This window comes from Scyliorhinus torazame, chromosome 9 (genome assembly GCF_047496885.1).
Source record: "Scyliorhinus torazame isolate Kashiwa2021f chromosome 9, sScyTor2.1, whole genome shotgun sequence".
NCBI classification, from domain to species: domain Eukaryota; kingdom Metazoa; phylum Chordata; class Chondrichthyes; order Carcharhiniformes; family Scyliorhinidae; genus Scyliorhinus; species Scyliorhinus torazame.
In genome coordinates, this window is record NC_092715.1 from 18,254,727 (window position 1) to 18,398,905 (window position 144,179).

The following is a 144,179-nucleotide window of genomic DNA, read 5'->3' on the forward strand; positions in this document are numbered from 1 at the left end:
TACCCACCTGTATAAAGTCAGCATCAATACCCACCTGTATATAGACAGGATCAATACTCACCTGTATATAGTCAGGATCAATACCCACCTGTATAAAGTCAGCATCAATACCCACCTGTATATAGTCAGGATCAACACTCACCTGTATATAGTCAGGAACAATACCCACCTGTATATAGTCAGGATCAATACCCACCTGTATAGAGTCAGGATCAACACCCACCTGTATATAGTCAGGATCAATACCCACCAGTATATTTTCAGCATCAATACCCACCTGTATATATTCAGGATCAATACCCACCTGTATATTGTCAGGATCAATACCCACCTGTATATATTCAGGATCAATACCCACCTGTATATAGTCAGCATCAATACACACCTGTATATAGTCAGGATCAATACCCACCTATATATAGTCAGCATCTATACCCACCTGTATATAGTCAGGATCAATACCCACCTGTATATAGTCAGGATTAATACCCACCTGTATATAGCTGGGATCAACACCCACTTGTATATAGTCAGGATCAATACTCACCTGTATATAGTCAGCATCAATACCCACCTGTATATAGTCAGGATCAATACCCACCTGTATATAGTCAGGATCAATACCCACCTGTAGATAGTCAGGATCAACACCCACCTGTATATATTCAGGATCAATACCCACCTGTATATTGTCAGGATCAATACCCACCTGTATATAATCAGGATCAATACCCACCTGTATATAGTCAGCATCAATACACACCTGTATATAGTCAGGATCAATACCCACCTATATATAGTCAGCATCTATACCCACCTGTATATAGTCAGGATCAATACCCACCTGTATATAGTCAGGATCAATACTCACCTGTATATAGTCAGCATCAATACCCACATGTATATAGTCAGGATCAATACCCACCTGTATAAAGTCAGCATCAATACCCACCTGTATATAGACAGGATCAATACTCACCTGTATATAGTCAGGATCAATACCCAACTGTATAAATTCAGCATCAATACCCACCTGTATATAGTCAGGATCAACACTCACCTGTATATAGTCAGGAACAATACCCACCTGTATATAGTCAGGATCAATACCCACCTGTAGAGAGTCAGGATCAACACCCACCTGTATATAGTCAGGATCAATACCCACCAGTATATTTTCAGCATCAATACCCACCTGTATATAGTCAGCATCAATACCCACCTGTATATAGTCAGGATCAATACCCACCTGTATATAGTCAGGATTAATACCCACCTGTATATAGCTAGGATCAACACCCACTTGTATATAGTCAGGATCAACACTCACCTGTATATAGTCAGCATCAATACCCACCTGTATATAGTCAGGATCAATACCCACCTGTATATAGTCAGGATCAATACCCACCTGTATATAGTCAGGATCAACACCCACCTGTATATATTCAGGATCAATACCCACCTGTATATTGTCAGGATCAATACCCACCTGGATATAATCAGGATCAATACCCACCTGTATATAGTCAGCATCAATACACACCTGTATATAGTCAGGATCAATACCCACCTATATATAGTCAGCATCTATACCCACCTGTATATAGTCAGGATCAATACCCACCTGTATATAGTCAGGATTAATACCCACCTGTATATAGCTAGGATCAACACCCACTTGTATATAGTCAGGATCAATACTCACCTGTATATAGTCAGCATCAATACCCACCTGTATATAGTCAGGATCAATACCCACCTGTATATAGTCAGGATCAATACCCACCTGTATATAGTCAGGATCAACACCCACCTGTATATATTCAGGATCAAAACCCACCTGTATATTGTCAGGATCAATACCCACCTGTATATAATCAGGATCAATACCCACCTGTATATAGTCAGCATCAATACACACCTGTATATAGTCAGGATCAATACCCACCTATATATAGTCAGCATCTATACCCACCTGTATATAGTCAGGATCAATACCCACCTGTATATAGTCAGGATCAATACTCACCTGTATATAGACAGCATCAATACCCACCTGTATATAGTCAGGATCAATACCCACCTGTATAAAGTCAGCATCAATACCCACCTGTATAAAGTCAGCATCAATACCCACCTGTATATAGTCAGGATCAACACTCACCTGTATATAGTCAGGAACAATACCCACCTGTATATAGTCAGGATCAATACCCACCTGTATATAGTCAGGATCAATACCCACCTGTATATAGTCAGGATCAATACCCAACTGTATATAATCAGCATCAATACCCACCTATATATAGTCGGGATCAATACCCACCTGGATATAGTCAGGATCAATACCCACCTGTATATAGTCAGGATCAATACCCACCTGTATATAGTCAACATCAATACCCACCTGTATATAGTCAGGATCAATACCCACCTGTATATAGTCAGCATCAATACCCACCTGTATATAGTCAGCATCAATACCCATCTGTATATAGTCAGCATCAATACCCACCTGTATATAGTCAGGATCAATACCCACCTGTATATAGTCAGGATCAATACCCACCTGTATATAGTCAGCATCAATACCCACCTGTATATAGTCAGGATCAATACCCACCTGTATGTAGTCAGCATCAATACCCATCTGTATATAGCCAGGATCAATACCCACCTATATATAGTCAACATCAATGCCCACCTGTATATAGTCAGCATCAATACCCACCTATATATAGGCAGCATCAATACCCACCTGTATATAGTCAGGATCAATACCCACCTGTATATAGTCAGGATCAATACCCACCTGTATATAGTCAGGATCAACACCCACCTGTATATATTCAGGATCAATACCCACCTGTATATTGTCAGGATCAATACCCACCTGTATATAATCAGGATCAATACCCACCTGTATATAGTCAGCATCAATACACACCTGTATATAGTCAGGATCAATACCCACCTATATATAGTCAGCATCTATACCCACCTGTATATAGTCAGGATCAATACCCACCTGTATATAGTCAGGATTAATACCCACCTGTATATAGCTGGGATCAACACCCACTTGTATATAGTCAGGATCAATACTCACCTGTATATAGTCAGCATCAATACCCACCTGTATATAGTCAGCATTAATACCCACCTGTATATAGCTAGGATCAACACCCACCTTTATATAGTCAGGATCAATTCCCACCTGTATATAGTCAGGATCAATACCCACCTGTATATAGTCAGGATCAATACCCACCTGTATATAGTCAGCATCAATACCCACCTGTATATAGTCAGCATCAATACCCACCTGTATATAGTCAGGATCAATACCCACCTGTATATAGTCAGGATCAATGCCCACCAGTATATAGTCAGGATCAATACCCACCTGTATATAGTCAGCATCAATACCCACCTATATATAGTCAGGATCAATACCCACCTGTATATAATCAGCATCAATACCCACCTGTATATAGCTAGGATCAACACCCACCTTTATATAGTCAGGATCAATACCCACCAGTATATAGTCAGGATCAATACCCACCTGTATATAGTCAGCATCAAAACCCACCTATATATAGTCAGGATCAATACCCACCTGTATATAGTCAGCATCAATACACACCTGTATATAGTCAGGATCAATACCCACCTGTATATAGTCAGCATCAATACCCACCTGTATATAGTCAGGATCAATACCCACCTGTATATAGTCAGGATTAATACCCACCTGTATATAGCTAGGATCAACACCCACTTGTATATAGTCAGGATCAATACTCACCTGTATATAGTCAGCATCAATACCCACCTGTATATAGTCAGGATCAATACCCACCTGTATAAAGTCAGCATCAATACCCACCTGTATAAAGTCAGCATCAATACCCACCTGTATATAGTCAGGATCAACACTCACCTGTATATAGTCAGGAACAATACCCACCTGTATATAGTCAGGATCAATACCCACCTGTATATAGTCAGGATCAATACCCACCTGTATATAGTCAGGATCAATACCCAACTGTATATAGTCAGCATCAATACCCACCTATATATAGTCGGGATCAATACCCACCTGGATATAGTCAGGATCAATACCCACCTGTATATAGTCAGGATCAATACCCACCTGTATATAGTCAACATCAATACCCACCTGTATATAGTCAGGATCAATACCCACCTGTATATAGCCAGCATCAATACCCACCTGTATATAGTCAGCATCAATACCCATCTGTATATAGTCAGCATCAATACCCACCTGTATATAGTCAGGATCAATACCCACCTGTATATAGTCAGGATCAATACCCACCTGTATATAGTCAGCATCAATACCCACCTGTATATAGTCAGGATCAATACCCACCTGTATGTAGTCAGCATCAATACCCATCTGTATATAGCCAGGATCAATACCCACCTATATATAGTCAACATCAATGCCCACCTGTATATAGTCAGCATCAATACCCACCTATATATAGGCAGCATCAATACCCACCTGTATATAGTCAGGATCAATACCCACCTGTATATAGTCAGGATCAATACCCACCTGTATATAGTCAGGATCAACACCCACCTGTATATATTCAGGATCAATACCCACCTGTATATTGTCAGGATCAATACCCACCTGTATATAATCAGGATCAATACCCACCTGTATATAGTCAGCATCAATACACACCTGTATATAGTCAGGATCAATACCCACCTATATATAGTCAGCATCTATACCCACCTGTATATAGTCAGGATCAATACCCACCTGTATATAGTCAGGATTAATACCCACCTGTATATAGCTGGGATCAACACCCACTTGTATATAGTCAGGATCAATACTCACCTGTATATAGTCAGCATCAATACCCACCTGTATATAGTCAGCATTAATACCCACCTGTATATAGCTAGGATCAACACCCACCTTTATATAGTCAGGATCAATTCCCACCTGTATATAGTCAGGATCAATACCCACCTGTATATAGTCAGGATCAATACCCACCTGTATATAGTCAGCATCAATACCCACCTGTATATAGTCAGGATCAATACCCACCTGTATATAGTCAGGATCAATACCCACCAGTATATAGTCAGGATCAATACCCACCTGTATATAGTCAGCATCAATACCCACCTATATATAGTCAGGATCAATACCCACCTGTATATAATCAGCATCAATACCCACCTGTATATAGCTAGGATCAACACCCACCTTTATATAGTCAGGATCAATACCCACCAGTATATAGTCAGGATCAATACCCACCTGTATATAGTCAGCATCAAAACCCACCTATATATAGTCAGGATCAATACCCACCTGTATATAGTCAGCATCAATACACACCTGTATATAGTCAGGATCAATACCCACCTGTATATAGTCAGCATCAATACCCACCTGTATATAGTCAGGATCAATACCCACCTGTATATAGTCAGGATTAATACCCACCTGTATATAGCTAGGATCAACACCCACTTGTATATAGTCAGGATCAATACTCACCTGTATATAGTCAGCATCAATACCCACCTGTATATAGTCAGGATCAATACCCACCTGTATATAGTCAGGATCAATACCCACCTGTATATAGTCAGGATCAACACCCACCTGTATATATTCAGGATCAATACCCACCTGTATATTGTCAGGATCAATACCCACCTGTATATAATCAGGATCAATACCCACCTGTATATAGTCAGCATCAATACACACCTGTATATAGTCAGGATCAATACCCACCTATATATAGTCAGCATCTATACCCACCTGTATATAGTCAGGATCAATACCCACCTGTATATAGTCAGGATTAATACCCACCTGTATATAGCTAGGATCAACACCCACTTGTATATAGTCAGGATCAATACTCACCTGTATATAGTCAGCATCAATACCCACCTGTATATAGTCAGGATCAATACCCACCTGTATATAGTCAGGATCAATACCCACCTGTATATAGTCAGGATCAACACCCACCTGTATATATTCAGGATCAATACCCACCTGTATATTGTCAGGATCAATACCCACCTGTATATAATCAGGATCAATACCCACCTGTATATAGTCAGCATCAATACACACCTGTATATAGTCAGGATCAATACCCACCTATATATAGTCAGCATCTATACCCACCTGTATATAGTCAGGATCAATACCCACCTGTATATAATCAGGATCAATACCCACCTGTATATAGTCAGCATCAATACACACCTGTATATAGTCAGGATCAATACCCACCTATATATAGTCAGCATCTATACCCACCTGTATATAGTCAGGATCAATACCCACCTGTATATAGTCAGGATTAATACCCACCTGTATATAGCTGGGATCAACACCCACTTGTATATAGTCAGGATCAATACTCACCTGTATATAGTCAGCATCAATACCCACCTGTATATAGTCAGCATTAATACCCACCTGTATATAGCTAGGATCAACACCCACCTTTATATAGTCAGGATCAATTCCCACCTGTATATAGTCAGGATCAATACCCACCTGTAAATAGTCAGGATCAATACCCACCTGTATATAGTCAGCATCAATACCCACCTGTATATAGTCAGCATCAATACCCACCTGTATATAGTCAGGATCAATACCCACCTGTATATAGTCAGGATCAATGCCCACCAGTATATAGTCAGGATCAATACCCACCTGTATATAGTCAGCATCAATACCCACCTATATATAGTCAGGATCAATACCCACCTGTATATAATCAGCATCAATACCCACCTGTATATAGCTAGGATCAACACCCACCTTTATATAGTCAGGATCAATACCCACCAGTATATAGTCAGGATCAATACCCACCTGTATATAGTCAGCATCAAAACCCACCTATATATAGTCAGGATCAATACCCACCTGTATATAGTCAGCATCAATACACACCTGTATATAGTCAGGATCAATACCCACCTGTATATAGTCAGCATCAATACCCACCTGTATATAGTCAGGATCAATACCCACCTGTATATAGTCAGGATTAATACCCACCTGTATATAGCTAGGATCAACACCCACTTGTATATAGTCAGGATCAATACTCACCTGTATATAGTCAGCATCAATACCCACCTGTATATAGTCAGGATCAATACCCACCTGTATAAAGTCAGCATCAATACCCACCTGTATAAAGTCAGCATCAATACCCACCTGTATATAGTCAGGATCAACACTCACCTGTATATAGTCAGGAACAATACCCACCTGTATATAGTCAGGATCAATACCCACCTGTATATAGTCAGGATCAATACCCACCTGTATATAGTCAGGATCAATACCCAACTGTATATAGTCAGCATCAATACCCACCTATATATAGTCGGGATCAATACCCACCTGGATATAGTCAGGATCAATACCCACCTGTATATAGTCAGGATCAATACCCACCTGTATATAGTCAACATCAATACCCACCTGTATATAGTCAGGATCAATACCCACCTGTATATAGCCAGCATCAATACCCACCTGTATATAGTCAGCATCAATACCCATCTGTATATAGTCAGCATCAATACCCACCTGTATATAGTCAGGATCAATACCCACCTGTATATAGTCAGGATCAATACCCACCTGTATATAGTCAGCATCAATACCCACCTGTATATAGTCAGGATCAATACCCACCTGTATGTAGTCAGCATCAATACCCATCTGTATATAGCCAGGATCAATACCCACCTATATATAGTCAACATCAATGCCCACCTGTATATAGTCAGCATCAATACCCACCTATATATAGGCAGCATCAATACCCACCTGTATATAGTCAGGATCAATACCCACCTGTATATAGTCAGGATCAATACCCACCTGTATATAGTCAGGATCAACACCCACCTGTATATATTCAGGATCAATACCCACCTGTATATTGTCAGGATCAATACCCACCTGTATATAATCAGGATCAATACCCACCTGTATATAGTCAGCATCAATACACACCTGTATATAGTCAGGATCAATACCCACCTATATATAGTCAGCATCTATACCCACCTGTATATAGTCAGGATCAATACCCACCTGTATATAGTCAGGATTAATACCCACCTGTATATAGCTGGGATCAACACCCACTTGTATATAGTCAGGATCAATACTCACCTGTATATAGTCAGCATCAATACCCACCTGTATATAGTCAGCATTAATACCCACCTGTATATAGCTAGGATCAACACCCACCTTTATATAGTCAGGATCAATTCCCACCTGTATATAGTCAGGATCAATACCCACCTGTATATAGTCAGGATCAATACCCACCTGTATATAGTCAGCATCAATACCCACCTGTATATAGTCAGGATCAATACCCACCTGTATATAGTCAGGATCAATACCCACCAGTATATAGTCAGGATCAATACCCACCTGTATATAGTCAGCATCAATACCCACCTATATATAGTCAGGATCAATACCCACCTGTATATAATCAGCATCAATACCCACCTGTATATAGCTAGGATCAACACCCACCTTTATATAGTCAGGATCAATACCCACCAGTATATAGTCAGGATCAATACCCACCTGTATATAGTCAGCATCAAAACCCACCTATATATAGTCAGGATCAATACCCACCTGTATATAGTCAGCATCAATACACACCTGTATATAGTCAGGATCAATACCCACCTGTATATAGTCAGCATCAATACCCACCTGTATATAGTCAGGATCAATACCCACCTGTATATAGTCAGGATTAATACCCACCTGTATATAGCTAGGATCAACACCCACTTGTATATAGTCAGGATCAATACTCACCTGTATATAGTCAGCATCAATACCCACCTGTATATAGTCAGGATCAATACCCACCTGTATATAGTCAGGATCAATACCCACCTGTATATAGTCAGGATCAACACCCACCTGTATATATTCAGGATCAATACCCACCTGTATATTGTCAGGATCAATACCCACCTGTATATAATCAGGATCAATACCCACCTGTATATAGTCAGCATCAATACACACCTGTATATAGTCAGGATCAATACCCACCTATATATAGTCAGCATCTATACCCACCTGTATATAGTCAGGATCAATACCCACCTGTATATAGTCAGGATTAATACCCACCTGTATATAGCTAGGATCAACACCCACTTGTATATAGTCAGGATCAATACTCACCTGTATATAGTCAGCATCAATACCCACCTGTATATAGTCAGGATCAATACCCACCTGTATATAGTCAGGATCAATACCCACCTGTATATAGTCAGGATCAACACCCACCTGTATATATTCAGGATCAATACCCACCTGTATATTGTCAGGATCAATACCCACCTGTATATAATCAGGATCAATACCCACCTGTATATAGTCAGCATCAATACACACCTGTATATAGTCAGGATCAATACCCACCTATATATAGTCAGCATCTATACCCACCTGTATATAGTCAGGATCAATACCCACCTGTATATAGTCAGGATCAATACTCACCTGTATATAGTCAGCATCAATACCCACCTGTATATAGTCAGGATCAATACCCACCTGTATAAAGTCAGCATCAATACCCACCTGTATATAGACAGGATCAATACTCACCTGTATATAGTCAGGATCAATACCCACCTGTATAAAGTCTGCATCAATACCCACCTGTATATAGTCAGGATCAACACTCACCTGTATATAGTCAGGAACAATACCCACCTGTATATAGTCAGGATCAATACCCACCTGTATATAGTCAGGATCAATACCCACCTGTATATAGTCAGGATCAATACCCAACTGTATATAGTCAGCATCAATACCCACCTGTATATAGTCGGGATCAATACCCACCTGGATATAGTCAGGATCAATACCCACCTGTATATAGTCAGGATCAATACCCACCTGTATATAGTCAACATCAATACCCACCTGTATATAGTCAGGATCAATACCCACCTGTATATAGTCAGCATCAATACCCACCTGTATATAGTCAGCATCAATACCCATCTGTATATAGTCAGCATCAATACCCACCTGTATATAGTCAGGATCAATACCCACCTGTATATAGTCAGGATCAATACCCACCTGTATATAGTCAGCATCAATACCCACCTGTATATAGTCAGGATCAATACCCACCTGTATGTAGTCAGCATCAATACCCATCTGTATATAGTCAGGATCAATACCCACCTATATATAGTCAACATCAATGCCCACCTGTATATAGTCAGCATCAATACCCACCTATATATAGTCAGCATCAATACCCACCTGTATATAGTCAGGATCAATACCCACCTGTATATAGTCAGGATCAACACCCACCTGTATATAGTCAGGATCAATACCCACCTGTATATAGTCAGCATCAATACCCACCTGTATATAGTCAGGATCAATACCCACCTGTATGTAGTCAGCATCAATACCCATCTGTATATAGCCAGGATCAATACCCACCTATATGTAGTCAACATCAATGCCCACCTGTATATAGTCAGCATCAATACCCACCTATATATAGTCAGCATCAATACACACCTGTATATAGTCAGGATCAATACCCACCTGTATATAGTCAGGATCAATACCCACCTGTATATAGTCAGGATCAACACCCACCTGTATATATTCAGGATCAATACCCAACTGTATCTAGTCAGCATCAATACCCACCTATATATAGTCGGGATCAATACCCACCTGGATATAGTCAGGATCAATACCCACCTGTATATAGTCAGGATCAATACCCACCTGTATATAGTCAACATCAATACCCACCTGTATATAGTCAGGATCAATACCTACCTGTATATAGTCAGCATCAATACCCACCTGTATATAGTCAGCATCAATACCCATCTGTATATAGTCAGCATCAATACCCACCTGTATATAGTCAGGATCAATACCCACCTGTATATAGTCAGCATCAATACCCACCTGTATATAGTCAGCATCAATACCCACCTGTATATAGTCAGGATCAATACCCACCTGTATGTAGTCAGCATCAATACCCATCTGTATATAGCCAGGATCAATACCCACCTATATATAGTCAACATCAATGCCCACCTGTATATAGTCAGCATCAATACCCACCTATATATAGTCAGCATCAATACCCACCTGTATATAATCAGGATCAATGCCCACCTGTATATAGTCAGCATCAATACCCACCTGTATATAGTCAGGATCAACACTCACCTGAATATAGTCAGGAACAATACCCACCTGTATATAGTCAGGATCAATACCCACCTGTATATAGTCAGCATCAATACCCACCTGTATATAGTCAGGATCAATACCCACCTGTATATAGTCAGCATCAATACCCACCTGTATATAGTCAGGATCAATACCCACCTGTATATAGTCAGGATTAATACCCACCTGTATATAGCTAGGATCAACACCCACTTGTGTATAGTCAGGATCAATACTCACCTGTATATAGTCAGCATCAATACCCACCTGTATATAGTCAGGATCAATACCCACCTGTATATAGTCAGGATCAATACCCACCTGTATATAGTCAGGATCAACTCCCACCTGTATATATTCAGGATCAATACCCACCTGTATATTGTCAGGATCAATACCCACCTGTATATCATCAGGATCAATACACACCTGTATATAGTCAGCATCAATACACACCTGTATATAGTCAGGATCAATACCCACCTATATATAGTCAGCATCTATACCCACCTGTATATAGTCAGGATCAATACCCACCTGTATATAGTCAGGATTAATACCCACCTGTATATAGCTAGGATCAACACCCACTTGTATATAGTCAGGATCAATACTCACCTGTATATAGTCAGCATCAATACCCACCTGTATATAGTCAGGATCAATACCCACCTGTATATAGTCAGGATCAATACCCACCTGTATATAGTCAGGATCAACACCCACCTGTATATATTCAGGATCAATACCCACCTGTATATTGTCAGGATCAATACCCACCTGTATATAATCAGGATCAATACCCACCTGTATATAGTCAGCATCAATACACACCTGTATATAGTCAGGATCAATACCCACCTATATATAGTCAGCATCTATACCCACCTGTATATAGTCAGGATCAATACCCACCTGTATATAGTCAGGATCAATACTCACCTGTATATAGTCAGCATCAATACCCACCTGTATATAGTCAGGATCAATACCCACCTGTATAAAGTCAGCATCAATACCCACCTGTATATAGACAGGATCAATACTCACCTGTATATAGTCAGGATCAACACTCACCTGTATATAGTCAGGAACAATACCCACCTGTATATAGTCAGGATCAATACCCACCTGTATAGAGTCAGGATCAACACCCACCTGTATATAGTCAGGATCAATACCCACCAGTATATTTTCAGGATCAATACCCACCTGTATATAGTCAGGATCAATACTCACCTGTATCTCGTCAGGATCAATACCCACCTGTATATAGTCAGGATCAATACCCACCTGTATATAGTCAGCATCAATACCCACCTGTATATAGTCAGGATCAACACCCACCTGTATATAGTCAGGATCAATACCCACCTGTATATTCTCAGGATCAATACCCACCTGTATATAGTCAGAATCAATACTCACCTGTATATAGTCAGGATCAATACCCACCTGGGCACAGTCAGGGTCAATACCCACCTGTATATAGTCAGGATCAATACCCACCTGTATATATTCAGCATCAATACCCACCTGTATATAGTCAGCATCAATACCCACCTGTATATAGTCAGCATCAATACCCACCTGTATATAGTCAGGATCAATACCCACCTGTACACAGTCAGGGTCAATACCCACCTGTATATTGTCAGGATCAATACCCACCTGTATATAGTCAGCATCAATACCCACCTGTATATAGTCGGGATCAATACACACCTGTAAATAGTCGGGATCAATACCCACCTGTATATAGTCAGGATCAATACCCACCTGTATATAGTCAGCATCAATACCCACCTGTATATAGTCAGCATCAATACCCACCTGTATATAGTAAGGATCAACACCCACCTGTATATAGTCAGGATCAATACCCACCTGTATATTGTCAGGATCAATACCCACCTGTATATAATCAGGATCAATACCCACCTGTATATAGTCAGCATCAATACCCACCTGTATATAGTCAGGATCAATACCCACCTGTATATAGTCAGGATCAATACTCACCTGTATATAGACAGCATCAATACCCACCTGTACATAGTCAGGATCAATACCCACCTGTATGAAGTCAGCATCAATACCCACCTGTATATAGTCAGGATCAATACTCACCTGTATATAGTCAGGATCAATACCCACCTGTATATAGTCAGGATCAATACCCACCTGTATATTTTCAGGATCAATACCCACCTATATATAGTCAGCATCAATACCCACCTGTATATAGTCAGCATCAATACCCACCTGTATATAGTCAGGATCAATACCCACCTGTATATAGTCAGCATCAAAACCCACCTATATATAGTCAGGATCAATACCCACCTGTATATAGTCAGGATCAATACCCACCTGTATATAGTCAGGATCAATACCCACCTGTATATAGTCAGGATCAACACCCACCTGTATATATTCAGGATCAATACCCACCTGTATATTTTCAGGATCAATACCCACCTCTATATAGTCAGCATCAATACCCACCTGTATATAGTCAGGATCAATACCCACCTATATATAGTCAGCATCAATACTCACCTGTATATAGACAGCATCAATACCCACCTGTATATAGTCAGGATCAATACCCACCTGTATGAAGTCAGCATCAATACCCACCTGTATATAGTCAGGATCAATACTCACCTGTATATAGTCAGGATCAATACCCACCTGTATATAGTCAGGATCAATACCCACCTGTATATTTTCAGGATCAATACCCACCTATATATAGTCAGCATCAATACCCACCTGTATATAGTCAGCATCAATACCCACCTGTATATAGTCAGGATCAATACCCACCTGTATATAGTCAGCATCAAAACCCACCTATATATAGTCAGGATCAATACCCACCTGTATATAGTCAGCATCAATAACCACCTGTATATAGTCAGGATCAATACCCACCTGTATATAGTCAGCATCAATACCCACCTGTATATAGTCAGGATCAATACCCACCTGTATATAGTCAGGATCAATACCCACCTGTATATAGTCAGGATCAACACCCACCTGTATATATTCTGGATCAATACCCACCTGTATATTTTCAGGATCAATACCCACCTGTATATAATCAGGATCAATACCCACCTGTATATAGTCAGCATCAATACACACCTGTATATAGTCAGGATCAATACCCACCTATATATAGTCAGCATCTATACCCACCTGTATATAGTCAGGATCAATACCCACCTGTATATAGTCAGGATTAATACCCACCTGTATATAGCTAGGATCAACACCCACTTGTATATAGTCAGGATCAATACTCACCTGTATATAGTCAGCATCAATACCCACCTGTATATAGTCAGGATCAATACCCACCTGTATATAGTCAGGATCAATACCCACCTGTATATAGTCAGGATCAACACCCACCTGTATATATTCAGGATCAATACCCACCTGTATATTGTCAGGATCAATACCCACCTGTATATTTTCAGGATCAATACCCACCAAATATAGTCAGCATCTATACCCACCTGTATATAGTCAGGATCAATACCCACCTGTATATAGTCAGGATCAATACTCACCTGTATATAGTCAGCATCAATACCCACCTGTATATAGTCAGGATCAATACCCACCTGTATAAAGTCAGCATCAATACCCACCTGTATAAAGTCAGCATCAATACCCACCTGTATATAGTCAGGATCAACACTCACCTGTATATAGTCAGGAACAATACCCACCTGTATATAGTCAGGATCAATACCCACCTGTATATAGTCAGGATCAATACCCACCTGTATATAGTCAGGATCAATACCCAACTGTATATAGTCAGCATCAATACCCACCTATATATAGTCGGGATCAATACCCACCTGGATATAGTCAGGATCAATACCCACCTGTATATAGTCAGGATCAATACCCACCTGTATATAGTCAGCATCAATACCCACCTGTATATAGTCAGGATCAATATCCACCTGTATGTAGTCAGCATCAATACCCATCTGTATATAGCCAGGATCAATACCCACCTATATATAGTCAACATCAATGCCCACCTGTATATAGTCAGCATCAATACCCACCTATATATAGTCAGCATCAATACCCACCTGTATATAGTGAGGATCAATACCCACCTGTATATAGTCAGGATCAATACCCACCTGTATATAGTCAGGATCAACACCCACCTGTATATATTCAGGATCAATACCCACCTGTATATTGTCAGGATCAATACCCACCTGTATATAATCAGGATCAATACCCACCTGTATATAGTCAGCATCAATACACACCTGTATATAGTCAGGATCAATACCCACCTATATATAGTCAGCATCTATACCCACCTGTATATAGTCAGGATCAATACCCACCTGTATATAGTCAGGATTAATACCCACCTGTATATAGCTGGGATCAACACCCACTTGTATATAGTCAGGATCAATACTCACCTGTATATAGTCAGCATCAATACCCACCTGTATATAGTCAGCATTAATACCCACCTGTATATAGCTAGGATCAACACCCACCTTTATATAGTCAGGATCAATTCCCACCTGTATATAGTCAGGATCAATACCCACCTGTATATAGTCAGGATCAATACCCACCTGTATATAGTCAGCATCAATACCCACCTGTATATAGTCAGCATCAATACCCACCTGTATATAGTCAGGATCAATACCCACCTGTATATAGTCAGGATCAATACCCACCAGTATATAGTCAGGATCAATACCCACCTGTATATAGTCAGCATCAATACGCACCTATATATAGTCAGGATCAATACCCACCTGTATATAATCAGCATCAATACCCACCTGTATATAGCTAGGATCAACACCCACCTTTATATAGTCAGGATCAATACCCACCAGTATATAGTCAGGATCAATACCCACCTGCATATAGTCAGCATCAAAACCCACCTATATATAGTCAGGATCAATACCCACCTGTATATAGTCAGCATCAATACACACCTGTATATAGTCAGGATCAATACCCACCTGTATATAGTCAGCATCAATACCCACCTGTATATAGTCAGGATCAATACCCACCTGTATATAGTCAGGATTAATACCCACCTGTATATAGCTAGGATCAACACCCACTTGTATATAGTCAGGATCAATACTCACCTGTATATAGTCAGCATCAATACCCACCTGTATATAGTCAGGATCAATACCCACCTGTATATAGTCAGGATCAATACCCACCTGTATATAGTCAGGATCTACACCCACCTGTATATATTCAGGATCAATACCCACCTGTATATTGTCAGGATCAATACCCACCTGTATATAATCAGGATCAATACCCACCTGTATATAGTCAGCATCAATACACACCTGTATATAGTCAGGATCAATACCCACCTATATATAGTCAGCATCTATACCCACCTGTATATAGTCAGGATCAATACCCACCTGTATATAGTCAGGATTAATACCCACCTGTATATAGCTAGGATCAACACCCACTTGTATATAGTCAGGATCAATACTCACCTGTATATAGTCAGCATCAATACCCACCTGTATATAGTCAGGATCAATACCCACCTGTATATAGTCAGGATCAATACCCACCTGTATATAGTCAGGATCAACACCCACCTGTATATATTCAGGATCAATACCCACCTGTATATTGTCAGGATCAATACCCACCTGTATATAATCAGGATCAATACCCACCTGTATATAGACAGCATCAATACACACCTGTATATAGTCAGGATCAATACCCACCTATATATAGTCAGCATCTATACCCACCTGTATATAGTCAGGATCAATACCCACCTGTATATAGTCAGGACCAATACTCACCTGTATATAGTCAGCATCAATACCCACCTGTATATAGTCAGGATCAATACCCACCTGTATAAAGTCAGCATCAATACCCACCTGTATATAGACAGGATCAATACTCACCTGTATATAGTCAGGATCAATACCCACCTGTATAAAGTCAGCATCAATACCCACCTGTATATAGTCAGGATCAACACTCACCTGTATATAGTCAGGAACAATACCCACCTGTATATAGTCAGGATCAATACCCACCTGTATATAGTCAGGATCAATACCCACCTGTATATAGTCAGGATCAATACCCAACTGTATATAGTCAGCATCAATACCCACCTGTATATAGTCGGGATCAATACCCACCTGGATATAGTCAGGATCAATACCCACCTGTATATAGTCAGGATCAATACCCACCTGTATATAGTCAACATCAATACCCACCTGTATATAGTCAGGATCAATACCCACCTGTATATAGTCAGCATCAATACCCACCTGTATATAGTCAGCATCAATACCCATCTGTATATAGTCAGCATCAATACCCACCTGTATATAGTCAGGATCAATACCCACCTGTATATAGACAGGATCAATACCCACCTGTATATAGTCAGCATCAATACCCACCTGTATATAGTCAGGATCAATACCCACCTGTATGTAGTCAGCATCAATACCCATCTGTATATAGTCAGGATCAATACCCACCTATATATAGTCAACATCAATGCCCACCTGTATATAGTCAGCATCAATACCCACCTATATATAGTCAGCATCAATACCCACCTGTATATAGTCAAGATCAATACCCACCTGTATATAGTCAGGATCAACACCCACCTGTATATAGTCAGGATCAATACCCACCTGTATATAGTCAGCATCAATACCCACCTGTATATAGTCAGGATCAATACCCACCTGTATATAGTCAGGATCAACACCCACCTCTATATAGTCAGGATCAATACCCACCTGTATATAGTCAGCATCAATACCCACCTGTATATAGTCAGGATCAATACCCACCTGTATATAGTCAGCATCAATACCCATCTGTATATAGCCAGGATCAATACCCACCTATATATAGTCAACATCAATGCCCACCTGTATATAGTCAGCATCAATACCCACCTATATATAGTCAGCATCAATACCCACCTGTATATAGTCAGGATCAATACCCACCTGTATATTGTCAGGATCAATACCCACCTGTATATAGTCAGGATCAACACCCACCTGTATATATTCAGGATCAATACCCAACTGTATCTAGTCAGCATCAATACCCACCTATATATAGTCGGGATCAATACCCACCTGGATATAGTCAGGATCAATACCCACCTGTATATAGTCAGGATCAATACCCACCTGTATATAGTCAACATCAATACCCACCTGTATATAGTCAGGATCAATACCCACCTGTATATAGTCAGCATCAATACCCACCTGTATATAGTCAGCATCAATACCCATCTGTATATAGTCAGCATCAATACCCACCTGTATATAGTCAGGATCAATACCCACCTGTATATAGTCAGGATCAATACCCACCTGTATATAGTCAGCATCAATACCCACCTGTATATAGTCAGGATCAATACCCACCTGTATGTAGTCAGCATCAATACCCATCTGTATATAGCCAGGATCAATACCCACCTATATATAGTCAACATCAATGCCCACCTGTATATAGTCAGCATCAATACCCACCTATATATAGTCAGCATCAATACCCACCTGTATATAGTCAGGATCAATGCCCACCTGTATATAGTCAGCATCAATACCCACCTGTATATAGTCAGGATCAACACTCACCTGTATATAGTCAGGAACAATACCCACCTGTATATAGTCAGGATCAATACCCACCTGTATATAGTCAGCATCAATACCCACCTGTATATAGTCAGGATCAATACCCACCTGTATATAGTCAGCATCAATACCCACCTGTATATAGTCAGGATCAATACCCACCTGTATATAGTCAGGATTAATACCCACCTGTATATAGCTAGGATCAACACCCACTTGTATATAGTCAGGATCAATACTCACCTGTATATAGTCAGCATCAATACCCACCTGTATATAGTCAGGATCAATACCCACCTGTATATAGTCAGGATCAATACCCACCTGTATATAGTCAGGATCAACACCCACCTGTATATATTCAGGATCAATACCCACCTGTATATTGTCACGATCAATACCCACCTGTATATCATCAGGATCAATACCCACCTGTATATAGTCAGCATCAATACACACCTGTATATAGTCAGGATCAATACCCACCTGTATATAGTCAGGATTAATACCCTCCTGTATATAGCTAGGATCAACACCCACTTGTATATAGTCAGGATCAATACTCACCTGTATATAGTCAGCATCAATACCCACCTGTATATAGTCAGGATCAATACCCACCTGTATATAGTCAGGATCAATACCCACCTGTATATAGTCAGGATCAACACCCACCTGTATATATTCAGGATCAATACCCACCTGTATATTGTCAGGATCAATACCCACCTGTATATAATCAGGATCAATACCCACCTGTATATAGTCAGCATCTATACCCACCTGTATATAGTCAGGATCAATACTCACCTGTATATAGTCAGGATCAATACTCACCTGTATATAGTCAGCATCAATACCCACCTGTATATAGTCAGGATCAATACCCACCTGTATAAAGTCAGCATCAATACCCACCTGTATATAGACAGGATCAATACTCACCTGTATATAGTCAGGATCAATACCCACCTGTATAAAGTCAGCATCAATACCCACCTGTATATAGTCAGGATCAACACTCACCTGTATATAGTCAGGAACAATACCCACCTGTATATAGTCAGGATCAATACCCACCTGTATAGAGTCAGGATCAACACCCACCTGTATATAGTCAGGATCAATACCCACCAGTATATTTTCAGGATCAATACCCACCTGTATATAGTCAGGATCAATACTCACCTGTATCTCGTCAGGATCAATACCCACCTGTATATAGTCAGGATCAATACCCACCTGTATATAGTCAGCATCAATACCCACCTGTATATAGTCAGGATCAACACCCACCTGTATATAGTCAGGATCAATACCCACCTGTATATTCTCAGGATCAATACCCACCTGTATATAGTCAGAATCAATACTCACCTGTATATAGTCAGGATCAATACCCACCTGTACACAGTCAGGGTCAATACCCACCTGTATATAGTCAGGATCAATACCCACCTGTATATATTCAGCATCAATACCCACCTGTATATAGTCAGCATCAATACCCACCTGTATATAGTCAGCATCAATACCCACCTGTATATAGTCAGGATCAATACCCACCTGTACACAGTCAGGGTCAATACCCACCTGTTTATTGTCAGGATCAATACCCACCTGTATATAGTCAGCATCAATACCCACCTGTATATAGTCGGGATCAATACACACCTGTAAATAGTCGGGATCAATACCCACCTGTATATAGTCAGGATCAATACCCACCTGTATATAGTCAGCATCAATACCCACCTGTATATAGTCAGGATCAATACCCACCTGTATATTGTCAGGATCAATACCCACCTGTATATAATCAGGATCAATACCCACCTGTATATAGTCAGCATCAATACCCACCTGTATATAGTCAGGATCAATACCCACCTATATATAGTCAGCATCAATACCCACCTGTATATAGTCAGGATCAATACCCACCTGTATATAGTCAGGATCAATACTCACCTGTATATAGACAGCATCAATACCCACCTGTATATAGTCAGGATCAATACCCACCTGTATGAAGTCAGCATCAATACCCACCTGTATATAGTCAGGATCAATACTCACCTGTATATAGTCAGGATCAATACCCACCTGTATATAGTCAGGATCAATACCCACCTGTATATTTTCAGGATCAATACCCACCTATATATAGTCAGCATCAATACCCACCTGTATATAGTCAGCATCAATACCCACCTGTATATAGTCAGGATCAATACCCACCTGTATATAGTCAGCATCAAAACCCACCTATATATAGTCAGGATCAATACCCACCTGTATATAGTTAGCATCAATAACCACCTGTATATAGTCAGGATCAATACCCACCTGTATATAGTCAGCATCAATACCCACCTGTATATAGTCAGGATCAATACCCACCTGTATATAGTCAGGATTAATACCCACCTGTATATAGCTAGGATCAACACCCACTTGTATATAGTCAGGATCAATACTCACCTGTATATAGTCAGCATCAATACCCACCTGTATATAGTCAGGATCAATACCCACCTGTATATAGTCAGGATCAATACCCACCTGTATATAGTCAGGATCAACACCCACCTGTATATATTCAGGATCAATACCCACCTGTATATTGTCAGGATCAATACCCACCTGTATATAATCAGGATCAATACCCACCTGTATATAGTCAGCATCAATACACACCTGTATATAGTCAGGATCAATACCCACCTATATATAGTCAGCATCTATACCCACCTGTATATAGTCAGGATCAATACCCACCTGTATATAGTCAGGATCAATACTCACCTGTATATAGTCAGCATCAATACCCACCTGTATATAGTCAGGATCAATACCCACCTGTATAAAGTCAGCATCAATACCCACCTGTATATAGTCAGGATCAACACTCACCTGTATATAGTCAGGAACAATACCCACCTGTATATAGTCAGGATCAATACCCACCTGTATAGAGTCAGGATCAACACCCACCTGTATATAGTCAGGATCAATACCCACCAGTATATTTTCAGGATCAATACCCACCTGTATATAGTCAGGATCAATACTCACCTGTATCTCGTCAGGATCAATACCCACCTGTATATAGTCAGGATCAATACCCACCTGTATATAGTCAGCATCAATACCCACCTGTATATAGTCAGGATCAACACCCACCTGTATATAGTCAGGATCAATACCCACCTGTATATTCTCAGGATCAATACCCACCTGTATATAGTCAGCATCAATACTCACCTGTATATAGTCAGGATCAATACCCACCTGTATATATTCAGCATCAATACCCACCTGTATATAGTCAGCATCAATACCCACCTGTATATAGTCAGGATCAACACCCACCTGTATATAGTCAGGATCAATACCCACCTGTATAAAGTCAGCATCAATACCCACCTGTATATAGTCAGGATCAACACTCACCTGTATATAGTCAGGAACAATACCCACCTGTATATAGTCAGGATCAATACCCACCTGGACACAGTCAGGGTCAATACCCACCTGTATATAGTCAGGATCAATACCCACCTGTATATATTCAGCATCAATACCCACCTGTATATAGTCAGCATCAATACCCACCTGTATATAGTCAGCATCAATACCCACCTGTATATAATCAGGATCAATACCCACCTGTACACAGTCAGGGTCAATACCCACCTGTATATTGTCAGGATCAATACCCACCTGTATATATCAGCATCAATACCCACCTGTATATTGTCAGGATCAATACCCACCTGTATATATCAGCATCAATACCCACCTGTATATAGTCAGGATCAATACCCACCTGTATATAGTCAGGATCAATACCCACCTGTATATAGTCAGCATCAATACCCATCTGTATATAGTCAGGATCAATACCCACCTATATATAGTCAGCATCAATACCCACCTGTATATAGTCAGGATCAATACCCACCTGTATATAGTCAGGATCAATACTCACCTGTATATAGACAGCATCAATACCCACCTGTATATAGTCAGGATCAATACCCACCTGTATGAAGTCAGCATCAATACCCACCTGTATATAGTCAGGATCAATACTCACCTGTATATAGTCAGGATCAATACCCACCTGTATCTAGTCAGGATCAATACCCACCTGTATATTTTCAGGATCAATACCCAGCTATATATAGTCAGCATCAATACCCACCTGTATATAGTCAGGATCAATACCCACCTGTATATAGTCAGGATCAATACCCACCTGTATATAGTCAGGATCAATACTCACCTGTATATAGTCAGCATCAATACCCACCTGTATATAGTCAGGATCAATACCCACCTGTATAAAGTCAGCATCAATACCCACCTGTATATAGTCAGGATCAACACTCACCTGTATATAGTCAGGAACAATACCCACCTGTATATAGTCAGGATTAATACCCACCTGTATATAGTCAGGATCAACACCCACCTGTATATAGTCAGGATCAATACCCACCTGTATATTTTCAGGACCAATACCCACCTGTATATAGTCAGGATCAATACTCACCTGTATATAGTCAGGATCAATACCCACCTGTATATAGTCAGGATCAATACCCACCTGTATATAGTCAGCATCAATACCCACCTGTATATAGTCAGGATCAACACCCACCTGTATATAGTCAGGATCAATACTCACCTGCATATTCTCAGGATCAATACCCACCTGTATATAGTTAGGATCAATACTCACCTGTATATAGTCAGGATCAATACCCACCTGTACACAGTCAGGGTCAATACCCACCTGTATATAGTCAGGATCAATACCCACCTGTATATAGTCAGCATCAATACCCACCTGTATATAGTCAGCATCAATACCCACCTGTATATAGTCAGCATCAATACCCACCTGTATATCGTCAGGATCAATACCCACCTGTACACAGTCAGGGTCAATACCCACCTGTATATTGTCAGGATCAATACCCACCTGTATATAGTCAGCATTAATACCCACCTGTATATAGTCGGGATCAATACACACCTGTAAATAGTCGGGATCACTACCCACCTGTATATAGTCAGGATCAATACCCACCTGTATATAGTCAGGATCAACACCCACCTGTATATATTCAGGATCAATACCCACCTGTATATTGTCAGGATCAATACCCACCTGTATATAATCAGGATCAATACCCACCTGTATATAGTCAGCATCAATACACACCTGTATATAGTCAGGATCAATACCCACCTATATATAGTCAGCATCTATACCCACCTGTATATAGTCAGGATCAATACTCACCTGTATATAGTCAGGATCAATACTCACCTGTATATAGTCAGCATCAATACCCACCTGTATATAGTCAGGATCAATACCCACCTGTATAAAGTCAGCATCAATACCCACCTGTATATAGACAGGATCAATACTCACCTGTATATAGTCAGGATCAATACCCACCTGTATAAAGTCAGCATCAATACCCACCTGTATATAGTCAGGATCAACACTCACCTGTATATAGTCAGGAACAATACCCACCTGTATATAGTCAGGATCAATACCCACCTGTATAGAGTCAGGATCAACACCCACCTGTATATAGTCAGGATCAATACCCACCAGTATATTTTCAGGATCAATACCCACCTGTATATAGTCAGGATCAATACTCACCTGTATCTCGTCAGGATCAATACCCACCTGTATATAGTCAGGATCAATACCCACCTGTATATAGTCAGCATCAATACCCACCTGTATATAGTCAGGATCAACACCCACCTGTATATAGTCAGGATCAATACCCACCTGTATATTCTCAGGATCAATACCCACCTGTATATAGTCAGCATCAATACTCACCTGTATATAGTCAGGATCAATACCCACCTGTATATATTCAGCATCAATACCCACCTGTATATAGTCAGCATCAATACCCACCTGTATATAGTCAGGATCAACACCCACCTGTATATAGTCAGGATCAATACCCACCTGTATAAAGTCAGCATCAATACCCACCTGTATATAGTCAGGATCAACACTCACCTGTATATAGTCAGGAACAATACCCACCTGTATATAGTCAGGATCAATACCCACCTGGACACAGTCAGGGTCAATACCCACCTGTATATAGTCAGGATCAATACCCACCTGTATATATTCAGCATCAATACCCACCTGTATATAGTCAGCATCAATACCCACCTGTATATAGTCAGCATCAATACCCACCTGTATATAGTCAGGATCAATACCCACCTGTACACAGTCAGGGTCAATACCCACCTGTATATTGTCAGGATCAATACCCACCTGTATATATCAGCATCAATACCCACCTGTATATAGTCGGGATCAATACACACCTGTAAATAGTCGGGATCAATACCCACCTGTATATAGTCAGGATCAATACCCGCCTGTAAATAGTCAGCATCAATACCCACCTGTATATAGTCAGCATCAATACCCACCTGTATATAGTCAGGATCAACACCCACCTGTATATAGTCAGGATCAATACCCACCTGTATATTGTCAGGATCAATACCCACCTGTATATAATCAGGATCAATACCCACCTGTATATAGTCAGCATCAATACCCATCTGTATATAGTCAGGATCAATACCCACCTATATATAGTCAGCATCAATACCCACCTGTATATAGTCAGGATCAATACCCACCTGTATATAGTCAGGATCAATACTCACCTGTATATAGACAGCATCAATACCCACCTGTATATAGTCAGGATCAATACCCACCTGTATGAAGTCAGCATCAATACCCACCTGTATATAGTCAGGATCAATACTCACCTGTATATAGTCAGGATCAATACCCACCTGTATCTAGTCAGGATCAATACCCACCTGTATATTTTCAGGATCAATACCCAGCTATATATAGTCAGCATCAATACCCACCTGTATATAGTCAGGATCAATACCCACCTGTATATAGTCAGGATCAATACCCACCTGTATATAGTCAGGATCAATACTCACCTGTATATAGTCAGCATCAATACCCACCTGTATATAGTCAGGATCAATACCCACCTGTATAAAGTCAGCATCAATACCCACCTGTATATAGTCAGGATCAACACTCACCTGTATATAGTCAGGAACAATACCCACCTGTATATAGTCAGGATTAATACCCACCTGTATATAGTCAGGATCAACACCCACCTGTATATAGTCAGGATCAATACCCACCTGTATATTTTCAGGACCAATACCCACCTGTATATAGTCAGGATCAATACTCACCTGTATATAGTCAGGATCAATACCCACCTGTATATAGTCAGGATCAACACCCACCTGTATATAGTCAGGATCAATACTCACCTGCATATTCTCAGGATCAATACCCACCTGTATATAGTTAGGATCAATACTCACCTGTATATAGTCAGGATCAATACCCACCTGTACACAGTCAGGGTCAATACCCACCTGTATATAGTCAGGATCAATACCCACCTGTATATAGTCAGCATCAATACCCACCTGTATATAGTCAGCATCAATACCCACCTGTATATAGTCAGCATCAATACCCACCTGTATATCGTCAGGATCAATACCCACCTGTACACAGTCAGGGTCAATACCCACCTGTATATTGTCAGGATCAATACCCACCTGTATATAGTCAGCATTAATACCCACCTGTATATAGTCGGGATCAATACACACCTGTAAATAGTCGGGATCACTACCCACCTGTATATAGTCAGGATCAATACCCACCTGTATATAGTCAGGATCAACACTCGCCTCTGCGTAATTGGATGATCTATTCACCCCGCCCTCTGTGTTTTATAATTCCACTCCTATTAACTGTTACTTGGTGTCGTGTTATTAACCCTGGGGTAACACGGACTGCAACTGGATGCAGTAAGACTGTAAAGCAGACACCAAATTTAGATGTTGGTTCAATAGGGTTTATTGCACTTCTGTAACTCGGCACACATCTTGCTGTGGGTTGTCACTCTACTGCTCTAAGTCTACTAACTCTAACTATCTAGAACAGGCTAGCCCTGAGACTCGTGTAGAAGGTGCTCACTAATATATGCACCCTGACTGTCACTACAGTTGTCACCAGTAGAAAGAGGTGGATTGCTGATGCCTTGTGTGTTTTATAGTGGGAAGCCCCCCTCTAGTGTTCTGTCTAGTGATTGGTTGTGTTCTGTCCTGTGTGTTGATTGGCTAACCTGTGTGTCTATCACTGCCTGTCTTTATCTCACGATGTGTATGAGTGCATATTATGACATCCCCCCTTTTAAAAACAATTTTTTTGGTTGCTTAGAGCATGTACGACATATTTACATATATAACTATTTACAGTGAGTGAATGCAGATGTACATGTAAGGTGGCTAGCGTGCAGATACAAAACAATCTGTACAAAAGAAATGTCTATAAGTCCAATCTCTGGGGCTGGCGTCCGATCCGTGTCGAACGCCAGAGAGGTGGAGGGGTGGACGACGGCGCCTTGACAGGCGGAATTGCAGCCATAGTGGTGGCCTCGTGGAGCGAGATGTCCAGAGAAGGCATAACGACATCTGGAAAAGTGAGATTCGGTGGTAGGCAGGCAAATTTGCATAGAGCCCGTCTGTTGCGCCTGACAATGGAGCCATCAGCCATGCGAACGACAAACGTCTGGGAGCAGCCTGTTGAACAACAACAGCTGGAGCTGACCAGCCTCCATCAGGTAACTTGATGCAAAAAGCACCTTCCGGAGAGAGCACAGGCAGATCAGTAGCATGAGCATCGTACGTCAGCTTTGCCCGGATTCTGAGTTGCTGCACCGATTGCAGCACAGGGAGGTGATCCAGGTCTGCTAAATGAATGGCCGGAACAGTCGTCCACAGGTCACGATTCATAAGGAGTTGTGCTGGAGACATGCTGGTGGACAGAGGGGTTTCTCTGTACGCCAACAGCGCAAGGTTAAAGTCAGAATTGGGGGCTGGTTTAGCACACTGGGCTAAATCACTGGCTTTTAAAGCAGACCAAGGCAGGGCAGCAGCACGGTTCAATTCCCGTACCATCCTCCCCGAACAGGCGCCGGAATGTGGCGACTAGGGGCTTTTAACAGTAACTTCATTGAAGCCTACTTGTGACAATCAGCGATTTTCATTTCATTCATTTTCATTTTCAGAAGCTGAGTCCGCAAGCTTGCAGAGCAATTGCTTCACGATATGGACTCCTTTTTTGACACTCCCGGTAGATTGCTGGTAATGCGGGCTGGAGGTGGTGTGCTTGAATTGATACAGCTTTGCGAAGTTGGACCACTCTTGGCTGTGGAAGCAGGGACCTTTGTCGCTCATGACATTGAGCAGAATACCATGCCTGGAAAATGTCTCCTTGCAGGCCTTGGTGACTGTCCTTGATGTGAGGTCGGACGGTTTCACCACTGATGTGTTGGGTAGGCTGGGTCGATGTGGACTGCACTTGATGCAGTGTAGCGAGAGACAGACCTCCAACACTTGATAAATGCAACACGATTTTATTTAACATCTAAACTATTATACATGTTCAACTGTGGGTTGACACTATGCTGACTTGACTGGAGACCTGATACTAGCCTAACCAGACTTACTAGCTACCACATGGTGTTTGCACTGGCCAGCTCACTAACTCTGACTGTCTCAGAGGCTGGGTCCCGAGAGAGCGGGAAAACTGGTGCCCTCTGGCTTTATAGTGGTCGCGTCCTGTCTGGTGATTGGCTGCTCTGTTCTGTGTGCTTACTGGTCATCCTATGTGTCAATCACTGCCTGTCTGCACTCCATTGTATACAGAGATGTATATTATGACAACCACTTCTGGGTAGTTCGAAAAGTAATCGATAATGAGCACATAGTCACGCCCATTGGCGTGAAAAAGGTAGATTCCCACCTTAGACCACGGACAGGTCACGATCTCGTGTTGCTGGAGTATTTCCTTAAGCAGGCTGGAAACATTGGGAGGTGGCACAATTGAGGACCATGTTGGAAATGTCCTGGTTGATTTCAGGCCAATAGGCAGCCTGCGCCTGCATTTCTCGACACCGAGGTGTCCCTCGTGGATCTGTCTGAGCACTAAGCTCTGGAGGCTGCGAGGAATAACAATGCGATCGTGCTTGAGGAGGATCCCCTCGACAACTGTTAGGTCGTCCTTGACATTAAAGAACTGCAGGCACTGCCCCTTCTGCCAACCATTTGCAAGGTGATGCATGACCTATTGCAGAAGAGGATCCTTGGCAGTCTCTTGTCGAATGTTGACCACTCGTTCGTCTGAGGCCGGGAGGTTGCTGGCACACAGTTGCACCTGTGCCTCAATGTGGCGGATGAGGTCGACCTGTTCACAGGGCGAGGTTATGGCGCGCGACAGGGCGTCCGCAACGATTAGCCCATAACACGGTGTGCAAACCGGGACTGGTTTAGCACACAGGGCTAAATAGCTGGCTTTTAAAGCAGACCAAGGCAGGCCAGTAGCATGGTTTAATTCCCGTACCAGCCTCCCCGAACAGGCGCCGGAATGTGGCGACTAGGGGCTTTTCACAGTAACTTTATTTGAAGCCTACTTGTGACAATAAACGATTTTCATTTCATTTCATTTCAAACCAGCTCGAAATCATACCTGCGGGGACGAAGGAGAATGCGCTGAAGCCTGGGCGTCATGTCATTCAAGTCCTTGTGAATGATATGGACTAAGGGTCTGTGGTCAGTCTCTACTGCGAAGGTTGGTAGACCGTAGACGTAGTCATGGAACTTTACAATGCCGGTTAGGAGGCCCAGGCACTCTTTTTTAATCTGAGCATACCTCTGCTTAGCGGAAGTCATTTCCCTTTGATGCATAGGCCACTGGCGCCCAGGACGAGGAGTCATCCTTCTGGAGGAGCACCGCACCAATGCTGTCATGGCTGGCGATCGTGGAGATTTCCGTGTCCCTCTCTGGGTCAAAGAACGCGAGTACCGGAGCAGTGGTGAACTTTGCCTTTAACTCGAGCCACTCTGCTCGATGTGCGGGTAGCCACTGGAAGGCCGTTGACTTCTTCACCAGATGCCTGAGAGCCGTGGTGTGTGATGCGAGGTTGGGAATGAACTTCCCCCAAAAGTTAACCATGCCGAGGAAGCGTAGGACCGCCTTCTTATCTTCCGGGGTCTTCATGGTGGTGACGGCCTTGACTTTGCCTGAGTCTCGTTGCACGCCCTGCTGGGATATTTGATCGCCCAGAAACTTGATTGATGACATGCCAAAGGAGCGTTTGGCCTTGTTCAACTTGAAGCCGTTTGCATGGATGCGTTGAAAGACCTGTTTGAGACGGGACGTGTGTTCCTCTGGGGTCAAGGACCATATGATCACATCATCAACATAGACCCGCACACCCTCAATGCCCTCCAGCATCTGCTCCATGATCCTGTGAAAGATTTCAGAGGCTGAAACAATACCAAACGGCATGCGATTGTAGCAGTACCTTTCGAAAGGTGTATTAAACGTGCAGAGCTTCCTGCTGGACTCGTCCAGTTGTATCTGCCAGAAGCTACGCGATGCATCGAGTTTCATGAAGAATTGGGCGTGTGCCATCTCACTGGTTAGCCCCTCCCGCTTCGGGATCGGTCAGTGTTCCCGCATGATTTTCCGATTGAGATCCTTGGGATCTTTACATATGCGCAATTCTCCTGAGGGTTTCTTCACACAGACCATCGAGCTGACCCAGTCAGTCGGTTCCGTCACTTTGGAGATGATACCCTGGTCTTGGAGCTCCTGTAGCTGTGCCTTTAAACGTTCCTTCAGAGGAGCCGGCACCCAGCGTGGTGCATGGATTACAGGCGTGGCATCAGGCCTGAGTAAGATTTTGTAGCAGTACGGCAGCGTACCCATCCCACTGAACACATCCGGGTATTGTGACAGGATTTCGTCAATGTTAGCCTGAAGATTCACATTGGCAGAGGACATGGCATGGACACGCTGCACGAGATGGAGTAGCTTGCATGCATGGGCAACAAGCAGGAAAGCTTTGTCAGGCTTGACAATTTCGACTCTCAGTGTGGCAGTGATGTCCTTGCTAGAGTTATGCAGGTGACAAGACCCTAGCGCAGTAATGCCATTGCCATTAGAATCAAGAAGCTGGCAGGCCGGCGGAAGAATTTTTGGTCGCCTTTTGCTGCGATCAAGATCTGCTTGAGATATGAGATTGGCTGAAGCACCAGTGTCCAGTTTGAACCGGATGCTGCATTGGTTAACGTGAACGACAGCAGGCCATTCGTCCGCAGAATCCACGTTGAGGATAGATAGGCGTCTTGCTGAATTTGAGGAGGCCTTGTCACACGTAGTAATGATGCCCACATGATATGGGGACTCCAGGCAGTCGTCCTCTGGATCCGTGGTGCTGCCAGGATCAGAATCCAGCAGCCCGTGCTGCACACATCTAACGCGTTTGCGTTCGAACTGGGATCTTCGGGCCACAAGCGGTGGTGCAGAGCTGCACAAGGCTGCATAACGTCCAGGTTCCCCGCAATTCAGACATCGTCTGCCTCTTGCAGGGCATTGCCGCTTTAAGTGGGCGGTGCTGCAGTTTGGGCACGTCATGATGCTGACGTCATCACGCTCCGTGCGTCGTCGCACATGCGCAGTGCGGTCAGCCGCCGTTCGCACCTGTGCAATGTGGTCTTCGGCCGCTTCGTTCTCCCGTCCGTGGTGCGCATGCGTGGGAAAAGCGCGCGAAATGGCCGCCTTCATCGATGCTAAGGCGCCGCATCCGGGCGATGGCCTGTACACTCTCTGCCTCGTGGGAGGCAGGTTGGTCCTGTTCTGCCGATTTATGGCAGGAATACCGACTTTGCGTCTGTTCATGCACTTTACACGTCTCAATTGCGACTGGCAGGGTCATGTTTTTTATCTTTAGGAGCTGCTCCCGTGGGGCATCGGAGTGGACCCCAAACACGATCTGATCACTGATGAGGGAATCAGCGGTGTCACCATAGTTGCAGGACTGCGCTAAAATACAGAGATGAGTTAGAAAGGATTGGAAAGGCTCATCCTTATCCTGAAGGCTTTGCTGGAAGACATGGCGCTCAAGGCTCTCGTTCGTTTTGACTTCACAGTGACTGTCGAATTTGGCTAGAACGGTCTTGAACTTGTTCTTGTCCTCGCCATCGGCAAAAGTGAGTGAGTTGAAGATTTGGATGGCTTGGTCCCCCGCAGTCGATAGGAGCGGCACGATCTTTCTGGCATCGGACGCATCCTCGAGGCCCGAGGCCTCTATGTAGAGACTGAACTTCTGCTTGAAGACCCGCCAGTTGGCGCCAAGATTGCCGGAGATCTGGAGCTGTGGAGGGGCCTGGATCTTCTCCATGCCGCTGGAAGGCACTTGCTGGTCGTCAATGGATTATTCAAGGTAAATTACTTAGATGAAGTAGACACTCCTGGTACCATGTCATGTTATTAACCCTGGGGTAACACGGACTGCAACTGGATGCAGTAAGATTATAAAGCAGACACCAAATTTAGACGTTCGTTCAATAGGATTTATTGAACCTCTGGTACAAGGCACACAGCTTGCTGTGGGTTGTCACTCTACTACTCTAAATGTGCTAACTCTAACTAACTAGACCAGACTAGCCCTGAGCCACGTGTGGAAGGTGCTAACTAATATATACACCTTGACTGTCACTACAGTTGTCACCAGTAGAAAGAGGCGGAGTGGTGATGCCTCGTGTGTTTTATCGTGGGAAGCCCCTTCTAGTCTTCTGTCTAGTGATTGGTTGTGTTCTATCCTGTGTGTTGATTGGCTAACCTGGGTGTCTATCACTGCCTGTCTTTACCTCATGATGTGTATGAGTGCATATTATGACACTTGGTGAGCAATACTGCTTTTGTTAAACACCAACAGTCTTGTATTGGAACTTTAACCAACTGATGGATTAAATGTTTTCGTATGTGTCACATTTCAAACTAACACCTCCTGAGGTACAGACAGAGTGATTTAACATAAAGGAAATATGTCTAAAATAGCCCTGTTTGTCCAGCGAGAGGTCTGAGCTTGCTATCATTGCCCCCCGCAGATTTCAACAAAGAAACTCTTCTCATTTCCTGGTTGATCAACCTGGAATGGTATGGGTGTGATCCTGCCCTTCCCCACACAGGAATTTTCTCAGGCGAAGAAAACAAACTCTGGAAAGTCCAGTGGTACATACATGGTTGTTAAAATGTCACATCATTCTGGTTCAAATAACATGGGCGGGATTCTCCGAGAATGGAGCGTTTTACAACAATGTCATCTGGCCACTAGGAGCAGCGATCCTGCGCCGCAAAAGGGGCCAGCACGGCACTGGAGTCCTTCACGCAGCTGCAGCTGCTGATACGTGCCCGAGCACGGCCAGCGCGGGTCCGTGCATGCGCACCACGGCCGGCGCGAGTCCGTGCATGCGCACCACGGCCGGCGCGGGTCCGTGCATGCATCCACAGCTGGCGCAGGTCCGCGGCACGGAGACGGCAACCCACGCGCATGCGCGGACCCGCGTCAGCCCCCGGGCAACATTGTGGAGCCCTCCAGGGGCCTGGCGCGGAGGAACATAGACCCCCTCCAGGAACTAGCCCGCCTGCCGATCGGTAGCCCCCGATCGCGGCCTGGCCCCCCCTCCCGGAGTCGGAGCCCCCCTCCCCCCCCCCCCACCAGGACGGCCCCCGCAGCCAGAATGCCGAAGTCCTGCCGGGTAGGACCACACGCGAACTACGCCGGCGGGACTCGGCGGGGTGGCTGCGTCAGAGCGGCATCGCGGGATTCGCGCCCCCCCCCCCCCCGCGGCGATTCTCTGACCCGACGCAAGATCGGAAAATCCCGCCCATATATCTGTTGCCTATCGGCGTAACACCATTGGCTTGTGAAATGCCACGTGTTATGCAATGACATAATTTGGAGCATTTTACAGGCTTTTGTGGAGTTCGCCTTCCTGAGCAGCACCTTATAAATAAACCCCGTACGAACTCGAGGTGTGCCACCTCTGATTCTTTCTCTTTGCGGCTACAACAAAGAATGTAACAAAAGAGAAACTGGCGACGAGACCTGGGCCGTAAACAAAAAAAAACAGAGAGGGAAACAACTTTCGGTGAGAGTCTTGCGAGTCAGGAGAAGGTATCATCGATGGAGATCCAGGTCCATACAGCATCGGGAGTGAGGCCGAGAGAAATATCGTCAACTTCCAAGGCAAAATCATCGTTGTGGCAAGTCAAAAAAATTCTCAATAAATATTTGGACAGCGTGCAGTTGGTAGCGAGGAGTCGGCGAATCATCCAGTCGACCGCGACAGCCGCGTGTGAGAGTAAAAGGGTTTTTTTTTTTTTAAATGCTATTGCACAACCGCGAGGCACATTTCGTCAAATGGAGGATCGTGGTTTTCAGTACACTCACCGTTGTAGTGGGGACCCCGCACGAGGCGGGAACGGGAAACCAACGGGACTGATAGCACAGATCAGGGAGCTGCAATCCAAAAATGGTAGGAAGATAAGGGGCCATGGATCCATTTGATGATGAGGAGGAAACATGGAACTCTTATGAGCAAAGATTCCAGTCATTCCTTAAAGCCAATCAGGCACTGGCAGACCTGGACGCTGCGTCCTGTCTCAGCTTAGTTGGGGGAAAATCGTTCATGTTGCTGCAGAATTTAGTACACCCAGCGTTTTGACACACATGTTCTTCAGAGCCAGACCAGTGCCATGCGCATCGCATCAGGAGGTTGAAGCAGAGCTAAAGAGATTGGAAGAGCTGGGTATGATCAAGCAGGTTCAGTTTACAGAGTGGGCAGCATCGACAGTTCCTGTACTTAAACCTGATCATTCAATAAGGATTTGCAGGGACTATAAGCTGACAATAAATCAAGCTGCTCAGGTCGATTAGCATTCAATTCCCCTCTAACTTCTGGTGGTGGGGGAGGGGGGGGGGGAGTTACCTGCGCCTACCCAGGAGCATTCTGCTACCACCACCAATACCCCAGGAGATCATTCTAAACTTCCTAAACATTCTGCCCGTGTCCACGGGGCACATCCGCAGCTGATCCCAAAGAGACCCAATTCTTTCAAAGGTCAAAGGAATGATACAGTCTGGCTGGCGATACGAGAAGTCGGAACAGCTGAGGTCCTACTTACTTGTCAAGAAGAGTTGACATGTGTAGCTGGTGTGATTCTGTAAGTAGTCATCCTGCCTCTGGCTAGGTGGCCCCTCTGTTAAGAGTTAGACAGCACCCACCCAGGGCAGACAAAGATGAAGATGTTGGCCCGCAGTTATATCTGGTGGCCAGGCATAGACAAAGCCATTGAAGAACTAATACAAAAGTGTTACCCTTGCCAAATGCAGCAATCTTTTCTGACTCCTGCCACCCTTAATCCTTGGGAATGGCCAGGTCACCTGTGAACGATTATGCAAGTTCCTGGCACATTCCAGGGCAATATGTTTTTGGTGCTGGTAGATGCCCACTCGAAGTGACCGTCAGGTCAAGAGATGGGGACCATTACCTTGACGGCCACGGCAGATGTCTTGCGCCGAGTGTTTGCCATTCATGGATTTCCCAATTCAATTGTTTTGGACAATAGCACCCCCTTCAACAGTGATGATTTCCAGCGTTTTGTGAGAACCAATGGCATAAGAACATAAGAACATAAGAACTAGGAGCAGGAGTAGGCCATCTGGCCCCTCGAGCCTGCTCCGCCATTCAATGAGATCATGGCTGATCTTTTGTGGACTCAGCTCCGCTTTCCCGCCTGAACACCATAACCCTTAATCCCTTTATTCTTCAGAAAACTATCTATCTTTATCTTAAAAACATTTAATGAAGGAGCCTCTACTGCTTCACTGGGTAAGGAATTCCATAGATTCACAACACTTTGGGTGAAGACGTTCCTCCTAAACTCAGTCCTAAATCTACTTCCCCTTATTTTGAGGCTATGCCCCCTAGTTCTGCTTTCACCCGCCAGTGGAAACAACCTGCCCGCATCTATCCTATCTATTCCCTTCATAATCTTATATGTTTCTATAAGATCCCCCCTCATCCTTCTAAATTCCAACGAGTACAGTTCCAGTCTACTCAACCTCTCCTCGTAATCCAACCCCTTCAGTTCTGGGATTAACCTAGTGAATCTCCTCTGCACACCCTCCAGTGCCAGTACGTCCTTTCTCAAGTAAGGAGACCAAAACTGAACACAATACTCCAGGTGTGGCCTCACTAACACCTTATACAATTGCAGCATAACCTCCCTAGTCTTAAACTCCATCCCTCTAGCAATGAATGACAAAATTCCATTTGCCTTCTTAATCACCTGTTGCACCTGTAAACCAACGTTTTGCGACTCATGCACTAGCACACCCAGGTCTCGCTGCACAGCAGCATGTTTTAATATTTTATCATTTAAATAATAATCCCTTTTGTTGTTATTCCTACCAAAATGGATAACCGCACATTTGTCAACATTGTATTCCATCTAACAGACCCTAGCCCATTCACTTAGCCTATCCAAATCCCTCTGCAGACATCCAGTAACCTCTGCACTTTTTGCTTTACCACTTATCTTAGTGTCGTCTGCAAACTTGGACACATTGCCCTTGATCCCCAACTCCAAATCATCTATGTAAATTGTGAACAGTTGCGGGCCCAACACTGATCCCTGAGGGACACCACTAGCTACTGATTGCCAACCAGAGAAACACCCATTAATCCCCACTCTTTGCTTTCTATTAATTAACCAATCCTCTATCCATGCTACTACTTTCCCCTTAATGCCATGCATCTTTATCTTATGCAGCAACCTGTTGGGTGGCACCTTGTCAAAGGCTTTCTGGAAATCCAGATATACCACATCCATTGGCTCCCCGTTATCTACCGCACAGTTAGTGTCCTCAACAAATTCCACTAAATTAGTTAGGCACGACCTGCCCTTTATGAACCCATGCTGCGTCTGCCCAATGGGACAATTTCCATCCAGGTGCCTCGCTATTTCTTCCTTGATGATAGATTCCAGCATCTTCCCTACTACCGAAGTTAAGCTCACTGGCCTATAATTACCCGCTTTCTGCCTACCTCCTTTTTTAAACAGTGGTGTCACGTTTGCTAATTTCCAATCCGCAGGGACCACCCCAGAGTCTAGTGAATTTTGGTAAATTATCACTAGTGCATTTGCAATTTCCCTAGCCATCTCTTTTAGCACTCTGGGATGCATTCCATCAGGTCCAGGAGACTTGTCTACCTTTAGCCCCATTAGCTTGCCCATCACTACCTCCTTGGTGATAACAATCCTCTCAAGGTCCTCACCTGTCATAGCCTCATTTCCATCAATCACTGGCATGTTATTTGTGTCTTCCACTGTGAAGACCGACCCAAAAAACCTGTTCAGCTCCTCAGCCATTTTCTCATCTCCCATTATTAAATCTCCCTTCTCATCCTCTAAAGGACCAATATTTACCTTAGCCATTCTTTTTTGTTTTATATATTTGTAGAAACTTTTACTATCTGTTTTTATATTCTGAGCAAGTTTACTCTCATAATCTATCTTACTCTTCTTTATAGCTTTTTTAGTAGCTTTCTGTTGCCCCCTAAAGATTTCCCAGTCCTCTAGTCTCCCACTGATCTTTGCTACTTTGTATGTTTTTTCCTTCAATTTGATACTCTCCCTTATTTCCTTAGATATCCACGGTCTATTTCCCCTCTTTTTACCGTCCTTCCTTTTTGCTGGTATAAACCTTTGCTGAGCACTGTGAAAAATCACTTGGAAGGTTCTCCACTGTTCCTCAACTGTTTCACCGTAAAGTCTTTGCTCCCAGTCTACCTTAGCTAGCTCTTCTCTCATCCCATTGTAATCTCCTTTGTTTAAGCACAAAACACTAGTGCTTGATTTTACCTTCTCACCCTCCATCTGTATTTTAAATTCCACCATATTGTGATCGCTCCTTCCAAGAGGATCCCTAACTATGAGATCCTGAATCAATCCTGTCTCATTACACAGGACCAGATCTAGGACCGCTTGTTCCCTCGTAGGTTCCATTACTTACTGTTCTAGGAAGCTATCGTGGATTCATTCTATAAACTCCTCCTCAAGGCTGCCTTGACCAACCTGGTTAAACCAATCGACATGTAGATTAAAATCCCCCATGATAACTGCTGTACCATTTCTACATGCATCAGTTAGTTCTTTGTTTATTGCCTGCCCCACCATAATGTTACTATTTGGTGGCCTATAGACTACTCCTATCAGTGACTTTTTCGCCTTACTATTCCTGATTTCCACCCAAATGGATTCAACCTTATCCTCCATAGCACCAATGTCATCCCTTACTGTTGCCCGGATGTCATCCTTAAATAACAGAGCTACACCACCTCCCTTACCATCCACTCTGTCCTTCTGATTAGTTTGATACCCTCGGATATTTAACTCCCAGTCGAGACCATCCTTTAACCATGTTTCAGTAATGGCCACTAAATCATCGTCATTCACGGTGATTTGCGCCATCAACTCATTTACCTTATTCCGAATACTACGAGCATTCAGGTAAAGTACACTTATGTTGGCTTTTTTTACCTCTGTTCTGAATCTTAACAACTCGATCAGTAACCTCTCCTAAGTTATATTTCCTCTTAACCTTTCTCCTAATTTTCCTTGTCGTTGAACACATACCTGGGCTGGTTTAGCTCACTGGGCTAAATCGCTGGCTTTTAAAGCAGACCAAGGCAGGCCAGCAGCACGGTGCAACTCCTGTATAAGCCCCCCCCCCCCCGAACAGGCGCCGGAATGTGGCGACTAGGGGCTTTTCACAGTAACTTCATTGAAGTCTACTCGTGACAATAAGCAATTTTTATTTCATTTCATATCTTCATGTAACAACCATTAATGCTTACCATTAATGTTTTCACTTCCCGTTTTATTCCTTTTAGTATTCCTGGTCCTATTCACTGAGCTCCCCTCAGCCACTGTCGCCCTTTTTGATTTTTGACTATGGCTTCTCTGCCTTACACTTTCCCCCTTACTGCCTTTTGTTTCTGTCCCTGTTTTACTACCTTCCAACTTCCTGCATCGGTTCCCATCCCCCTGCCACATTAGTTTAAACCTCCCCAACAGCTCTAGCAAATACGCCCCCTAGGACATCAGGTCCAGTCCTGCCCAGGTGCAGACCGTCCGGTTTGTAGTGGTCCCACCTCCCCCAGAACCGGTTCCAATGTCCCAGGAATTTGAATCCCTCCCTCTTGCACCATCTCTCGAGCCACGCATTCATCCTCTCTATCCTGACATTCCTACTCTGACTAGCTCGTGGCACTGCTAGCAATCCTGAGATTACTACCTTTGAGGTCCTACTTTTTAGTTTAACTCCTAACTCCCTAAATTCAGCTTGTAGGACTTCGTCCCGTTTTTTACCTATATCGTTGGTGCCTATGTGCACCACGACAGCTGGCTGTTCACCCTCCCCCCCCCCCCCCCCCCCCAGAATGTCCTGCAGTCGCTCAGAGACATCCTTGACCCTTGCACCAGGAAGGTAACATACCATCCTGGAGTCTCGATTGCGTCCGCAGAACCGCCTATCTATTCCCCTTACAATTGAGTCCCCTATCACTATAGCCCTGCCATTCTTCTTCCTGCCCAGCTGCGCAGCAGAGCCAGCCACGGTGCCATGAATCTGGCTGCTGCTGCCTTCCCCTGGTGAGCCATCTCCCTCAACAGTATCCAAAGCGGTATATCTGTTTTGCAGGGTGATGACCGCAGAGGACACCTGCACTGCCTTCCTACTCTTGCTCTGTCTTTTAGTCACCCATTTTCTATCTCCCTCAGTACCTTTCACCTGCGGTGTGACCAACTCGCTAAACGTGCTATCCACGACGTCCTCAGCATCGCGGATGCTCCAAAGTGAGTCCATCCGCAGCTCCAGAGCCGTCAAGCGGTTTAACAGGAGCTGAAACTGGACACGCTTCTTGCACGTGAAGGAGCCAGGGACAGTGGACGTGTCCCTGAGCTCCCACATTGCACACAAGGAGCATGACACGGGTCTGAGATCTCCTGCCATGTCTTAAACCTTCGGTTAACTTCAACAATTACAATTTCCCCCCCCCAAAATAAATAAATAAACAACGAAGAAAAAATAAATAAATATGCCAATGAAAAGAAACAGAAAAACAGAAACACTACTTACCAGTCACTTATCAGTGATAAAAAGCACTTCCTCCCCACCCAGCTTCGAATTCCCACCTAGATTCAAATTCCCAAACTCACTCTTGGTTCTGTCTCGCTCTGGCTGCGTCTTCTCTGGCTCACTGGGAGAACTCACTGGGAGTGAGTTTACAAGTTGCTCTTTTTAAACTGTCCTGAATTGACTCCCCTCCCCCACCTGCTTTTAGATCAAGGTAGATTTAAGTGACTGACACTTAACTGCCAACCAGTTATGTGAGTGGGTGGGCAGCCCTTGTTAACCTAGGACACACGAGGACAGCCCCCTCTCACCCGTGCCGGACAGTCTGGCTGAGAGGACCATTCAAACTTTAAAAAATGCCACGGAAAAGCAATCTGATAAACCTCTTCACCAGAGGTTGTCTAATTAATTATTGTTGTACAACTCAACCCCTTGTTCAACCACGAGGTTCACAACCGCTGAGCTGCTCATGGGCCGCTGGTAGAGAACCCAATTGGACCTTGTATTTCCAAATTTGGCAGGGGGGGGCGGAGGCAGGTCAGGCCTCTCAGAAGAGTCAGCGGTCAGAGCAGAGAGGTGACAGGTCACTCCGAATGGGAGACCCGGTTTTGGTCCGAAGGTTTGCTGCCGCTTTGCATTGCTGAGAAGGACGGAGAGAAGTCGGGGCAGGTGTCTTATGTGGTCGGTGTTAACGGAAAAAACGTCAAAAGGCACATCTACCACCTGAGGAGTCGAGGGGTGGCGGCCCCCGATGTGGAGTCTGAAGGGGGTATCCAGCAATGAGACCTCTTAAAACTGAATGGCAAGGATGCCACTCGAGTAGTTTTACATAAGTTAGTTTATTAAGGATTGAGATTAATTATAGAAAGTGTACTGGGTAATCATTATTCACCATTAAACCTGTATTTTAGGACTTAGCAGTGATAATCATGTAAACTCAAGCTCCAAGCAGTGCCCACAATGCATGATGGGGTTTAGGCTAGCTAACTTGCTCATGTTTTTGAGACACAGGAGATGTGTGGTCAGCAGATTACAGAGTGGAGGTAAACAGGTTTTATCAATGCTCCTCAATATCCTCTGAAACAATCCATGAAGTGGAGAGAAAGCCACTTCTGATATCCTGTCCCTAATGAACAATGGGGTGTGCAGGATGCTAGGATGGGGAAAACATCTTAAAATGGACATAAAACCTTTGGCAAACAGGTGACAGGGTGAGGCTCAATCATGGGTTGATTGCAATTTTATTGGATAAGTTTGAACATGACAGCTTTATGATTGGATCGAGTCTAACGGGTGGGCTATTGATTTTTGGAAATTGTATAATTGATGTGTTTTTATCAATGTTCAGCAGATCGGTCTTGGCATTTTCCAGGTCCATTTCTCATGCACACGAAACCAAGATTGACAATAAAAAGCCGTCTTATCCAAGATTGTTGTGTGTCTGCTCTGTTTATTAAGCTAAGGCCTACCGATGAGGGACGAACCCCATGTTAAGGCTGGCCCAATACTCAGGCCTTGGAAAATGCTCCTACAGAGTCGACAAGTCCAGCGATCATCGTGAATACCCCTGTAACATGGCGGAGCCAAGTGGGGAAAGGGACTCCTGTTTCTGTGAAGCCTACTGCGTCTTTCGAGGGCCATGAGGCGAGTTCCCCTGTCATTGAAGTGGGCCATCGTGACGTGGCATCTCACTGCAGACCATTCGATCGCCCAAAAGAGTGCCGAGCCTGTGGCTGGGTTACGGAGGTCCGGGAGGACCCGGTGGTCTCCAGACTGATTGACTTTTTGATGGTCTATCTTTCTTGATTGTCCCTGTTAATGACAATAACTTTTGTACAGCTTTGGGTTAGTGTGATAAGGGACTTAAGGGGGGAGGGACATGGCAGTGAGGCCCCTTTAAGGGGGTGGGCTCCACAGAACATGTAACCAGCTCGGAGCCAATCGCGCAGACCCCGGACACTGGGGAGCTTGTGGGGCCCTGGGAGCAGGACCAGTGTGGACCAGGAAGCTGAAGTGTTAATGCTGGTTGTATAATGTTCTGTGTCTGTTACCTAACTGCCTTTGTCTTTCATTAATAAACCAGCTTGTTAACTACTGGAAGCCTCCAGGGCATGTCTCAAACCACCACAGAGCATTACTCCATATCTAACCCCGAGCTGTACCTGTGCTGGGAGTGTTTGATGGGGACAGTGTAGAGGGAGCTTTACTCTGTATCTAACCCCGTGCTGTACCTATCCTGGGAGTGTTTGATGGGGACAGTGTAGAGGGAGCTTTACTCTGTATCTAACCCCGTGCTGTACCTGTCCTGGGAGTGTTTGATGGGGACAGTGCAGAGGGAGCTTTACTCTGTATGTAACCCCGTGCTGTACCTGTCCTGGGAGTGTTTGATGGGCACAGTGTAGAGGGAGCTTTACTCTGTATCTAACCCCGTGCTGTACCTGTCCTGGGAGTGTTTGATGGGGACAGTGCAGAGGGAGCTTTACTCTGTATGTAACCCCGTGCTGTACCTGTCCTGGGAGTGTTTGATGGGCACAGTGTAGAGGGAGCTTTACTCTGTATCTAACCCCGTGCTGTACCTATCCTGGGAGTGTTTGATGGGGACAGTGTAGAGGGAGCTTTACTCTGTATCTAACCCCGTGCTGTACCTGTCCTGGGAGTGTTTGATGGGGACAGTGCAGAGGGAGCTTTACTCTGTATGTAACCCCGTGCTGTACCTGTCCTGGGAGTGTTTGATGGGGACAGTGCAGAGGGAGCTTTACTCTGTATGTAACCCCGTGCTGTACCTGTCCTGGGAGTGTTTGATGGGCACAGTGTAGAGGGAGCTTTACTCTGTATCTAACCCCGTGCTGTACCTATCCTGGGAGTGTTTGATGGGGACAGTGTAGAGGGAGCTTTACTCTGTATCTAACCCCGTGCTGTACCTGTCCTGGGAGTGTTTGATGGGGACAGTGCAGAGGGAGCTTTACTCTGTATGTAACCCCGTGCTGTACCTGTCCTGGGAGTGTTTGATGGGCACAGTGTAGAGGGAGCTTTACTCTGTATCTAACCCCGTGCTGTACCTGTCCTGGGAGTGTTTGATGGGGACAGTGCAGAGGGAGCTTTACTCTGTATGTAACCCCGTGCTGTACCTGTCCTGGGAGTGTTTGATGGGCACAGTGTAGAGGGAGCTTTACTCTGTATCTAACCCCGTGCTGTACCTATCCTGGGAGTGTTTGATGGGGACAGTGTAGAGGGAGCTTTACTCTGTATCTAACCCCGTGCTGTACCTGTCCTGGGAGTGTTTGATGGGGACAGTGCAGAGGGAGCTTTACTCTGTATGTAACCCCGTGCTGTACCTGTCCTGGGAGTGTTTGATGGGGACAGTGCAGAGGGAGCTTTACTCTGTATGTAACCCCGTGCTGTACCTGTCCTGGGAGTGTTTGATGGGCACAGTGTAGAGGGAGCTTTACTCTGTATCTAACCCCGTGCTGTACCTATCCTGGGAGTGTTTGATGGGGACAGTGTAGAGGGAGCTTTACTCTGTATCTAACCCCGTGCTGTACCTGTCCTGGGAGTGTTTGATGGGCACAGTGTAGAGGGAGCTTTACTCTGTATCTAACCCCGTGCTGTACCTATCCTGGGAGTGTTTGATGGAGACAGTGTAGAGGGAGCTTTACTCTGTATCTAACCCCGTGCTGTACCTGTCCTGGGAGTGTTTGATGGGGACAGTGCAGAGGGAGCTTTACTCTGTATGTAACCCCGTGCTGTACCTGTCCTGGGAGTGTTTGATGGGGACAGTGTAGAGGGAGCTTTACTCCATATCTAACCCAGGCTGTACCTGTCCTGGGAGGGTTTGATGGGGACAGTGTAGAGGGAGCTTTAGTCTGTATCTAACCCCATGCTGTACCTGTCCTGGGAGTGTTTGATGGGGACAGTGTAGAGGGAGCTTTACTCTGTATCTAACCCCGTGCTGTACCTGTCCTGGGAGTGTTTGTTGGGGACAGTGCAGAGGGAGCTTTACTCTGTATCTAACCCCGTGCTGTACCTGTCCTGGGAGTGTTTGATGGGGACAGCGTAGAAACATAGGAGCAGGAGTGGGCCATTCACTCCATCGAGCCGTCTGTCATTCAAAGAGGACATGGCTGATCATTTATCACTGCACCATTTTCTTCACTGTCCACATATCCCTGGATGACATTAGCGTGTAGAATTGTATTGATTGCTGTCTTGGACCTGCTCAATGACGGAGCTTCCACAGCCACTGGGGGAGAGAAATCCAAAGTTTTGGCACTTTCTGAGTGAAGAAATTCCTCATCTCAGTCTTAAATGACCTTCCCCTTATTCTGAGACTGTCCCTGTTTCTAGACCAGTGATGGCAGTGAGTGGGCCGTTTGAGTGGCCGTCCATCATGTCCATTAGACCATAAGACATAGGAGCAGAAATTAGGCCATTCGGCCCATTGAGTCTGCTCCGCCATTCGATCATGGCTGATGTTTCGCATCCTCATTCTCCTGCCTTCTCCCCATAACCCCTGATCCCCTTATTAATCAAGAATCTATCTATCTCTGTCTTAAAGACACTCAGTGATTTGGCCTCCACAGCCTTCTGCGGCAAAGAGTTCCACAGATTCACCACCCTCTGGCTGAAAAAATTCCTCATCTCTGTTTTAAAGGGTCGTCCATTCAGTCTGAGATTGTTTCCTCAGGTTCTAGTTTTTCCTACAAGTGGAAACATCCTCTCCACGTCCACTCTATCCAGGCCTCGCAGTATCCTGTGAGTTTCAGTACGATCCCCCCTCATCCTTCTAAACTCCAACGAGTACAGACTCAGAGTCCTCAACCGTTCCTCATACGACAAGCTCTTAATTCCAGGGATCATTCTGTGCACCTCCTCTGGACCCTTTCCAAGGCCAGCACATCCTTCCTTCGATACAGGACCCAAAACTGCTCACAGTATTTCAAATGGGGTCTGACCAGCCTCTTGTATTCTAGCCCTCTCGACATGAATGCTAACAATGCCTTCCTAACTGCTGACTGAACCTGCTCATTAACCTTAAGAGAATCGCGAACAAGGACTCCCAAGTCCCTTTGTGCATCTGATTTCCTCAGCATTTCCCCATTTAGAAAATAGTCTGTGCCTAGATTCCTCCTTCCAAAGTGCATAACCTCACACTTTTCCACATTGTATTCCATCTGCCACTTCTTTACCCACTCTCCTAGCCTGTCCAAATCCTTCTGCAGCCCCCTTGCTTCCTCAATACTACCTGTCCCTCGACAGATCTTTGTATCATCTGCAAACGTAGCAACAGTGACTTCAGTTCCTTCTTCCAAATCATTAATGTACATTGTGAAAAGTTGTGGTCCCAGCACAGATCCCTGAGGCACACCACTAGTCATTGGCTGCCATCCTGAAAAATACCCCTTATCCCCACTCTCTACCTTCTGCCAGTCAGCCAATCCTCTATCCATGCCAGGATCTTACCCTAAACACATGGGCTCTTATTTAACAGTCTCCTATGCAGCACCTTGTCAAAGGCCGCCTGGAAATCTAAATCAATCACGTCCACTGGTTCTCCTTTGTCTAACTTCCTTGTTACCTCCTCAAAGAACTCTAACAGATTTGTCAGACATGATCTCCCTTTGACGAAGCCGTGCTGACTCAGTCCTATTTTACCACGCACTTCCAAGTACTCTGCGATCTCATCTTTAATAATCGACTCTAAAACCTTACCAATGACCGAAGTCAGGCTAACCGGCCTATAATTTCCTATCTTCTGCCTCCCTCCCTTCTTAAACAGAGGTGTTACATTAGCCACTTTCCAGTCCTCTGCGACCCTTCCTGCCTCCAGTGATTCCTGAAAGATCACCACCTCCACAACTTCCTCAGCTATCTCTTTTAGAACCCTGGGGTGTAGTCCATCCAGTCCAGGCGATTTATCCACCTTCAAATATTTCACTTTACCCAGAACCTTCTCCTTCGTAATGGTCACTGCACTCACCTCTGCCCTCTGATTCTCCTGGAGCTCTGGCATCCCACTGGTGTCTTCCACCGTGGAGACTGATGCAAAGTAAATATTCAGTTCCTCTGCCATTTCTTTGTTTCCTAATATTACTTCTCCAGCCATATTTTCCAGTGGTCCAATGTCTATTTTTGCCTCTTACATTTTATATAATTGAACAAAAACTCTTCCTATCTTCTTTTATATTACTAGCTAGCTTGCACTCATACTTCATCTTCTCCCCCCTTATTGCTTTTTTCATTGTCCTCTGCTCGCTTTTGAAAGCTTCCCAATCCAAGCGGGTGGTGCAGATCAAGGAGAAATGGGAAGGGGAGTTGGGAGGGGAGATCAATTGGGGAGTATGGAGTGAGGCCCTGCGTAGGGTAAACGGGACCTACTTCTGTGCAAGGATGAGCCTGATACAGTTTAAGGTGGTGCACAGATGAGTGTGAGAGGTGTGGGCGGGGGCCAGCGAATCACACGCACATGTTTTGGGGTTGCAAAAAAATGGGAAGATTCTGGGCGGGAGTGTTCGAGGTCTTAGCCAGGATAGTGGGGGAGGAGGTGGACCTGATCCTTTTGTGGTGATATTTGGGGTCTCAGAGAAGCCGGACCTCATGGAGGGGAGGAAGTCCGATGTTCTGGCCTTCACCTCTCTGATTGCACGGCGGCAAATTTTGCTGGAGTGGCGGTCGGCATCGCCACTGGGGGGACCGGCTTGGTTTGGTGACCAGTACGACTTCCTGCGATTAGAGAAGATAATATGTGAGTTAAGTGGCTCTGCAGAGGGGTTTGGGAAAAGGTGGGAGATGTTTGTGACCGTGTTCGAGGAGCAGTTCGTCGCAGGGGGTGGGGGAGGGTGAAAAGTGGAGAAATCTGTGCAGACTGTGCAGCTGATTGCTGGGAAGTATGTTCCCGGGGTGTTAATATGTTGTAACCTTTTTTGATACATGTTTGTAATAAAATACATTTTTTTAAAAAGGGCCAATAAAGCACCCCAGACCCTGCGTGCCCACCGAACACAGAAGGCCTCGGTGGTGTCCATGCTGCCGCCCTCTCCAGGAACTCCCGGACCTTTTTATTTGCCCTCCAAGATATCTGTGCTCCTCTCATCCTGGCCTCTTAAAGATCCCTGATTTAAATGCCTTCAGCTGGCAAGGACCGAAGCTTCCCCCTTAAGCCTCTCCACCTCTCTCTCATTTAAGGAACTTCTTAAAACCTAAACCGTTAACCAAGATTTTGGCCGTCTTCCCTAACATTGCTTTCTGCAGCTCTTGTGTCAAATTGTTTGTTCCTGTTGTCATGTGAGAGTATCTTTAAGAAATGGGGGTTTATAAAATAGCTGTAGTGGATGTACCTTTAAGGAATGGGTGTTTATCAGTGATGTCAGAGTGTGGGTGGAGCTGGGCTGTCTGTCTGCTTTTACTTTCGCTTTGGGCTCGCAGCTACAGGGTGTGTTTAGTTTTGTTTTAGATTTGGAGAAGCTGCAATCACAGCGAGATGTACGAATCTCTGCAAGCTGAAGAATGTTCATTTTGCTGATTTCAAAGTGGTAACTATTCTCAGTAGTGAAGTTAAACCTGATGTCTTTCTGTACAAAGGGTTCTTTTTGTCTTATGGATGTTGCAAGGAAAGATTAAGAGTTACTTATAGAGTACTGTATTCTTTGGGGGATTTATTGGCGTTGATAGTTGTTAAGATGTTTACTGTGGGTTTATAAAGTGTTAACTGGTTTCATAAATAAAGTGTCTTAATTTAAAAGTACTGGTGGATCTCTGTTGCATCACACCTGCAGAGTAGGGTGTGCGCCCCATAATAATAATAATAAAATAATAATAATAACCACAATCTATTCAAAGTTGTGGGTCAGGTGAACTCCATGATACACTTTGGGGTTCTCTAAACCCTGGCCCATGACACTGTGAAGTGCTTCGAGATGGTACTATGTGAATGGCGCTACACAAGTATCAGTTATTGTTGTTTTTCTAGCCCAGGGAGAGGAGCAGAGACCAATTACGGCGCTCTTTCCCTCAGCCCGTGGCTGAGAGCAGCACAGAGCTAGGACTTTGCTGCTCTCGTTAGTCACCGGTTAAGCAGTCGCGTGAGAGATGGGGATGGGAAGCGACACAATATCACATTAATGAAAGACGACATGCATGCTGTCTTCTGAATCAGCCACTGTCTTTATTAACAGGCCTATAAATTGATTTAACTGTTGTGCGTTCTTTGTGAACGTTTACAGAAGTCAGGTAAAGCTGGATGACTGGAATAACTCCAGCACATGTCGGGTCCGCTCTGCTTTGCGCCAATATTCCCCTAAAAAAGGTCCAGCGGATCGGCGTTTCCTGGCAGACCAACACAGACTATCAAAGTTAACATTGACAAAACCTTCCCATACACAGGTAACTTGCAGCAGGGGCGTATCCAGCAGTAGTGTGAAGTGTGCAATCTCCGGTGCGTCCATTGCTGTTTTGTCCACAAGTCGGAAAATGGAGAGCCAGAAGTGTCACCCAGTGGCACAAAAGGCGTCACTGTCTCTTCTGGTTGCTGATAACCCCGGGCCAGCACATCAGCAGACCCAAGTGATGGCAGCCTGCCGCACCCTCAGCAGCACTGTGGCAGTCCTGGTGCACTCAGATAAGACAACCCCATTTGAACGGTCTTGGGAGTGCAATTCAGTTTAAGTCAGGAGGCAAAAGCAATTTGGGTGCCTTTGTAAAAACATAAAAACGTGGAAGTCTAACACAGGTGGAAATGCAGCTGCTGAACGGCCTCTGTGCTGGCATGGGCACTGCCAGCTGCCATCACAACTGATGTCTGTGCTCCTGTCTTGCCATGCTGACCCCACCACAGGTCGGCAGGTTCTTCTCGCACTCGCTTGTATTCAGCCAGTCGGTCGGTCGGGCATGGAAGAATTTGATCTGCCCACCCCCAACTCTCGCGGCAATCTCCTTACACCGTCACCTGCTCAATGATAGTCTCCCCTTCCATCGTCTCGGTGTCAATCACCTCCACGGGCACCACGATCTCGGTCACCTCACCCACCTCCTGCTCGGCAGCGCCGTGGACATCCTTGACGTGCTGCCTCAGTTCACCAGCCCGCATGAACCACATGTCACAAATGGTGCAGTGGTTGGGTTTCTCACCCGTGTGAACTGCCAGGTGATTCTTGAACTGGTCCCAGCTGGGGAAGACACTGGAGCAAACCTGGGAATGGAAACAACAACTGGAGTCAGCAGTGTGACCTCCACCCCGGAAAGGATACTCACCCATCAGGCTTCACCTCATCAACACTGGGAGCCTGGCCCGGACACCCATTGGAATGTCAAGGGGGAACGCGATCAGGGCGCTTTGCGTTGCAAAAGTAGCCCTAATCTAATCTCCGGCACAATACTGTCTTTCCTCCTGCTGCAACCTCACGCAATGATGAAAGGCCCAATTTTGCCACACATGCTACTGGCAGAGCTGATCTATATGGATGTTGCAGGTGAGAATGTCTTGGCTGTGATTTTCAAATCCCCTCTCAACATGCAATTATAACACTCACTCAGCACACTTCATCCTGCATGACAAATCCTTCCACGTCCTCGGATTCTCCATATCCTGCATCCATAACCCTTCCGAGACCACTACGTTTCTCTGGTTCCCCGTCATCCTGATCTCTGATTTGAATTGCTCCAGCATTGCAGCCAGGCCTTCAGTTGCCTGGGCCCTAAGCTCCATAATGCCCGACCCTCAACCTCTCCTATCTCACTCTTCCCGGAAGATGCGCCTCAAAAACCTCTGTCTAAGCTTTTGGTCCTCTTTCCGACATCTCCTTACTTGCAAAACATTGTATAGTTTCCTAGAATTTATAGTGCAGAAGGAGGCCATTCGGCCCATCGAGTCTGCACCGGCCCTTGGAAAGAGCACCCTACCCAAGCCCACACCTCCACCCTATCCCCGTAACCCAGTAACCCCACCCACCATTTTTGGACACAAGGGCATTTAGCATGGCCAATCCACCTAACCTGCACATCTTTAGACTGTAGGAAGAAACCGGAGCACCCGGAGGAAACCCACGCACACACGGGGAGAGCGTGCAGACTCCGCAGACAGTAACCCAAGCCGAGAATCGGACCTGGGACCCTGGAGCTGTGAAGCAACTGTGCTAACCACTGTGCTACTGTGCTGCCCCCATTACGTTGGTTGATAACTTCCCGGCGAAGCGCCTTGGGGTGTTATATTAAATTAAAGGCGCTACAGGGATGCAAGTTGTTGTTGACTGTGGCCTGTGTCGCTCAGCACACCGTACCTGACACTCGTACATCTTCTTCCTTCCTTTCTTTGCGCCCACGCCCGTTCGACATGCCACCAAGTGGCATTTCAGTGTGCTGTTCCTGGCAAATCGCTCGTGACAGTTTGGGCACTCAAAGGGTTTCTCTCCTGGAGAAATGAAAAGGTAGATTTCACCATTCACTGCAAACAGTCCAAACATCAGACTCTCCGTTCCAAAACAAAATGCAACATGAATTTTAAATTCTACCAGAAACAGAAATGATGTCAGGGAGTTAAGATGCCATCCCCCGAATAGGTTATTAAACAGAAGCCACTCAGCCTTCTAACATCTCCTTTTGCTATTTTACAAAAGCGATGATGCTATAAAAGTACTTCATCAGCTGTAAAGTACGTGGGACATGCTGAGGTTGTGAAAGGCACGATATAAATGCAAACTCAGAAAATGCTGGAATACTCAGCGGATCTAACAGCGTCTGTCGAGAGAGAAATGGAGTTGACGTTATCGGGCTGTGACCTTTTATCAGAACTGGGCAAAGTTAGAGATGATGTAGGTTTTAACATTCTTGGCCTGCTGCACTGGTACAGTGAAGCTTGAGGACAGTGCTTCATCTCCCAATTAGATTCTTCACAGTCTTCTGGACTCAACATTGAGTCCAATCATTTCAGACTGCAAACTCTGGCATTATGTTCCCTTTTCTTTGTTGCTTCGATTTTTCTCTTATTTTGACTTTCAGTCAGCAGCACACCTACTCTACATACTGTCATATGAGGAGAGATTGATTAGGTTGGGATTGTTCTCGCTGGAGTTCAGAAGAATGAGGGGGGGATCTCATAGAGATTATAACATTCTAACAGGACTAGATGCAGGGAAGACGTTACCAATGATGGGTGTATGCAGAACCAGTGGTCACAGCCTGAGGATTCAGGGTAAACCATTTCGGACAGAGATAAGGAGACATTTCTTCACCCAAAGAGTGGTGAGCCTGTGGAATTCATTACCACAGGAAGTAGTTGATGCTAAAACATTGAATATATTCAAGAGGTGGCTAGATATAGCACTGGGGGAGAATGGGATCAAAGGCTATGGGGAGAAATAGATACAAAGAAGATAGGAGCAGGAGGAGGCTTTTTGGCCCTTCAAGCCTGTTCCGACATTCATCACGGTCATGGCTGATCATCTAACTCAATCGCCGAATCCTGCTTTCTCCATGCGCGGAAATACGCCGGCCGTTCCGCGCATGCGCGGACTCGCGCGGGGCATTTCCCGCCGCCTGGACGTCTCCGGCAGCAACCTAGCCCCTGGAAAGGTGAGAATTCCTCACTTTCAAGGGCCGTTGAAGCCGGGGTCGTTGGCGCCGTTTTTCACGCCGGCGTGGGGGACATAGCCGCATTTGTAGAGAATCCCACCCAACGTGTCTGCACTGCTTGTAAAGAAATGCAGGCCAGAAAGTTGTCTTGTTTGGACATCAGAGCTACAATTAATTTAAAAGCATTCGGTCAGTCCTGGAAGAAAGGCAATGTCATCATGGAGATGGTTGGAGCTGAAGAAAGTTCCAGGATTTCAATTTAAGTATGTTTGCAGGGAGAGAGAGAGAGAGTACTCTGCAGCAAGGGAAAGATTATACCGACAATGTCCGGTGGCTCTGTGCAGTTGGAGCTCAGGAGAGGTTACTGGAGCCATTTGATAGCTCTGCACAGGTCGGCCTCAGGAGAAGTCCTGGGGAGCTGAGCAGGTGACAGAAGGTCACCGGCTCTGTACCGGAAGTGGTTGGAGAAGAAGCTCGGGGAGCCATTTATTGCTTAGTGTAGCTGGGGAGATTGGAGATTCATGAAATCCAGGTGCTGTATCAGCTCAGTGAAGCCAGCTGGCTATTAAAGAGCTGAAATTGCACAAGGTAGTGCGCGCTTGGAAATCCAGGGGGACGGAGAGTCGGGAAACGAGATTGAAACCCTGGGAGGTGTGCAGTCATTGAGGGAAATAGAATCAGTGCGGCATTTGAGGGAATTCAGAAGCTCGATTTTCCAAAGTGAAATTAGGGAGACAGAGACCGGGATTCGCCACTGCCGCTAACAATGGAGAAATTGGCGTTCAGCCAAAACGCCATTCCGCGCAGTTGGACTGGAGCATCACAGCCGCGGGCAGGGCCGGAGAATTGTGGCCAGAGTTTTAACAAGATTGTTCACTGATATCAGGTGGGCAGCTGAGAAATCAGTGGGCTGGTCTTGGCTGCATTCGCTATTTAACGTGTAGTGTGGGAGTTGAACTACAAGTTTGCCTGTTAATTCATATTTACCTCACGTTAATTCTTAATATTAGAGTATAAGGCGGATATTGTAACTTATTTTGCTTTTCTGACCTTGTACAGTGAAGTTTATTTTTGTTTGTTCAAAACCTGTGGAATCTTGTGGCTTTATTCTATTAGCAGGAGTCTTGAATCTCAAACGTTGTCTACTTAAAACAAAAGGTTATTAGTCCCTAACCATCAAAACTTGGCGGTCTGGTCTACAATTACAAAGTGACCAACATAACTGACCATATCTCAGTTAGAGTCATGGAGACAGGGTTCTTGAAAGTGTTTAAAAAACAGTTGATGGCTGCACCGAAGGTCCTGTCTGAAAGGATGAGATTAGATGGGCTGAATGGCCGTCTCCCAGTTCTTATCTTTATCCACCTTTACCCCAAATCCCCAGGCCCCCGGATGAATTGCAGCCCAGGCTGCTGTGGGAGGCGAGGCAGGAGTTTGCTGGGTTCTGACTTGGGTTTTTAATTCCTCTCTGGCCACGGGGAATGTGCCAGAGGACAGGAGAACAGTTAATGTTGTTCCACTTTTCACGAAGGGTGATAGTGATAAACCAGGGAAAAACAGACCGGTGAGTCTTACGTCAGTGGTAGGGAAACCTTTGGAGAAAATTCTGAAGGAATCTCCACTTGGAAAGGCCTGGGTTGATTAGGGGTAGTCAGCATGGCTTTGTCAGAGGGAGGTCATGCCGAACACATTTGATAGACTTTTATGATAAAATGACCGATGTGTGGATGAAGGAAGTGCAGTTGATGTAGTTTATATGGATTTTAGCAAAGGCTTTGACAAGATGCCACATGGGAGACTGATTGAGAAGGTTGAAACACCTGGAATTAAAGGAGACTTGATTAGTAGGGTGGTGAACAGTGAAGAAGAGGGTCGTAGGTTACAGGAAGATATAGATGGGTTGGTCAGATGGGCAGAGCAGTGGCAGATGATATTTAACCCTGATAAGTGCGAGGTGATCCGCTTTGGAAGAGGAAACAGGACAAGGGAGTATGTAAAGAATGGTAGGACAATAGGAAGCTCAGAGGAACAGATGGATCTGGGGGTACCTGTTCACAGATCCCTGAAGGTGGCAGGGCAGGTGAATAGGGTGGTTAAGAAGACATACGGGGCATTTGCCTTTATCAGTCATAGAATATAAGAGCAAGGAGGTTATGTTGGAGCTGTCCAGGACAGCTGGAGTACTGTGTGCAGTTCTGGTCACCACGTTGTAGGCAGGAGGTGATTGAACTGGAGCGGTTACAGAGGAGATTCACCAGGATGTTGCCAGAGCATCTGAGCTATGAGGAGCGATTGGATGGGCTGGGATTGTTTTCTTTCGAGCAGAGAAGGCTGAGGGATGATTGAGGTGTATCAGATTATGAGGGGGTCGGACAGGGTAAATAGGAAGCAGCTGTTCCCCTTGGTTGAGGGGCCAATCAGAAGGGGGCATGGTCTTACAGTGAGGGGCAGCAGATTCCGAGGGGATTTGAAAAAACAAACTTTTACTCTGGAATGTACGGCCTGGGAAGGTAGCGGAGGCTGGAAACCTCACAATCTTTCAAAAGCACCTGGATGAGCACTTCAAGCACCATCACATTCAAGGATATGAGACAATGCTGGTAAATGGGATTAGCACGAGATTAGGGGTAGTTATTGTCAATGCAGACTCGGTGGGCCGAAGGGCCTTTCCGCGCTGTCCGACTCTACAGTGTGAGCACCTCAAACATTGAAGTGTCTGAAGCAGGAGAAGAGGGAGTTTACAGGACCGAAGGAGGCCATTCGGTCCAACAGCTCTGTGATGGCTCCTACGAGGGCAATCCAAAAACTAATCCCCACGTCCTCCTGAAAAGTCAAGACCTTGAAAAGTTGACAACGGTGATCAAGAACGATACCAAAGGTGAGAGATGGGTTAAGTGGAGAAACCGGAGCAGCTGGGACTGTTCGCCTTCGAGGAGATTTAATATTGGGGTTCAACATTTTGAAGGGTTTGATCGAGGAAATAAGGGGAAATTGTTTCCACTGGCAACAGGCTCAGCAACCAGAAGGCACAGATACAAGCGTCTTTCTTAAGCACAGTGGATTTTTATCTTTTATTTTAACGCACTTTCTGAAAGAATGGTAGAAGCAAATAACAAGTTTCAAAAGGCAGCAGGAGGAACAATTTGCAGGGCAGGGGACTGGGACAAATTGGACAGTGCTTTCAAACAGCCAGAACAGACGCAACACAATGGGCCAAATGGTCTCCTCTGTGCTGTGCCATTCAAAGATTCGAGGATACGGAGGAAGGTCCGGGTGGGTAAAGACCCAGCTGCTGACACCTCTTACCCGTGTGCTTTCGAAGATGTTCTTTAAAATGTCCAAAGTGGTCAAATTGTTTCTCACAATACTGACACACGTGCACCTTGCGGACACAGCGCGCCTTCTTGTTCCCACCTTCCTCTTCACGATGGGAGGAGAGATGCTGCTTCCAAGCGCTCTCCCTCGTGTACTGCTTGCTGCACAGGTGACAAATGTAATTCTCCCCAGAGTGCACCTTCAGGTGCTCCTTGAAGTGGTAGAAGAGTCTGAAGGAGCGGTTGCATTTCTCACAGCAGAACAGTTTATCACCCTGCGCCAGCACTTCCACAATGTGGATCCCGTCCTCGGTCACAATTGACGTTTCGGACTCCTCGCGGGACCGGCCCGTGGACTCCCGCTCCCCTTCCTTCTCCAGCTCCTTGTCCAGCTCATCCTGCTGGTATTTGCTGGTGATGTCAGCAAGCAGGGCTAGCGCGGATTCCACCGGCTGCTCCGTGTCCGCCACGTCACCACCAGGCGGTTGCGCCGACTCGTCTGACGTGGGCAGGTTCTCCACCGCTTCCTGCACAGCAGCCCCGGACTCCTCTTCCATCCCCTCCGCATTGATTTCCACGATCTCGGCAGCAAAGACATTCTCCTGGTCGATTTCAACCGTCTCCGTCTCTTGGATGGACGGCAGGGTTTCCGTAATTACATTTGATGTTTCTGCAATTGTCCGCTTCTTGGCTTTCCTCTTGCCGGGTGTCTTGACTTGGTCCGGGGATTCTGCATGATTTCTGAAGAACAGAACAGGGTGGTGAGTGGGACAGGGAACGGTAACGCAGCTCGACGACACAGAGCGGGGCAGTGAGTGGGACTGGGAACAGTAACAGAGCTCGACGACACAGAGCGGGGCAGTCAGTTCTACCGGGAACAGTAACACAGCTCGACGACACAGAGAGGGGCAGTCAGTGCGACCGGGAGGAGTAACACAGCTATACGACACAGAGAGGGGCAGTCAGTGCGACAGGGAACAGTAACACAGCTCGACGACACAGAGAGGGGCAGTCAGTGCGACAGGGAACAGTAACACAGCTCGACGACACAGAGCGGGGCAGTCAGTGCGACGGGGAACAGTAACACAGCTCGACGACACAAAGCGGGACAGTGAGTGGGACTGGGGACAGTAACACAGCTCGACGACACAGAGCGGGGCAGTCAGTGCGACAGGGAACAGTAACACAGCTCGACGACAGAGCGGGACAGTCAGTGCGACTGGGAACAGTAACACAGCTCGACGACACAGAGAGGGGCAGTCAGTGCGACAGGGAACAGTAACACAGCTCGACGACACAGAGCGGGGCAGTGAGTGGGACTGGGAACAGTAACACAGCTCGACGACACATAGAACATAGAACATAGAACAATACAGCGCAGTACAGGCCCTTCGGCCCACGATGTTGCACCGAAACAAAAGCCATCTAACCTACACTATACCATTATCATCCATATGTTTATCCAATAAACTTTTAAATGCCCTCAATGTTGGCGAGTTCACTACTGTAGCAGGTAGGGCATTCCACGGCCTCACTACTCTTTGCGTAAAGAACCTACCCCTGACCTCTGTCCTATATCTATTACCCCTCAGTTTAAGGCGATGTCCCCTCGTGCTAGCCATTTCCATCCGCGGGAGAAGGCTCTCACTGTCCACCCTATCTAACCCTCTGATCATTTTGTATGCCTCTATTAAGTCTCCTCTTAACCTTCTTCTCTCTAACGAAAACAACCTCAAGTCCATCAGCCTTTCCTCATAAGATTTTCCCTCCATACCAGGCAACATCCTGGTAAATCTCCTCTGCACCCGTTCCAAAGCCTCCACGTCCTTCCTATAATGCGGTGACCAGAACTGTACGCAATACTCCAAATGCGGCCGTACCAGTGTTCTGTACAGCTGCAACATGACCTCCTGGCTCCGGAACTCAATCCCTCTACCAATAAAGGCCAACACTCCATAGGCCTTCCTCACCACCCTATCAATATGGGTGGCAACTTTCAGGGATCTATGTACATGGACACCTAGATCCCTCTGCTCATCCACACTTTCAAGAACTTTTCCATTAGCCAAATATTCCACATTCCTGTTTTTCCTTCCAAAGTGAATCACCTCACACTTCTCTACATTAAACTCCATTTGCCACCTCTCAGCCCAGCACTGCAGCTTATCTATATCCCTCTGTAAACTGCTACTTCCTTCCACACTATCGACAACACCACCGACTTTAGTATCGTCTGCAAATTTACTCACCCACCCTTCTGCGCCTTCCTCTAGGTCATTGATAAAAATGACAAACAGCAACGGCCCCAGAACAGATCCTTGTGGTACTCCACTTGTGACAGAACTCCATTCTGAACATTTCCCATCAACCACCACCCTCTGTCTTCTTTCAGCTAGCCAATTTCTGATCCACATCTCTAAATCACCCTCAATCCCCAGCCTCCGTATTTTCTGCAATAGCCTACCGTGGGGAACCTTATCAAACGCTTTGCTGAAATCCATATACACCACATCAACTGCTCTACCCTCGTCTACCTGTTCAGTCACCTTCTCAAAGAACTCGATAAGGTTTGTGAGGCATGACCTACCCTTCACAAAGCCATGCTGACTATCCCTGATCATATTATTCCTATCTAGATGATTATAAATCTTGTCTCTTATAATCCCCTCCAAGACTTTACCCACTACAGACGTGAGGCTCACCGGTCTATAGTTGCCGGGGTTGTCTCTGCTCCCCTTTTTGAACAAAGGGACCACATTTGCTATCCTCCAGTCCTCTGGCACTATTCCTGTATCCAATGATGACATAAAAATCAAAGCCAATGGTCCAGCAATCTCTTCCCTGGCCTCCCAGAGAATCCTAGGATAAATCCCATCAGGTCCCGGGGACTTATCTATTTTCAGCCTGTCCAGAATTGCCAACACCTCTTCCCTACGTACCTCAATGCCATCTAATCTATTTACCTGGAGCTCAGCATTCTCCTCCACAACATTATCTTTTTCCTGAGTGAATACTGACGAAAAATATTCATTTAGTATCTCGCCTACCTCTTCAGACTCTACACACAACTTCCCATCCCTGTCCTTGACTGGTCCTACTCTGTCCCTAGTCATTCGCTTATTCCTGACATACCTATAGAAAGCTTTTGGGTTTTCCTTGATCCTTCCTGCCAAATACTTCTCATGTCCCCTCCTTGCTCGTCTTAGCTCTCTCTTTAGATCCTTCCTCGCTACCTTGTAACTATCCATCACCCCAACTGAAACTTCACACCTCATCTTCACATAGGCCTCCTTCTTCCTCTTAACAAGAGATTCCACTTCTTTGGTAAACCACGGTTCCCTCGCTCGGCACCTTCCTCCCTGCCTGACCGGTACATACTTATCAAGAACACGCAGTAGCTGATCCTTGAACAAGCTCCACTTATCCAGTGTGTCCAAAACTTGCAGCCTACTTCTCCACCTTATCCCCCCCAAGTCACGTCTAATGGCATCATAATTTCCCTTCCCCCAGCTATAACTCTTGCCCTGCGGTGTATACTTATCCCTTTCCATCCTTAACGTAAACGTCACCGAATTGTGGTCACTGTCCCCAAAGTGCTCACCTACCTCCAAATCCAACACCTGGCCTGGTTCATTACCCAAAACCAAATCCAATGTGGCCTCGCCTCTTGTTGGCCTGTCAACAAACTGTGTCAGGAAACCCTCCTGCACACACTGTACAAAAAACGACCCATCTAATGTACTCGAACTATATCTTTTCCAGTCAATATTTGGAAAGTTAAAGTCTCCCATAATAACTACCCTATTACTTTCACTCTTATCCAGGATCATCCTCGCCATCCTTTCCTCTACATCCCTAGAACTATTTGGAGGCCTATAGAAAACTCCCAACAGGGTGACCTCTCCTTTCCTGTTTCTAACCTCAGCCCATACTACCTCGGAAGATGAGTCCCCATCTAGCATCCTCTCCGCCACCGTAATACTGCTCTTGACTAGCAGCGCCACACCTCCCCCTCTTTTGCCTCCTTCTCTGAGCTTACTAAAACACCTAAACCCCGGAACCTGCAACATCCATTCCTGTCCCTGCTCTATCCACGTCTCCGAAATGGCCACAACATCGAAGTCCCAGGTACCAACCCATGCTGCCAGTTCCCCTACCTTCATCATAGAATTTACAGTGCAGAAGGAGGCCATTCGGCCCATCGAGTCTGCACCAGCTCTTGGAAAGAGCACCCTACCCAAGGTCAACACCTCCACCCTATCCCCATAACCCAGTAACCCCACCCAACACTAAGGGCAATTTTGGAGACTAAGGGCAATTTATCATGGCCAATCCACCTAACCTGCACATCTTTGGACTGTGGGAGGAAACCGGAGCACCCGGAGGAAACCCACGCACACACGGGGAGGATGTGCAGACTCCGCACAGACAGTGACCCAAGCCGGAATCGAACCTGGGACCCTGGAGCTGTGAAGCAATTGTGCTATCCACAAGGCTACCGTGCTGCCCCGCAAAATATACCTTATTTTGTATACTCCTGGCATTGAAGTAGACACACTTCAAACCACCTACCTGAACACTGGCCCCCTCCTGCGACGTCAAATCTGAGCTCCTGACCTCTATACTCTCACTCTCCCTTACCCTAAAACTACAATCCAGGTTCCCATGCCCCTGCTGCATTAGTTTAAACCCCCCCAAAGAGCACTAACAAATCTCCCCCCCAGGATATTTGTGCCCCGCAGGTTCAGATGTAGACCATCCTGTCTGTAGAGGTCCCACCTTCCCCAGAAAGAGCCCCAGTTATCCAGAAATCTGAATCCCTCCCGCCTGCACCATCCCTGTAGCCACGTGTTTAATTGCTCTCTCTCCCTATTCCTCATCTCACTATCACGTGGCATGGGCAACAACCCAGAGATAACAATTCTATTTGTTCTAGTTCTGAGCTTCCATCCTAGCTCCCTGAAAGCCTGCCTGACATCCTTATCCCCTTTCCTACCTATGTCGTTAGTGCCAATGTGGACCACGACTTGGGGCTGCTCCCCCTCCCCCTTAAGGACCCGGAAAACACGATCCGAGACATCACGTACCCTTGCACCTGGGAGGCAACTACCAAACGTGAGTCTCTCACGCTCCCACAAAATCTCCTATCTGTGCCCCTGACTATAGAGTCCCCAATTACTAATGCTCTGCTCCTCTCCCCCCTTCCCTTCTGAGCAAGAGGGACAGACTCTGTGCCAGAGGTCCGTACCCCATGGCTTACCCCTGGTAAGTCCCCCCCCCACAAGTATCCAAAGCGGTATACTTGTTTCTCAGGGGAACGACCGCAGGGGATCCCTGCACTGACTGTTTTTTCCCCGTCCCTCTTACAGTTACCCATCTATCTCCAATCTTTGGTGTAACTAATTCCCTGAAGCTGCTATCTATGACCCCCTCTGCCTCCCGAATGATCCGAAGTTCTTCCAACTCCAGCTCCAGTTCCCTAACTCGGTCTTGGAGGAGCTGGAGATGGCAGCTCTTCCTGCAGGTAAAATCAGCAGGGACACTAACGGCATCCCTCACCTCAAACATCCTGCAGGAGGAACATTGCACTCCCTTCCCTGCCATTCCTCTAACTTTCTACCAAGCCATTCCTCTAACTTTCTACCAAACCATTCCTCTGACTTTCTACCAAACCATTCCTCTAACTTTCTACATGGGGCAGTCAGTGTGACGGGGAACAGTAACACAGCTCAACGACACAGAGCGGGGCAGTCAGTTCAACCGGGAACAGTAACACAGCTCGGCGACAGAGCGGGACAGTCAGTGCGACTGGGAACAGTAACACAGCTCGACGACACAGAGAGGGGCAGTCAGTGCGACCGGGAGGAGTAACACAGCTCGACGACACAGAGCAGGGCAGTGAGTGGGACTGGGAACAGTAACACAGCTCGACGACACAGCGGGGCAGTCAGTTCAACCGGGAACAGTAACACAGCTCGATGACAGAGCGGGACAGTCAGTGCGACAGGGAACAGTAACACAGCTCAACGACACAGAGCGGGGCAGTCAGTGCGACTGGGTACAGTAACACAGCTCGACCACACAGAGCGGGGCAGTCAGTGCGACAGGGAACAGTAACACAGCTCAACGACACAGAGCCGGGAAGTCAGTGCAACAGGGAACAGTAACACAGCTCGACGACACAGAGCGGGGCAGTCAGTGCGACAGGGAACAGTAACACAGCTCGACGACACAGAGCCGGGCAGTCAGTGCGACCAGGAACAGTAACACAGCTCGACGACACAGAGCCGGGAAGTCAGTGCGACAGGGAACAGTAACACAGCTCGACGACACAGAGCCGGGAAGTCAGTGCGACAGGGAACAGTAACACAGCTCGACGACACAGAGCCGGAAAGTCAGTGCGACAGGGAACAGTAACACAGCTCAACACAGAGCGGGGCAGTGAGTGGGACTGGAACAGTAACACAGATCGACGACACAGAGAGGGGCAGTGAGGGCAACAGGGAACAGTAACACAGCTCGAAGACACAGAGCGGGGCAGTCAGTGCGACGGGGAACAGTAACACAGCTCGGCAACACAGAGCGGGGCAGTCAGTGCGACCGGGAACAGAAACACAGCTCGACGACACAGTGCGGGGCAGAGTGTGATGGGGAACAGTAACACAGCTCGACGACACAGAGCGGGGCAGTCAGTGCGACTGGGAACAGTAACACAGCTCGACGACACAGAGCGGGGCAGTCAGTGTGACAGGGAACAGTAACACAGCTCGACGACAGAGCGGGGCAGTCAGTGCGACCGGGAACAGTAACACAGCTCGACGACATAGAGCAGGGCAGTCAGTGCGACGGGGAACAGTAACACAGCTCAACGACACAGAGCGGGGCAGTCAGTGCGACAGGGAACAGTAACACAGCTCGACGACACAGAGCCGGGGAGTCAGTGCGACAGGGAACAGTAACACAGCTCGACGACACAGAGCGTGGCAGTCAGTGCGACAGGGAACAGTAACACAGCTCGACGACACAGAGCGGGGCAGTCAGTTCAACCGGGAACAGTAACACAGCTCGACGACAGAGCGGGGCAGTCAGTGCGACTGGGAACAGTAACACAGCTCGACGACACAGAGAGGGGCAGTCAGTGCGACCGGGAGGAGTAACACAGCTCGACGACACAGAGCGGGGCAGTGAGTGGGACTGGGAGGACTAACACAGCTTAACGACACAGAGCGGGGCAGTCAGTGCGACTGGGAACAGTAACACAGCTCAACGACACAGAGCGGGGCAGTCAGTGCGACCGGGAGGAGTAACACAACTCGACGACACAGAGCGGGGCAGTCAGTGCGACCGGGAGGACTAACACAGCTTAACGACACAGAGCGGGGCAGTCAGTGCGACTGGGAACAGTAACACAGCTCGACGACACAGAGAGGGGCAGTCAGTGCGACCGGGAGGAGTAACACAGCTCGACGACACAGAGCGGGGCAGTGAGTGGGACTGGGAACAGTAACACAGCTCGACGACACAGCAGGGCAGTCAGTTCAACCGGGAACAGTAACACAGCTCGACGACAGAGCGGGACAGTCAGTGCGACAGGGAACAGTAACACAGCTCGACGACAGAGCGGGGCAGTCAGTGCGACAGGGAACAGTAACACAGCTCAACGACACAGAGCCGGGCAGTCAGTGCGACTGGGAACAGTAACACAGCTCAACGACACAGAGAGGGGCAGTCAGTGCGACGGGGAACAGTAACACAGCTCGACGACAGAGCGGGACAGTCAGTGCGACAGGGAACAGTAACACAGCTCGACGACACAGAGCCGGGGAGTCAGTGCGACAGGGAACAGTAACACAGCTCAACGACACAGAGCGGGGCAGTCAGTGCGACTGGGTACAGTAACACAGCTCAACGACACAGAGCGGGGCAGTCAGTGCGACCGGGAGGAGTAACACAACTCGACGACACAGAGCGGGGCAGTCAGTGCGACCGGGAGGAGTAACACAGCTCAACGACACAGAGCGGGGCAGTCAGTGCGACAGGAAACAGTAACACAGCTCGACGACACAGAGCCGGGAAGTCAGTGCGACAGGGAACAGTAACACAGCTCAACAACACAGAGCGGGGCAGTGAGTGGGACTGGAACAGTAACACAGATCGACGACACAGAGAGGGGCAGTGAGTGCAACAGGGAACAGTAACACAGCTCGACGACACAGAGCCGGGAAGTCAGTGCGACAGGGAACAGTAACACAGCTCGACGACACAGAGCCGGGAAGTCAGTGCGACAGGGAACAGTAACACAGCTCGACGACACAGAGCGGTGCAGTCAGTGCGACCAGGAACAGTAACACAGCTCAACAACACAGAGCGGGGCAGTGAGTGGGACTGGAACAGTAACACAGATCGACGACACAGAGAGGGGCAGTGAGTGCAACAGGGAACAGGAACACAGCTCGAAGACACAGAGCGGGGCAGTCAGTGCGACGGGGAACAGTAACACAGCTCGTAGACACAGAGCGGGGCAGTCAGTGCGACCGGGAACAGAAACACAGCTCGACGACAGTGCGGGGCAGAGTGTGACGGGGAACAGTAACACAGCTCGGCGACACAGAGCGGGGCAGTCAGTGCGACCGGGAGGAGTAACAAAGCTCGACGACACAGAGCGGGGCAGTCAGTTCAACCGGGAACAGTAACACAGCTCGACGACACAGAGCGGGGCAGTCAGTGCGACAGAGAACAGTAACACAGCTCGGCGACACAGAGCGGGGCAGTCAGTGCGACTGGGAACAGTAACACAGCTCGCGACACGGAGCGGGGCAGTCAGTGTGACAGGGAACAGTAACACAGCTCGACGACAGAGCGGGGCAGTCAGTGCGACCGGGAACAGTAACACAGCACGACGACACAGAGCAGGGCAGTCAGTGCGACGGGGAACAGTAACACAGCTCGACGACACAGAGCCGGGGAGTCAGTGCGACAGGGAACAGTAACACAGCTCGACGACACAGAGCGGGGCAGTGAGTGCGACCAGGAACAGTAACACAGCTCAACGACACAGAGCGGGGCAGTCAGTTCAACCGGGAACAGTAACACAGCTCGACGACAGAGCGGGACAGTCAGTGCGACAGGGAACAGTAACACAGCTCGACGACACAGAGAGGGGCAGTCAGTGCGACTGGGAGGAGTAACACAGCTCGACGACACAGAGCGGGGCAGTGAGTGGGACTGGGAACAGTAACACAGCTCGACGACACAGCGGAGCAGTCAGTTCAACCGGGAACAGTAACACAGCTCGACGACACAGAGCCGGGGAGTCAGTGCGACAGGGAACAGTAACACAGCTCGACGACAGAGCGGGGCAGTCAGTGCGATGGGGAACAGTAACACAGCTCGACGACACAGCGCGGTGCAGTCAGTGCGACCAGGAACAGTAACACAGCTCAACAACACAGAGCGGGGCAGTGAGTGGGACTGGGAACAGTAACACAGATCGACGACACAGAGAGGGGCAGTGAGTGCAACAGGGAACAGTAACACAGCTCGAAGACACAGAGCGGGGCAGTCAGTGCGACCGGGAGGAGCAACACAGCTCGACGACACAGAGCGGGGCAGTCAGTTCAACCGGGAACAGTAACACAGCTCGACGACACAGAGCGGGGCAGTCAGTGCGACAGGGAACAGTAACACAGCTTGAAGACACAGAGAGGGGCAGTCAGTGCGACAGGGAACAGTAACACAGCTCGCGACACGGAGCGGGGCAGTCAGTGCGACGGGGAACAGTAACACAGCTCGACGACACAGAGCGGGGCAGTGAGTGGGACTGGGAACAGTAACACAGGTCGACGACACAGAGAGGGGCAGTGAGTGCAACAGGGACGGGTAACGCAGCTCGACCACACAGAGCGAGGCAGTCAGTGCGACCGGGAGGAATAACACAGCTCAACGACACGGAGCGGGGCAGTCAGTGCGACGGGGAACAGTAACACAGCTCGGCGACACAGAGAGGGTCAGTCAGTGCGACGGGGAACAGTAACACAGCTCGGCGACACAGAGAGGGTCAGTCAGTGCGACGGGGAACAGTAACACAGCTCGACGACACAGAGCGGGGCAGTCAGTGTGACAGGGAACAGTAACACAGCTCGACGACAGAGCGGGGCAGTCAGTGCGACCGGGAACAGTAACACAGCTCGACGACACAGAGCGGGGCAGTCAGTGCGACGGGGAACAGTAACACAGCTCAACGACACAGAGCGGGGCAGTCAGTGCGACAGGGAACAGTAACACAGCTCGACGACACAGAGCCGGGGAGTCAGTGCGACAGGGAACAGTAACACAGCTCGACGACACAGAGCGGTGCAGTCAGTGCGACCAGGAACAGTAACACAGCTCAACAACACAGAGCGGGGCAGTGAGTGCAACAGGGAACAGTAACACAGCTCGAAGACACAGAGCGGGGCAGTCAGTGCGACGGGGAACAGTAACACAGCTCGGCGACACAGAGCGGGGCAGTCAGTGCGACCGGGAACAGAAACACAGCTCGACGACACAGTGCGGGCCAGTCAGTGTGACGGAGAACAGTAACACAGCTCGGCGACACAGAGCGGGGCAGTCAGTGCGACCGGGAGGAGTAACACAGCTCGACGACACAGAGCGGGGCAGTCAGTTCAACCGGGAACAGTAACACAGCTCGACGACACAGAGCGGGGCAGTCAGTTCAACCGGGAACAGTAACACAGCTCGACGACACAGAGCGGGGCAGTCAGTGCGACAGGGAACAGTAACAGAGCTTGACGACACAGAGAGGGGCAGTCAGTGCGACAGGGAACAGTAACACAGCTCGCGACACGGAGCGGGGCAGTCAGTGCGACGGGGAACAGTAACACAGCTCGACGACACAGAGCGGGGCAGTCAGTGTGACAGGGAACAGGAACACAGCTCGACCACAGAGCGGGGCAGTCAGTGCGACAGGGAACAGTAACACAGCTCGACCACACAGAGCGGGGCAGTGAGTGGGACTGGGAACAGTAACACAGGTCGACGACACAGAGAGGGGCAGTGAGTGCAACAGGGACGGGTAACGCAGCTCGACCACACAAAGCGAGGCAGTCAGTGCGACCGGGAGAAATAACACAGCTCGACGACACAGAGCGGGGCAGTCAGTTCAACCGGGAACAGTAACACAGCTCGACGACGCAGAGCAGTCAGTGCGACAGGGAACAGTAACACAGCTTGACGACACAGAGAGGGGCAGTCAGTGCGACAGGGAACAGTAACACAGCTCGCGACACGGAGCGGGGCAGTCAGTGCGACGGGGAACAGTAACACAGCTCGACGACACAGAGCGGGGCAGTCAGTGTGACAGGGAACAGTAACACAGCTCGACCACACAGAGCGGGGCAGTGAGTGGGACTGGGAACAGTAACACAGGTCGACGACACAGAGAGGGGCAGTGAGTGCAACAGGGACGGGTAACGCAGCTCGACCACACAGAGCGAGGCAGTCAGTGCGACCGGGAGGAATAACACAGCTCAACGAGACAGAGCGGGGCAGTCAGTGTGACGGGGAACAGTAACACAGCTCGACGACGCAGAGCAGTCAGTGCGACAGGAAACAGTAACACAGTTCGACGACGCAGAGCGGGGCAGTCAGTGCGACCAGGAGGAGTAACACAGCTCGACGACACAGAGCGGGGCAGTGAGTGGGACTGGGAACAGTAACACAGCTCGACGACACAGGGCGGGGCAGTCAGTGCGACGGGGAACAGTAACACAGCTCGACAACACAGAGCGGGGCAGTCAGTGCGACAGGGAACAGGAACACAGCTCGACGACATAGAGCGGGGCAGTCAGTGCGACAGGGAACAGTAACACAGCTCGACCACACAGAGCGGGGCAGTGAGTGGGACTGGGAATAGTAACACAGGTCGACGACACAGAGAGGGGCAGTGAGTGCAACAGGGACGGGTAACGCAGCTCGACCACACAGAGCGAGGCAGTCAGTGCGACCGGGAGAAATAACACAGCTCAACGACACAGAGCGGGGCAGTCAGTGCGATGGGGAACAGTAACACAGCTTGACGACACAGAGAGGGGCAGTCAGTGCGACAGGGAACAGTAACACAGCTCGACAACACAGAGCGGGGCAGTCAGTGCGATGGGGAACAGTAACACAGCTCGACGACACAGAGCAGTCAGTGCGACAGGGAACAGTAACACAGCTCGACGACACAGAGCGGGGCAGTCAGTGCGACAGGGAACAGTAACACAGCTCGACCACACAGAGCGGGGCAGTGAGTGGGACTGGGAATAGTAACACAGGTCGACGACACAGAGAGGGGCAGTGAGTGCAACAGGGACGGGTAACGCAGCTCGACCACACAGAGCGAGGCAGTCAGTGCGACCGGGAGAAATAACACAGCTCAACGACACAGAGCGGGGCAGTCAGTGCGATGGGGAACAGTAACACAGCTTGACGACACAGAGAGGGGCAGTCAGTGCGACAGGGAACAGTAACACAGCTCGACAACACAGAGCGGGGCAGTCAGTGCGATGGGGAACAGTAACACAGCTCGACGACACAGAGCAGTCAGTGCGACAGGGAACAGTAACACAGCTCGACGACACAGAGCGGGGCAGTCAGTGCCACCAGGAGTAACACAGCTCGATGACGCAGAGCGGGGCAGTCAGTGCGACCAGTGGAGTAACACAGCTCGACGACACAGAGCGGGGCAGTCAGTGTGACGGGGAACAGTAACACAGCTCGACAACACAGAGTGGGGCAGTCAGTGTGACGGGGAACAGTAACACAGTTCGACGACACAGAGCGGGGCAGTCAGTGCGACAGGAAACAGTAACACTGCTCGACGATACAGAGCGGGGCAGTCAGTGCGACCAGGAGGAGTAACACAGCACAAGGACACTGAAGAGAAAGGAAGGATATCCCTAAATTTAAAACAGCTATCAAATCTTTAGTTAAAATGGGACCAGACTAGAGCATTAATTGAACACTCAATCACAAACGTCTCCAGTGAATTGTTTTGAAGTGAGGTGACTGTTGCAGGATCCTTAAAGCAACAATGGGGTGAGTGACTCTTTCACCCAAATGTGTGCTCATAATGCCCGAGACACCAAATAAACATGTGAAATAATGGACCAATCACCCCATTGCTGCTTGTGGGCTCTTCCAATGCGAAAATTGGTTGTTGCACGCGTTTGCACAAGACAATGCACTTGCGGGTCATTCAATATCTGGGAAGCACCAAGGCTTTTGAGAGATGTGATCATATGCGATATAAATGCAAGTCTTTGCCAGCACAAGCAGAATGGGTTAATCTACTGCCTTCTGTGCTGAAATATTCCATAAAGGAATTTCCCAATGCTACTTATTTCAGTTGGTTACCTTGGGCGGCACGGTAGCACAGTGTTTAACACTGTTGCTTCACAGCGCCAGGGTCCCAGATTCGATTCCCGGCTGGGGTCACTGTCTGTGCAGAATCTGTACATTCTCCCCGTGTCTGCTTGAGTTTCCTCCGGGTGCTCCGGTTTCCTCCCACAAATCCCGAAAGATGTGGGCGCGATTCTCTGCTCCCGCGCCGGTTTGGAGAATCGCCTGGGTCGCCAAATTTTCCCGCCACGCCAGTCCGACGCCCTCCCGCGATTCACGGAAGTGGCCAGATCGGCACCATCGCGTTTTGCGCGGCGCGGTCCAGTGAATCGCCCGAGACAGCCAAAATGGCGATTCACCAGTACCCCCGCGATTCTCAGTGGCAGATGGGCCGAGCGGCCTGCCCAAAACGGCGGGTTCCCCCCGGCGCCGTCCACCTGGTCGCTGCCGGCGGGAACAGCGCGGGGGGGAGGGGGGGGGGGGGGGCCTGCGGGGGAGGTGGGGGGGGATCCTGCACCGGGGGGGGGCCTCAAATGGGGTCTGGCCCGTGATCGGTGCCCACCGATCGTCGGGCTGGCCTCTCTGAAGGAGGACCTCCTTTCTTCCGCAGCCCCGCAAGATCCGTCAGACATCTTATTGCGGGGCAGACTCGGAGAGGACGGCAACCACGCATGTGCGGGTGACGGCAGTTATGCGGCGCCGGCTGCGTCATGTATGCGGCGCCGCCTTTACGCGGCGCCAAGGCCTGGCGCGCGTAAATGATGCGGCGCCGCTCCTAGCCCATTATCAGGCCCTGAATCGGTCGGGATCGGGGCCGTTTCCCGCCGTCGTGAACGTCGACGGCGTTCACGACGGTGCGAACGCTCTGCCTCCATTTGGGAGAATCCCGCCCGTGCTGTTGGGTGAATTGGACATTCTGAATTCTCCCTCAGTGTACCCGAACAGGTGCCGGAATGTGACAACTAGGGGCTTTTCACAGTAACTTCATTGCAGTGTTAATGTAAGTCTACTTGTGAAAATAAAGATTATTATATGGTATTAAAATTGCATCCACCTAAAAACCCCAATCTTTAATATCTAGGATGTGGAGATGCCGGCGTTGGACTGGGGTGAGCACAGTAAGAAGTCTTACAACACCAGGTTAAAGTCCAACAGGTTTGTTTCGATGTCACTAGCTTTCGGAGCGCTGCTCCTTCCTCAGGTGAATGAAGAGGTGGGTTCCAGAAACACATATATAGACAGATTCAAAGATGCCAAACAATGCTTGGAATGCGACCATTAGCAGGTGATTAAATCTTTACAGATCCAGAGATGGGGTAACCCCAGGTTAAAAAGGTGTGTCAACTTCAAACAACCGCGCAACCTCAAACAAACCATTGTTTGCAGCAAACTACCCAGTCTTCAGAACAGTGACCACGACACCACACAACCCTGCCAAGGCAATCTCTGCAAGACGTGCCAGATCATCGACATGGATACCACTATTACACGTGAGAACACCACCCACCAGGTACGCGGTACATACTCGTGCGACTCGGCCAACGTTGTCTACCTCATACGCTGCAGGAAAGGATGTCCCGAAGCGTGGTTCATTGGCGAGACCATGCAGATGCTGCGACAACGAATGAACGGACATCGCGCAACAATCACCAGGCAAGAATGTTCCCTTCCAGTCGGGGAACACTTCAGCAGTCAAGGGCATTCAGCCTCTGATCTACGGGTAAGCGTTCTCCAAGGCGGCCTTCAGGACGCGAGACAACGCAGAATCGCCGAGCAGAAACTTATACCCAAGTTCCGCACACATGAGTGCGGCCTCAACCGGGACCTGGGATTCATGTCGCATTACATTCATCCCCCACCATCTGGCCTGCGAAATCCTACCAACTGTCCTGGCTTGAGACAATTCACACCTCTTTAACCTGGGGTTACCCCATCTCTGGATCTGTAAAGATTCAATCACCTGCTAATGGACGCATCCCAAGCATTGTCTGGCATCTTTGAATTTGTCTATATATGTGTTTCTGGAACATACCTCTTCATTCACCTGAGGAAGGAGCAGCGCTCCGAAAGCTAGTGACATCGAAACAAACCTGTTGGACTTTAACCTGGTGTTGTAAGACTTCGTACTTTAATATCTAGGATCACACATACACACCATGAATGGCCTCTAGCCAGGAGGACTGCAAGCAGCCACCAAACACATAAAATTGTAGAATCCTAGGGCACAGGAGGACAATCCAGCCCAGTGAACCTGTGTCCCAGCACCAGTCCCCAGAGGAGTAAATGGCAGGGGAGAATTAGTGCGTGTGTTTTATTACCGGTTGTTGAGTGCTTTCATCGCCTCTTCCATCTGCAAGTATTCGGCTGCCTTCCACACATCACTCGCCTCCTCTTCCTGCAGCAGCATCAGCTTGGCAGTGTAGGTGAACTCAATCAAGTGCCGGAATGCCAGGTTACTCACCCCTGAGGCAACAGAGCAACACATATCAAAAACACAGTCCCGCCATAGCTACGCTACTTTGTAACAAGCCACACCCCAACCTGTTGAAACTCACCCTTCCCTGAGGGCCTCAAACTGTGGAGTTGCTCAACAAACTATTTTATAAAACTCATGGAAATTACAGATGAGTAAGGCCCCCTCGGGGCCTCATCCATTCGAAAGAGGCCTGTAATCTCCCCACTGCAGCCTCCAATTGCTTCTCGTTGTGAGACCATCGTCTTCACCTCTGCTGTTCGAAAGGAACATTGTAAAGTCAAGTTCACTTTGCGAACAGCACTTCTACTCGAATTTAGAAAAATACCATTTGCGTCAGCGGTGGCTCAAGTCGTACTCCTGCCTGAGTCACTCGGTGCCGGGTTCAAGTTCCATTCCAGAAACCTTAGCATGGATATCAAGGTTGACGCTCCAGTGCGGCAGTCAAGGTGTGCAAACTGTTGGGACCTGGCACCTTTCTGGTGACATGTTAAACCAAAGCCCCAGCTGCCCTCTCAGTTAACGTAAAAGCTCTCGTGACATTATTTTAAAGACGAATAGAGCAGTTATCCCCCGCATCTCAGCCAATATTTACCTCTAAATCGACAGGACAAAAACTGGTTATTATCATTGCTGTTTTTGCGAGATTGCTGAGCCTAAGTTTGTAAGAGTGTTTTTGGGAAAGCTTATTAAGTGAGTTCACAGAGTGATTTCAACACTTCTGTTAAACACTCGGCTGATGGTAAATGTCTTGCTGTACAAACCCCAGAAGGGAAACTTGAAACAACTTCCCCCATGTTTGTTTGCAATTTGTATAGTATGAGTGAAAGTTTCGAAATCCAGAAATGATGTCCCCGACTACTTGTGATGATTTTATAGCAAAGAAATAGGAAAAGCAATAAGCTAAAATAGAAATACACTTAAACATGACAAAGCTGTCACATAGTACTGGGGGCTACACAGCTATTCCTGCAATTGGCTGAGATCTGAAATAGCCCCCTGCATAAGTTTCAATATCTGGTCAGTCTGTTCCCATTCACATACCCTCAGTTTTAAAATATGACCAGAATATTACCGACAGCAAAATACTCTAATTTCTTGGGTTTCTCTGCCAGGTTTTCTTGACACTGTTCCATAGAGAGCAAATGTGAGAGCTACCCAGAGAGTAGGCTATTCTAGATCTGATCATGTGCAATGAGACAGGATTAAGTAATGACCATGTAGTAGAGGCACCTCTCGGAAGTAGTGATCATAACGTGATTGAATTTCGCAATCAGTTCACGGGGAGGAGTGGATTTAAGATCAATGTTTTGAACTTTAAATAAGGGCAGCTATGTGGGTATGAAGACAGAGGTGCCTAAAGTGAACTGGGAAATTAGGTTAAGGGATAAGACAATATGGATGCAGTAGCAGACGCTTATGGGGATATTTCATGACACTCTGCAAAGATACAGTCCGCTGAGAAATAAAGATTCTCGGGGAAGGCCATACCATCCATGGCTAATGAAGGATGTTAAAGTAAGTATCAAACTTAAAGAAAAAGCATATAGATCCGCAAAGATGACTGGCAGGTCAGAAGATTGGACAGAATATAAAGAACAGCAAAGAATGACTAAAAAATAAAGAGTACAAAAAAATGCTAAGCTAGAAATACAAAAACATATAGTTAGAGTTTCTACAAATATTGAAAAAGGAAAAATGATGAATGTTTGTCCAATTAGACAGTAAAAAATGGGGAATCAATAATGAAAAATAAAGAAATGGCAGAAAAATTGAACAGCTGTTTTGCATTTGTCTCCATTGTAGAGGATACAAATAATGTCCTAGAAATAAATGCATCAAGATGAAAGGGAGGAAGGAACTTGAAACAATTACAATTACAACATGGAAAGGGTACAGGGAATATTAGAACTAAAAGCTGACAAGTCTCCTGGTCCTGATGGATTTCATTCTTGGGCCTTAAAAGAAATGGTTTGATTTTCCAAAATTGCCAAGGTTCTGGGAAGGTCCCATCAGATTGGGAAATAACGAATGTGACGTTTCTATTCAGGAAACGAAGGAAACAGAAAGCAGGAAACTACAGGCCAATTAGCTTGAATTCGAAAAATTGATGGAAGCTATTATCAAGGTTATAGGAGGACACTTAGAAAATCTCATTGCATCAAGCAGATTCAACATGGCCGACACGGTGGCACAGTGGTTAGCACTGCTGCTCCACAGCGCCACGGTCCCAGGTTCGATTCCCGGCTTGGGTCACTGTCTGTGCGGAGTCTGTACGTTCTCCCCGTGTCTCCGTGAGTTTTCTCCGGGTGCTCTGGATTCCTCCCAAAAGACGTGCTTGTTAGGTGAATTGGCCATTCTGAATTCTCCCTCAGTGTACCCGAACAGGCCCAAGAGTGTGGCGACTAGAGGATTTTCACAGTAACTTCATTGCAGTATTAATGTAAGCCTACTTGTGACAATAATAAAGATTATTATTACGCTATTATTAACTAGAAGCAGGAGTAGGCCATCTGGCCCCTCGAGCCTGCTCCGCCATTCAATTTGTGGACTCGGCTCCACTTACCCCACCCGCTCACCATAGCCCTTAATTCCTTTACTGTTCAAAATTCTATCTATCTTTGCCTTAAAAACATTTGATGAAGGAGCCTCCACTGCTTCACTGAGCAGGGAATTCCACAGATTCACAACCATTTGGGTGAAGAAGTTCCTCTTCAACTCAGTCCTAAATCTGCTCCTCCTATTTTGAGGCTATGCCCCCTAGTTCTAGATTCACCCGCCAGTGAAAACAACCTCCCTGCTTCTATTTTAACTATTCCTTTCATAATTTTATATGTTTCTCGAAGATCCCCCCCGCATCCTTCCAAATTCCAATGAGTATAGTCCCAGTCTACTCAGTCTCTCCTCATAAGCCAATCCTCTCAACTCTGGAAACAACCTAGTGAATCTCCTTTGCACCCGCTCCAGTACCAGTACATCCTTTCTCAAGTAAGGAGACCAAAACTGTACACAATACTCCAGGTGTGGGCTCACCAGCACCCAATACAGCTGCAATATAACATCCCTGTTTTTAAACTCTATCCCTCTAGCAATGAAGGGCCACATTCCATTTGCCTTCTTAATTACCTGCTGTACCTGCAAACCAACTTCATGCACAAGGGCACCCAGGTCCCTCTGCACAGCAGCATGCTGCAATTTTATACCATTTAAATAATAGTTCATTTTGCTGTTATTCCTACCAAAATGGATGACCTCACATTTATCAACATTGTATTCCATCTGCCAGACCCTTGCCAACTCACTTAAACTATCTACATCCCTCTGCACATTTTCAGTGTCCTCTGCACACTTGGCTCTACCACTCATCCTGCTGTCTTCGGAAAGGCAGGGGAAGCAAATGGAAAAGGCAGGGGAAACAAAGCCTGGGTTGGTAAGGGAGCTCGAGAATACCATGAGACAAAAACAGAAAGTGGGTGATGTACAGCAGACAAATCCTTCCAACCAGGACAAATATAGTGAGCTGAGCGGGGAATGTAGAGGAAAATAAGACAGGCAGAAAGAATACGAACATAGAAAGGCAGTTAACAAAGAAAATAACCCCAAAATATTCATGCCAGCATGTAAGTTTAATAAGCAGATACTAAAAGGCAGATGGGTCTATTCGGAGGAAAAAACAACGATGGGGGAGATAAAACAGCAGGGACTTGGCGTGGTTTGAGTTCATTAAGGAGAGCCGGCATAGACTTAGAAAACCTAACTAAGCTAAATGAATTTTTTGATGAAGTAACAGAGAAGGTTACTGAATGGAATGTGGTGAATGTACTCTCCATGGATTTTAAGAAAGCATTTGACAAACCATATAAAGGGCAGGTTAAAATTATTCTTATTTTGTTCTTCATTGTGGGCATGGTTGGCAAGGCCAGCATTTATTACCCATCTCTAATTGCCCTTGAACAGAGTGGTTTATTGGACACTTTCAGAGGGCAGTTAAGAGCTGTTGATCACATGGAATCACAGAGGCCAGGTTAAGGATAGCAGATTACGTCCCCGAACCAAATGGGTTTTTAAAACATTCAACAATGGTTTAATGGGCCAGAAATTTACACTCTGAGACGGGGAGCACGGAATTGTGGATCCTGCCTCAACCCAGACGCAATTTCAGATTCGGCCCACGCCCCGATTAAGCCCTTTAAGTAGACACTTCAGATTTGGGGTGCCCTTCCTCGGGACCCGGGCCTCCGGCCCTCCCTCCCCACCCCCTGATCCCAGGGCGGGACTGGAGAGCTGTCAGCCAATCCGATTGGTCAGCAGCTCTCCAAGGCGGGACTTCCTGCCAAAGGCAGGCAGAGGCTGCCAATCAGCGCCCATTTGAAATGGAAGTGGACTTGTCGGGGTCAGTGGGGATGTGTTATTCGGGCCATGGTCATCATTGGACTGAAGTCCAGAGTTCGGTGGAGTTCAACATTTCACTACCTGCGGTGCTGGGATTTGAACCCTGGTCCCCAAATTAAACTGGCTCTCTGGATTACTAGTTTGGTGGCAATACCACTGCACCACCAGGCCCTGTGGCTCATGAAATAGGGTCAAGATCGACAAAAAAATTGGCTTAAGGACAGAAAGCAGCAAGTTGTGGTAATTGTTTCTTTTCAAACAGCGATGTTCCCCAAGGGTCAGTGCTAAGACCACAGAATTTTTTGATATGAATAAATGTCTTGGATTACAGTTTACAAAATTAAGTTTAACAATTTGCTGATGATACCAAACTTAGGATAGTGGTAAACAGTTGGGGTTGTACAAATCGACTGCAACAAAACGTAGATAGGCCAGCATAATGAACAGACAAGAGTGACTGGAAGAAAAACTGAAAATACAGGACAATCTCAGCAGGTCTGACAGCCTTTCAAATCTGGATGACTCCAAGAGTCTCTCGCCACAGATGCTGTGAGACCTGCTGAGATTGTCCAGTATTTTCTGTTTTCGTTTGAGATTCCAACATCCGCAGTCATTTGTTTTTATAAGCGGTGATTGAACTTTAACACAGAGAAATAGAAACAGAGAAAAAATAGGAGCAGGAGCAGGCTATTTGACCCTTCAAGCCCGCTCCACCATTCATTATGGTCATGGCTGACCATCCCTCTCTTACCAACTTTTACAGATGCACCATAGAAAGCATCCTATCGGGCTGCATCGCAGCCTGCTATGGCAACTGCTCGGCCCAAGACCGCAAGAAACTTCAGAGAGTCGTGAACACAGCCCAATTCATCACATAAACCTGCCTCCCATCCATTGACTCCATCTACACTTCCCGCTGCCGTGGGAAAGCGGCCAGCATAATCAAAGACCCCTCCCACCCGGGTTATTCTCTCTTCCAACTTTTTCCATCGGGCAGGAGATACAGAAGTCTGAGAACACGCACGAACAGACTTAAAAACAGCTTCTTCCTCGCTGTTACCAGATTCCAAAATGATCCTCTTATGGACTGACCTCATTAACACTACACCCTGTATGCTTCATCCGATGCCGGTGTTATGTAGTTACATTGTGTACCTTGTGTTGCCCTATTATGTATTTTATTTTTATTTTCATGTACTTAATGATCTGTTGAGCTGCTCACAGAAAAATACTTTTCACTGTACCTCGGTACACGTGACAATAAACCAATCCAATCCAATCCAATTTAATAGACTAATCCCGCTTTCCATATCCTTTGATCTCCTTCACCCTAAATGCGATATCTAACTGCTTCTTGAAAACATACAATGTTTTAGACTCAACTACTTCCTGTGGTAACAAATTCCACAGGCTCACCACTCTCTGGGTGAAGAAATTTCTCCTCACCTCTGTCCTAAATGGTCTACCCCGTATCCTCAGACTGTGACCCTGGTTCTGGACACCTCCCCACCATCGGGAACATCCTCCCTGCACCTACCCTGTCCAGTCCTGTTAGAACTTTATTGGTTTCTATGAGATCCTCCCTCATTCCTCTGAACTCCAGCGAATACAATCCTAACCGATCCAATCTCTCCTCGTACTGCCATCCCAGGAATCAGTCTGGTAAACCTTTGCTGCACTCCCTCGAGAGCAAGAACATGAAAATGAAAATCACTTATTGTCACAAGTAGGCTTCAAATGAAGTTACTGTGAAAAGCCCCTAGTCGCCACATTCCAGCGCCTGTTCGGGGAGGTTGGTACGGGAATTGAACCGTGTTACTGGCCTGCCTTGGTCTGCTTTCAAAGCCAGCAATTTAGCCCTGTGCTAAACCAGCCCTTCCTAGATAAGACCAAAATTCCACACAGTATTCCAGGTGGGCCTCACCAAGGCCCTGTATAATTGCAGCAAGACATCCCGGCTCCTGTACTCGAATCCTCTCGCAATGAAGGCCAACATACCATTTGCCTCCTTTACCACCGGCTGCGCCTGCATGCTTACCTTCAGTGACTGGTGTACGGGTACACCCAGGTCTTGGTGCACGTTCCTCTCTCCTGATTTATGGCCATTCAGATAATAGTCTGCCTTCTTGTTTTTGCTACCAAAGTGGATAACGTCACATTTCTCCAAATTATACTGCATCTGCCATGCATTTGCCCACTCACTCAGCTTGTCCAAATCACACTGAAGCATCTCTGCATCCTCCTCACAGCTCACCCTCCCACCCAACTTGGTCTCATCTGCAAATCTGGAGATATTACATTTAGTACCCTCATCTACATCATTAATATATATTGTGAATAGCTGGGGTCTTAGCACTGATCGCTGCGGTACCACACTAATCACTGCCTGCCAATCTGAAAAAGACCCGTTAATTCCGACTGTTTCCTGTCTGCCAACCAGTTTTCTATCCATCTCAATACACTACCCCCAATCCTATGCTCTTTAATTTTACACACTAATATTTTACGTGGGATTTTGTCAAAAGCATTCTGAAAGTCCAAATACACCACATCCACTGGCTCCCCTTCATCAATTCTACTAGTTACATCCTTGAAGAATTCCAGTAGATTTGTCAAGCATGGTTTCCCCTTCACTGTTTTTGAAGTGCTCTGCTATAAAAACTTTGATAATGGATTCCAGAATTTCCCCCACTACCGATGTCAGGCTTACTGGTCTATAATTCCCTGCTTTCTCCCTACCTCCCTTTTTAAATAGTGGAGTTACATTAGCCACCCTCTAATCTGCAGCAACTGTTCCAAAGTCTATAGAATCCTGGAAGGTGACCACCAAAGCATCCACTATTTCTAGAGCCAGCTCCTTCAGTACCCTGGGACGCGGATTGTCAGGCCCTGGGGATTTATCAGCCTTCATAGGATTTACAGTGCAGAAGGAGGCCATTTGGCCTATCAAATCTGCACCGGCCCTTGGAAAGAGCACCACACTTAAGCCCACGCCTCCACCCTATCCCCGTAACCCACCTAACCTTTTGGACACTAAGGGGCAATTTAGCATGGCCAGTCTACCTAACCTGCACATCTTTGGACTGTGGGAGGAAACCGGAGCACCCGGAGGAAACCCACGCAGACACCGGGAGGCAGTGCAAACTCCACACAGTCACCCGAGGCCGGAATTGAACCCGGGACCCTGGAACTGTGAGGTAGCAGTGCTAACCACTGTGCCACCATGCCGCCCAATCAATTCAATCCCATCAATTTCCCCAGCACCATTTCTCTACTGATATTAATCAACTTCAGTTCCTCCTTCTTACTGAACCCAACATTCTCCAACATTTCTGGTATCTTATTTGTGTCCTCATTTGTGAAGACAGAGCCAAAATATATATTTAGTTGCTCAGCCATTTCTTTGTCTCCTGCAATACTTTCCCCTGTTTCTGACTGTAAGGGACCTTACATGAGGTGATGATGAGTGATGGGGAGAGACAATCTATACACAATGGCCCAGTTCTAAAGAGTGTGCCGGGACAGAGAGACATGGGGGCTCATATTGATCTTTGAAGATGGCAGGCCATATTGAGAGTGGTCGCATCCCTAGCCAAGCTGTTCCAGTACAGCTGCAACACTGGCATCTACCCGGCAATGTGGAAAATTGCCCAGGTGTCCTGTACACAAAAAACAGGACAAATCCCACCTGGTCAATTACCACTCTATCAATCACTATCAACAGTGCTATCAAGCGGCACTTACTCAGCAATAACCTGCTCACGGACGCTCAGTTTGGGTTCCGCCAGGGTCACTCAGTTCCTGACCTCATTTAACGCAGACAAAAGAGCTGATTGCCAGAGGTGAGAATGACTGCCCTGGATATCAAGGCCGCATTTAACCAAGTATGGCATCAAGGGGCCCTCGCTAAATTGGAGTCAATGGGAATCAGGGGGAAAACTCTGCTCTGGTTGGAGTCATACAAATGAAGATGGTTGTGGTGATTGGAGGTCAATCATCTCAGCTCCAGGACATAACCGCCAGAGTTCCTCAGGGTAATGTCCTAGGACCAACCATCTTCAGCTGCTTCATCAATGACCTCCCTTCGATCACAAGGTCAGAAGTGGGGATGTTTGCAGATGACTGCACAATGTTCAGCACCATTCGCGACTCCTCAGATAATGAAGCAGTCCCTGTCCAAATGCAGCAAGACCTGGACAGTATCCAGGTTTGGGCTGGTAAGTGGCAAGTTACATTTCCGCCGCACAATAATAATTATTATTATTGGATAAGTGTGAGGTTATTCATTTTGGAAGCAAAAACAGGAAGGCAGATTACTACCTGAATGGTTGTAAATTGGGAGAGGGGAGTGTGCAGCGGGACCTGGGTGTCCTTGTGCACCATTCGCTGAAGGTAAGCATGCAGGTGCAGCAGGCGGTAAAGAAGGCTAATGGTATGTTGGCCTTCATTGCGAGAGGTTTTGAGTATAGAAGCAGGGATGTGTTGCTGCAATTGTACAGGGCCTTGGTGAAGCCACACTTGGGAGTATTATGTGCAGTTTTGGTCTCCTTCTCTGAGGAAGGATGTTCTTGCTCTCGAGGGAGTGCAGCGAAGGTTTACCAGACTGATTCTAGGGATGGCGGGACTGTCATATGAGGAGAGATTGACTAGGTTGGGATTGTTCTCACTGGAGTTCAGAAGAATGAGGGGGGATCTCATAGAGACTTATAAAATTCTAACAGGACTAGACAGGGTAGATGCAGGGAAGATGTTACCAATGATGGGTGTGTCCAGAACCAGGGGTCACAGCCTGGGGGTTCAGGGTAAACCATTTCGGACAGAGATAGGGAGACATTTCCTCACACAAAGAGTGGTGAGCCTGTGGAATTCATTACCACAGGAAGTAGTTGATGCTAAAACTTTGAATATATTCAAGAGGCAACTGGATATAGCACTTGGGGAGAATGGCATCAAAGGCTATGGGGAGAAAGCAGGAATAGGCTATTGAGTTGGATGATCAGCCATGATCGTGACGAATGGAGGAGCGGGCTCGAAGGGCCAAAAGGCCTCCTCCTGCTCCTAACTTCGATGTATCTATGTAAGATGCACTGCAGTAACTCGCGAAGGTTCCTTAGGCAGCACCTTCCAAACTCTTGACCACGATCATCTAGGAGGACAAGGGGAGCAGATACCTGAGAACCCCACCACCTGAAGGTTCCCCTCCAAGTCACTCAACACTCTGGCTTAATAATAATCTTTATTAGTGTCACAAGTAGACTTACATTAACACTGCAATTAAGTTACTGTGAAAATCTCCTAGTCGCCACATTCCGGCTACACTGTTCGGGTGCACGGAGGGAAAATTCAGAACGTCCAATTTACCCTACAAGTACGTCTTTCGGGACTTGTGGGAGGAAACTGGTGAACCCGGAGAAAACCCACGCAGACACGGGGAGAACGTGCAGACTCCGCACAGAAAGTGACCCAAGCCGGGAATCGAACCTGGGTCCCTGGTGCTGTGAAGCAACAGTGCTAACCATTGTGTGACCGTCCCGCCCTTGGTAGCATATCACCGTTCCTTCACTGTCGGTGGGCCAAAATCCTGGACCTCTCTCCCTAACAGCACTGTGCATGTACCTACACCTCAGGGACTGCAGCGGTTCAAAAAGGCAGCTCATCACCACCTCCTGTGGGGCAGTTAGAGATGTGTAACAAATGCTGGCCTAACCAGCATCGTGACGGCACGGAGGCACAGTGGATAGCGCTGCTGCCTCACAGCGCCATGGACCCGGATTCAATTCTGGCCTTGGGAGACTGTGTGGAGTCTGCACGGTGTCCCCATGTCTGCGTGGGTTTCCTCCGGGTGCTCCAGTTTCCTCCCACAGTCCAAAGATGTGCAGGTTAGGCGGATTGGCCCTGCTAAAATTGACCCATAGGTTAGGTGGGGTTACGGGGATATTGCAGGGAGTGGGCTGAGGTTCACGTGCTCTTTCAGAGAGTTTGTGCAGACTCGGTGGGCTGAATGACCTCCTTCTGCACTGCAGGGATTCTATGAACCAGAGAAACTCACATCCCGTCAATGAATTTTTAAAAAGCACGTGGGATCTTGGGTTTGAGTACTGAGTCACTGAGTGCAAAAGCAGGAAGTTATGCCAAATCTTTACTAGAACTCTGGTTAGGTCAAAACCTGGAACACTGCAGTCAGTTCTGGTCACTATGCTTTAGGTCTGTTAAGATGCTTAAGAGGGTGCAGAGGAGATTTACCAGAATTGTTCCAGAGATTAGGGATTTTAGGTATACGATGGATGGATAGATGGATGGATTTGTTTACTGTCATGTATACGGAGGTATAGTGAAAAGTATTGTTCGGTGTACAGTTCAGACAGATCGTTACGTGCATGAAAAGAAAATACATAGGGCAAATGTAAAATACAGAATGTAAATACATAGACACAGGTATCGGGTGAAGCATACAGGAGAGTAGTACTACTCAGCAGAGTAGATGTGTGAAGTGATCAGGCCAGTCCATAAGAGGGTCGTTTAGGAGTCTGGTAACGGCAGGGAAGAAGTTGTTTTGAATCTGTGCGTGTTCTCAGACTTTTGTATCTCCTGCCAAATGGAAGGAGTTGCAAGAGTGAGTAAGCTAGGTGGGAGGGGTCTTTGATTATGCTGCCCGCTTTCCCCAGGCAGCGGAAGGTGTAGATGGAGTCAATGGATGGGAGGTAATTTGTGTGATGGACTGGGCACTGTTCACAGCGCTCTGAAGTTTCTTACGGTCATGTTTGAGATCCGACACACTACGGTCGTGTCGTCAGCAAACCTGTTGCTGAAGTTGGAGCCAAATTTTGCCACGCAGTCGTGTGTGTATAGAGAGTATAGTAGGGGTGTATATAGGAGTGTGTATAGATAGTATAGTAGTATATTATACAGTTAAGTTAGCAAATCTTGGGTTGTTCTCCCTGAAGAAAAGGATATAGAGAGGGGTTTCATGGATGTGTACGAGATAATGACAGGGTTAGATGAGGTATATAAAGAGAACTCATTAGCTGATCATACATAGAACATAGAACCCTTCGGCCCTCGATGTTGCGCCGACCTATGAAACCACTCTAAAGCCCATCTACACTATTCCCTTATCGTCCGACAGGCTATGTGGACACTTTTCAGATTTGGGGTAAGAGATACAGGGGGAGGAACATGGCGAAGTACATTTCTTTACACATAGTGAGTGGTGGTGACGTGAAACTCGTTGCCTACGAGGGTGGAGGAGGCGGAGATGATCAATGATTTCAGAAGGAAATTGGATAACCTTGGATTTGAGTGAAATAAACTTGCAAAGCTACAGGGCTAGAGCAGAGGAACGAGACCGACCGGATTGTTCTACAGAGAGCCAGCATGGACCTGATGGGTTGGATGACCTTCTGTGTCCTGATGACGATGTGTGAGAGTGTGTGTGTATGGGAAAGTGTGTGTGGGAGACAGATAGAGAGAGAGAGAGAGAGTGTGAGTGAGTGAGTGTGTTTCAGTGGTAGGGAGGGCAGAGCTGTAAAGCTGTGGGCCCAAGCTGAAAGAGTGAGCTTCAAATTGGCCTCCTTCTGCACTGTAGGGATTCTATCGATAATAAAAGGTTGGGGGACAGGAGGTTGCTGAGGCAGAGGGGGAGTTCTCGAAGTGGACAAGGCCCGTGAATTTGAAGCACTGATCAATGGGCCCACAGTAAATGGATGAGATAGTTGTACTGAACAATTGGGTCAGGATGTGGACAAGGAGTTCAGTGAGTTGCAATTAATTAGGGAGTTGAGATAAACGTCCAAGAAGTCAGTCTTTTCCCCGACATTGTCAGTGGGTTTTAAACCATTCAAGCCACTGCTTCCTGCTTTACCTTAACTTCTGCTTTGAACCCCATTGATGCCTTGAACTTCAGGTTCTTTCAACAGTAATTTTTTTAAACATTAATCATGATATCTGGCGGTGAGTCACCTTTTTGAAGTGTAAAGTTCCCTCTACATTGTCCCCACTGTGATGAATGTAAGAATACTTATGGATTATACTTGGGCAGCACAGTAGCATAGTGGTTAGCACAATTGCTTCACAGCGCCAGGGTCCCAGGTTCGATTCCCGGCTTGGGTCAGTCTGTGCGGAGTCTGCACGTTCTCCCCGTGTGTGCGTGGGTTTCCTCTGGGTGCTCCAGTTTCCTCCCACAGTCCAAAGATGTGCAGGTTAGGTGGACTGGCCATGCTAAATTGCCCTTAGTGTCCAAAATTGCCTTCGTGTCAGGTGGGGTTACTGGGTTATGGGGATAGGGTGGAGGTGTGGGCTTGCGTAGGGTGCTCTTTCCAAGAGTCGATGTAGACTCGATGGGCCGAATGGCCTCCTTCTGCACTGTAAATTCTATGAATAGTTATATATGTTGCAGTGATGTTAAAAACCTGGATTAAGGTGTATGCGTGTATAAATATATATGTATATATATAACATACATATATTTATATATATGTTGCAGCAATATTTTTTTAAATCCTGGTTTAACATAGACTAGCAGTCTGTCTGCAATGATCTAATTAAGATGTTGTAAAAGTAGGATAATCAGTCATTCCAACCACGCACTTGTTAACAAAGAGATGCTTCATGGAACTTTGTTACGATTGCTGGAGATTCCCTGGAGATTAGATAACCTGAGACATAATGCGGGATTCTCCGTCGGTGGGATCCTCCGCTTCGTCGGGAGCGCATCCACGTGGGGTGACCACAAAGGGAAACCCCATTGGCCAGCTGCGGGAACGGAGAATCCCGCCCATTGTGTTTAGACTTCAGTAAGCAGGTCATGGGATCTGAGTGGGGTAGAGTTGATGTAATTAACGGGAGGAGCCAGGTCTGTCTCTCGTCTTGCGGTCTGCTGGGAGATTTTAAGTTGAGCAGCAGTTTTGCCACATGCTATGAGGTTGAGAAGTCTGACAGAGACAGAAGGGTTGCAGGCTGTGTCTGAAAGGGTCTCTCTCTACATTTCTGAAAGGAAATCTCTGCACAATAGTGTAGCAAGTATCCACGGGTTTGCTAACTTTATTTACCAATGGATTTTGACTTGTTATGGGCTTTGCTTAATTGGAGACAGAGAAGGCATGAGTTAATACTTAAAATATTTCCTTTTATTTTAAGAATTGTTTAACTATCAATTGAAAGTTATTTTCTGTGATATTAATGTGTTTAATCCTGTGTTAATAATAACATTTGTTTTAATATACAACCTCCCTATTTGTCGATGGGACCACTCCTGGAGCGAAGTATCCTTTCCTCACAGTTTTACAAATTGGAAAGCAGCCCCGCTTGATTGCTCCACCTTCCACAAACATTCAAACCCTCCACCACCGCCGCACAGTGGCAGCCGTGTGTACCATCTACAAGATGCACTGCAGTAACTCACCAAGGTTCCTGAGGCAAGACCTTCCAAACCCACAACCTCCAAGAAGGACAAGAGCAGCAGAGGGATTCCACCACCTGGAGGTTCTCCTCCAAGTCATTCACCACCCTGACTTGGAAATACATCGGCCGTTCCTTCACTGTCGCTGGGACAAAATCCTGGAACTCCCTCTCTAACAGCATAGTGGGTGTACCTACACCACATGGACTGCAGTGATTGAAGAAGTCAACTCGCCACCACCTTCTGAAGGACAACTAGGGATGGGCAATAAATGCTGGGCCTAACCAGTGACGCCCACATCCCATCAATTAATTTGAAATGTTGTTGTTCTCTAATATAAATTGGGATCTGGTCCAGTACTGTAACAGCATCAAACACCCCCAGGACAGGTACAGCACAGAGTTAGATACAGAGTAAAGCTCCCTCGACACTGTCCCCATCAAACACTCCAGGACCGGTACAGCATGGGCTTAGATACAGAGTAAAGCTCCCTCTACACTGTCCCCATCAAACACTCCCAGGACAGGTACAGCACGGGGTTAGATACAGAGTAAAGCTCCCTCTACACTGTCCCCATCAAACACTCCCAGGACAGGTACAGCACGGGGTTAGATACAGAGTAAAGCTCCCTCTACACTGTCCCCATCAAACACTCCCAGGACAGGTACAGCACGGGGTTAGATACAGAGTAAAGCTCCCTCTACACTGCCCCATCAAACACCCCCAGGACAGGTACAGCACGGGGTTAGATACAGAGTAAAGCTCCCTCTACACTGTCCCCATCAAACACTCCCAGGACAGGTACAGCACAGGGTTAGATACAGAGTAAAGCCCCCTCTACACTGTCCCCATGAAACACTCCCAGGACAGGTACAGCATGGGGTTAGATACAGAGTAAAGCTCCCTCGACACTATCCCCATCAAACACTCCCAGGACAGGTACAGCACGGGGTTAGTTACAGAGTAAAGCTCCCTCGACACTGTCCCCATCAAACACTCCCAGGACAGGTACAGCACGGGGATAGATACAGAGTAAAGCTCCCTCTACACTGTCCCCATCAAACACTCCCAGGACAGGTACAGCACGGGGTTAGATACGGAGTAAAGCTCCCTCTACACTATCCCCATCAAACACTCCCAGGACAGGTACAGCACAGGGTGAGATACAGAGTAAAGCTCCCTCTACACTGTCCCCATCAAACACTCCCAGGACAGGTCCAGCACAGGGTTGTATACAGAGTAAAGCTCCCTCTACACTGTCCCCATCAAACACTCCTAGGACAGGTACAGCATGGGGTTAGATACAGAGTAAAGCTCCCTCTACACTGTCCCCATCAAACACTCCCAGGACAGGTAAAGCACAGGGTTAGGTACAAAGTAAAGTTTCCTCTACACTGTCCCCATCAAACACTCCCAGGACAGACACAGCACGGGGTTAGATACAGAGTAAAGTTCCCTCTACACTGTCCCCATCAAACACTCCCAGGACAGACACAGCACGGGGTTAGATACAGGGTAAAGCTATCTCAGAGTAAGGACAGCACAATCCCTTACTGTGCATTAATGGTCAGCACACAGTCGCACTTGGTGTTGTTCTGGGTGAATTTGGTATTGGTGAATTAGAGACAGGCTCAAATTGAAATGTGGTCCTTTCATACACCTCTCCGAGGTCAGCCTATTGGGAACATTTCAGGTGCAATTGTGGATTTGGGGGAGAATGTTAATGGTGGGAGTGAAGATTGTACCAGTGAAACCTGGTTAACACGATTACAGCAGTCTCCACAGGAATGAAAGTCCAAGTCCAATTCCCTGTCACTACGTTTAAGTAAAAGACTGCCTACCTGGCACTAAAACGTGGAGGAGATACAGCTGTACCAGCGGCAAGACAGCAGCAACCTGTTCAACTGTATACTTCACACCTTACACTCTGCATTGCCGCCCCGTCCCAACAACAGTTTATAACTAAATGAACATTGCCAGCAGGGTATCTAGTTTGGCTACGAGCAGAACTTTGAATACTACACCCTGCCCATCAACAAAGCTGCCCAGATCCAGTTACTGGGAATCAACACTGCTGACTCCTATCTTGTCAATGTGCAGCTCCAGAAGTTGAACCAATTCACTGGACAGCTGGCGAGGGCAGGACTGGAGGCCGGAGGTGTTGACCAATAAGATGATCCTTGGCCATCACCTTTGTTGACATAAACGTGACGGCAGGAAGTTGCACGAATAACACCCCGCCATCCAGAGAATCTCCATCTCCAGGTTCAGCTTCTCTGTCACTCCCTCCCCACCTTCCTCTCTGAAAGCATTATCTATAAACCCCAAACCGTGCCAAACACTACAACTGCTCCCTCTTCAACCTGACTCTGGGACATGCCCCCAAATCACAGCAAAGTGTCTAATTCCCCTCTCTCCCTCACGGTGAAACACCCTCATGAGGTTTGTTGTTAAGCTCCACATGTACAAGTGCACGAGTATTACACGGAAACAGCTCCACACTAACCTCCTCACACCCTCTTTCATTGATCAGTATTTCCTTCTCTTCCTTCCCCCCTCGTTTATCCAGCTTCCACTTAAATTCGACTATGCTATTCGCTTCAACGATTCATTGTGGTAAGAGTTCCACAATCTAATCAATCTCGGAGTAAAAAATTTCTCATTGAATATATCAGTAATCTCTTACGTTTATGACTTCGAGCTTTGCATTCCTCCACAAGTGGGAACATTTTGCCTACATCTACCAGACTGAACCATTTAGTTGAGCATGCAAGGGGCAAATGACAAATTCTGGACTTATTGAAGGACCTCAGAGTGGGAATGCTGGGGGTCCGCTGAGAACCCACTTCTGCCAATCCCCCTCCCCCATCATTCACTTGTGGCCGGGGGTCCTTGACGATCCAAGACCTCAGTTGGGTGTTGTACCAGCAGCAGCCACTGCCTCCTCAGTGGCGCTGCTGAGTACAGAGGAGTTACCAGCCTCTGATTGGCCCGCAGGCACAACCTCCGCCTTTAAGATCATAGAATTTAAAGTGCAGAAGGAGGCCTTTCGGCCCATCGTATGTGCAGCCCTTGGAAAGAGCACCCCACTTAAGCCCACACCTCCGTAACCCCATCTAACCTTTTGGACACTAAGGGGAAATTGATCATGGTCAATCCACCTAACCTGCACATCTTTGGACTGTGGGAGGAAACCGGTGCACCCGGAGGAAACCCACGCAGACACGGGGAGAAACTGCAAGTCCACACAGTCACCCAGGGCCGGAATTGAACCCGGGTCCCTGGCGCTGTGAGGCAGCAGTGCTAACCATTGTGCCGCCGTGCCGTATGGGATGTGGACGTCGCTGGTTGGGCCAGCATTTATTATCCATCCCTCATTAACATTGAGGGGCAAGATTCAACCTCAGGAGTCCTTGACCCGGGGAAGGTGGTCAAACTCCTGAGCGGCACAGAGATGCGTTGGGCCTTCCTGAAAGGGGATGATGGAGGGCCAAGATTCTACCCTTCGTACTTGGTTGGAATCCAGCAGCTCTTCTGCACTCAGCAGCCCCACCAGAGAGGCTGTGGGAGTTTCTGGTAACTCCTTACCAAGGCCGCGGCATGCCAGGGGACTCAGGCCTTAGGTGAATGATGGCGGAACTGGGAGTTTCAGGGGAGTAGGGTTTGCATCAAGGGCAGGGGGCTGGCTCTCAGCGAGACCACCCCCTCCCCCCCCCCCCCCCCCCAAGACCCTTCCTTCCACATGTCCGGCCCTGCTTTTGAAAGAGGAATTTCCGTGAGCCCACACACCACCCTGTGGGTTCCCTTGTGGTGCTTCCTGAAGTGCCAGCACATCCCACCCACAGGTGCATTAGTACCAGTGGCAGTGGGGTGAGTAATTAATGCCCACTCAAGGGCCTCAACTGGGGCGGAGAGGGGAACCTGGCCACAGGCCTTGCAGCCAGACTTATATCAGGCTGGAGGAGATAAGGTGATGTCCACCCCCTGCCATAAAACTGGCCATGGGGGGAGGGCACAAGTGTCCACACCGAGACTGACCGACAGCTGGAGTTACTCTGGGTATGCTGGGGTGCAAAAGCTCTGAAGTAATTCAAGAGGTTCCTGAACTGGGTGGGATTGGCGGTCTCCAAGCATGGGGGTATCATGGAGACCAGATAGCCTTCGTCAGCATCCACTGATCTTGGTGAAGCAGTTCCTATTGTTTAGAAAACTCACCTTCGATCTCAACCAAGGGCTCTTCCCTGAAATCCTGGAAAAAGCGACAGAAGAATTGGCTGCAGGCAGCAAGGACAGCCTTGTGGGCTTTGAAATGGTGACCTGCAGAATAAAAGTGGCAGGAATAAATCATTTTGTAAAGGAAACTGCTCCCTGGACATGGATGTTTGGGCAGGGTGGACAATCATTTTTGGTGGGAATAGTGCCTCGGGAGTCAGGTTCAAGTCCCACTCCAGAGAGCTCGGTGCAAGGTCCTGGCTGACACTCCAGTGCTGAGGGAGTGCTGCACTGTCAGAGATGATGCCTTTCAGATTAGATGTTAAACAGAGGCCCTGTCAGTTGGATGTAAAAGGTCCATTGACTATTTTTGAAGATGAACTGGGGCATTCTCTCCGGTGCGCTGCCCAATACTTGTACCTCACCCGACCTCGTTAAAACACAGCGTCGTCACATCCAACCACCAAAAGTGCGGTAGATGGTCTCATCCGACCTCGTCAAAGTTCTGAAGCTGCATTCCCCACATCCCTGGCAGATGGAAGGATGCCAAACCTCACATCGCTGGTTGTGGGAGTTTGTTGTGCGCACACACTAGCTGCTGCAGTTTCTGCATTTGATTTTATTCATTCAGGGGAGGTGAACAGCGAAGGCAAGGCCAGCATTTATTGTCCAATCCTGACTGGCGGTGCTGAGCTGCCTTATTGAACTGAAGTCGCTGTTTGACTCAACTGGATGGTTGGCAGCGGGCAGTTAAGAGTCAACCTGCAACGTTTACTCCCTTCCAGAAGTACTTAAGTGACTATAAAGAGCTTTGGAGTGGCTTGAGGTAAGAACAGCTTATGAATGTAGGTCTTTCTTATTAACACATTAAAATTGTAGTTGTCCTCTAGGACACAGACAGCACAATGATTAATAATCTTAAAAGTACCAGATAACCCCCCCCCACCCCAATGCTGTCTGTCAAAATAATGAAGTAAATAGGCTGATAAAAATGAAAAGAAATGCATTTATTCTGCACTTTATTATTTCACTGAATAGATTACTGAGCTTATGTAGTCAAATACAGCTACTCTTCAGCAACAACATCACATGGAGACCCATGAGGTGAATAACAGACATTGCTGTGGGTCTGGAGTCACATGTAGGCCAGACCGGGTAAGGACGGCAGATTTCTTTCCCTAAAGGACATTAGTGAACCAGATGGGTATTTCCAACAATCGACAATGGTTTCATGGTCATCATTAGACTTTTTATTCCAGATTTATTTATTTTTTATTCAAATTTCACCATCTGCAGTGGCGGGATTTGAACCTGGGTTTACTCTGAGCATTACTCTGGGTCTCTGGATTACGAGTCCTGCGACAATAAAACTACGCTGTCTCCCCTGTAAATTGATACAGATATCCCAGAGCAGCAAGTACTGAGGGAGCAGGCGTTGTTCTGTAAGAGCTAGTGATACATTACACTGGATCCTGTCTGTCCCTTCCATAAGCTGTAATGGGTGGAAGGTTGGGATGGTACATTGGAAGAAGGGGGTCAAACTGACGGTCTGTATTTTATGAGCTATGTGGCTCATTACTGGTTGTACTTGTTAAATGTGGATTTTCGGGAAGGGTCAACGCTCTAGCTAAGCAGATGCACAGCCATGCAGCAGTCTGGAGGGTACCGCACAGGCCTTGTCCTGTGATAAATAACTCATGGCTATGCTAGACATTTGAAAGGGATCGCGCAGTGAGAAAAATGTGCCATGCATAACAACAAAAGCTTAGAAAGGGAATATTGGTCAGCTCCCTGACTATTTTCAAATTTTCTTGGGATAGTGTTGGAAGCAAAGAAAGGTAGGCACCCTCCAACACTACCCTGGAGTGTAAGGAGGCGGCACCTCTAACCATGCAGCACTCACTCAGTGCCACAGTGAGGGTTATGTACTTAAATCCATCATCACTACCTCGCAAGAAGAGGGCCACTAACGGAGCCGAGGCAGGAAAGAAGACAAGTTATTGCTCCTGCCGTTTTCATTAAAATTTACAGCTCAGGAGGCGGCCATGTGGTCAATCTTGTCTATACCAGCCCATGCCCAAAACCAACTGTCCAGCTCCAGGTCTCGAGCTCATAGCACTTCAAGTTCATACCTATGTATTTCCTTAAAATACAATGAGGGTTACTGGGTCCACCATTCCAGATCCCCACCATCGTCTGGGTGAAAAGAAAATGTCTTTGGTTCCCCTCAAATCTTTCCAGTGATTACTTTAAATCAGGTTACCGAACTCTCTGCTGATGGAAATAGGTCCTTCCTCTAAATAGTTCAATAGTTTTCATCAATGTTTAAAAAATTATGTGCCACTTGGGTTTTTTTTTTGGGTGGCAAAAATAACAAAATCCTTTCCAGTCCAAAGAACGTGGTTCCCAACAGACCTAAGCTTCACACACCAAAAGCGAGTGCTGAATACTGACCGTCCACAATTAGAGTAATGTCGGTAAATTGCTCCTGCTGCCGTTGTTCATTCAGTCTGTCCAGTACCACCTTATAGTGACTTGGTACCTCATGAACATGGTCCACCAACACCTCCTCTGCCGCCATTTCAGACATCTGAGAAACAAAGCACAGACCAAAACCCTTTTTAAAATGCCAGACAATGTGTTTTTTCTTTATTACTTTATGAGATGTAGCCTTTGCTGGCAAGATCAGAATTTGCTGCCCAACCCTGATTACATCTGAACTGAGTGGTTCACTTGGCCATTTCAGAGGGCAATTAAGAGTTAACCACGTGGTTCTGGAGTCACATGTAGGCCAGACCGGGTAAGGACGGCAGATTCCCTTCCCTAAAGGACATTAATGAACCAGATAGCTTTTTAACAACAATGTCAAGGTCACCATTACAGATTTAATAATTTAATGCGAGGAAACTATATGGATCTCATGTTAACCACCTCCCAATCCACCAATGGCAGGCGGAGATCCTACATCCCAATCCACCAATGGCAGACGGGGATCCCAAGTTCCAAACCACCAATGGCAGGCGGGGATCCCACACCCCAATCCACCAATGGCAGGAGGGGATCAAACGTCCGAAGCCACCAATGGCAGGCAGGGATCCCATGTCCCAATCCACCAATGGCAGACAGGGATCCCACCACGTCCCAATCCACCAATGGCAGGCGGGGCTCCCACGTCCCAATCCACCAATGACAGACGGGGATCCCACATCCCAATCCACCAATGACAGACAGGGATCCCACATCCCAATCCACCAATGGCAGGTGAGGATTCATGTCCCAATCCACCAATGGCAGGCGGGGATCTCCCATCCCAATCCACCAATGGCAGGTGGGGATCTCCCATCCCAATTCACCAATGGCTGGCAGGGATCCCAAGTCCCAATCCACCAATGGCAGGCGGGGTCTGACGTCGTTCAGACGCAGCTTCCGGTCTAAAGGGGGCGGGGTCACTGGTGACCCGCCTCGGCACCGGAAGGCCTACATTCAGGCTTCCACCTGCAGCCGAAGCCCCGGGGTGGTCTTGATGGAGAGCGGGGGGTGGGGGGGCCGGGTGTGAGTGACGCGGCGGCGCTTCAGCCGACAGCGGCTGCCCGGGGACCCGGGCGGTTTTGAAGCCGCCGCCGGCATTTCCCGCCCTGACGGGGGCGGCGGGCGACTGTTGACGGCCGTTACGTCATCAAACCGCGCATTTGACCGAACAAAACGGCCGCCTTTCCTTCTCCTCACCGGCCGGCCGGCCGCCACTTCCCGCCGGGGCTCGCCCAGTGCGCGGCTCCGGGCCGCGCTCTCCGCTCCCGCTGCCCGCCGCTGCCGCCGGCTCCGCGCCGATGCACAGGCCTCGCCTTCCCGGCGGCCCCCGCGCCGCCTGACCTCTCACCTTGGCAACCCAGCAGCACGCGGCCGGTCACCGGGGCAACGCGGGAGCGACGCCCCGCCCCCGCCGCTCAAAGCCCGCCCATTGTCCCAGAGGAGCATCAGCTGTACACCTCCTCCCCTGAATAAAATTACAGCACTGAGGAGTGTCATGGAATGCAAATAATGATATACAGGCAGCTAATGAACACCGAGAACAGGATATGGGCAGGCAGGACACTTGGGGGTGGTATCTCACTATAAAAAGCATCTACAGAGTGAGTCAGGGTGTATGTACAATATCACACCTCCAGCACGTGGCTAAGAGCTAGTCTGGTTCAGTCAGACAGAGTAACCACACTTTGGTTAGCAGAGAGTCGAACTCATAGATGACTGCTACTGGTTCAATAAATCAGATTGAGCCAACTTCAGTGTCTGGAGTATCTTTTGGTTAAAGCTGCATCCAGTTGCAGCCTGTGTTCTCCCAGAGTACACAGCACGACAAGGGGTATCCAACAGTACAACCCCTCCCCTGAAAAAATTCCAGGACTGAGCAGCATCAGCAGTACACCCCCTCCCCTGAAAGAATTACAGTACTGAGCAACATCAGCAGCACACCCCATCCCCTGAAAAAATTACAGTACTGAGCAGCAGCGCACCCCCTCCCCTGAAAGAATTACAGTACTGAGCAACATCAGCAGGACACCCCCCTCCCCTGAAAAAATTACTGGACTGAGGAGCACCATCAGCACACCTCCTCCCCTGAAAGAATTAGAGCAGCCAGGACACCCGGGCCAGGTGAGACCTGGAACAACCACGTACACACATACACACACCCCCGTGAAAGATTTTTTTTTTAAAAGGAGAGGGGAGATGCTGAGGGAAATGCTTCTTTCTGGTGATGGGAGCAGGTTGTGAGTAGGGTACAAAGAGTTTGGGGCCAGTTTCGCTCAGTTGGCTGGCCGGCTGGTTTGTGATATAGAGCAAGGCGCCAGCAGCGCAGGGTTCAATTCCTGTATCGGCTGAGGTTATTCATGAAGGCCTCACTTTCTCACCCTTGCCGCTCGCATGAGGTGTGGTGACCCTCAGGTTAAATCACCACCAGTCAGCTCTCCCCCTCAAAGGGGAAAGCAGCCTATGGTCATCTGGGACAATAGCGACTGTCGTGCTGGGTGCTCTGCTACATAGACGAACCAACACGGTTGCGGATGGTACAACTTTATTACTAACAATAACAACATCTGTAAACTGGTTACTGTGGTTCATTCATTACCCTCTAACCTGTGGACCCAGCCCTAACACTATCTTGGAGAAGCACTCAGCACATGGTGAATGTCTGAGTGGCTTGCTGTGAGCTCTGTGCCCTGAGCTGTCTCCTGCTGGATTGAGCGGGATGTGTCGTGTTCCCCGTTTTATAGTGTGTATGCTCTTGCCTGTGATTGGCTGTGATGTTGTGTGTGTATTGATTGGTCCGTTGATCTGTCCCTCAGTGTGTATGTATGCTTGCACATAATGTTTATCTGAATATCATGACAGCGACTTTACAGGTTTACAAAGAGGCCGTGTGCACTGATTAAAAATTTGTTTCAATTCAGCACAGATTGATTTATTGTCACGTGTACCGAGGTGCAGTGAAAAGTATTGTCCAGACAGATCGTTCCATACGTGAAAAGAAAATACATAGAGCAAACATAAAATACACAATGTAAATACATAGACACGGGCATCGGGTGAAGCATACAGGAGTGTAGTACTACTCAGCAGAGAAGATATGTGAAGAGATTGTTTCAGTCCATAAGAGGGTCATTCAGGAGTCTGGTAACAGTGGGGAAGAAGCTGTTTTTGAATCTGTTTGTGCGTGTTCTCAGACTTTTGTATCTCCTGCCCAATGGAAGAGTGAGTAAGCCGGGTGGGAGGGGTCTTTGATTATGCTGCCTGCTATCCCCAGGCAGCGGGGGGTGTGGACAGAGGCAATGGATGGGAGGTGGTGTTCACAACTCTGAAGTTTCTTGCGGTCTTGGGCCAAGCAGTTGCCCATACCAGGCTGTGATGCAGCCAGTGAGGATGAAGGCCCCACCTTCTCAACCTTGCCCCTCGCCTGAGGTGTGGTGATACCCCTCAAAGGGGAATGCAGCCTCTGGCCATCTGGGACAATGGCGACTTTACCTTTTACTTTACTCCTGGCTATTGAATACTCTGTACGTAAACTATCCAAACTCCTCGATTAGATTCTAACCTGTAACTCACTGCCGTGTATCCATTACTATCTCGTCATTTGCTGAATGAGATATTGCATGAACTTGCTCTGCCTACAATTCATGCAAATTGCAGAGTGAACTTCCGCTCATCTGGGACTATGGTGACTTTACAAAAGTGCTACAGATAGGCTGTGTGTGTGGATTAAAAACTTGGCAGATATAAAGTACAGATATCACAGAATTGTTTCTAATCAGCACAGAAGGAGGCTATCCAGCCCATCACGTCGGCACCGGCTCTCCGAATGAGCCATCCGCCAAGTGTTATTTTTTTAAATAGAATTTACAGTGCAGAAGGAGGCCATTCGGCCCATCAAGTCTGCACCAGCCCTTACAGAAAGCACCCTACTGAAGCCCACGTATCTACCCTATCCCTGTAACCCAGTAACCCCACTGTGGTGAATGTATTCACCAGAATAAGTTGTCTGTAGAGTACTGTGATATCCCTTTTCCATGTAGTGTACTGGAACCCTGGTGGGCTCTGCCTCTGGCTCCGCCCCCCCCAGACAGTATATAGACCGGCCGCCTGGGGGTGACACTCAGTTGTTACAGCAATCTCAGGCAGGCAAGTTCTTGTGTAATAAAGCCTATGTTCTCTCGCTCTCATCATGTAGCAGTGGATTAATGGTACATCAATTTATTACACAAAGACATCACTATGGAAGCCGCTCAGAAGCCTGATAAATTGGAACTCGACGCACGAGCAGCAGAAGCTCAGGAAATCTTATCCCACTGGCTCCACTGTTTTGAGGCCTACCTCGACTCCTCTGCAACGCCTCCGTCCGACGCCCTCAAGCTGCGCCTCCTCCACGCCCGGGTGAGCCACCGAATCTCTGGTACGATACAGGACGCAGCCACGTACAACGCGGCAGTTGCGATTCTAAAGAGACAGCTCGTGAAGCCTGTGAACGAAGTGTTCGCGCGGCACTTCCTCACTACCCGCCGACAACGCGCCGGGAAATCACTGGATGAGTACCTGGAGAACCTGACGACTCGCCCGCAACTGCAACTACAGGGATGTAAAGGCCGACGAGCACATTAAACTGATGATCCGGGACACCTACGTTGCTGGGGTCCGGTCTAACTACATCTGGCAGCGACTGCTGGAAAACGGGGCCACTGACCTACAGGACACGGTAAAGCTAGCCTCCTCGTTAGAGGTGGCCTACCAGAGCCTCAGCGCGTTCCCGGCAGACCCAGCGAACCCCTCGTGGGCACCACAGATGCGGCCTTCACCAGACCCGACTACGTCCCAGGCCTGTGCCGCACGGCTGCCAGTTCCGCCCGGAGGACCGCCTTGCTACTTCTGATGTCAGGGCCAACACCCCCGGCAGTGTAGCCCAGCCTGCACCGCGACATGCAGCGACTGCGGCAAGAAGGGACATTTCGCCACAGTCTGTCTGGCCCGACCCAAAGCCCCGAAGTCGAAAGCGTACCAGGCCCAACGCATGGATTCACAGGCCCACAGACCCCACAATGTGGCTGCGTGCCTGCCGGCACCGCCCCCTTCAGACACGTCATCTGCCTCGTGCAGCTCGTGGGGCCGCCATCTTTAACCCAGCCCGACATGTGCGACCCGTGGGGGCAGCCATATTGGCCGCCATCTTCAGCACCAACCGTCACGCGCGACCAATGGGGGCGTCCATCTTGGTCGCCATCTCCGACCCAGCCGGACACGTGCAACTCGTGGGGACCGCCATCTTATGACCCCGATACCTCTGACCACGCAGACTACCCGCAGCTTGGTGCAGGCACCCTCAACCAGTCGCAGCCAAAACACCTAAAAAATTCGATGATGGCCGTCCGGGTCAATGGGCACAAGACCCTCTCTGCCTTTTCGACTCTGGGAGCACAGAGAGCTTCGTCACGGTAAGGCGCTGCTCCCTCCACATCTACCCCGCGTCCCAGACAATCTCCCTCGCCTCCGGATCCCATTCGGTGCAGATCCGGGGGGTACTGTGTCGCGAACCTCGCGATGCAGGGCGCTGAGTACAGCCAATTTAAACTGTATGTCCCCCCTCGCCCCTGCACAGCCCTACTGCTTGGACTCGACTTCCAAGCAGTCACCGAAGCCTGATGCTAAAGTTCAGCGGACCCCTACCCCCCCCCCCTCACTGTATGCAGCCTTGCGACCCTTAAGGTCGCCCCCCTCCATCGCTCTTTGCGAACTTCACCCCCGACTGTAAGCCCGTTGCCACCAGGAGCAGGCGGTACAGTTCACAAGACATGGCTTTTATCAAGTCGGAGGTCCAGCGACTCTTGAGGGAGGGGATCATCGAGGCCAGCAACAGCCCCTGGAGAGCACAAGCGGTGGTTGTCAGGACCGGGGAAAAGAATCAGATGGTCATGGACTACAGCCAGACCATTAACCAGTTCACGCAACTTGATGCGTACCCCCTCCCCCGCATAGCAGAGATGGTCAACCAGATTGCATAGTGATGCACTATCAATTACGACGAGACGAGAGTAGAGAGTAATCGAGGCTTTATTACGCAGAGATGTGGAACCTCCCACAGCTGCTGCCGAAATGGCTACAGCTCGGAGAGCCAGCAGGCTGTAGTACAGGGGCCTTACCATAATACCCTCGTATGCAGTACATACAATACAACAGTGGTGACTACCACATTCACCCCCTGTTAGAAAAGAGTCCAGCGGGGGTGGTGAAAAACTACTTACATACAGGTTGTTTAAAATTTAAGAAAGAGGTTACAAATTTAGACGATCGGGTGCCTTGATCCGTCGTTGCGAGCGCCTGTGATTCAGGCGTCAGTTCGATCGTCGGTGACTCCGGGAGCGTGTCAACCTCATCTTCATCCCTGGGTGGGACCAAGGGGAGGACGGATCGTCCTGGAGAGGGGGCCGTGGTGGGGTGCGCCAGGGGGAGGGAGGATGGCGCCGGGGAGGGGGGGGGTGTGGGGACCCAGCTGGTGCCAGGTCCCTGAGGGAGACTGTGTCTTGGCGCCTTCGGGGTACGCTACGTAGGCGTACTGTGGGTTTGCGTGGAGTAGCTGTACCCTCTCAACCAACAGGTCCGCCTTGTGGAGCCGCACGTGCTTGCGGAGGAGAACGGGTCCTGGAGCTGCCAGCCAGGTTGGGAGCGAAACCCCGGAGGTGGACCTCCTGGGGAAGGCCAAGAGATATTCATGGGGAGTTTCGTTAGTCGCCGTGCACAGGAGCGACCGAATGGAGTGAAGTGCCTCGGGGAGGACATCCTGCCACCGGGAGGCCGGGAGATTTCTGGGCCGTAGGGCCAGCTGGATGGCCCTCCAGATCTCCTGCTCCACCTGCCCGGTTCCCTGGGGGTTGTAGCTGGTCGTCCCACTCAGGCAATGCCCCTGTTGAGCAGGTACTGGCGCAGCTCATCGCTCATAAATGAGGACCCCGGTCGCTGTGGACGTAGGCAGGGAAACCGAACAGAGCGAAGATGGTGTTGGGGGCTTTGATGACGGTGGCAGACGTCATATCGAGGCATGGGACGGCGAAGGGGAATCTTGAATATTCGTCGACCACATTAAGAAAGTATGTGTTGCGGTCGGTGGAGGGGAGGGGCCCTTTGAAGTCCATGCTGAGGCGTTCAAAGGGGCGGGAGACCTTCACCAGGCGCGCACGGTCTGGCCGGTAGAAGTGCGGTTTACACTCCGCGCAGACCTGGCAGTCTCTGGTGATAGCCCTGACTTCCTCGATGGAGTAGGGTAGATTGCGGGCCTTTATGAAGTAATAAAAGCGGGTGACCCCTGGGTGACAGAGATCGACGTGCAGGGTCAGAAGTCGGTCCACTTGTGCGCTGGCACATGTACCTCGGGATAGGGCATCGGGGGGCTCGTTGAGCTTACCGGGGCGATACAAAATCTCGTAATTATAGGTGGAAAGCTCGATCCTCCACCTCAAGATCTTATCATTTTTGATCTTACCCCGCTGTGTGTTAAACATAAAGGCAACCGACCATTGGTCAGTGAGGAGAGTGAATCTCCTGCCGGCCAGGTAATGCCTCCAATGCCGCACAGCTTCAACGATAGCTTGGGCCTCCTTTTCGACAGAGGAGTGCCAAATTTCGGAGGCATGGAGGGTGCGGGAAAAGAATGCCATGGGTCTGCCTGCCTGGTTGAGGTTGGCGGCCAGAGCGACGACTGATGCATCGCTCTCGACTTGGAAGGGGAGGGTCTCGTCGACCGCGTGCATCGTGGCCTTGGCGATGTCGGCCTTGATATGGTTGAAGGCCTGGTGAGCCTCGGCCGTCAGGGGAAAACCTGTGGAGTGGATGAGTGGGCGGGTCTTGTCCGCATAGTTAGGGACCCACTGGGCGTAATATGAGAAGAACCCCAGGCATCGTTTGAGGGCCTTGGGGCAATGGGGAAGGGAGAGTTCCATGAGGGGGCACATGCGATCGGGGTCAGGCCCTGGAGCTCCGTTCTGAACCACATAGCCGAGGATGGCTAATCGGTTCGTGCTGAACACGCACTTTTCCTTGTTGTAGGTTAGGTTGAGGAGTTTGGCGGTGTGGAGAAATTTGGAAAGGTTAGCGTCGTGGTCCTGCTGATCCTGACCGCAGATGGTGACGTTATCCAGGTACGGGAAAGTGGCCCGCAGTCCGTACCGGTCAACCATTCGGCCCATCTCCCGTTGGAAGACCAAGACACCGTTAGTGACGCCGAAGGGAACCCTAAGGAAGTGGTAAAGGCGGCCATCCGCTTCAAACGCGGTGTACTGGCGGTCCACCTTGCGAATGGGGAGCTGGTGATAGGCAGATTTCAGGTCCACTGTCGAGAAGACCCGGTACTGTGCAATCTGATTGACCATATCAGATATGCGTGGGAGAGGGTACGCGTCGAGCTACGTGTACCGATTGATGGTATGACTGTAGTCAACGACTGTGGTAGGCTATATTAGGGGTATCGCGGTACCTAGGTGGGATGTATCTTATACTGTAGTACGAGTGGTAGAACCTGCCTGCTGGTTCCGCCCAGCAGGCGGAGCATAAGAGTCTGTGTTTCACCCACAGCAGTCATTCTGTACCGGAGTTGCTGGAGTAACCACTTGTTCATTAAAGCCTTGAATTGGACTACAATCTCGCTTCAGTAGTGATTGATCGAGCATCAATTTAATGAACAAAATTGAAGAATGGCTGCTCTCCACATCAAGCCAGAGTGTCTACAAATCAGCCCCCAATCGGCAAATGCAGCAGCAACATTTAAACATTGGCTGGCATGTTTCAACGGGTACATCAGGACGGTCCCGACTACCCCCACGGAGGAACAGAAATGCAAGTCCTTTAGCTACCAGACGGCAGATCCCAGGGGAATCACTGGACGATTTTTACCGCGCATTGTTAGTGTTAGAAACTGTAACTGTCCACAAGTCTCAGCCAATGACCACACCAAACTCTTAATATGGGAGGCTTTTGTTGCGGGCATGCTGTCCTCTAAAATCCGCCAGCGACTGCTGGAAAACGAGATGCCAGGGCTTAAAGAGGCACGGAAACTTGCGCACTCCCTAGGTGTAGCCTCCCGCAACGCCCAGGTCTACGTTCCCGACCGCGCGGTAACCGCATGGACAGGGTGGACCCCACCCGCGGCCGATTCCAAAGCACCCCTAAATTCCCCACAAGCTTGTGCAGTGCGGCAGCCAGGAAACCCCGGGAGGAGGGCCCAATGCTATTTTTGCAGGCAAAACAAACACCCCCGGCAACGCTGCCCTGTCCGATCCGCAATCTGCAAGGGCTGCGGGAAGAAGGGGCACCTCGTGGCAGTATGCCAGGCCCGGTCGGCCGCCGCTGTCTCCACAGGTAAACCGGGCCCGCTGCCATTCCTCTCCTCATAGGCCATGTGCGATTCATGGGGGCAGCCATCTTGGATGACGTCTCAGGACCCCGACTTGCCTGGCCATGTATCGCCTGATGAGATCTCCCAGCCAGCCAAGTGCGGTTCATGGGGGCAGCCATCTTGGATGACGTCTCAGGACCCCGACTTGCCTGGCCATGTATCGCCTGATGAGATCTCCCAGCCGGCCAAGTGCGGTTCATGGGGGCAGCCATCTTGGATGACGTCTCAGGACCCCAACTCAGGTGGCAGTGTATCGCCCAACGAGATCTCTCAGCTTCTGCCACAACTTGCCTCCGTGACACTGGACCAGTTTCGGCCCCAAACGCTTTCAACCACTACGACGTCGGTACTCATCAACGGGCACAAGACATCCTGCTTGATCGACTCTGGGAGCACGGAGAGCTTCATCCATCCCAATACGGTAAGACACTGCTCCCTCGCTGTACACCCGATTAAACAAAAGATCTCCCTGGCCTCTGGGTCCCACTCTGTGGAGATCCAGGGGTACTGCATAGCCAACCTCACGGTCCAGGGCGTGGAGTTCAATAACTTCCGACTCTACATCCTCCCCCATCTCTGCGCTGCCACACTCCTGGGACTGGACTTCCAGTGTAACCTGCAAAGTTTAACGTTCAAATTCGGCGGCCCCATACCCCTCCTCACTGTCTGCGGCCTCGCGACCCTCAAGGTCGAACCGCCTTCCCTGTTTGCAAACCTTACCCCCGATTGCAAACCCGTCGCCACCAGGAGCAGACGGTACAGTGCCCAGGATCGGATCTTTATTAGGTCGGAAATCCAACGGTTACTAAAGGAAGGTGTTATTGAGGCCAGCAACAGCCCCTGGAGAGCTCAAGTGGTGGTTGTAAAGACCGGGGAGAAACATACGACGGTCATAGACTACAGTCAGACCATCAACAGGTGTACGCAGCTCGACGTGTACCCTCTCCCCCGCATATCTGAAATGGTCAACCAGATAGCGCAATACAAGGTTTTCTCCACAGTAGACCTTAAATCAGCCTACCACCAGCTCCCCATTCGCCCGGATGACCGCATGTACACTGCATTCGAAGCAGATGGGCGGGGCTCTACCACTTTCTAAGGGTTCCCTTTGGTGTCACAAATGGGGTCTCGGTCTTCCAAAGGGAGATGGACCGAATGGTTGACCGGCACGGTCTGTGGGCCACGTTCCCGTACCTCGACAATGTCACCATCTGCGGCCACGACCAGCAGGACCATGACACCAACCTCCGCAAATCCTTAACTTAACCTATAACAAGGACAAATGCGTGTTTAGCACCGATCGCCTAGCCATCCTCGGCTACGTAGTGCATGATGGAGTCATAGGCCCAGATCCCGAACGCATGCGCCCCCTCATGGAGTTTCCCCTCCCTCACTGCCCCAAGGCCCTGAAACGTTGCCTGGGCCTCTTGTGGTAGTCGGTATTAGGGGTATTACGGTACCCAGGTTGATGCTGTAAGACCATTGGTGTGGGAGGTACCTGAGACTGCTATATCATTGGTGAAGCCTGCCTGCTGGTTCCACCCAGTAAGGTAGAGTATAAGAGCCTGTGTCTCCCGAGCAGCTGCATTCTGTACCTGCGCTGCTGGGGGAAACATCTAGTCCAATAAAGCCTTCAATTGTCATCCAATCTCGCTTCTGGAGTTATTGATCGAGCATCAATTTATTGGACTAGATTTTAAAGAATGGAGCTCCGTATCAAGCCGGAGTGTCTGCAACTCAGCACCCACGCGGCAAACTCAGCGGCAACCTTCGAACACTGGCTGGCGCGCTTCAAAAGGTACCTGAGGACGGCCATGACTGAACCTACAGAGGACCAGAAACTGCAAGTTCTCCACTCGACGGTGAGCCCAGAGATCTACACCATCATCGAGGATGCGGACGATTTCGAGGCCGCAATGACCCTGCTGAAAGGACACTATATTCGCTCAGTAAACCAGGTCTACGCCCGATATCTGCTAGCGACGAGGCGACAAATCCCCGGGGAATCGCTGGAGGAATTCTACCGTGCGCTCCTGGTGTTAGGTAGGAACTGTGACTGCCCGCAAGTTTCAGCCAGCGACCACACAGAACTTTTGATCCGGGACGCATTCGTTGCAGGTATGCTGTCCTCCCAAATCTGCTAGCGGCTGCTAGAAAAAGAGACACTAGGCCTCAAGGAAGCATGGGCTCTTGCTAGCTCCCTGGATGTGACCTCCCGAAACGCCCGCACTTACATACCCGACTGTGCGGCGGCCCCTTGGGCAGCGTGGAACCCCCCCCGCGGCCAACTCCAATGCATCCCCCATCCCCCCACAAGCTTGCACTGCGTGACTACCAGGCAACTCCGGGGGGACCCACTTCTATTTTTGCGGGCAAGCCAAGAACCCCCGGCCAAGCTGCCCGGCCCGCTCCTCCACCTGCAAAGGGTGCGGCAAAAAGGGCCATTTTGTGGCGGTATGCCAGGCCCGGGCAGTCGCCGCGGTCTCCGGGGCGAACCGGGACCACCACCACAACTCTCTCCATGAGCCACGTGCGGCCAGTGGGCGCCGCCATCTTCCTGTTCCAGAGCAACGTGTGGGCCCCGGACGCTGCCATCTTGTTCCCTGGGAACCACGTGCGACGGATGGCCGCCGCCATCTTGCACACCCCCAGCCATGTGTGTCCAGTGGGCGCTGCCATCTTGGCTGGAGTCTCAGTACCCCGGTTCGGATGACCACACACCGCCCGAGGAAAACCTCCAACTTCTGCCATGACTTGCCTCGGTGACCCTGGACCAGTCTCGGCCCCGAACGCTCTCGACCGCAACGACGACCTCATCAATGGGCATGAAACATCCTGCCTGATCGACTCCGGGAGCACAGAGAGCTTCATACAGCCCAACACGGTAAGGCGCTGTTCTCTTCCCATCCACCCAGTTAATCAAAAAAATCTCCCTGGCCTCCGGATCTCACTCTGCAGAGATCAAAGGGTTCTGCATAGTGAACCTCACGGTCCAGGGAAGGGAGTTTAAAAATTACTGGCTCTACGTCCTCCCTCACCTCTGCGCTGCCACACTCCTAGGGTTAGACTTCCAATGTAACCTCCAGAGTTTAACTTTTAAATTCGGCGGCCCTATACCGCCCCCCCCTCACTGCCTGCAGCCTGCGACCCTCAGAGTCGATCCGCCTTCCCATTTTGCGAACCTCACCCCAGATTGCAAACCGGTCGCCACCCGGAGCAGACGGTACAGTGCCTAGGACCGGACCTTCATCAGGTCGGAAGTCCAGCGGTTACTGAAGGAAGGTATTATTGAGGCTACCAACAGTCCCTGGAGAGCTCAAGTAGTGGTTGTAAAGACCGGGGAGCAGCATAGGATGGTCATCGATTATAGTCAGGCCATCAACAGGTATACGCAGCTCGACGCGTACTCTCTCCCCCGCATATCTGATGTGGTCAATCAGATTGCACAATACAAGGTCTTTTCCAAGGTGGATCTAAAATCCGCCTACCATCAGCTCCCCATCCGCCCTAGCGACCACTAATACACTGCATTCGAAGCAGATGGGCGGCTCTACCACTTCCTCAGGGTTCCCTTCGGTGTCACAAATGGAGTCTCGGTCTTCCAACGGGAGATGGACCGAATGGTTGACCGTTACGGTTTGCGGGCCACGTTTCCGTACCTCGACAACGTCACTATCTGCGGCCACCACCAGCAGGACCATGACACCAACCTCCGAAAATTCCTCCATACCGCAAAAATCCTGAATCTAACCTACAACAAGGACAAATGCGTGTTCAGCACAGACCGTCCAGCCATTCTCGGCTACGTAGTGCATGATGGAGTTATAGGCCCAGATCCCGAACGCATCCCTCATGGGAGTTTCCCCTCCCTCACTGCTCCAAAGCCCTGAAACACTGCCTGGGATTTTTCATATTATGCCCAGTGGGTCCCCAACTATGCGGACAAGCCCCGCCCACGAATTCAATCCACGTTTTTTCCCCTGTCGGCAGAGGCCCGCCAGGTCTTCAGCCGCATCAAAGCAGACATCGCAAAGGCCATGATGCATGCAATCGATGAATCCCTTCCCTTCCAAGTCGAGAGTGACATATCCGACGTAGCTCTGGCGGCCACCCTCAACCAAGCGGGCAGACCCGTGGCCTTCTTCTTACGCACCCTCCACACTTCAGAAATCCGCCATTCCTCAGTTGAAAAGGAGGCCCAGGGCATAGTGGAAGCTGTGCGGCACTGGAGGCATTATCTGGCCAGCAGGAGATTCACTCCTCACTGACCAACGGTCGGTTGCTTTCATGTTTGATAATGCACAGAGGGGCAAGATAAAGAACAATAAGATCTTACGATGGAGGATCAAACTCTCCACCTACAACTATGAGATCGGGAAGCTAAACGAGCCTCCTGATTACATAGATTCTACGGTGCAGAAGGAGGCCATTCGGCCCATCGAGTCTGCACCGGCTCTTGGAAAGAGCACCCTACCCAAGGTCCACACCTCCACCCTATCCCCATAACCCAGTAACCCTACCCAACACGCCCTATCCCGCGGCACATGTGCCAACGCACAAGTGGACCGACTCCGGGCCCTCCACGAGGACCTCTGCCACCCGGTGGTCACTCGATTCTTCCATTTCATTAAGACCCACAACCTGCCCTACTCCATCGAGGGGGTCAGGACCGCCACCAGGAACTGCCAATCTTCGCGGAGTGCAAGGAGCACTTCTACTGGCCAGAGAAAGCGCACCTGATAAAGGCTTCCCGTCCCTATGAACGCCTCAGTATGGACTTCAAAGGGCCCCTCCCCTCCACCGACCGCAACTCATACTTCCTGAACGTGATTGACGAGTACTCCCGGTTCCCATTCGCCATCCCCTGCCCCGACATGACCGCAGGCACCGTCATAAAAGCCCTCCACAGTATCTTTACTTTGTTCGGTTTCCCCGCCTATATACACAGCGATAGGGGGTCCTCCTTTATGAGCGACGAACTGCATCAATTCCTGCTCAGCAAGGGCATCGCCTCGAGCAAGACGACCAGTTACAACCCCCGGGGAAATGGACAGGTAGAGAGGGAGAACGGAACGGTCTGGAAAACCGTCCTACTGGCCCTACGGCCCAGGAATCTCCTAGGCCCCGCTGGCAGGAGGGCCTCCCGGATGCTCTCCACTCCATCCGATCACTGCTATGTACCACGACCAACCAGACACCTCATGAACGTCTCCTTGTCTTCCCTAGGAGGTCCTCGTCCGGGACCTCGCTCCCAACTGGCTGGCAGCTCCTGGACCCATCCTGCTCCGCAAACATGTGCGGGCGCACAAGTCGGACCCATTTGTCGAGAAGGTCCACCTCCCTCGCGCTAACCCTCAATACGGCTACGTGGCGGCCGACAGGATACGGTCTCCCTACGGTAATTTGCGCAGGTCAAAGAGACACAGCCTGAGTGAGTGAGACACAGACAGAGTGGGAATTTGGAACTTGGTAATTTGGTGCAGTGAGGTAATTCGGTGCACAGTGGGAGAAGGTGCTTTTCCCCTACTGTTTTGTTCTCTCTCTTTCTTCTGGCCTGTAACTTTTAATCAGCAGGGAGAGATCCTGAGAACATCTGAGACCCTCAGAAGGTAAGTAAGTGATTTTTACTCATTTTTACTTTTATCACCTTTTCAAATTGTGTGTGTGTGGGGGGTGGGGGAAACTGAAGTGACATCACAGAAAAGCTGTGACCTGAGTTGCTGGTTGGGAATCTACACTAAATTAAAAACATTAAGCATTGGTAACTAATTAAACATAATTACTTAATTATAATTTAGAGGGGTATCTAAGCCAGAGATCGGAGAGTACTATATTTAGCTTTCACATTTATAGTAGAAATCTAGTGCTAGGAAACAGATAGTTAACAGTAACTTTTTAAAAAATTTTAACTTTTAACTTTAATTTACTAATTAATTGACGCAATGTCAGTTAGAGGGGTGCAGTGCTCTGACTGTGAGATGTGGCAGGTCCGGGAGGCTTCCAGCGTCCCGGATGGCTTCATCTGCAGAAAGTGCACCCAACTGGAGCTACTCACAGACCATGGTTCGATTGGAGCAGCAATTGGATGCACTTAGGAGCATGCAGGTGGCGGAAAGCGTCATAGATAGCAGTTATATAAATGTGGTCACACCCAAGGTGCAGGCAGAGAAATGGGTGACCACCAGAAAGGGCAGGCAGTAAGTGCAGGAATCCCCTGTGGTTGTCCCCCTCTCGAACAGGTATACCCCTTTGGATACTGTCGGGGGGATAGCCTATCAGGGGAAGACAACAGCAGCCAGAGCAGTGGCGCCACGGCTAGCTCTGATGTTCAGAAGGGAGGGTCAAAGTGCAGAAGAGCAATAGTAATAGGAGACTCTATAGTCAGGGGCACAGATAGGCACTCCAGGATGGTATGTTGCCTCCCTGGTGCCAGGGTCCAGGATGTCTCCGAACGGGTAGAGGGCATCCTGAAGGGGGAGGGCAAACAGGCGTTGTACATATTGGTACTAATGACATAGGCAGGAAGGGGCATGAGGTCCTGCAGTAGGAGTTCAGGGAGCTTGGCAGAAAGTTAAAAGACAGGACCTCTAGGGTTGTAATCTCGGGATTACTCACTGTGCCACATGCCAGTGAGGCTAGAAATAGGAAGATAGAGCAGCTAAACAAGTGGCTAAACAGCTGGTATAGGAGGGAAGGTTTCTGTTATCTGGACCACTGGGAGCTCTTCCGCGGCAGGTTTGACCTATATAAGAAGGACGGGTTGCATCTAAACTGGAGAGGCATAAATATCCTGGCCGCGAGGTTTGCTAGTGTCACACGGGAGGGTTTAAACTAGTATGGCAGGGGGGTGGGCACGGGAGCAATAGGTCAGAAGGTGAGAGCATTGAGGGAGAACTAGGGAATAAGGACAGTGTGGCTCTGAGGCAGAGCAGACAGGGAGAGGTTGCTGAACACAGCGGGTCTGGTGGCCTGAAGTGCATATGTTTTAATGCAAGAAGTATTACGGGTAAGGCAGATGAACTTGGAGCTTGGTTTAGTACTTGGAACTATGATGTTGTTGCCATTACAGAGACCTGGTTGAGGGAAAGGCAGGATAGAGGGGGATGTAAAAGGGGTGGCGGAGTTGCGCTACTGGTTAGGGAGGATATCACGGCTGTACTACGAGAGGACACCTCAGAGGGCAGTGAGGCTATATGGGTAGATATCAGGAATAAGAAGGGTGCAGTCACAATGTTGGGGGTTTACTACAGGCCTCCCAACAGCCAGTGGGAGATAGAGGAGCAGATAGGTAGACAGATTTTGGAAAAGAGTAAAAACAACAGGGTTGTGGTGATGGGAGACTTCAACTTCCCCAATATTGACTGGGACTCACTTAGTGCCAGGGGCTTAGACGGGGCAGAGTTTGTAAGGAGCATCCATGATGGCTTCTTAAAACAATATTTAGACAGTCCAACTAGGGAAGGGGAGGTACTGGACCTGGTATTGGGGAATGAGCCCGGCCAGGTGGTAGAAGTTTCAGTAGGGGAGCATTTCGGGAACAGTGACCACAATTCAGTAAGTTTTAAAGTGCTGGTGGACAAGGATAAGAGTGGTCCTAGGGTGAATGTGCTAAATTGGGGGAAGGCTAATTACAACAATATTAGGCGGGAACTGAAGAATATAGATTGGGGGCGGATGTTTGAGGGCAAATCAACATCTGACATGTGGGAGGTTTTCAAGTGTCAGTTGAAAGGAATTCAGGACCGGCATGTTCCTGTGAGGAAGAAGGATAAATACGGCAATTTTCAGGAACCTTGGTTAACGAGAGATATTGTAGGTCTCGTCAAAAAGAAAAAGGAGGCATTTGTCAGGGCTAAAAGGCTGGGAACAGACGAAGCCTGTGTGGAATATAAGGAAAGTAGGAAGGAACTTAAGCAAGGAGTCAGGAGGGCTAGAAGGGGTCACGAAAAGTCATTGGCAAATAGGGTTAAGGAAAATCCCAAGGCTTTTTACACGTACATAAAAAGCAAGAGGGTAGCCAGGGAAAGGGTTGGCCCACTGAAGGATAGGCAAGGGAACCTATGTGTGGAGCCAGAGGAAATGGGTGAGGTACTAAATAAATACTTTGCATCAGTATTCACCAAAGAGAAGGAATTGGTAGATGTTGAGTCTGGAGAAGGATGTGTAGATAGCCTGGGTCACATTGAGATCCAAAACGACGAGGTGTTGGGTGTCTTAAAAAATGGAAGCAAATGGACGTATTAGTGAGAGGCAGCACGGTTTTGTGAAGGGGAGGTCGTGTCTCACTAAATTGATAGAGTTTTTCGAGGAGGTCACAAAGATGATTGATGCAGGTAGGGCAGTGGATGTTGTCTATATGGACTTCAGTAAGGCCTTTGACAAGGTCCCTCATGGTAGACTAGTACAAAAGGTGAAGTCACATGGGATCAGGGGTGAGCTGGCAAGGTGGATACAGAACTGGCTAGGTCATAGAAGGCAGAGAGTAGCAATGGAAGGATGCTTTTCTAATTGGAGGGCTGTGACCAGTGGTGTTCCACAGGGATCAGTGCTAGGACCTTTGCTGTTTGTAGTATATATAAATGATTTGGAGGAAAATGTAACTGGTCTGATTAGTAAGTTTGCAGACGACACAAAGGTTAGTGGAATTGCGGATAGCGATGAGGACTGTCAGAGGATATAGCAGGATTTAGATTGTTTGGAGACTTGGGCGGAGAGATGGCAGATGGAGTTTAATCCAGACAAATGTGAGGTAATGCATTTTGGAAGGTCTAATGCAGGTAGGGTATATACAGTGAATGGTAGAACCCTCAAGAGTATTGAAAGTCAAAGAGATCTAGGAGTACAGGTCCACAGGTCACTGAAAGGGGCAACGCAGGTGGAGAAGGTAGTCAAGAAGGCATACAGCATGCTTGCCTTCATTGGCCGGGGCATTGAGTATAAGAATTGGCAAGTCATGTTGCAGCTGTATAGAACCTTAGTTAGGCCACACTTGGAGTATAGTGTTCAATTCTGGTCGCCACACTACCAGAAGGATGTGGAGGCTTTAGAGAGGGTGCAGAAGAGATTTACCAGAATGTTGCCTGGTATGGAGGGCATTAGCTATGAGGAGCGGTTGAATAAACTCGGTTTGTTCTCACTGGAACGACGGAGGTTGAGGGGCGACCTGATAGAGGTCTACAAAATTATGAGGGGCATAGACAGAGTGGATAGTCAGAGGCTTTTCCCCAGGGTAAAGGGGTCAATTACTAGGGGGCATAGGTTTAAGGTGAGAGGGGCAAGGTGTAGAGTAGATGTACGAGGCAAGTTTTTTACACAGAAACGGGCAGGTCGAGAGGGAGAACGGGATGGTCTGGAAGGCCGTCCTACTGGCCCTGCGGTCCAGGAATCTCCCAGTGTCCCGATGTCAGGAGGTCCTCCCCGATGCACTTCACTCCATCCGATCACTACTGTGCACAACTGCCAATGAAACACCTCATGAACGTCTTCTTGCCTTCCCTAGGAAGTCCTCCTCGGGACCCTGCTCCCAACATGGCTGGCAGCCCCCGGACCCGTCCTACTCCGCAAACACGTACGTGCCCACAAGTCGGACCCATTGGTCGAGAGGGTATATCTCCTCCATGCTAACCCCCAGTACGCCTATGGGGCGCACCCCGACGGCCGACAGGACACGGTCTCCCTCCGGGATCTGGCCCACGCTGGATCTTCACCCTTACACCCCCCCCCATTTTGTCACCGGCGCACCCCCTTCCCAGGAGGATCCGTCCTCCCACTGGCCCCATCCGGATGGGATGAAGCTGAAGACAACACGCTCCTAGAGCCACGGATGCGCGAGACGACGCCAGCATCACCGCCGGGACTGCGACGATCGCAGAGGACGACCAGGGCCTCCGACCGGTGATTGTTTCATTGTAAAATGAACTTGTAAATAATTGTCTGTAAATATATGTATTGCAGGTAAAGGCACCGAAGGGTGCCGCTGTAACCTCTACCACTGTAAAAGCAAGGCCACCACCCCCGCCGGACTCTCTTTTAAACAGGGGGTGAATGTGATAGGCTATATTAGCGGTATCGCAGTACCTAGGTGGGATGTACATTATACTGTAGGCTGAGTGGTAGAACCTGCCTGCTGGTTCCGCCCAGCAGGCGGAGCATAAGAGTCTGTGTTTCACCCACAGCAGTCATTCTGTACCGGCGCTGCTGGGGTAACTATTTGTTCATTAAAGCCTTCAATTGGATTACAATTTCGCTTCCCTAGTGATTGATCGTGCATCAACGACCATCCTGTTTTTCTCCCCAGTTTTCACCACTACCACTTGGGCTCTCCAGGGGCTGTTGCTGGCCTCGATAATACCTTCCCGCAGCAGCCGCTGGACCTCAGACCTGATGAAGGTCCTGTCCTGGGCAGTGTACCGCCTGCTCCTGGTGGCGACGGGTTTGCAATCCAGGATGTGGTTTGCAAACAGGGAAGGTGGGTCGACCTTCAGGGTCGTGAGGCCGCAAACAGTAAGGGGTGGTAGGGGCCCGCCAAATTTCAGGGTTAGGCTCTGGAGGTTGCACTGGAAGTCCAGGCCGAGTAGCAAGGCAGCTCAGAGGTTGGGGAGGACGTAGAGCCGGAAGCCGCTGAACTCTACGCCCTGGATGGTGAGGGTGGCGGTGCAATACCCCCGGATCGCCACGGAGTGGGATCCGGAGGCCAGGGAGATTCTCTGGTTGATGGGTTGTACCATGAGGGAGCAGCGCCTTACCGTATCGGGGTGGATGAAGCTCTCAGTGCTCCCGGAGTCCAGAAGGCAGGATATCTTGTGCTCGTCGACCTTCACTGTCGTCGATGCGGTAACGAGGTTGTGCGGTCGGGACTGGTCGATCGTGATGGAGGCCAGACGTGGCTGGTCGGCGGTGGTTGCAGGCGATTAGCGGCCCGATGGGGTGCCCGACGAGCAGGGGTCCTAAGGTGGGGAAGATGGCGGCGCCCACGGGCCGCACGTGTCCTGAGGCTGGCAAGATGGTGGCGCCCACGGGCCGCACGTGGTCTGAGGCGAGGAAGATGGCGGCGCCCGCGGGTCGCACATGTGGGGGGTGCCGGGACAATAGCGGCGACCGAGTGGGCCTGGCACACAGCAGCGAAATGTCCTTTCTTCCCGCAGGCCTTGCAGAGCACGCTCCGCGCCGGGCAGCGCTGCCGGGGGTGTTTTGTGTGTCCGCAGAAGTAGCACTTGGGTCCCCCCGGGCTGGTTGGCTGCCGCGCGGTGCAGGCCTGGGGTTGGCTGGGGGAGGTCGCTGATGGGGTCCATGGTGGGGTGTTCGCTGGCGGGGTCCACGATGCCCAGGAGGGGTGGACTGTGCGGTCGGGGGCATACGCCTGTATATTGCGGGAGGCGACTGTGAGCAAGAGCGCTAGTTTCTTGGTCGCCGCGAGGTCGAGGGTAGCCCCATCTAAGAGGCACTGCCGAATGTAGACCGACCCTATGCCCGTAACGAACGCGTCTCTAAGTAGCAGGTCAGAATGTTCAGCGGCCGAAATAGCTTGGCAATCACAGTCTCTCACCAGGGCGAGCAGGGCACGCCAGAAATCTTCCACAGACTCACCGGGGAGTTGATGCCGCGTGGACAGGAGGTGCCTGACGTAGATCTTGTTAGTCTGCTGAGTGTAGTTCTCCTTTAGTAGCGCCATGGCCTCAGCATAGGTCGGTGCGTCCCGGATGAGGGGAAAGATATCGGAGCTCAGCCGCGTGTAAAGGATCTGGAGCTTCTGTGCCTCTGAGGGTGGTTCAGTCGCAGATCCGATGTAGGCTTCAAAGCAAGCTAGCCAATGTGCGAAGGCCGACTTGCCGTTGTCTGCTTGAGGGTGCAGCTGCAGGCGATCCGGCTTGATGCGGAGATCCACCGTTGTAAAATCTCTGCGTAATAAATTGATGCACTATCAATTACGACGAGACGAGAGTAGAGAGTAATCGAGGCTTTATTACGCAGAGATGTGGAGCCTCCCGCAGCTGCTGCCAAAATGGCTGCAGCTCGGAGGGCCCACATATTTATACTCCGCCTACTGGGCGGAGCCAGCAGGCAGGGATCTACCCCCGTACCTGTAGTACAGGGGACTTACCGTAATACCCTCATATGCGGTATATACAATATAACAGTGGTGACTACAACACACAGTACCGGGTGTTCTCCACGGTCGATCTGAAGTCTGCCTACCACCAGCTCCCGATCCGCCACTACACTGCTTTCGAAGCAGCCGGCCGACTCTTCCACTTCCTCAGGGTCCCTTTCGGCGTCACTAATGGGGGTCTCGGTTTTTCAGAGAACGATGTACCGAATGGTGGACTAGTACGGGTTGCGGGCTACGTACCTGTACTTGGACAATGTTACCATCTGCGGCCTTGATCAGCAGGACCACGACGCCAACCGCCAGAGGTTCCTCCAGGCCGCCCAATCCCTCAACCTCACATGTAACGAATTTTCCGCACTACCCGGCTAGCTATCCTCGGCTATGTCGTGGAAAACGGGGTCCTAGGGCCCGACCCCATGCGCCCCCTCATGAACTTCCCTTTCCCCACAGCCTCAAGGCCCTCAAACGCTGCCTGGGGCTTTTTTCCTACTACGCCCAGTGGGTCCCCAACTATGCGGACAAAGCCCGCCCACTTATCAAAGCCACTATATTCCCCCTGATAGCTGAGGCCCGCTCGGCCTTCAGCTGCATCAAGGCAGATATTGCCAAAGCCGGTGGGCAAGTTCATCCCTTTCCAGGTAGAGAGCGATGTGTCAGACGTCGCCCTGGCCGCCACCCTCAACCAGGCGGGCAGGCCAGTAGCCTCCTTTTCTAGAACCCTCCACGCCTCCGAGATTCGACACTCCTCAGTCGAGAAGGAAGCGCAAGCCATTGTTGAAGCTGTGCGGCACTGGAGGCACTACCTGGCCGGTAGGAGGTTCACCCTCGTCGGTCGGTTGCCTTTATGTTCGACAACGCACAACGGGGCAAAATAAAAAACGACAAAAAATCTTGAGGTGGGAATCGAACTCTCCACCTATAGGTACGATCTTAAGTATCGTCCTGGGGAGCTCAACGAGCCCCTCAAATGCCCTGTCCCGCAGCACATGAAATGAAATTAAATAAAAATCGCTTAGTGTCACAAGTAGGCTTCAAATGAAGTTACTGTGAAAAGCCCCTAGTCGCCACATTCCGGTGCCTGTTTGGGGAGGCTGGTACGGGAATCGAACCGTGCTGCTGGCCTGCCTTGGTCTGCTTTCAAAGCCAGCGATTTAGCCCAGTGTGCTAAACCAGCACATGCGCAAGACGACCGACTTCGGGCTATCCACAATGACCTCTCTCACCCGGGGGTCACCCTGCTCATCCACTTTATTAAGGCCCGCAACCTTCCCTACTCCACCGAGGAGGTCAGGGCCATGACCAGGGACTGCCAAGTCTGTGCGGAGTGCAAGCCGCACTTCTACCGGCCAGACAAGGCCCACCTGGTGAAGGCCTCCCGGCCCTTTGAGCGCCTCAGCGTCGACTTCAAAGGGCCCCTCCCTTCCGCCAACCGCAATATATACTTCCTGACCGTCATCGACGAGTACTCCTGCTTCCCCTTCGCTGTCCCATGTCCCGACATGACCTCGGCCACCGTTATAAAGGCACTGCACAGCATCTTCACCCTGGTCGGTTTCCCTGCATACATCCACAGTGACCGGGGCACCTCGTTCACGAGCGATGAGCTGCGTCAGTACCTGCTCAGTAAAGGCATCGCCTCGAGCAGGACTATGAGCTACAACCCGCAGGGAAACGGACAGGTGGAGAGCCAGAACGCGACGATATGGAAGGCCGTTCATCTTGCCCTTCGGTCTAGAAGTCTCCTGATTCCCCGTTGGCAGGAGGTCCTCCCCGACGCGCTCCACTCCATTAGATTGCTCCTCTGCACAGCCACAAACGGAGCCCCTCACGACCGTCTGTTTGTCTTCCCTAGGAAGTCCATCTCCGGGGTCTCGCTTCCATCCTGGCTGAAAACTCCAGGACCTGTCCTTCTCCGGAAGCATGCAAGGAGCCATAAGACTGACCCCCTGTTCGAGAGGGTCCAGCTGCTACACGACAACCCCCAATATGCCTACGTCGTGCACCAAGACGGACGGCAAGATACGGTCCCCATATGGGACCTGCTGGATCCCATGCCAAAGCACCCTCAACCTTCCCTGCCTATCGCCACCCCCCCAACCCTTTACGCCCCCCCCGGGGCTCCTGTACTGTCCCGAGCCTATGCTGCCGCCATCCACCTACCCCTTACCACTAACCACCACCCCCCTGCCTACCCCCACTCCCCAACCGTTGCCGACACTTTTGACCGAAGCTCCAGACGACACACTCCCGGAGTCAACGACCACGTTGCCAGCACCCGCCGCACCGCCAGGGCTAAAGAGGTCCAATAGAACAGTCCGGCCTCCAGACAGACTGAACACTTGATGGCCCCACTTCACCCCCGCTGGACTTCATTCTTTTTAACAGGGGGTGAATGTGGTGAATATATTCACCAGAATCAGTTGTCTGTAGAGTACGGTAATATGATCCCTTTTCCATGTAGTATACTGGAACCTGGTGGGCTCCGCCCCCCCAGACAGTGTAGCCATCTGGGATGGCCACTTCCCGATTACAAAATGGACACTTTGCAGAGATTGCAGGGAAAATGGACAATACTGAGAAAGCAAGCAGGTGCAGGGTTTGTCTGTTGATTGGGGCCGCAGCTCCCAGACAAGACCGATACTGCAAAACCATTACCATACTAATGAGCCATCCCCGGGGACAAAAGAGTAACATTTAACTAAACGATATCAAGGCAGACACCCCGGCGCCAGAGGAGACCAGAACAAAGCGGCCAACGGCCGCCTAGGACACGCCCAGCCATCAGGGCACCCACCCCTTTATTGGAGGAAATCGACAGGTTCGATTGGGAAACGGCCCAATTAATTGGGGCCAAGTTCAAGGCCCGCCCAAAAGCACGCAAAGCCCCTTTTGGGTATAAGAAGGATCCCCCAAGAGGGAATCGTTCTCTTGGCTCCGGCTCTCACCGAGGAGAGACCTGCCCAACAGCAACATCAGAACAAGTAAGTCCAAGGTCAGCGCACGCTACCAGACAGACGCTCCTACCTGTTATCCCGTACCAATTCGGCCCAGCAGCCTCAGATCCGAACAACGGCCATTGTTCCTCTGACCGAAGCTAAGGATACGCTTTAGCAGTAGTGATAGTTTAGTTTGTAGAGTTTTATGCATGAGTATACTTGTCTGTGTGTCTAAATAAATGAGCATTGTGTTTGAACTTACTAACTGGTGTATCGAGTCTTTGATCAGTATTCGGTTTTGAACCTTGTGGCGGTATCGAGAGATACCTGCCGACTCTAGAACAAAACGTAATTCGAATTAAGGAAGGCGACCATATTGGCCGCCATCTTCAGAGCCAAATTAAGAGAAATACAATTAGCAACAACGGTATATAGACCGGCCGCCTGTGGGCGCCGCCCAGTTGTTACAGCAATCTCAGGCAGGCGATTTCTTGTGTCATAAAGTCTATGTTCTCTTGCTCTCATCGTCTAGCAATGGATTAATGCTACATCACCCACTGAACATTTTTTTTTGGACACTAAGTGCAATTTAGCATGGCCAATCCACCTAACCCGCACATCTTTGGACTGTGGGAGGAAACCAGAGCACCCGGAGGAAACCAGAGCAGACACGGGGAGAACGTGCAGACTCCGCACAGACAGTGACCCAAGCTGGGAATCGAACCTGGGACCCTGAAGCTGTGAATCAACTGTGCCAAACACTGTGCTACCGTATTCTTCCTTTTCATAAACCAATTTAACGGCCTTCCAAAAACCTTGATTCCACCTGCCTCCGCTCCGCCCTCCAGCAGCATTGCAGTCCAGACCCTAGTCACTCATTGTGTAAAAAGGTCACTTTTGTAAGTGCCACGAAGAATCCAGCACGAGTTTTAAGGATACAAAGTAATAACATTTATTTACTATAACATATATATAATATATATATATAACAGCAGCAGCAACTTCCCTTGCTGCACACTCCTTCCTGCTGGTTCCTGAACTGGCCAGCTCTATTTATACTTGGAGTTTACTAATGGTTTCTCCGCCCCCCTCATTGGGGAAGCTCATACTCCCACAGGATTGTGGGATTGTCATTAGTCCCCAGCCAATGGTAAGCAGGCAGGTTATAACAGTCACCTTTTCCACTTTTGCCAATTGCTTTAAATCTGTGGCTTCTCTTCCTCAAGCCTTTCATAGAATCATAGAATTTACAGTGCAGAAGGAGGCCATTTGGCCCATTGAGTCTGCACCGACTCTTGGAAAGAGCACTCTATGTAACCCCACGCCTCTACCCTATCCCCATAACCCATTAACCCCAGCTAGCCTATTTTAAACACGAAGGGTAATTTACCATGGCCAATCCACCTAACCTGCACGTCTTTGAACTGTTTCACAACTGGAAACAGTTTCTCCCCATCTACTCTCTCCTGAAGCTCCTGATTTTATTTGTATAACGGGGGAAAATGCGAGGTCGCCCACTTTGAGAGGACGTGCAGTCTTTCTCCATTTCAATCACATTCTGATTTTCTATAGGGCAGCACGGTAACAAAGTGGTTAGCACTGTTGCTTCACAGCGCCAGGGTTCGATTCCCGGCTTGGGTCACTGTCTGTGCGGAGTCTGCACGTTCTCCCCGTGTCTGCGTGGGTTTCCTCCGGGTGCTCTGGTTTCCTCCCACAAGTCCTGAAAGACGTGCTTGTTAGGTGAATTGGACATTCTGAATTCTCCCTCTGTGTACCCGAACAGGCGCCGGAATGTGGCAACTAGGGGATTTTCACAGTAACTTCATTGCAGTGTTAATGTAAGCCTACTTGTGACAATTATACAGATTATTATGATTATTATAATTGTCCAGGGAAGTTAACGCTTTTGGACAATTGATGGATAGTCATAGAACCCTACAGTGCAGAAGGAGATCTTGGCCCATCAAGTCTGTGCTGATCCTCTGAAAGAGTACCCTATCTCGGCTCACTTCCCCGTAAACCCGTATCCCCACCTAACCTTTTGGACACTAAGGGACAATTGATCATGGCCAATCCACCAAACCTGCACATGTTTGGACTGTGGGAGGAAACTGGAGCACCCGGAGGAAACCCACGCAGACACGGGGGAGAAAGTGCAAACTCCACACAGACTGTCACCCGTGGCTGGAATTGAACCCGGGTCCCTGGCGCTGTGAGGCAGCAGTGCTAACCACTGTGCCACCATGCAGTGGGGGCCTTGCCTGGGAACATACTTGCGGGATTCCCCTGCGTATCATTGGGGTACCCCCTAAATCCGACACTGGCAAACCCAGATGTAATGGGCCATAGAAACTGATTGCTCACCTGAAATTGACTCATTATTTGGCAACACCACATGGCCTCAGCTTCTTTGGCCTTTGGAAAGCTTTAATGTTAATCTCCCAGAGCGGGTCTGCTGTTAACATCCAGTCTGTCAACAAAGCCTGTCTCAAGTCTAAACCTACTCGAAGTCTGACTCTTTGCAAGATAACTGGCGTTGCCTTTAGAGTGGGCCAATCCCAACTTGTTGCATCATTCTCAACTTCGAAGGAATTTGGCAACTCCTGCTTCCAGCTAACTGAATCTGCCTGAACTTTAGCTCCTACATGAATGAACCCTCAAGGGACTCTGACATTCCCGTGAATTAATGACCGGAAGTCGGATTCCTCCGGACCTATAAAATGATGTGTCAGCTGTTCAAATCCAAAGTCACTTGGTCATGGTTCTTTTTTTTAAATATAAATTTAGAGTAGCCAATTCATTTTTTCCAATTAAGGGACAATTTAGCGCAGCCAATCCACCTCCCCTGCACATCTTTGGGTTGTGGAGGCGAAACCCACGCAAACACGGGGAGAATGTGCAAACCCCACACGGACAGTGACCCAGGGCCAGGATCGAACCTGGGACCTCGGCGCCGTGAGGCAGCAGTGCTAACCCACTGCGCCACCGTGCTGCCCTCTCCGATAGGACCACAACACTGGCTCCTGTGCCCAATTTAAAGATTGTGAGATGGCCATGAACCAACATGACCACATTCTTATACAAAACGGGCTGGTCAGATGGGCAGAACACATGGCAATTTAACACTGAAAGGTTTGAGGTGATGCATTTTCGGAGGATTCACAAGGCAAGGGAATATACAATGAACATTAGGACACCAGGAAGTACAGAGGAACACTGGGGTACATGAACAAAGATCCCTGAAGGCAGCAGGACAGGTTGATTGGTTGATATTTATTGTCACACGTGCTGAAGTACAGTGAAAAGTATTTTTCTGCGGCCAAGGGAATGTACACGTACGTATAGTAGACAAAAGAATAATCAACAGAGAACATTGACAGTGGTGCATCAACAAATAGAGATTGGTTACAGTGCGGAACAAGGCCAAGCAAGAGCAGCATAGGGCGTCGTGAATAGTGTTCTTACAGGGAACAGATCAGTCCAAGGGGGAGTCGTTGAGGAGTCTTGTCGCTGTGGGAAAGAAGCTGTTCCTATGTCTGGATGTGCGGGTCTTCAGACTTCTGTACCTTCTGCCTGATGAAAGGGTCTGGAAGAAGGCAATGCCTGGGTGGGAGGGGTCTCTGATAATGCTGTCTGCCTTCCTGAGGCAGCGGGAGGTGTAGACAGAATCAATGTGGGGGTGGCAAGTTTGTGTGATGCATTGGGCTGACTTCACCACACTGCAGTTTCTTGCGATCTTGGACCGAGCAGTTGCCATACCAAGCTGTGATGCAGCTGGATAGGATGCTCTCTATGGCACATCTGTAGAAGTTTGTGAGAATCGATGCAGACATGCCAAATTTCTTTAGCTTCCGTAGGAAGTAGAGACGTTGTTGGGCTTTCTTGACTGATGCATCAACGTGAGTGGACCAGGACAGACTGTTGGTGATGGCGACCCCCAGGAACTTAAAGCTATCGACCATCTCCACTTCAGAGCCATTGATGCAAACGGGAGTGTGTGTCGTGCTACGCTTGCTGAAGTCGATGATCAGTTCCTTGGTCTTTCCAGCAGTTAGAGAGAGGTTGTTTTCGGTACACCATGTAACCAAGTGATCTATTTCCCACAGATAAGGAGGTCAAGAAGGCATATGGGAGCGATCCCGGACTTGGATAGGCGCCAACTGATTATGGACGGAGATTTTGTGATGGAGCCGAAGGTGGACTGGTCGAGCCCCAAGTCGATGGGAAGGTCGAGGATGCCGAAGATTCTGGGAGGGTTTATGGAGTGTATGTGTATACGGTATATTCCAGCATCGATTTCTTTGTGGTGAGCCAGGCGGTGCTGATGAGGGTGGTGGAGGAAGTGTATGTGATTTCGGACCATGCACCACATTGGCTGGACGTTAGGCTTAGTTTGGGGTAGGTGCAGACACCGCTGTCGAGGTGCTGGAGCATTGCGATTTTGCGTCAAATCGACGCCTGCCGCGATTTCAGCACCGGAACCGATTCTACGCCCAATCGCCTTTCCCGATTTCGGCGTCGGCAAACGGAGAATCCTGCCTTCTGACTCTGAAAATGCAGTGGCCGCGATTCTCCCAGCCTCGCACTGGGCCGGTGAATCGCTGCAACCGCGCCACGCCGCCCCGACGCTGGCGCGCGATTCTCCGGCCCGGATGGGCCGAGCGGCCACGCGGAAACGGAAGAGTCCCGCCGGCGCTGTTCACCCCTGGTCGCTGCTGCCGGGAACTCTGCGCGAAGGGTCGGGGGGCGGCCTGTGGGGGGGAGAGGAAAGTGCTCCTTCACCGGGGGCGGGGGGGGGGGGCGCCTCCGATGGGGTCTGGCCCACGATCGGGTCCACCGATCGGCGGGCCGGCCTCTCCCCCCGCCCCCCGGCCTACTTTGTTGCACGGCCGGCCATGTTGCGCGGGGCCGGCGGGCTGGAGAAGTCCCCCGCGCATGCGCGGGTTGGCGCGGTGCCCATTTGGCGCCGGGAAGGGAGGCTGGAGCGGCGTGAACCGCTCCAGCGCCGTGCTGGCCCCCTGTGGGGGACAGAATCGGTTGTCCCCGTGCCGTTTCGCGACGGCGTTCACGACGGCGCGAACACTTAGTCTCCATTTTGGAGAATCGCGCCCTGGATCTTTGAGTTCACCCAAAAAGCACGGCTGTATGATCACAGGCTCCACCTCTTGAATCACATTTGGGTCTTCTGTGTGTTTAGATGTTGTAGCTTTGCAAAGTCTGCTGAAGTGTCCAATTCTGTTACATTGAAAGTATTGGGCTAAATTTGGCTCACCTGCAGGAGGCCTTTGCTCCATGGTGATAGAATGGTCCCTCTACTGGTTGGTTAGGGTATTGCGTCCCTTGGCCTGGAGTCTCCCTGTTTCTCTGCTCTTTAACTAACTGGACTGCAGAGTTTCCCTTGTAGCCGGGTTTATATTCTCTTCTTATATTGTGCTGCAATTGGAGTTCACACTGCTGAACAGTCTGCTAGCTCTCCCGAGCATTAGAACTTGAATCTGTGGAACTCTTTGCCGCAGAAGGCTGTGGAGGCTAAATCACGGAGTGTCTTTAAGACAAGAGGTAGATAGGTTCTTGATTAATAAGGGGATCAGGGGTTATGGGGAGAAGAGAGGAGAATGGGGTTGAGAAAAACATCAGACATGATTGAATGGCGGAGCAGACTCGATGGGCCGAATGGTCTAATTCTGCTCCTATGTCTTTTGGCCTTATCTTCCTTCACTTGCAGCATGTCTGAGTGTATTGTCTGCTACAATTACTCTATACTTGATAAATTCAGATTTTAAGTTTCCGTATTTGCAACCTTCAGCCATTGGGTACAGATAAGACCAGAAGCCATTCGGCCCACTAAATCTGCAATACCATGGACTTCCGGTGATGTATCCAGAGGGGTAGTGTGCACGTGGAAGCTCTCCCCCAAAGAAATCAATTTTCTTAAGCGCAACGGCAGTTTAAGCGCAGTAAAAAACAAACGATTTTGTGTGTGAAAATTCACACCGCAAAAGGATGCCCCAGAAAGAGAAAGGGAGGAAGGATTCAGGCCACAGTCCTTCCTCAAGCTCCGAAACTTTGCAGGACTCCGTGCTTAGACATAGAATTTACAGTGCAGAATGTGGCCATCTGGCCTATCGAGTCTGCACCAGCCCTTGGAAAGAGCACCCCGCCCATGCCCACACCTCCGCCCCATACCCGTCACACAACAATCCCACCCAACCCCTTTGGACACTAAGGGGCAATTTATCACGGCCAATCCACCTAACCTCCACATCTTTGGACTGTGGGAGGAAACCGGAGCACCCGGAGGAAACCCACGCACACACGGGGAGAACGTGCAGACTCCGCACAGACATTTACCCAAGCTGGGAATCGAACCTGGAACCCTGCAGCTGTGAAGCGCCAGTGCTAACCACTTGCTACCGTGACGCCCTTGGTAAGATGGTGGGAGCGGGCTCTTCTCCCATACTGCCCACGCCACTGACAGCTGACAATCTCAGCCGCATAATGGCGGGAGAGCTAGAAAAACATCCGCAGAGACTGGCATTCGACCGAAAAAGATCCGTTGATGAGGCTTTGGCCCACATCAATTCGAAGCTGGAAAACAATGAATAAAATTATCAAGGCACTTTTTAAAAATTAGTCCGGGGATGTGGACGTCGCGGGGCCCATCCCAGAGGGCAGTTCATAGTCAAACGCATTGCTGTCAATCTGGAGTCACATGAAGCCAAATCACCATGTGCAACCATCATCCTTCCCTGAAGGACATTAGTGAACCAGGTGGGTTTTTACAACGATGGACGACGGTTTCATGGGGCCACCATTAGACTTTTAATTCCAGATTTTTATTGAATTCAAATTTCACCAGCTGCCGTGGTGAGATTCGAACCTGGGTCCCTAGACACTGGGTCTCTGGATTACTAGTCCAGCAACAATGCCACTGCCTCCCCTAAATGGTGCCACACTGAAAGGCATTGAAACGGCCCTGACGGATCATGGCGACCGGATCTTTGCAAGGGGGCCTAACCTCAGCGGTGGAGCACAATAAAATTCTCACGGCCAAGATAAGTGACCTTGAAATCCATTCAAGAAGGCAAAATGTCTGCATCGTGGGATTGCTGGGGTGCGGGGTGGGGGTGTTAGAGGGCTCCACCTCCACCCCCACCCCCCCCCACCCCCCCCACCCCCACCCCCACCCACCCGAGTTAGACTGGGCTCATCACTCCATGCGGCAAAGCCTCGAGCTGGAGAACCACCGCGTGCAGTCATCATCGCTTTCACAGCTTCAAAAAGAAAGACCGGGTCCTTCAAAGAACAAAGAACAAAGAAAGGTACAGCACAGGAACAGGCCCTTCGGCCCTCCAAGCCTGCGCCGACCATGCTGCCCGTCTAAACTAAAATCTTCTACACTCCCGGGGTCCGTATCCCTCTATTCCCATCCTATTCATGCATTTGTCAAGATGCCCCTTAAACGTCGCTATCGTCCCTGCTTCCACCACCTCCTCCGGCAGCGAGTTCCAGGCACCCACTACCCTCTGTGTAAAAAACTTGCCTCTTACATCTCCTCTAAACCTTGCCCCTCTCACCTTAAACCTATGCCCCCTAGTAATTGACCCCTCTACCCTGGGAAAAAGCCTCTGGCTATCCACTCTGTCCTATGCCCCTCATAATTTTGTAGACCTCTATCAGGTCGCCCCTCAACCTTCCTCGTTCCAGTGAGAACAAACCAAGTTTATTCAACCGCTCCTCATAGCTAATGCCCTCCATACCAAGCAACATCCTGGTAAATCTCTTCTGCACCCTCTCTAAAGCCTCCACATCCCTCTGGTAGTGTGGCGACCAGAATTGAACACTATACTCTTAAGTGTGGCATAACTAAGGTTCTGTACAGCTGCAACATTACTTGCCAATTCTTGTACTTAATGTCCCGGCCAATGAAGGCAAGCATGCCGTATGCCTTCTTGACTACCTTCTCCACCTGTGTTGCCCCTTTCAGTGATCTGTGGACCTGTACACCTATATCTCTCTGACTGTCAATACTCTTGAGGGTTCTACCATTCACTGTATATTCCCTACCTGCATTAGACCTTCCAAAGTGCATTACCTCACATTTGTCCGGATTAAACTCCATCTGCCATCTCTCCGCCCAAGTCTCCAAATGATCTAAATCCTGTTGTATCCTCTGACAGTCCTCATCGCTATCCGCAATTCCACCAACCTTTGTGTCGTCTGCAAATTTACGAATCAGACCAGTTACATTTTCCTCCAAATCATTTATATATACTACGAACAGCAAAGGTCCCAGCACTGACCTCTGCGAAACACCAGTAGTCACAGCCCTCCAATCAGAAAAGCACCCTTCCATTGCTACTCTCTGCCTTCTATGACCTAGACAGTTCTGTATCCACCTTGCCAGCTCACCCCTGATCCCGTGTGACTTCACCTTTTGTACCAGTCTGCCATGAGGGACCTTGTCATAGGCCTTACTGAAGTCCATATAGACAACATCCACTGCCCTACCTGCATCATTCATCTTAGTGACCTCCTCGAAAAACTCTTATCCAGTTAGTGAGACACGACCTCCCCTTCACAAAACCGTGCTGCCTCTCGCTAATACGTCCATTTGCTTCCAAATGGGAGTAGATCCTGTCTCGAAGAATTCTCTCCAGTAATTTCCCTACCACTGACGTAAGGCTCACCGGCCTGTAGTTCCCTGGATTATCCTTGCTGCGCTTCTTAAACAAAGGAACAACATTGGCTATTCTCCAGTCCTCCGGGACATCCCCTGAAGACAGCGAGGATCCAAAGATTTCTGTCAAGGAATTTTGCTGGGCTAGGGAGCATCGGGGGTGTAAGGTGGGAGGGCCACTCCGTCGACTTTAGCAGGATTTGAGCGCGGACCTGGCAAAGCAAAGAGTTGCTCTCAACGGGGTGAAATCCATCCTACACCGGAAAGGAATTAGATTTGGCATGATCTACCCGGCTCGCCTCCAAGTGACTGTTGGGGAGAAGGGTCGCCTCTGATTCGTCAGAAAGTAGCAAACTTCCTTGTTCAGAATCTTAACTTGAACCCTGCTTAATACCTAATGATGTTTGTTCTGTTATGTATACTGGTGTCTGGGAGTCTCATACTCCACGTTTCTATCAGGTTTGGGGTTTGTAGTTACTGTTGGGTTTGATATTTGATTGTTATTGTTGCGTTGCAAATTAGACAGGTTTGTTTTTTTATCTTCTTGGGGGGAGTCTTGAGGCGAATGATGAAAAGTAGTAAGGGAGAAGTTACTGCAGCTCTTCGCAAACAGTTTGTGAATATGAGCTTAGTGTATATATGTGGTAAACCACTGTTGCACCTATATTAGGTGATGTATGGTAGGACCTGTACTACAGGTACGACGGTAGTCCCTGCCTGCTGGCTCCGCCCAGTAGGCGGAGAATAAATATGTGTGCCTTCCGTGCAGCAGCCATTTCGCCAGCTGCTGTGGGAGGCCACACATCTTAGAGCAATAAAGCCTGAGTTGCATCCAACTCTCATCTTTGTGCAATTGATTGTGCATCAATATAGTTAGTGGGGATTTGTTAATTGGGGGTTTATCATAGAATCATAGAATTTACGGTGCAGAAGGAGGCCATTCGGTCCATCGAGTCTGCACCGGCTCTTGGAAAGAGCACCCTACCCAAGCTCACACCTCAACCCTATCCCCATAACTCAGTAACCCCACCCAACACTAAGGGCAATTTTGGTCACTAAGGGCAATTTATCATGGCCAATCCACCTAACCTGCACATCTTTGGACTGTGGGAGGAAACCGGAGCACCCGGAGGAAACCCACGCACACACGGGGAGGATGTGCAGACTCCGCACAGACAGTGACCCAGCGGGGAATCGAACCTGGGACCCTGGAGCTGTGAAGCAATTGTGCTATCCACCATGCTACCGTGCTGCCTATTAGAGATAGGGTATTGTTTGTTAGTGTTACAAAGAGGTTGGGGGGAGTGGTTATTGGGTTTGGGGGGAGGGGTTATAATGTAAGTTGGCTGGTGGTGTTTATAAGTCCTTTTTTGTCAGGCTGTATGACTTGACTAGGGGGCCATCTCGGGTCTCGTCGACTTCCGAGATCCCTTGTCTGGTATTCATCCTGGGAAATGGCTGACTTCAGGCTGGGGAGCGGTGGGAGACCTTCAATTCACTTGGTAACCTGGAATATCTGAGATCTGAATGGGCCAGTAAAGCAGTCCCGGACTTTTACCCATCTTATAATCTAAACTCCAATGTTGTGCTTTCACAGAAAACCCACTTGCATGTAAAGGACCAGTCAAGGCTGCGTAAGAATCGGATGGGGCACGTCTTCCACTCCAGTATTAATGATGTGGAGATGCCGACGTTGGACTGGGGTGAGCATGGTAAGAGGTCGTACAACACCAGGTTAAAGTCCAACAGGTTTGTTTCGAATCACAAGCTTTCGGAGCACCGCTCCTTCACCTGAGGAAGGAGCAGTGCTCCGAAAGCTAGTGTTTGAAACAAACCTGTTGGATTTTAACCTGGTGTTGTAAGACTTCTTACTGTCCAGTTTTAATGGCAGGATCAGGGGCACTGCAATCTTAATCCATAAAAGAATACAATTCTCCTCCTCGCACGTTATAGCCGTCGCTAATGGTCGCTATATTATTGTTTATAGGTCACTGACGCACACTCCAGTAGTCCTGGTAAACATCTATGCCCCCCAACTGGGATGACCAAACTTTATAAACTCGCTCATAAACTCTCTCCCCAGCTTTGATCCACATCGGATGATTCTAGGAGGTGACCCGAATTGTGTCCTGAATCCTAAATTGGATCGGTTTGTTCTGGGATGGCTCAACAAATCAGATTCAATCTCTCCTCCTACGCTTTGGGAGGCTCCCAAGGCCGTCGTAAGGGGAGAAATTATTTCATATCGGGCTTAACCACGGAACTGGAGTGGTTGGAGCAACAAGCGTTGGTGGACTCAATCTTGGGGGTGCCCCAACTCGCCCCAACTCCAGAGCTACAGACGCACAGCAAAAAGTTACAATTCCAATTCAAACTGGTGTCCACTCGTGAGGCTGTGAGTCAGTTACGGTGCTCCAGGGGTACCGTCTACGAGCATGGGGAGAAAGCCAGTCGTCTTCTGGCACATCATCTCAAGCGACAGACAGACTCGCGAGAGATCCCCATCATTCATAACAAAGGCGGCAATCGTGTCTCCACTCCTTTCCAGGTAAGCACGGCTTTCGGTTCATATTGCTGTGAGCTGTATGAGTCAGACGCCCCTACGGACAAATCTAGTATGCCGAGCTTTCTGGATAGTTTGCATATCCCGACCATTGAAAAGAGCAGGAGACAAGAATTGGATTCCCCATTGTGCCCGGGAGAGATCCGAAAGTGTATTGGACTGCTGGATTCTGGGAAAGCCCCGGGCCCTGACCGCTTCCCAGCCGAGTTTTATAACAAGTTCTCATCACAGCTCATACCCTGAATAATGGTCATGCTTAATGACTCACTGTCCCGGGGTTCACTGCCTCCGCCCCTCACTCAAACCTCAATTTCTTTTAATCCTTAAGGGAGGCCAGGACCCAGAACAATGTGGGTCATACCGACTTACCGATCTATCTCACTTTTGAATACGGCCGACAAGCTGCTGGCTAAGGTCCTGGTGCTCCAACTGGAGCCTTGTCTCCCGGAGCATAATATCAGAGGATCAAACGGGCTTTGTGAAGAGTCGAACATCAGCCGCTCCCCCTCCACAGCCCCAAAAGCTGACGTTATAATGCCTCTGGATGCGGAAAAAGCATTGATAGGGTGGAATGGGACAATCTGCTCGAGAATTTCGGTAGACTTGGATTTGGCCCTAAATTTGCCTCCTGGATGTGCCTGTTGTATAATGGCCCCCACGGCCGGTATTTGTACAAACAAGATGTATTTGTACAAGCAAGATTTGTACAGAGATGTAATATATATATTGCTCATTTGTCTTGCCGAGTTGTATTTAACTTGATAATAAACAGTCAAAGTCTTCCATTGATGACAAATTATTTATTGAGTAACAAAATAATATACTTGTGAGTTCTTTTACTTCAATACTTTGACTAGTAGTAGAATAAACTCAGATTAGATTAAATTAACAATCAATATAATACACTTCACTCTGAGCTGGTCACGTCTATCCTCCAGCTGCAATACACACACGCTAACACTAAGAAAGAGCGGGAAACTCCTCATATAGTTCCTGTTAGTGTTGCCATCTAGTGATCATCTGGCTGTACTGACTGCACATTAACTAATCATGTATTAACATATACGGATATCACTACACACGGTATCCTCTGATTACTTTCCCTTGGGAAGGGGCCCTCGACAGGGATGTCCATTCTCCCCGCTGCTCTTCGCCTTGGCTATTGAGCCTCTCACGATAATGCTGAGGGCCTCTGATCAGTGGAGGGGTATCTATAGGAATGGAGTGGAACATCGGATATCGCTTTATGTGGACGACTTTTGTACATGGCCGACCCGACTCCCTCCATAGGTAACACAATGACGACGCTCACTACATTTAGGACTTTCTCCGTACGAAAACTAAACGTCGGCAAGACTGAGTGCTTTGCAGTGATTCGCCCTGCTAGAGGAACTCAATTTAGTTAGTTGCCGTTTCGCCTCTCGGATATCAGCTTCCGCTACTTGGGGGTCTGTGTAGCTCATAATGGGCCTCACTTCACAAGTTCAATTATTCATTAGCAATGTCAGGGTGGATCTGCAATGGTGGAGTAGCCTCTCTCTGTCCCTGGCAGGTAGGATACAAACGATTAAAATGAACGTACATCCCAGATTTTTCTTTTTCTTTCAGTGTACCCCTATTTTATTGCCTAAATCATTTTTTTAAATTAAGGTCAACAAATTGATTTCAGCTTTCCTTGGGCAGGTAAATGTCCCAGATTCCGCAGGGCTCTGCTTCGGAGAGATGGAGGATCGGGACGCCTAGTCATCCCCAATCTTTTGTTTCACTATTGGGCTGCCAGCGTTCACAGAAATCCTGCAGTGGATCCGCGACCCTGACTCGATCTGAGGCGGGATGGAGCCTCGCTCATCCACCACCTCCTCTCTCCCTCCACGCTATAATCACTGCACTGCTGCCTTTCTCCCCTGTAGGTTTTTCCTCAAATCCTGTGATGATTTCCCGCCTCGGGATTTGGAAACAATTTCAACAGCATTTCAAACTTCTCTCCCTGTCTTCTCGGGCCCCTATTTGCAAAAATCGACGCTTTTTGCCTTCGGGATTGGACCTTCCACTTAAGTCTTGGAAGGCAAAGTGGCTTGTGCATTTTGGGGGTCTATTTGTAGGGAGAGTTTTGGCAGTTTTGAGGAGCCGGCTGATAAAGAACAAAGAATAAAGAAAAGTACAGCACAGGAACAGGCACTTCGACCCTCCAAGCCCGTGCCGACCATGCTGCCCATCTAAACTAAAATCTTCTGCACTTCCAGGATCCGTATCCCTCTATTCCCATCCTATTCATATATTTGTCAAGATGCCCCTTAAATGTCCCTATCGTCCCTGCTTCCACCACCTCCTCCGGCAGCGAGTTCCAGGCACCCACTACCCTCTGTGTAAAACACTTGCCTCGTACATCTCCTCTAAACCTTGCCCCTCGCACCTTAAACCTATGCCCCCTAGTAATTGACCCCTCTACCCTGGGAAAAAGCCTCTGGCTATCCACTCTGTCTATGCCCCTCATAACTTTGTAGACCTCTATCAGGTCGCCCCTCAACCTCCGTCGTTCCAGTGAGAACAAACTGAGTTTATTCAACCTCTCCTCATAGCTAATGCCCTCCATACCAGACAACATCCTGGTAAATCTCTTCTGCACCCTCTCTAAAGCCTCCACATCCTTCTGGTAGTGTGGCGACCAGAATTGAACACTATACTCCAAGTGTGGCCTAACTAAGGTTCTATACAGCTGCAACATGACTTGCCAATTCTTATACTCAATGCCCCGGCCAATGAAGGCAAGCATGCCGTATGCCTTCTAGACTACCTTCTCCACCTGTGTTGCCCCTTTCAGTGATCTGTGGACCTGTACACCTATATCTCTCTGACTGTCAATACTCTTGAGGGTTCTACCATTCACTGTATATTCCATACCTGCATTGGACCTTCCAAAATGCATTACCTCACATTTGTCCGGATTAAACTCCCATCTGCCATCTCTCCGCCCAAGTCTCCAAATGATCTAAATCCTGCTGTATCCTCTGACAGTCCTCATCGCTATCTGCAAATCCACCAACCTTTGTGTCGTCTGCAAACTTACTAATCAGACCAGTTACAGTTTCCTCCAAATCATTTATATATACTATGAACAGCAAAGGTCCCAGCAATGATCCCTGCGGAACACCACTAGTCACAGCCCTCCAATCAGAAAAGCACCCTTCCATTGCTACTTTCTGCCTTCTATGACCTAGCCAGTTCTGTATCCAACTTGCCAGCTCACCCCTGATCCCATGTGACTTCACGTTTTGTACCAGCCTGCCATGAGGGACCTTGTCAAAGGCCTTACTGAAGTCCATATAGACAACATCCACTGCCCTACCTGCAGCAATCATCTTTATGACCTCCTTGAAAAACTCTATCAAGTTAGTGAGACACGACCTCCCCTTCACAAAACCGTGCTGCCTCTCGCTAATACGACCACTTGCTTCCAAATGGGAGTATATCCTGTCTCGAAGAATTCTCTCCAGTAATTTCCCTACCACTGACGTAAGGCTCACCGGCCTGTAGTTCCCTGGATTATCCTTGCTACCATTCTTAAACAAAGGAACAACATTGGCTATTCTCCAGTACTCCGGGACATCACCTGAAGACAATGAGTGTCCAAAGATTTCTGTCAAGGCCTCAGCAATTTCCTCTCCAGCCTCCTTCAGTATTCTGGGGTAGGTCTCATCAGGCCCTGGGGACTTATCTACCTTAATATTTTTCAAGTCGCCCAACACCTCTTCTTTTTGGATCTCAATGTGACCCAGGCTATCTACACAGCCTTCTCCAGACTCAACATCCACTAATTCCTTCTCTTTGGTACTCAACATCCACTAATTCCTTCTCTTTGGTGCTCAACATCCACTAATTCCTTCTCTTTGGTGCTCAACATCCACTAATTCCTTCTCTTTGGTTAATTTCAGTTGCCTGGTTCCAACCTCTTTTGTTATTTTCAAATCCGTGATTTTTCTCGTAAGTTCTTTCCCACTTTTCCTTTAGCCCCTCCTTGCTAAAGAGGGTCTTATCCTTGGCGCAGCCGGACAAGGGGTCTAATTGTGTGGCCTGATCTTTTCATCCGATCCCATCCCTCTAGAGAAGGTGAGGGAAAGGTGGGAGAGGGAACTGTGTCCTGTACTTCCTGGCTTGGACGGAAGGCCCTCTATGGGTACGGGGTGAACTGCACTCCTTCCTGCGCCTGACTGAGTCTGATCCAATTCAAAGTCTGATCCAATTCAAAATACTGCACAGAACGCATTGGACCAAGGGGAGGATGAGTGGGTTTTTCCAGGATGTGGGAGACCAGTGTGGCCGTTCCTCGCTTGCGCCAACCTAACCACACTCACATTTTCAGGTCTTATCCCAAACGTGTTCGCTTCTGAGTTTCCCTTTTTAATGTATTTCGGAGATTCTTCAGTGGCTCTGGAACGATGCCCATTAGTCGCCATATTTGGGGTCTCAGACTCAACGGCATTTCACTCTGGGGGAGGGGCGGATGTTCTCGCCTTTGCCTTGTTCGTGTCGATGAGACGAATATTGCTTGGCTGGAGGTGTCCCACACGGTCCAGGTCCTTCCATCTGGCTGGGCGATACAATGTCTTTCCTGCACTTGGAGGAAATGAAGAATACCGTCAGGGTTCCACCTGAGCTGGCAACCATTTCTCACCTTTTTTAAACATTTAGACACCGTCCGCTGTTAGGGGGTCCAGTTTATGGCGGGGCTTAAGTTTTATATTACAATTTTGATGAAAGGTGTATGTATAACTTTTGTACTTTTGTATCTTTGATGTTTGATTGTTTATAATATGGTTAGTATTTGTTTGTGAAAACACAATAAATATATTTATTGAAAAAAGAATGACTGATCTGATATATTCCTCAACTCCACTTTCCCGCCTTAGCCCCATTACCCTTGATTCCCTCACTGATTAAAAATCTGTCTGTCTCAGGGAGGGAGTCACGTCATGTGAGCGCGGGAGCGGCTGCGTTTCCGTGAGCTCTGGCTTGACTTGTCTTGTAACCCATTTTTTAATCAAAGAATCATAGACTTTACAGTGCAGAAGGAGGCCATTTGGCCCATCGAATCTGCACCAGCCCTTGGAAAGAGCACCCTACTTAAGCCCACCCCTCCATCCTATCCCCGTAACCCAGCAACCCCGCCTAACCTTTGGACACTAAGGGGAAACTTAGCGTGACCAATCCACCTAAGCCGCACATCTTTGGACTGGGGGACTTTGGACTCCAAAGCACCCGGAGGAAACCCACGCACACACAGGGAGAACGTGCAGACTCTGCACAGACAGTGACCCAAGCCGGGAATTGAACCTGGGACCCTGGAGCTGTGAAGCAACTGTGCTAACCACTGTGCTACCGTGCCCCCCCATTTTTACAGAAAGGGCAAATCCTTTCTTAATCCTAAAGCACGCCCCATAGTTACTGATTTTTAGGATATATGCCTTGCACCACGTCCCTGGAATTTGGTGACGAGGAGCTGAGTCAAATCAAAGAGAATCCTTGTGATCGAGGCGATCGGAGATGGCCGGCGCGCGGTCCAGCCGACCGTGGTGGTTTTGCTGGTGAGGGGGCCCTCGCCCAGGAGATGCTGTCGACATCGAGACGATGGCTACCATTGCGAATGGTGTTCTGGACGATGATCTCGGCTCCGTGGCGCAGGTCTTCGGTGCTCACTTTGATGAACTGCAAAATATCCTGGAGATATGGATGGAAGTGGGATCGACGCGCCGGATATGACGTTCGCAGCCACCGGGCGGGCCTGAAAGGGATTCTTTCCCGTCCCAAGCTCCGGGACGGTTATCAGATTTCGCCCCAGGGGGAGCAGGAGTTCGGGGTCGACGCCCCCCCCTTCCCCCTCTGTCCGGAACACACGAAACCGACCCGTTTGGTCCCCCTTTCCGTCGAAAGCGGCGTCGCCGGCCGCCATCTTTCTGAGGGGTGGGGCAGGGAGTGCGCTTGCGCGGAGGGGCAGGGAGTGCGCTTGCGCGGAGGGGCAGGGAGTGCGCTTGCGCGGAGGGGCAGGGAGTGCGCTTGCGCGGAGGGGCAGCGGCCATATTGGTGCGGGGCAAAAATCATCATCATGGTGTGATATGGGAGTGGGGGTGATATGGGGGTGGGTGTGATATGGGGGTGGGTGAGATATGGGGGTGGGGGTGATATAGGGTGGGTGTGATATGGGGGTGTGTATGATATGGGGGTGTGTGTGATATGGGGGTGTGTGTGATATGGGGGTGTGTGTGATATGGGTGTGTGTGTGATATGGGGGTGTGTGTGATATGGGGGTGTGTGTGATATGGGGGTGGGTGAGATATGGGGGTGGGGGTGATATGGGGTGGGTGTGATATGGGGGTGGGGGTGATATGGGGGTGGGTGAGATATGGGGGTGGGGGTGATATGGGGTGGGTGTGATATGGGGGTGGGTGTGTGATATGGGGGTGGGTGAGATATGGGGGTGGGGGTGATATGGGGTGGGTGTGATATGGGGGTGGGGGTGATATGGGGGTGGGTGAGATATGGGGGTGGGGGTGATATGGGGTGGGTGTGATATGGGGGTGTGATATGGGGGTGGGTGTGTGATATGGGGTGGGTGTGATATGGGTGTGTGTGTGTGTGATATGGGGATGTGTGTGATATGGGGGTGTGTGTGATATGGGGGTGTGTGTGATATGGGTGTGTGTGTGATATGGGGGTGTGTGTGATATGGGGGTGTGTGTGTGATATGGGGGTGGGTGAGATATGGGGGTGGGGGTGATATGGGGTGGGTGTGATATGGGGTGGGGGTGATATGGGGGTGGGTGAGATATGGGGGTGGGGGTGATATGGGGTGGGTGTGATATGGGGGTGGGTGTGTGATATGGGGGTGGGTGTGTGATATGGGGGTGGGTGTGATATGGGTGTGTGTGTGTGTGATATGGGGATGTGTGTGATATGGGGGTGTGTGTGATATGGGGGTGTGTGTGATATGGGTGTGTGTGTGATATGGGTGTGTGTGTGATATGGGTGTGTGTGTGATATGGGTGTGTGTGTGATTTGGGGGTGTGTGTGATATGGGTGTGTGTGTGATATATGGGGGTGTGTGTGTGAGATATGGGGGTGTGTGTGAGATATGGGGGTGGGTGTGTGATATGGGGGTGGGGGGTGATATGGGGGTGGGTGTGTGATATGGGGGTGGGGGTGTGATATGGGGGTGGGGGTGTGATATGGGGGTGGGGGTGTGATATGGGGGGGGTGATATGGGGGGGGTGATATGGGTGGGTGATATGGGGGGGGTGATATGGGGGGTGATATGGGGGGGTGATATGGGGGGGTGATATGGGGTGGGTGATATGGGGGTGTGTGACATGTGGGGGGTGTGATATGCAGGTGTGTGGGCAGCACGGTTTCACACACGCACGGTAGCATTGTGGATAGCACAATTGCTTCACAGCTCCAGGGTCCCAGGTTCAATTCCGGCTTGGGTCACTGTCTGTGCAGAGTCTGCAAATCCTCCCCGTGTGTGCGTGGGTTTCCTCCGGGTGCTCCGGTTTCCTCCCACAGTCCAAAGATGTGCAGGTTAGGTGGATTGGCCATGATAAATTGCCTTAGTGTCCAAAATTGCCCTTAGTGTTGGGTGGGGTTACTGGGTTATGGGGATAGGGTGGAGGTGTGGGCTTGGGTAGGGTGCTCTTTCCAAGAGCTGGTGTGGACTCGATGGGCCGAATGGCCTCCTTCTGCACTGTAAATTCTATGAAAATAGCGGAAGCGCAAAAGAGAATCCTGCTATTTGATAAAGCAATTTCCCCGGTGGGGGCTCGCCTTTGGTCCTTGGAAGTCCTGCTGCAAGGTGTGCTGTCCACCCTCGCTGACTCGGGGACCAGAGGCCGGCCAAGGAGCGTTCGTGAGCCCTGTCTCGTGCGAGGAGGTGAGTTCCCGACTGATTTTGAGAGTTGGCCACCATGCTTTCGCAACCTCGATTTTAAAGCCGGGCGTTTCAGGTTCGGCGGAGCCCATTATATCTGGTCTCCGAGGCCTGGGATGGATCTGGGAACCTGCCACTGGTCTTACATTATCCTGTCCTCAGTGCTCATTGTGAAGGTTTGGAGGTGGCTGGTCACCCCCCCCCCCTCCGCCCCCCCAGCCGGGGCCCAGGTTCCTAGTTGTCTGGGCGACGGCATGGCAGAGGTGAGGGCACTTTGTTCGATAAGGACTTTTGTGGGTTCCTGAGGGTTGCTCAACGAACCCGTCAAGGCTTCAGCCTTTCCCCATGACAGGAATGGTGTCATGATCCTGCAGTTCATCAATAATGCTGGACTTTATTCCCCTGTGACCATGTTCTTCTCCTGACGATGGTGTGCGATATTTGAGCACTGTGTTGGCAAAAACCATACCGAGTCGGTAATGGGATATCTGTTTGTGCACAGTCTTGCCCCTTTTTTTATGCGCTGTAATCCTTGCATTTATGAGGAAGGAGTGCATTTTAGACACACCTCACCTCATTTATAGAGAAGGTGAGTAGAGCTACGGCGGGGTGATGGGTGATGTGGTGGTGGGTGGTAGAGTTAGTTAATTAACTTGGTTTGAGGAAAGCCCCCAGTTAGAACTATTTGTATCGGGTTTTTATTTTGCTTTTTTTTTGTGACTTTGAATCTTGAGAATCTGTGCTTATCTCCTACGAAGGCCTGGACAGATCATCTATCTTTGAGAGGACTGGGGTTTCCTTGTGATTCTTCTTGTGGTTGGCACTGAATGAGTGACAGCGTACACCTGGTTGTGGTTGCTTAATCCTTGTTTGATTTGTTGATGAGGGTCTGGGTGGGTCTGCGTTGTTGGAGCCCTTCTTCGATTTGGGGAGAGACTTGATGGGGGAGTTGGTCGCCGTCCTCCAAGTGGTTTCCTGAGTGTCTCCTCGTTGGGGTTGGGTCTCCCATGGGGAGGCAGCGTTTTGGTCTCTGCTCTGTCCCCTAGTGCCCTCGGAGCACAGGCACAAGGTGCTGGTCTGTGTCTGACGATGTTCCTTGGTTAATTTGGGCGTTCCTCCCCTTGGCGGGTTTCTCCTCTTTATCTGGGTGAACAGCACACCACCACAGGTCTTGATTGAGTTAAGGGGGGGGGGATCCTCTTATCGTATCGGGGGAGAAAATCGGCCCCCCTCACAAGACGCCCAACTAATGGGTGTCTTGAGATTCATCTTCGCTTCTGTAGTGGTGTCTCCTCGGTTGCGGTTGATGTGATTTTAGTGGTGTCGGTGGGGCTGGTGCACTGCCCTGGGTGCAGTTAGTGGGGAGCGAGGCTGGCTGGGTGGCAGGTCTTGGTGTGTGCTGGATATCCTGGGGGTACTGGCTCTTATGTGCAAGAATGCGTGAGACTAGGTCAGGTCTGGTACTGTGGCTGGTATCCTGTTGCCCGCTTATGCTTGGGACATTTTCTCGAAGGCACTTGAGACGTCCTGAGAGGCTAAATCTTGATGTGTTTTGAGCGTCCTTTGTTCACTGACTCCTAAGTGCACGAGGGTGTGGAGTTGGCTCGGGTCATGTACTGTGGTTGATATCCTGTCTCCCCGCCCCCCCCCCCCCCCCCACCCACATGGTTGGGATGTTCCTTCATCTGAATGGGCAGCTTTGTCTCACGGTGATGGGTGCGTGCCGGAGGATCATGGGCCTGTAACTGTGTCCTGGTTCCTTTTTATCCTCAGACCCTCTAACTCCTGGTACCTTTCCATTTTTATCCTGTCTCGGTTAGTTCTTTGGGAGACTCCGATCGCACTGATAATAATCTGAATCTATCGTATGAATATTTGCCGGTCCTCTCTGTATAAATATGAGGAACGGCAATCGTTCTGTACTGTGCTTGAGGTTGGGTTTTGTTGCGTCTTGTGGTTTATGTAAAATATTCTTTTCAAACTGGGGCTCTCGCAACTTTCCTTTGTAATTTTTATTGTGGTGGGGGTAAAATAATCCGTGATTGGCTCCTACAGATGGGTGGAATAGCCGAGGGGAGGATGTTACAGTGCGTTATTGGTGCCTCCAGTTGTTGGACTTGAGGGAGATATGTTCTGGTGCATGCCCCAACATGGCGCGAAGTTCTTATCCTGAGCTCTCGTGGTCGTTGCGTGCAATTGCTGCCTGGGAAGGCGTGCATCATTTCACTATGTTTTCATGGCCTTATCCTTCTCTCCCTTGTTCTCTGGTGGTGGTATAGAGGCATCAGGTTGAGACCAATGATTGTACTGGGCCACCAATATTGCTATTCTCCTGTCCCCGTCAGTATCTGAGTATGTTGAGACATTTTTGCTGAGCTGTAGCATTCCTGTGACTTTGTTGGATTGCTAACATGGAAAATCTCCCATAAAAATATATATATTTTAAAACTATCTCAGCCTTGAACATACTAACAACCCAACCTCTACAGGCGGAGCAGACTCGAATGGCCAAATTCCCTCCTCCTGCTTCTATTTTCTATGTTCACAGCTCTCTGCGGTAGAGTTCCACAGGTTCGCTACCCTCTGGAGAAGAAATTCCTCCTCATCTCTGTCTTAAAAATATGGGTGACCCCTTACTCTGAGATTGTGTCCTCTGGTCCTAGACTCTCCCACAAGGGGAAACAACCTCTCAGCATCGACCCTGTCAAACCCCCTGAGAATCCGATATGTCTCAATAAGGTCACCTCTCATTCTTCTAAACTCCAATGAGTACAGACCCAACCTACTCAACCTCCCCTCATAAGAAAATCCCTCCAAACCCAGGATCAACCGAGTGAACCTTCTCTCGACTGACTCCAATACCAGGATATCTTTCCTTAGATAAGGGGACCAAGGGCGGCACGTAGCGCAGTGGTTAGCACTGGGACTACGGTGTTGAGGACCTGGGTTCGAATCCTGGCCCTGGGTCACTGTCCGTGTGGAGTTTGCACATTCTCCCCGTGTCTGCGTGGGTTTCGCCCCCACAACCTAAAGATGTGCAAGGTAGGTGGATTGGCCACCCTAAATTGTCCCTTAATTGGAAAAAAAATAATTGAGTACTCTAAAATTTATTAGAAAAAAGATAAGGGAACCAAAACTGTTCAAAGTATTTGAGGTGTGGTCCAACTAGTGCTTTGTATAGTTTTAGTTAGACTTCCCTATTTTTATAATCCATTCCCTTAGAAATGAAAGCCAACATTCCATTTGCCATCCCTACCACCTGCCGAATTTGCATGCAAGATCATTAATAAATGAGTCAACAGGTTCTCCACGATTGGCGGCACGGTAGCACAGTGGTTAGCGCTGTTGCTTCACAGCGCCAGGGTCCTGGGTTCGATTCCCGCTTGGGTCACCGTCTGCGTGGGTTTCCTCCGGGTGCTCCGGTTTCCTCCCACAAGTCCCGAAAGACATGCTTGTTAGGTGAATTGGACATTCTGAATTCTCCCTCTGTGTACCCGAACAGGCGCCGGAATGTGGCGACGAGGGGCTTTTCACAATAACGCCATTGCAGTGTTAATGTAAGCCGACTTATGACAATAGTAAAGATTGAAGTATTGTTTGATATTTTGTTTCTAAGTTTTGATTCAGTTCTTATGCGAGTGTATTAAAGAGAATAATTAGCAATAAAGTTGTATTTTCAATACCTCCAATTAACCCGACAATCGACTCTTATTTGAAGAAGGTAAAACAAGAATCCCAATAATATAATAATCTTTAACTGCTATCTTTATTCCCATTCAAACAACAACAAAAAATCTCAGCTCTCAATCCACTGTTAAAAAGTTAGACCTACAGTACAGAGATGTTCTTTGAGACTGTATTCAAGAAAAGACCTGAATCCTGTCAGAACCATGGTTAGCACTGCTGCCTCACAGCGCCAGTGACTCGGGGCGAATTCCGGCCTTGGGTGACTGTCTGTGTGGAGTTTGCACATTCCCCCCATATCTGTGTGGGATTCCTCCGGGTGCCCCGGTTTCCTCCCACAGTCCAAAGATGTGCAGGTTAGGTGGATTGGCCATGATAAATTGTCCCTTAGTGTCCTAAAATGTGCAGGTTAGGTGGAGGTACGGGCATAGTGCGGGGGGGGGGGGGGGGGGGGGGGGGAGTGGACCTAGGTAGGGTGCTCTTTCAGAGGGTCGGTGCAGACTCGATGGGTCGAAGAGTCTCCTTCTTCACTGTCGGTAATCCATGCCCCTTTTCTCCGAGAGGGTCATTAGTCTTCGGAATCCTCTTCCCTCGATAGCAGAGGAGTTGTTGAGTTTCTTGAAGGCTGAGTTAGGTTTTTGATCAGCAAAGAAGACTTATGGGAGGCACAATCTGATCAACCATAATCTTCACGAATGGCCTTCAGGGCTCAAGGGGCCACATGGCGGACGACTGATTTGGACTTGGAATTCTTTTGCACAGAGGGCTATGGCGGCTGGGTCATTGAACAAATTCAAGGCAAACTTGAAAATTCAAAAAGTGGCTGCGGGAAGTGGTGGTGTAGTGGTAATGTCACTGGACTAGTAATCCAGAGGCCTAGGCTAATGCCTAGGGGACACAGGTTCAGATCAGTTCTCACTGGAACGAAGGAGGTTGAGGGGCAACCTGATAGAGGTATACAAAATTATGAGGGGCATAGACAGAGTGGATAGTCAGAGGCTTTTCCCCAGGGTAGAGGGGTCAATTACTAGGGGGCATAGGTTTAAGGTGAGAGGGGCAAGGTTTAGAGTAGATGTACGAGGCAAGTTTTTTACGCAGAGGGTAGTGGGTACCTGGAACTCGCTACCGGAGGAGGTAGTGGAAGCAGGGACGATAGGGACATTTAAGGGGCATCTTGACAAATATATGAATAGGATGGGAATAGAAGGATACGGACCCAGGAAGTGTAGAAGATTGTAGTTTAGTCGGGCAGTATCGTCGGCACGGGCTTGGAGGGCCGAAAGGCCTGTTCCTGTGCTGTACATTTCTTTGTTCTTTGTTCTTTGTATCCCACCATGGCGGCTGGTGGAATTAAAATTCAATTAATAAAACTATAATACAAAGCTAGTCTCAGTGATGGTAACCATGGCAACTATCGCTCATTGATGTAAAAACCCATCTAGTTCACGAACGTCATTTATGAAAAGAAATCTGCCATCCTTACCTGACATCCATTATGTCTATCCTGGTGCCGACAGTAATGTGGGAGATTGAATTCTCCTGGTTGGAGTTGGGAATTGGCTGGAATCCAGAATCCAGTAAAAAGGGAATTAAGTGCAAATAGGTAAAAACATAGATCCATGTTGTTGTTAAAAAGGATAGTATATGGGGGGAGGTGAAGTACAAAGTGTTAATAGATAGGATATGCTAATGTATGATGTAAATGGTGATGTACCACTGACATCAGTCAGTCATGTGTTAGATTCTCAAGAGAGAAAGAGGTCGGAATTATGTGCTTATTCTGTAACCTGTTTAGCTGTAGTAATCAAGTATTAACCAGCGTATGTCTACAGTCTGTCTATCAACTACATTCAACACCTAGAGTCCAAGGTAGAAGGACATTTCTCTGAACATACCCTAATGTAGTAGTACCCTAATCAGAGTGGAGAGTGGTCAGTGGAACTTGGTTCACCAGGCAGCAGTGATCTCGACACACCTGTATTCTTTGAGACTTGGACAGCCGACAGCAGGCACCTCAAAGCATTGGAGGTTAACATAGATGAACATAGAATTTACAGTGCAGAAGGAGGCCATTCGGCCCATCGAGACTGCACCGGCTCTTGGAAAGAGCACCCTACCCAAGGTCAACACCTCCACCCGATCCCCATAATCCAGTAACCCCACCCAACACTAAGGGCAATTTTGGACACTAAGGGCAATTTATCATGGCCAGGGACCTGTTCAATTCCAGCCTTCAGTGACTGTGCTGATTTTGTACATTAATAATAATAATAATAATCGCTTAGTCATAAGTCGGCTTCAATGAAATTACTGTGAAAAGCCCCTAGTCGCCACATTCTGACGCCTGTTCAGGGAGGCCAGTACGGGAATTGAACCCGCGCTGCTGGTCTTGTTTTGCATTACAACCCAGCTGTTTAGCCCACTGTGCTAAACCAGACCCTCTTTCGGAGGGTCAGTGCAGACTCGATGGGCCGAATGGCCTCCTTCTGCACTGTAGGGGTTCTACACTGTAGGGTATCTTTTTCTCCCAAGTCCACAACCAGAAGATACAGGAGCAGAATTAGACCACTTGGTCTATCAAGTCTGCTCTGCCATTCGATCATGGCTGATATTTTCTCAGCCCCATTCTCCTGCCTTCTCCCCATAACCCCTGATCCCCTTAGTAATTTGTGTTTGAGGTGATGTTACCTACAGACCAAGAGCTGGAATGTGGAATTAGAATAGTTCTTTCTCAGAACATAAGAACTAGGAGCAGTACACAATTTAGCCTCTCGAGCCTGCTCCGTTCAATACGATCAAGGCTGATATCATCCTGGCCTCCTTCCACCATCCTGCCTCTTCTCCATAACTCTTCAACCCATTAATAATGAAAAATCTGTCCAACTCCTCTTTAAATTTACTCACCGTCCCAGCATCCACCGCACTCTAAGGTAGTGAATTCCACAGATTTACAACCCTTTGGGGGAAGTAGTTTCTCCTCACCTGTTTTAAATTTGCTACCCCTTGTCCTGAGATTATGGTTTCTCGTTCTAGATTGTCCCACAAGAGGAAGCATCCGTTCCACGTTTACTTTATCCATACCTTTTAGCATCTTATATACCTCAATTTGATCTCCCCTCATTCTTCTAGAGTATTGGCCTAAACTGTTCAATCTCTTCATAAAACAAACACTCCATCTCTGGAATCAGATCTGGAATCTTTGCTCTCAACCTAGTGTCTGCATGGGTTTCCTCTCACAGTCCAAAGATGATGTGGAGATGCCTGCGTTGGACTGGGGTGGGCACGGTAAGAAGTCTTACTACACCAGGTTAAAATCCAAGAGTTGTTTGGAGTCACTAGCTGTCGGAGGGCAGCTCCTTCCTCAGGTGAGTCCTGATAAAGAAGCTGCGCTCCGAAAGCTAGTGACTCCAAACAAATCTGTTGGATTTTAACCTGGTTTTACTGAGTCCAAAGATGAGCAGGTTAGCTGGATTGGCCATGCTAAAATGTCCCTTAGTGTCCAACGGTAAGGTGGGGTTACAGGGATAGGGTGGGAGAGTGGGCCTATGTGGGATGTTCTTTTGGAGGGTCGGTGCAGACTCGATGGGCCGAATGGCCTCCTTCTACACTGTAGGGTACCACCAGCAGTGTTTTCACAAGATCCCCCAAATCCGGTGGCAAGAAAGGTGATCCAACAACAAACCAAGCCATGGTGTCTGACGTTGAGGTGCACTCAAAGCCAGCTGTTGGGCAGGAAATGTTGTTTGTACGCCTGACGCTATCTTCCTGAAGCAACTATTCGGAACTGGGCCGCAGCAGGAGAATCCAAGGTGGACTGTGGAGGAGGATATGGTAGCGCTGGAGGGTACTAAGGCCAAGTGGGAGGAGGAATTGGGAATGACACTGGAGGGGGTGTGGTGTGAAATGGTGGGCAGGGTGAACGCCACAACCTTGTGAGTGAGACTAGGGTTGATAAAGGTGGTGCTTATGGCACATTTAACGAGGTTGAGGACGAGACAGTTGTTTGAGGGAGGCGAGGACAAGTGTGAGCGGTGCGGGAGGGGTCCGGCCAATCACGTCCATATGTTCTGGTCTTGCCTTGAGTTGGGGAGGTTTGGGGGCTGTTTCTTCAGCACCATGTCGGCAATCTTGCAAATGGATTTTGAGCCCAATCGCTTAGGGGCCCTATTTGGGTGTCGGATCTGCTGGAGCTACAGACGGGGACGGATGTTTTAGCCTGTGCCTCGCTGATTGCTCACAGGCGGGTCTTGTTGGGGAGGAGGTCAGCTTCTCCGCCCTGTGCCTGTGAGACTTAATGGAATTCCTGTAACTTGAAAAAGTTAAGTTCACCCAGAGAGGCGCGATCGAGGGGTTCTACAAAAGAATGCACCCGTTCATTCTGCATTTCAAGGTATCATAGAAGCAGTTGATCACCGTCAGCTGTTAGGGAGGCCGGGGTGGCGGGGGGAAGGGGGAGGGGCCGGTGCGGGGGGCTGAGTAGGGTCGAGGTGGGGGTTGGGGCACGGGATGTTGTTTGCAATTTTTGTTTGGGATGGGGGTGCAGGGGCTGTTTAGCACAGGGCTAAATTGCTGGCTTTGAAAGCAGACCAAAGCAGGCCAGCAGCACGGTTCAATTCCCGTAACAGCCTCCTCGAACAGGTGCCGGTATGTGGCGACTAGGGGCTTTTCACAGTGACTTCATTGAAGCCTACTTGTGACAATAAGCAATTTTCATTTCATTTCTCTTTCTTATGTGTAAAATCTTAATAAAAATACTTTAAAAAAGCAGGTTCTGTCCTTACTCAGGACCGATTTGAGGCCTATGGTATTGTGTCCATGCATTTCTTTGGTGATGCTGAGGAAGCCCTGGGTGTGCGAGGACTTTGCTTTCTCTGTCCACCACTGGTTCTTGATTTCCCTAGATTGCTTGCATCCGACTAATTTCTCCCATGATCTGCTCAGCTATGACTAAACCACACCCCCTCATAAATTATCTACACCGCAGCGAATCACCAGCAATCAAAACAGTGCTCCATTAGCCATCTCTCTGTAAACAAGCAAATGGTTAGAAGCAATGATCACTTCACAACTTTGCAATTGCAGCTTTATTGGACACACTGCCTGTATTTTAAACCAGAGTTTTTAATAACATTACTGCCACAAATATGTAATTTCTAGCAATTTTTACATTCAGCACACACACACAGTGCAAGGAGCCGAGAGGCCACAACCCCAATGGCGGAACAGATGGAATCAACAGGCATCACCAGTGCTCCCGCGGTGAAGTCGGAACCGAGGGAACGGGGAAGTCCCGTAGAGGCACAGCCGACGACCCGAGGGAGCTGGAGAGGGGATACCGCCGAAGTACTTGTCGAGACCTCGAGGCAAC

The 144,179-nt window shown here is 48.6% G+C and overlaps 1 protein-coding gene across 2 annotated transcripts; it reads right to left on the reverse strand.

Annotated features, from left to right (window-relative positions):
• Nucleotides 1-48,403: 48,403 nt before the first annotated feature.
• Nucleotides 48,404-92,890, reverse strand: znf131 (zinc finger protein 131). 2 transcript variants are annotated; one of them, XM_072515645.1, is made up of 7 exons: nucleotides 92,873-92,890; nucleotides 91,450-91,585; nucleotides 88,999-89,100; nucleotides 70,840-70,984; nucleotides 55,131-55,879; nucleotides 50,534-50,664; nucleotides 48,404-49,446 (listed from the first exon to the last, which is right to left on the reverse strand). In XM_072515645.1, exons 2-7 carry the CDS (start codon nucleotides 91,583-91,585, stop codon nucleotides 49,192-49,194), a joined length of 1,518 nt encoding a protein of 505 aa, XP_072371746.1. In that variant the 5' UTR covers nucleotides 92,873-92,890; the 3' UTR covers nucleotides 48,404-49,191. The 2 variants fall into 2 exon arrangements, with proteins under 2 accessions (XP_072371746.1, XP_072371745.1); XM_072515644.1 differs by lacking the exon at nucleotides 92,873-92,890 and adding an exon at nucleotides 92,722-92,864.
• Between the last annotated feature and the right edge of the window lie 51,289 nt (nucleotides 92,891-144,179).

What these genes read in the sequence shown, in the direction of transcription:
- znf131 (XM_072515645.1), bottom strand. Translation starts at nt 91,585, where the DNA reads ATGTCTGAAATGGCGGCAGAGGAGGTGTTGGTGGACCATGTTCATGAG. An exon ending in ATGAAAGCACTCAACAACCG is followed by an intron (nt 55,880 to 70,839) that starts GTAATAAAACAC and finishes TCTGTTCTTCAG; the next exon opens with AAATCATGCAGAATCCCCGG. An exon ending in AGAAGATGTACGAGTGTCAG is followed by an intron (nt 49,447 to 50,533) that starts GTACGGTGTGCT and finishes TTCCATTCCCAG; the next exon opens with GTTTGCTCCAGTGTCTTCCC.